We start from the raw sequence: 144179 nt of genomic DNA, 5'->3' as shown, positions 1-144179 counted from the left end.
TGCACCTATAGTATACACACATATACACACACCAAAACCCGTTTACCCAATATTTAAAGTCATTTTTGTAAGAAGCTAAAGTTAAATTCTTCTATTATATTCATGTTTTGCAATCCAGTTTTACACAGGGAAAGAGCTTAAAAGTAAACAAGAATTTGACAAATGAGGAAAGTATTCCAAAAAGAAATGTCACTAACTCTAGGGGTTTTGTTTATTTTTTTTTTTTAACATTTTTAGTGGGGGGAGAGGCTCTGCATCCAAATCACAATGGAGATACACTTTAAATGAGAGTAAGTGTAGTGAAGTCCAATTTTATGTAACTTTTAAAGTAAAAAATATTTATGGTAGCAATAAACCGATAAGCTTTAGTTAAAAAATAATACTAATGCTGTACAACTTTCTAGATTCTGTGAGTCTAGCAAATACTTTTTCCTTGTCTTTTTTTTTTTTTTTTTTATTGAGATGGAGTCTTGCTCTGTCACCCATGTTGGAGTGCAGTGGCGCAATCTCCAATCTCAGCTCACTGCAACCTCCGTTTCCCGTATTCAAGCGATTCTCCTGCCTCAGCCTCCTGAGTAGCTGGGACTACAGGTGCATGCTACCATGCCCGGTGGCCTTTTGGTAGAGACGGGGTTTCACCGTGTTAGCCAGGATGGCCTCGATCTCCTAACCTCATGATGTGCCCGACTCAGCCTCCCAAAGTGCTAGGATTACAGGCGTGAGCCACTGTGCTCGGCCTAGCAAGTACTTTTTATAACGGTTAATACACAAAACAATCTCCCAGGAAATCATCAGGAACTCTTTTTATCAGTTCCCCAAATTTTGGAGGAATTCCAAGTGCAATTTAGCCACTTAGAGTGATATAAAACTAAATCTTAAAAGGGCAGGTGGGGCTGCGGTCTACAGAGTAGCCACTCTTTTATTCCTTTACTTTCTTAATAAAATACTTCTACTTTGAAAAAAAAAAAAAAATGTAGATGGGCCAGGCCCAGTGGCTCATGACTGTAATCCTAGCAATTTGGGAGGCCGAGGTGGGTGGATCACCTGAGGTCAGGAGTTCGAGACTAGCCTGGCCAATATGGCGAAACCCCATCTCTACTAAAAATACAAAAATTAGCCAGGCATGGTGGTGGGCACCTGCAATCCCAGCTACTCGGGAGGCTGAGGCAGGAGAATTGCTTGAACCCAGGGGGCGGAGGTTGCAGTGAGCCGAGATCGTGCCACTTCACTCCAGCCTGGGTGAAAGAGCAAAACTCTGTCTCTCAAAAAAAAAAAAAAAAAAGTGCAGATGATATTACCTTCTTTGAACAATTATTTTTAAGATTAGGGAGCAAATATATAAATTAGCTAAAGAACAGTACACACTCAATAATAATTTATCCAGTAATGCTTTATTTATTCATGAAATATTTATAAAGGGCCTGATGTTGCATACTGTGCTAGGCACTGAAATATATGTATTCCAAAAGAAAAAAATAATAAAACCAACTATAGCAGAAGCCACTCATACTACTGATATATATGTGTATATATCAGCTTCCACACAAATCTTTTCAACAGATGCTGATTTGAATATTGGCATAATGCTCTAATTATCATAAAATATACATTAACAGAATAAAACTTTCTTTTACCTTTTCTTTCACTAACTATATATTTCAGACTGGCGAGTCTTTTTTGTGGAGGCTGTCCTGTGCATCATTTCATATTTGGCCCCACTCTTGGCTTCCATTGCTAAATTACTCAGTGCAAATGGCACCTCCACCCCACCCTGTGTTGTGATCTCAAGAATTTACCAGACATTGCCAAATGTGCCCTGGGGGGCAAAATCACACCCAGTTGAGAGTCACTGGGCTAGAATAAATAGTAGAGCTGAAAGAGCAGTAGATGGAGAAAGAAGACCTAGGATTGAAACTGGCTTTGTCCACTATTTCTGCATGTATTTAACTAGGGATAGAATTTAGAAACCAGAGCATGTAGCAGTAAACCCAAGCTACTGGGATTTTTCAGAAATTTTAGAAGTTCCATTATGCCCATAAAACAAGATATAAGCTTTCAAGCACCAGAGTAAAAGTAACTTCAAATGAGTAACAACCCCAAATTCCCAGCTTTAACATCTATAGAACTTATGGTCCAGTAACATAAATACCAGATATTTTATGTTGGTGTAGTCTCTGTGTCATTTGCTAAAACACAGTTTCCTCATCTGTAAAAGGAGGGGTGATTTCTCAGTTCTCAAGTTGGTGTTGAATACCCAGCTAAGGATTTCTATGAGTCCACATATTTACTTCTTTGTCATCCTTCACCATATATTGCTATAATTAACGATTTGTTTGTATTTCCCTGTAGAGTATAAGCAGAGACAATGTCTTATTAATCCTTGTATCACAAGTTCCTAGACCAGTTTTGACATGTGATAAACATTCATCAAGTGAATTATTTTATGAATCTCCGTTTTCAAGTTTATTGATTCAGCTTCCCCTCTTTCTCTCTTTCTTTCTTGCTTGGACATTTCCTTTCATTTTACTATCAATATTACCAGAACCCATAATGACAGACAGGTTATATAAACAGCCACAATTTCTTATGATTTTAAGGGCTCCTGCACTTAACCTAGACATTTCTAAGATGCTCACCAGTAAATGGAATTCACAGAGCAGGAGACAGGGACTTTCATCTGAATATTAGGAAGCTTATTTAAAATACAAATATCTCTGAGAATGGAAACTCTCAGTTTGCTCATTTAAAAATTGTACTCAATTATTCCTACTTCATAGAATTGCTGTGCCAATAAAATGAGTCCTTTCTAAACTAAAATATCTATGAAAATGGAAGAGATTTATTTTGTTTTGGTTTATAATTAAGTGGAAATGACTGATATCATGTATTTTCTCAATAATCAAACTGGCCTAGGAAATCATAGAATCTGCTTCAGGCCACTTACTGAGAAAAAACACCCCCTGAAGAACATTCTTGATAGATGGTCATTTAAGTACTATTATCAACAATTCTTATGTCAGCTTCAAGAAAAATCCAAGCCCATGAGTACAGCAGCAGGAAGAAACTACGGATATCCCAAGACCAACTCTGACCTTTGTTATCTTCGTAGTAATATAAAAATGTAGAAGGATTAAAGCTTCTCAATGAAGCTTCTAAGTGAGATGATCTTAAAACAGACACAGAAAACTAGGAGAGAGCTAGAGACTAGAAATCAGAGGAATTAGTTTGGAAACCTAGCGCTACCACTTACTAGCTATGCAATTCTGAACACATGGTACAACTCTCTGAATCTCATTTTCCTCAAATGTAAAATGGGCACAATAAAAAATACCTTAAAGAGATGGGGTGAAGCTAATATAAATGAAAATTCAAAGTGACTAGAATGTTAAGAGAAATGCCATCACAGAAAATAAATGGATCAAGGAATTTCTTCGTTTATTTGGGCAACTATAACAAAATACCTTAGACTGGGTGCCTTATAAACAATAGAAGTTTATTTCTCATGATTCCGGAGGCTGGGAAGTTCAAGATCAGAGTGCCAGCATAGTTCAATTCTGGTGAGGACCCTCTTTGTAGACTACTGACTTCTTGCTGGGTCCTCACATAGGAAAAGGGGCACAGGAACTTCTCTGGGCCCTTTTTGTAAAGCTACTCAACCCATTCATGAGAGTTCTGCCCTCATGATCTAATCACATCCCTAAATGTCCCACCTCCTAATATGATTTTGGGGGTTAGGATTTTAACATATAAATTTGGGTGGTGGGGGGGGACACAAATATTCAGACTATAGCAAAGGGTAAATATTTGAAAATATTTTAACTTAAGGTGGCTTATTTGATCTGTTGGCTTCTTTTGAGAATTTTTTCTTCAGGATGAAAAGAACACTGCAAGATTGACTCAATTTCTATACTTCTGTTTAAGAGAGAGGAGGAGAGCAGAAGAAAGGAGGGGAGAAGAGAGAAAAATTACAGGCTGGTGTAGCTGTAACTGGCTTAGCAAACAGTCTGGGGAAGGAAGAGCTTCTTTTTGTGAGGAAAGAAAAAAAATGTTTCCTAAAAATAGTTTTACCTATCTTGAGATAAATATAACACTCAAGAATTAGAAGTTTTAAGAGGTACATACAGCCACACACAAGCTCCAGAGTATGAGTCAGCTCTAACTCACCCCATCTCTCTCCTAGTTTGTCCTAGTTAATTACAAACTTTCTCATCCTAGCAAAATCATTAGGAGTCAGACACAGAGGACAGAGCATTGAAAATTAATTCCATTAATTTCGTTTAGAAAAGTAGGATATTTGTGGAAGAGCGTCTCTGTCTTTCAAATCTCTAAAGCAAGCAGGTTGATGGTTTTTAGTTACTAAATCAAATGTATGAATGATCTAAGAGATAGCATGCTCCAAGGAAATAGGGATTTATAGTCTCAGCTCCGACACTAAAAAAAAAAAAAAAAACAAGTGACTAGGGATACCATTCTAGCCCTCTAGAGTGGGTTGAATATTATACCCAGATATTTATGTCTACTCAGAACCTAAAAATGTGAACTTTTTGGGAAATAAGCTCTTTGTTAATATATTAGTTAAGGATCTTGACATTAAGTCACTCTTGATTTAGAGTGGGCCCTAAATCCAATGACAAGTGTTTTTATTAGAAGAGGATAGGACACAGAGAGACACGGAGAGGAGAAGGTCATGTGAAGACAGAGGTAGACATTGAAGTGACGTACCTAGAAGTCAAGGAACACCAGGTATTGCTGGCAATCACCAGAAGCTAGGAGAGAGGCATGGGGCATTTCTCTCTCAGAGGCTCCATAAGGAACAACTCCTGCCAATAACTTGATTTCAGGCTTCTGGCCTCCTGAATGGTGAACAAATGCATTTCTGTTGTTTTAGACAACTAAGTTTGTTCTCTTTTGGTATGGCATCTGTGGAGGAAACTAATACACTTTTCCTGTCCTTTGTCTAATTTGTGATACACTGGAATCGAGTTATATATTTATCTATTCTTGGTTCAGTAATTACACTGTATTTGGGCTGGGATAACAATAATAGAAAGACATAGACCTGGCATCAAAGAGTTTACATAGAAGTTGGGAACTGAGACATTAATTAGAAAATAAAAAACAGCCCTAAAGGGGTTATCATAGTAGTCAGTAGAAGGTATTGGGGAAAATGTGGTAACATGGAGGTGGGTAGAGATGGAGTCCTGGGGAAGACAAGGACAGCCTTCAAAGAGAGGGACCATTGGGATGAGCACTGGGACAGGGGAGGGGGTGTCAGCCTGGTGGACAAGGGCCTTATGGAGTGAGGGCTTTATGCAGTTTCATGTTTCACAAGAATTAAGTGGTAGGAATGGGAAAGTAAGGAGACAAGAATAGAAAGGTAGACAAAGTCAATCATGAGTGAAGTACTGAAAAGCATACAATTTTACTGAAATAATGTTGTTATTGATTGAATGTTGGTGTTCCCCCAAAACTCATATCTTGAAACCCTAGCCCCCAAGGTGATGGTGTTTGGAGATAAGGCCTTTGAGAAGTAATTAGATCATGAGAGTGGAGCCCTCATAAATGGGAGTAGTGCCTTTTTAAGACAACACAAGGAAGCTTACATTCTCTCTTGTTTTTTGCTTTCCACCACGTGAGAATACAAGAAGAAGATGGCCAGCTGCAAGGTAGGAAGGGGGAGCCCTCATTAGACACCAGATCTGCTGGTACTTTTATCTTGGACTTCTCAGCCTCCAGAATTTTGACAAAAAAAATATATATATATATAAATAATAAATCTCTGTTGTTCACACCACCTGGAATATGGTATTTTTGTTTTGGCAACCCAAGCAGACTAAGACAGGAATGTACTTCAATTTACTCATCTGTAAAATGTGTGGAGTGGACAAAGTCATAATTTTACCTCCAATTTCAAGGTTCTGAAGATCTAGGAAGGTTAAAGTTCTTGAAAGTTGTTGTAATTTTGGCTCTGACACCAGGATAACTAAGCGTCAGATCTGTTCAATCAGAAATAACTATTACATGAGTAATATCAGAAAAGTGTACATCGTTAAGTGGCTGATTAACTAAAATGCATTTCTGTAAAGTTCTGTACCAAAATGTTACTGTAAGGAAACCAACACCTCCATTCTATCCCTACACCTGAGTTTGTGTCCTAGTGAAAGATACAGATCTTTGGCAATGCATCATCTAACTAAGAAGTGGTTTTGATTTTTGTTTAGGGATATACAATAGGTTTCAGTCCCATTCTGACATAACAGTATTAGAATACTGAACATGTAGTCAATACATGGCCCCTGAGGTGGTGGAAGTCTTCGTGGACCAGGCCACGTTCTACAATAAGCATTGTGACCTGGGGAGCCTGGGCATGGTCTTCTACATCATGCTGAGTGGCTACCTGCCCTTCGTGGGTCACTGCGGGGCCAACTGTGGCTGGGACCGGGGTGAGGTCTGCAGGGTGTGCCAGAAAAAGCTGTTTGAAAGCATCCAGGAAGGCAAGTATGAATTTCCTGACAAGGACTGGGCACACATCTCCAGTGAGGCCAAATGCCTCATCTCCAAGCTCCAAGCTCCTGGGGCGAGATGCGAAGCAGAAACTTAGCGCCGCCCAAGTTCTGCAGCACCCATGGGTGCAGGGGCAAGCTCCAGAAAAGGGACTCCCCACTCCGCAAGTCCTCTAGAGGAAGAGCAGCACAATGGACCTGACACTCTTCGCAGCTGAGGCCATCGTCCTTAACTGCCAGCTATCTCAGCACGAAGAGAACGAACTAGCAGAGGAGCCAGAGGCACTGGCTGATGGCCTCTGCTCCATGAAGCTTTCCCCTCCCTGCAAGTCACCCTGGCCCGGAGGACAGGAGCCCAACCACAGCACTCTGAAATGCTCCAGTCACACCTTACAGGCCCTAGGCCTGGCCAGGCATTGTCCCCCTGGAAACCTGTGTGGCTAAGGTCTGCAGAGCAGGCGGCAGCGTCTGCTCTATGGCTCCATTCAGGCTTTTTCATCTACGAAGGCCCTGAAGTTCCCACCAACCCCCCATTTCCCTAGGGTCCTCGAGGAAAAAGCTTTTTCCAAAGGGGTTGTCTTTGAAAAGGAAAGCAATCACTTGTCATTTTGCATAATTGCCTGCAGCAGGAACATCTCTTCGCTGGGCTCCACCTGCTCAGCCGCCTGCAGATCTGGGATCCGGTCTGCCCTCACCGCTGTAGCGCGGTGGCTGGGGCTGCAGCCTGCAGGGAGAAGCAAGAAGCATCAGTTGACAGAGGCTGCCGACCCGTACCTGTTCCCTCTCTGCTCTGTCACCCTCCTCTGGCGGTCCTTCCAGCTTCCTCTGACCTCTGAATGTCCTCTTTGCCCGTCTTATCCCTTGGCTGAGCAAAGCCATCCCCTCGATTCAGGAAAGGGCAAGGAGCCTTCCTCATTCAGGAAATCAGATCAGTCTTCCGGTCTGCAGCACGCAGAAGCACATAATCTGTCTCCCTCATTTATCATTCCCTTTGTTTGTGATTGCTGCTAAAGTCAGTATTATTTCGTTTTTTTTAAGTTTGTTGTTGTTGTTTGTTTTGTTTTGTTTTTTGAGACGGAGCCTCGCTCTGTCGCCCAGGCTGGAGTGCGGTGGCGCAATCTCTGCTCACTGCAAGCTCCGCCTCCCGTTTTCACGCCATTCTCCTGCCTCAGCCTCCGGAGTAGCTGGGACTACAGGAGCTGCCACCACGCCCAGCTAATTTTTTGTATTTTTTTTTTTTTTTTTTTTAAGTAGAGACAGGATTTCACCGTGTTAGCCAGAATGGTCCTGATCTCCTGAGCTCGTAATCTGCCCGCCTTGGCCTCCCAAAGTGCTGGGATTACAGGCGTGAGCCACTGCGCCAAGCCAAGTTTGGTTTTTTAACCATGCTGTTCCAGCAAAGATGGGACCTCAAACTACCACTGCAAGCCCATGGACTTCCCAGAGAGTGTAACGGCTTGCTCTTCTTTCTGGAATGTCCATGCATTTGGGTTTTGATCAGCAGTTCCCTATTACTCTAACTGATTTTAAGCTGTTCCTATGACAAACTTAGAGACAGCGTCGGTGTCTGCTGCTGTGTCCCCAGGTATTGTGTGGGTGGCACAGATCTGGGCAGTTAGATGGAGCTCTATGCATGAGATGAAGCCACACTGGCGTGAAGCCTCGCTGCCCTGTTTGAGTGAGGCAGTCCCTGCTGCCCGAATGCGTGAAGGTACAGCCATTCAGGTAAGCTGAGCTATTGAGTTACATAGAGGAAATAGATTTGCATTTGTCAGGCAGACATTTATACAACACCACGGTGTTTTATACATTATGCTTGTTTTAATAAAACTGAAATTCTAAAAAAAAAAGAAAAAAGAAAAGAAAATGTTTAAAGATCCTGTATATAATCCTGAACCACTCCATATACTGAAATGGCTCAATTAATGCTAGCTCTTGTAGAGACTTGTAAAAATTATTTATAATTCATTTCTACCAAGTAGCATCTGGGGGTTGTGTTGGAATTTTCCCAGGAATTAGGGGCTGTATAAAACATCCAACTTACTAATAATGTTACCCAACTGCATTATTATCTTCTGTCCCCTATCTCTACAGAGAAAAAAAAAATGTACTATTTAGGAATTACATTTGTGTCTGAAAAGGGATGACCCTTCATGTTTTAGAATAACAACATCTTCACATCAGCAGGCAGTGATGTAACAATTAGGGCTTTTTGAATGGTAGGCTAAGGTGTAGTACAGGAGACTTGTCTTTGAATCAGATAAAATTGATTTACCATCTGATATATTTTGGCTGTGTGCCCACCCAAATCTCATCTTTAATTGAACATCCCATAATCCCCATGTGTAATGGGAGGAACCTGGTGGAAGGTCATTGAATCATGGGGGCGGGTTTGGCCCTTGCTGTTCTTGTGATAGTGAATAAGTCTCACAAGATCTGATGGTTTTATAAAGGGCAGTTCCCCTGCACATGGCTGTCTTGCCTACTGCCATGTAAGATGTGCTTTTGCCCCTCCTTGACCTTCCACCATGATTGTGAGGCTTTCCCAGCCAGGTGAAACTGTAAGCCCACTAAACTAAACCTCTTTTTTTTTTTTTTGAGGCAGAGTCTCACTCTTGTCACCCAGGCTGGAGTGCAACGGCATGATCTCCACTCACTGCAACCTCTGCCTCCCAGGTTCAAATGATTCTCCTGCCTCAGCCTCCCAAGTAGCTGGGATTACAGGCACCTGCTACCACGCCTGGCTATTTTTTTTTTTTTTTTTGCATTTTTAGTAGAGATGGGATTTCACCATGTTGGCCAGGCTGGTCTCGAACTCCTGACCTCAGGTGATCTGCCCACCTCGGCCTCCCTAAGTGCTGGGATTACAGGCATGAGCCACCGTGCCTGGCTAATCCTTTTTTTTTTTTTTTTTAAATAAATTACCCAGTCTTGGGTATATCTTTATAGCAGTATGAAAATGGACTAATACAGCATACTAATTCCACCACAAGTCATAAGAAGAGTAAGTTAACTCTTTGGTAATGTGAGAATAATAATGACCACTTCATGAAGTTCATATGGTCATCTCATGGGATAATGCATATGGCAACACCTAGTTTAATGCCTTAGATACAGTGGGCAACAGAGTAATAAATGTTTTAAGTAGCACATGCATAAATACTACCACCTTTATCCTTTTTTTGTGGATGTAGGCTTGTATATTTAAATGGTAGATAAAAAATAAAGTGAAGAAAGTGTGAACACTAGGTTGTTGACCTATTTACACAGTCATAATGCCTAGCACAACTGCTTGTACTTAGCTTCACATTCTATTGTACAGATTTGGGCAGTTTGTTGTAATTTTTATGTCTTTTTACAGGGTTTAGTACTCTGTAGATGGTAAGCAACAAATACAATAGAGCACATTTTATGCTATTTATAGGTCTAAAATATCTCTTTTAAAACAATTGGTCAAACAGACTACAATTTATAGTGGCATATGTTAAGTTACCATCTATAGTCTAAGGTTCAGAATATTTTTTTCTTGGTGAAGCAGCACTTTATTTTTACCACCCATCCACTATTTTTCAGGATTTAATAAATTTTGCATAATACAAAACACAGGCATCTAATACAAAGCCAGAATGTCTGTTGGTATTACACACATACACCTGTGAATACACACACCTATTAACAAGCCCTTGAAATATTCACATAGTAACATTGCTTATCTGAGGAAAATCCATATCACTGTATATGGCTTATATGTAATGAATAGAATTATATAATATATGTGGCTTTTTAAAACTTATTCATATGCTGTAAATAAATGATATTATTGCAGTTGCCAAAGGATTTTGCCTCAGTCTCACTCAGCCTCGTCCTTAAAAATCAGGAGTGCACAGGCCAGTTGTGGTGGCTCATGCCTGTAATCCCCACATTTCGGGAGGCTGAGGCAGGTGGATCACAAGGTCAGGAGATGGAGACCATCCTGGCTAACACAGTGAAACCCCGTTTCTACTAAAAATACAAAAAATTAGCCAGGCATGGTAGCGGGCGCCTGTAGTCCCAGCTACTCGGGTGGCTGAAGCAGGAAAATGGCATGAACCTGGGAGGTGGAGCTTGCAGTGAGCAGAGATCACACCACTGCACTCCAGCCTGGGCGACAAAGCGAGACTCTGTCTCAAAAAAAAAAAAAAAAAAAATCAGAAGTGCACAGATAAAATGTATTATCTTTAGTCATAGAAGTCCTAATTCTGGACCAAAAATATTTACTTGTTAATTCAGTGTAGATCCAATGTGACTGCAATGTAAGAATGGATGGTACTCTGTCTCATCAATAGTACTATTATTTTTCCTATGGCTCCAAGTGCCAATCAGTCAAAGAAAATCTCCATCTCTGTGGCATTTATGTTTCTGAAATCTTCATTTCCTAGAAAGAGGTACAAAGGTAAATAATTACAAAAATGATATGGCCTCAGAAGGTTATTTTTAAGTAACCATCAAAAAGGACACATAATGTTCAGACCCAAATTTAATATATTATAATTTAAAAATGTAGGATTTGGCACACAATAGGCTTAGTTCTTGCCTTTTCCCTGGTAGGAAAAGTTGAGCATGTTCTATAGACTTTGATCTCAGAGTCTTATTCTGTAATCTGAATCGAATAGTACTTCCCACCTAGATCATCCTGACAGTGACCCTGGATGAGTTCACTGAAAAGTTTATCATGCAGAGCCTTTCCTTCTTTCCCTTGAGTGCCGTCAAGTGAACTGTGGCAATTACTATAGGAATGGGAAGGGCAATGGGCCTGGGATAGTATGACCTCGGTAAAACTTTGTTTCTTATCAGTTAATATTTGTTTCACCTGGACAAGTCACTTAATCCCCCCAAACTATAGTTTATTCATTATAAGAATTCTTCAAAAAAGAAAGAACAGTTTCTTTCCTAGTTTGACTACCTCACTAGTCTGTTGAAGGTAAATAAAAAACTAGATTTCCAAGTGCTTTGTAAACTGTATCAAAAAGGCTTTAAAGAATATAGCCCAGGCCAGGTGCGGTGGCTCACTTCTGTAATCCCGGCACTTTGGGAGGCCAAGGCAGGCAGATCACGAGGTCAGGAGATCAAGACCATCCTGGCCAACACAGCAAAACCCCATCTCTACTAAAAATACAAAAAGAGTTAGCTGGATGTGGTGGCAGGTGCCTGTAGTCCCAGCTACTCTGGAGACTGAGGCAGGAGAATCGCTTGAACTCAGGAGGCAGAGATTTCAGTGAGCCGAGATCACGCCACTACACTAAAAAAAAAAAAAAAAAAAAAGAATATAGCTCAGCAGTTAACTGGAAGGGACTTCCAAGTTGTTTTGTTAAATAAACGATGTTGATATGTTGGGAAATATGTAAAAAATGTTTGATTTTAAACAATGATAAAAACTATACATATGCCCATATATAAAAATATATTTTTATAGTATATTTGTATCTATATATTTACATGTAAATACATCTGTAGATATATAATGGTGGAATTCCATCAGCATAGATAAATATCAGCAATCCTTACATGGGCCAGGTAAAGTAAGGATGGTGGAAGAAGAGAAAATATTGGCATTAGAACAGCAAACAAACCGAAAACGTACAAAACAATTTCCTGAAAATAAAAACTATCTATATCCAAGATAAGTATATGTGTGTGATATAATCTATGTTAATCTGAAGTATATAAATATTGTTTGCATGTTTTTGTTTATAGACATAAACTATATAAGGATAATCACCAAACATTAGTGGTAGCCATCTCAGAGTGAAATATGGTGGAGGAATATGTTTCCATTTTATTCCTAAACATAGTTAGTATTTTTTATTTTTGTTCAATGAGCACATATTATTTATAAAATTTAAAAAATGCACATGTTTTTATTGTGAAAACCAAAACACATTTACTAACAAATCCAAGGAATTATTATCCACTATACCAGGCATTTTTATAACCTATGTTCTGTTATTTCTCCTACTTTTCCTACTGTAGACATTATTAGTTGATTATAACCTCCTTTCTTATTAAGACTAGACACAACCTCATAATTCTTCCTCACACAGTGCAACAGGAGCTACTATTAAGTGATGAGAGATGGTCAGTTAAATGAAATAATGTCTCGCTATCAAGGCATTAATTTACTTCCTTGAAGGCATAACCCTGGATTTTCATTTCTGCAACTGCATTGCATCAGCAAAATTTTAGCCAAATGTGTGCAGAACAAATGAGTATTTTATTAAGATAATAATTACAATTTAAACAATGTTTATTTTCACTAATGATATTAGACAGTAATTAATACAAAATTAATTGTTCACATATGTCAATCTTCAACGGGGAAAAGGTCAATGAAAATAAAATGATATTTAAAAAGAAAACTCCTAACATAGAAAAATTAGACACATAGATCAAAATTGTGTGGTTATGCTCCCATTACTGCTGAAGAAACAGTAAGATATTCACTTATTGGTGAAATAGATTATGATTTCAGCGAAATTATTTAAAGCAAGATTTCCAGCATGACATTGCTCTCTAAATTCATAGTAATTTTCTGTAAATAACTGTACCTCAGACTCATTTGCCTTATCTGTAGAATGGAACTAAAGCAATCCCTCTCCTTCCTCAAAAGATTGAATACATGTGAAAATGCTCTGCTAACAACTAAGCAAGATAAAAATGTAAATAATTGTGATTATAGATGGTTACTACTGCATGTCATTTATATAAGAAAAATGACATGCCAGTCATAACAAAACTTGGTAGAATTGGGTAAAGGTGATCCTCTTGGGAGAAAAGATGGTTTCTGTACTAATAACTTAGTTTTGTCTTTTGATTAGGCATCTTCAAATTGTTTAACATCATAATCAATTATGGATAATGACAATTGCATCCTGTAACTGTGCAATAAATGGTTGTGGTGTTGAATTGCATAGGGGAGGGCCAGGAGTATATATCTTCAGATTCTTACTTTATTAAAATTCAAAATTCAAACGTTTTGAAGCCTTCTATTACTATTTGTAAAATGGAAAAAAAAATCAAGACACATGGAATAAAATGGTTAAGAATACAATTTGTTTAGATAGTTTGAAGAAATGACTTGTTTGATTATAGCTCCCTAGATTCCTTTCCATTAGTAAACATTGTCTGATAAGCCACAGTATATAAACCTTGTGTTGGATTGTTTAGGAAACACCATGGGAGAAACAAAATACTTAAAATAAGTTAAATTTGAGGTGGTTCATAAGTGTCTTTATAAAGATAAAATGCATAGCAGGGGCTCAGATTTTAGTTTTATCTAACATATATTCATTCAATAGTTACCCTGTACTAGGAACTGTGGTAGTTTAAGATACAGTTCTTCCAATAAGAGAGATAGATTTTAGAGAAAAGAAATGATACGCTATTAGGACTGCACAAAATGATATTTCAGAAGGAATCCTAGGGCATATAGCTGTACAGAGAAGACCCTCCCTCTGCTATCTACACACAACAATTCTATTAGTTCAGACAGGAAAGACTTTTTGAATGAGTTTATCTTTGAGTTGCGTTTTAAAGAAGAAGAAAACAGCTGAATCAGAGAAACAGAGCCAAAGAATGAAAGGGTGAATCAAAGAAAAGGCAAGAGTAAAAGTAAAATTTCATTCAGCTCAAATTTTGAAGTCAGTGCCTTTTACATATATTAGGTATGTAAAGGTGAGATACATATTATTTTGTCCCACTATTATTTTATTTTCATTTTTTATGTATGCTCTATAGAGGCCCAGTATCATTAAATGGTATGTCAGGATTGGAATTCAATTCCATTCTGATCTCTCTTTCATTTTCTTAATATTAACACTTCTTTCTATTTCAACTCCTTACTTCTTGCAGACATGGAAGAAGACATAAGCATAAAAGCCTTAAATTTTCTTTCTAGTAGTAAGAGTGAGATTAGAATTTTCCATACTAATTTTTCTTTTTCTCCTAAGACCAAGATAGGGACTTACATAAGGGTTAGTCGTGCCCAAGGAAAACGTGAATAAAATGCTGATCACTGACCATTTCTTATCAAGTTGAGGTCCTAATCAGTCCTCAGTTTCTTTCAGAAAATATTACCTTGTGGGTAGAATATTGTCAAACATCATGCCAGAATGTCTTGTAGAAGAGGGGCAAATAAGGAAATATTCTCAGAGAATGTAATAAATGCTACAATGTAGACCAGTACAAAGTACTGAGGAAATGACCAACACTGTGAGAACGCTGGGGAGGGTGTCATGGGAAAATCATATTTAAGAGAGGTTTTAATGGATAAACAGGCATTTCTTTTTCAATGTAGAGGGGGAATAGGACATACTCTATTTTGAGTGAACCTCTTAAATGAAGACACCACAATGTGTGAGTGGTGTTTTGAGTGAAGAATAATCAACCTGCAGTCTGCCACTAAGGGGCATTTAGATTGATTCCACGTCTTTGCTATTGTGGATAGTGCTGCAATAAACATATGCATGCATGAATCTTTATGATAGAATGATTTATATTCCTTTGGGTATATATCCAGTAATGGGATTGTTGGGTCAAATGGTATTTCGTTTTTAGGTCTTTGAGGAACTTCCACACCCTTTTACACAATGGTTGAACTAATTTATGCCCCCACGAACAGTATATAAGTGTTCCTTTTTCTCCACAACTTCACCGGCACCAGTTATTTTTTGACTTTTTAATAATAGCCATTCTGACTGGTGTGAGATGGTATCCTTAGCAAACGGACAAATAGTTAACAGGAACAGAAAACCAAGTACAGCATGTTCTTACTTATAAGTGGAGCTAAATGATAACACGTGGAGGCAAACAACAGACAACGGGGCCAATAGGATGGTGGAGGGTAGGAGGACGGAGAGGATCAGGAAAAATAACTAATAAGTATCAGGCTTAATACCTGGGTGATTAAATAATCTGTACAACTAATCCCCATGACACAAATTTACCTATGTAACAAACCTGTATAGGTACCACAAACTTAAAATTTTAAAAAGATATTAATTTATGGGACTGTTTATACTGCTAGGTAGAATCTGATTGTGTCCTCCCTAGTATCCCAGAAGTCTAGCAGAGGAAGATTGCTTCGGGGCTCTTTGGAAAGACATGATGATGGCTTCATTTTTTCTTCTAGCATGATGGATCAGTATCAGTACAGGATGCACTGGTCGACTGACCATCAGTGGAACAAAATCACTTAAGGACATTCATAAAGGATAGCTGCTCTCTCTAACTCTGTTTCTCTTTCTAGACACACACCACATTCACACACACATGCGTGCATGCACGCGCACACACACACACACACTTACACACTCCTGATTGTTTCTATGGCTATGTTGATGCACAGTCTGAAAATTACATGTGACACATATCTTGATTCTGCCACTTATGAATTTAAAGGTCAAGAGTAAGTTAATCCATCTTTCTGAGCATTCATTTTTCCTCATTTGTTAACTGGAGTGATAATACCTCCCTACCAAGGTTGCTGTGAGAATTTAAATATAAACAATATATTTGATAACCCTTGACATAATCTAACAGACAGCAAGTGCTCAGTAATTTTTTCTTCCTTTCACTTTCTTGAGGGAAATTTTTTGTAGCTTACAGATTCTTGGTCACCAATACCAGGGAAATAAATTACTTCTCTGTATGACAAAAAGAGGTAAAAGTACAGATGATGGGTACAGTATTCTTACTGTGCATGAATACCACTGACACTTATTAGGTCCACCCCAGGTACCAGACACTTTGGTTAATCTTGGAGACACAGGAATAGTGAAGGAAAAGACCCCTTCCTCAAACAACTCACAACCAATTAAGAGCAAGACATACATGAATCACAGAAAGTTAGGTAACAAAATGGAATTAAAACTCAGAATAGACTTGCTTACAAAATCTCTAATGGGTCCAACACTCATTAATATGTCTAGAACACTTGTTGCTAGCTGATATTTAATTAGTGAATGAATTTAGACTAAATACTAGATACAGTTCTGTGTCACTCAGGAAATCAGTTTGTGTGGGAATATTTTCAGACCAAAGAGCACGAATCAATTTCACTAACCCCAAATAAAAGATGCATTTGAGAAAACAGGAAAGTACTGTCATCTGAGAGACAGTTATTTTTTCAGCTTAATTTTGTTTCTTATTTTGTCTGTCTTTTCTGAAGATTAAGACTAACTCCTTTTTTTCCCACCTAGCTTTGACGTTTGTGTGTAGGGGCTGTAGATGGTATAAAAATAACTTTTTCAATAATATACGCTGTTTCATATAGACAGAACTCTCTCAGTAAAATATATATGAGAACATTTCTTCCAGCCACCAGCTATGATTCATTTATTACCCAGTTGGCCAGAGTTCTTGGGAAAAGAGAATGGTCATTTCTCTCAACATCCACCCCACAATTCTCCAACTTTTACCCTTTTTCTAGTAATAATGCCAATCATACCTTATTAGATATTTTCTTACCCCCACCCCCCAACCAAAGTGTTTTCCTGCTCCACCTGCCATTCTGACTCAGTGATTATTTTCTGGTATTATAAAACCAGACCAAATTTTGCTTAGAAAATGTAAAGTAAAATCTTTAAAAGGGGTGCTTTTAAATGGTGCTTATTGATAGCTACTATCATTTTTCTCAAGCAACATTCCTTTGATGTGGCAGACGTAATTTCAAAGGATTTTAGAAACATTCAGATGTTCAACTGACTTTATATATTGACACAGTACAATCAAGAATTTCACTGTGAGCCTTCCATTTGCCATAAATAATATAGTATGCAGTCAACAGAGGATAGACAACAAATAGGGAACTATTAGAAGGGGTCTGCAGTAATTTTTAATGTCATAGTATATTTCTGATGCTATCAAAGACTAAACCAAGAAAATGTTCAGATAAGAATAAAAATTCATATATTAAGTCAGTTTGTTTTGATGTAATTAGAATTAGAATTAATGATACAGGTGAAATAAACAGAGGTAGCAACTTGGCAATAATGTCTATACTCCAGCTTTAGAAAAGTACAATTCAATGATCATAATAATCAGAAATATGCTAATGGACGTTTAAGAATAAATGCAAATGGCTCTCCTGGGATGGATATTTTGAACGTCTGTACTACTTTGATTAATACTATTATGACAAAAGGCGCAGTCCATAGTTGCAAGTACAGTAACGTCTTGTGTTCTGAATGAGAAATGTTAGGAATTAGAAAGGTTTCTTCTTTTTAATATTAAGTATGTTCTTTTTGATCACATTCCTTTCTAAACCAGCTTTTGGGCATACTTATAGAAGCGTTAAAGAAAATATGATATGTTTAAATTATATAAGCATAAAGCTGAAAGGGACCTTTTTAGTCTAATATTTTACAGATAATGGGAGTGAGATTTAGAGAAATGAGGGAATTCTACTACAGCCACACAGATAGTTGATAGCAACACCAGAATAGAAATAAACATCGTTCCACTACTGCAAAAATATATTGGCAGCTTGGAGTTCTCCTGTTTCTACACATCCAACCTGCCCCTGTGCTAGCTCACCTCTTCCTTCATCACCACTATAAATTGCAGTTGGAGGCAGTCACTGAAAAATAAAAGGAAGGAAGCTAAATTAAAAGTCAAATATTCGTGTTACTTTCTGATGCCCAGTTTTACTTAACTTATTCCCCAGGTGAAACTTTAAGGAAAAAATTTTTATTTTTTAGTTAACATAAAACACTTGTTTGAAATCTAAATTCAGGCTGGACACAGTGGCTCACGCCTGTAATTCCAGCACTTTGGGAGGCCGAGGTGGGTGGATCACTAGGTCAGGAGATTGAGACCATCCTGGCTAACACGGTGAAACCCTGTCTCTACTAAAAATACAAAAAATTAGCTGGGCGCGGTGGCGGGCGCCTGTAGTCCCAGCTACCCAGTAGGCTGAGGCAGGAGAATGGCGTGAACCTGGGAGGCGGAGCTTGCAGTGAGCCGAGATCCTGCCACTGCACTCCAACCTGGGCGACGAGCAAGACTCTGTCTCAAAAAAAAAAAAAAAAAAAAAAGACATCTGAATTCATAGCAAAATATGATGTTTATATAACAAGTTTCATATGTCACTGAAAAGAAGTCTCCAAGGATCCTTTGCCTGTAGAAATATTTTTCTTGTTCTTCATTCTTCCCTAGACTTTATAGTACAGTTGTTTCTCTGTATTAGTGTGCAGCTGAGCTCAGGATCTCCCATGAACACTCAAATCTAAGATGTTCTACGTTCTTCATATAAAATGGCAGAGTATTTGCATATTACCTGGGTACCTCTTCCCCTATACTGTAAATCATCTCTAGGTTACCTATAACACTTAACATGATATAATCATACATGTTCAGTACAGAAGAAACCTTTTTCTAAATATTTTTGATCCATGGTTCATTAAATCCACACATACGGAATCCATGGATACAGAGGGCCTACTCTATGTAGAAATTGTTTTCCAGATCATCTTGTAAGAAAAATTCTAGTAGAACATGAACATATGGAGATAGTATGCTTTAAACCTTGTAAGATGATTTTTACGTTGCACTTAGCCTTTTATTCTGCTTTTTGGAGTTAATGGTTAAGTGATGTATTAGCTTTTTTTTTTCGTCTTGCACATGTGGAATGGGAGGTGAGTTTGATAAAACAACTGTACGAGGGAACAGCTGGAGACACTATGTCATAAATGCCCAATGTATAACAGGTAGACTCCTTAATCGGAGTCCTAAATACTCTGCAAAAATCACAAAGTAGTTTAGTCTCTTGCCTTTATAACTCCAGAAAATATCATCTACTACCATAGTTTTCACTACTACCTATACCTCTTCACAATGCCAGAATGTCCTACCGAACATTCATACCCAAGGCTCTTCAAATTTAAGGTGTCCAAGTGCACACATTACCTTTTCCCTTATTTTCCTTCTGGTCCTCTTAGTTTCTATACAGTTCAGCCTTACCAGAAATTCTGAAAATCAACAAGCTCTCTATGTATTCTCTTTTCTTTCAACTATCACTACCTTAGTGCAGACTTTTCTTGTTCTTTATTTGGACTAATATTTAGATACTTCAACTACTCTCCTCCCTATCCTCTCTTTTTTATAACAATTATTCTGCCATTGATGTAAGAGTATTTTGTGAAAATTTAAATCTGTGCATGATCTATCCTGGTTTCTAATCACCCAATGGCTTCCTATCATCTGCAATTTAATTTCCAAATAATTCCTAGTCATAGCTCCATGATAAACAACAGCAAACTTAAACTAAATTCCCATTGTTCGGTAAGCTTGGAAATGCTGTGTATTTAACTTCCTTTAAACAATTAGTGTGTCAAAATATTTGCAAACGGAGCCATATGAAAACCTGCTTGACTCAGTTGGGCACAAGTGTCTTATAATTAATTCTATATACACATGTTCAGCCACTTCTCTTGTTACCCTACTCTTAATTTTTTACAATGTACTATGCCTTACCACGTATTTGTTGTTTGGTCTCTGTAAGAGCCTATGAAAAAAATATGTTACCCTTGAAATATCTCAAAGTATACCGTTGAAAACAGGTACTATCTTTTCTGTATCTCTATATCCCCATTACCTACAATGCCTGGCACACAGTAGACTCTCAGTGAACATGTGATGACAGAATAGGTGGAGGGATGGGTGATGGTAAACTGATAGGCTGCAGTCATACATTATTCTAGACAATGAGGGAGAAAAGCTCTACAGCAAGTTTGTCCAACCTGTGGCATATGGCCATATGTGGCCCAGGATAGCTTTGAATGCAGCCCAACAAAAATTCATAAACTTTCTTAAAACATTACAAGTTTTTTTTGAGATTTTTTAAAGTTCATCAGCTATCGTTAGTGTTTGTGTATTTTATGTGTGGCCCAAGGCAATTCTTACTCTTCTGGTGTGGTCCAGAGAAGCCAAATGATTGGACACCCCTACTCTATAGAGTAAAGTATGTTCAACAAAACAGTTTGTGTAGAGAGACAATGGCAAGTGTCCATGGCTTTTTGTTCGGTTACCATTTCTTGCCTGAGGGGATATTTACCCTTCACATCTGAGGCTTCTCTGAAGGGACACACCAGCCATGAGGAGGTCATCAGTGAGATACCTTTCTTTTGGAGAAAAAGGAAGATTTCAACTCAGCCTTGGTTTTAGCCATTTTCTCCAGAGAGCTTGCCTGTTTCTTCTTTGTTTTGTTTTTATTTTTTTAATGCAGGGAAGTGAATTCTCAGTTGAGAAGACTTCATATTTCACAATATTCTAAATGAATATTAACCTCGAGGGACTGTTTTTGTGTTGTTGTAGTTTTTAATTTTTCTTTTTTTTCTTTTCTTTTTTTTTTTTTTTTTTGAGACGAAGTCTCGCTCTTTTTCCCCAGGCTAGAGTGCAATGGCGCGATCTCGGCTCACTGCAACCTCCGCCTCTCAGGTTAAGGCGATTCTCCTGCCTCACCCTCCCGAGTAGCTGAGATTACAGGTGCCTGCCACCACGCTCAGCTAATTTTTGTATTTTTAGTAGAGACGGGGTTTCACCATGTTGGCCAGACCTCAGGTGATCTGCCCACCTCGGCCTCTCAAAGTGCTAGGATTACAGGCATGAGCCACCACATCCGGCCCATAGTTTTTAATTTTTCATATAGTTTTTTGGCTTTTTAAAATTTGCTTATAGCTTGTGGGCTCAAAAATGTCAAAGATGACTACGGGTCAGTGAAAATCTGCAGAACAGTTAATTGAATTAGGACTCCACAGTCTGGGCAAGGGTATTTAAAATTTCTCTTTGTAACCCTCATTTGAGAAGTCAGTCTCATATTAATTAAAAAATTAGGGCTCATGTATTGAGACTGAGTCTTACACAAATCAATTGCCTTATTTCTCTGCTTTGTAATATTCACTCTTTAAAATGTTGGGAAATAGAGTATATATTTGATGCTATAGGAAATAAAACTGTTTTACTGCTAATATATTCATGATAGCATCCCGTAAGGCTTCAATGAGACTGCATGAAGAATATTGAATATCATCTCTAAATAAGGAAACAAAGATTCTGTTAAGCAGGAAATAAGACATTAGGGAAGTTACAAACACATGTTAATTGAAAGAAACATAAACTGCCAAAGACTAAAATACCAGAATAGCTAACTTGGGTAAGGGCTATTATATGTATTTGCTAAGCATTGATGTTAAAGGACGAGAGGAAAGATATTTAGACTGATTCAGTAAGTATAAAAAGTGAAACGTGATGGGGTTATTAAGTGGAGACTTTTCACTAGGTGATCAGTAGTGACCTAACCTGCCCATGAAGATGAGGGTATAGATTACTCCTTGAGAACTATAGTGAGAGATGTCGCTAAGATTTTTGGCTTTTTTGTTTTAAGTCATTTAATATTTGGCTCAATAGTTTTTGCTTTCTTTTTTTAATATAAAAGGGGACTCTAATCTTGGAGGAAATAATCATTTCCCGTGTGATTCAGTGATTCTTTTGTTTCTCTTGTATCCAAAATCACAAATTTAGAATTGAAGGGGACAGTAATAATGATAATAATGACATGTATAATGCAAAACTTATTTAGGTTTACAGAATGTTTACAGTTTGCAAAGCAATTGCATTTGTGTTCTCTTTTTGATGCACACCAAAACATCACAGAGCAGGTGACATTACCACCATTTCAATCAAGAGGATCCCAGAGGTAGTGATTTTATGAAGACACAACTCAGTGTAGGAATTTTTTTTAAATAGCAACTACTGCCACCATATTTTACTGCCTGCTATATTACACAAATTGCCTAGGTACCTTATAGATATTTCTATTCCTCATAACAATCTTCTGTAGTAAGGATTACGAGAGTGACTTACTGATAATAAAACTAAAAGTCAAAGTGGTTAAGTGACTTTCACAAGGTCACGCAATTAGTTTTAGAACAGTCTCGCCACCAGGTGATGTCCTAGCTTTTAACGGTGATGTCTCTATTTTTTACCCTAAGAAACTGTCACCCAGGTCCTACTTACATACTTCCAGGATTAGACAACTTTTTGTGTACTTAGTATGATTTATTATCAACTATTTTGTAAAACATGTTCTTCAATGAGAATTTAAATTACAGCTCATTGTAAGATTGAATTAACATAGTCCCAAAGACTTCCTCTTCCACAGACAGCCTTTAATTCTGTTAGGAGATTTCAAGTATCCCAATATTAAATACAGAAAATAAGAAAATAATTGTTTTTGTTTGCACTGTGGACTTGAACCAGGCCATGATGCATCATGGTCCTCACCCATTGGCTCTTTAGTTATAGACATGTGATTTCAACGTCACTCACAACCCGAAAACTCTGGCAAGATCAACACTGCAGGTTGCTCTCATACTTGGCCTACTTCTATGAGATTTTCAAAAGCCCATCAGGCCGTCAAGTTTGTAAGGAATTTTAATAGGTCATTTCACCAGACATTTTATCAGATACTTAAGAACCCTATAGAAATGCCTTACAAGTGAATGTAAGCATAGCAAAAACTGCAATTACTTTTGCACCAACCTAATACCTATAGTACAGAATGTAATGTACTCACAGGGATGGGAAACTCAATGCTGCCTATCCTCTGTTGAACTGAGAAAAGAGGAAATTAGCACATTTAATAATTACCCAAAACATATGGTTTTAATTTTCTTATTTGATAGGTGAGAGAGTCCAAACAAATTGATGCAAGTAGCACATCCCCAGTAGGTTTGTGCAAGTCTTTGAACCTAGATCTGACTCTTTCTTTTATATTACATTATCTAAGAAAAGGAAAACAAGCAAATCATTTGCTGATCACTTCTATAACACAGACTGAATGAGATGAGGCTTTTTTTTTTAAGTTCTTGTCGTGTGTGTGTATTTTTTAATCTATGTACTGGAGAGCTGGCATGAATCATTGGCCAAATAATGCCTGAATATCTCCAGAAAACTCAGAATGTTTGACTGATAAAATCAACATATAATGGATGGGTTTAGAAATATGAAGAGTCTCCTCAAAGAGAATGAATAGTTCCCAAGCCAGAACAAGACTTGACTCATTGGTATCAGCTGAGCTAAAGAAGAAAACTATGTTAAGAGAAAATAGGTTGTCAGCAATGGCAGCTGAGGAAAATGCAGAGCGAGGAAAACCGATATTGGCAATGCATATCTGGACAGTGCCTAAGGAAAGAAAAATTGAATCTGGGTGATGTGAGCATTGTCTCAGAGGAGCTGAGTGTCCCTCTACAGTCCAATCCTCTCATATTACACATGCCCCTTCTGAGGAAGAGTCCTGCTACTAGAAGCAGTCACATCTGAGAATGTTGAATTGACCAAATTTTCTAGGAGATAGAGCCTTAACAGACTTAGTTTAAGAATAAGTCCTTATCAGGGTTCTTCTACTCTTTCTTGAAATAATTTATTTGCATAAACTTAGTAAGACAATCCTGGGTCAAGGACTGCTAATTCTACACGGAGGTGCCCCAAAGTCCAGATATTTCTAGGCTTTAGGGAAAACTATCTCCTTCACTATGAACGGAATGTTCAGAGTGGGCCATAATTTGAAACTGAAATAATACAATCCAAGATTTGGCAAAGGTTTAACTAAAAGACTTAGCCTGCTATGATGCTAGTGTTATATCAGACTAAATTTGGCCTGAGGATGTCTCCATACTCGAGTCCTGACATAACAAACTGCTACCTAACTTAGTGCATAAACTGAAAGCCTAAATTAGGAGTATACTTATGTAACAAACAGCTGAGGGTCAGCCAACCACAGCAGTTGAGCTTCAGTCAATTGCAGAGGGCCAACAGTTCAAACTATATTCCAATAAGGCAAACGCTGAAATATAATCAATCGAGCTGTCTCTGTACCTCACTTTCATTTTTTGTACTTCATTTCCATTTTCTATCCATAAATATTGTCTGACGACATTGCATACCAGAGTTCTTTGAACGTGTTTAGGTTCTGAGGGCTGCCTAGTTTGTGAATTGTTCCTTGTTCAATTAAATTTTATCAAATTTAACTCGCTTAAGGTTTTCTTCTGTTAATACTAGGATGCAGACTGCCTCCAACGTATTTGTATTAGTCAGGGTAGGCTAGATTATGGTGACAAATAGATCTAATTAAATGTGGCTAGCTCAACACAATAGAAGCTTATTTATGTACACCTTAATGACTGGTCCTAGTTTGACAGGAATAAGTTGGTGGTGGTATTTGTGTTTCGTTTTGCAGGAAGAAGCTCTTCTCCACACAGCCAGTCTTGAACCAAGACTATGACAGCTCTGGCATCCTCAATTCATAGTTCCCAAGGTTACCCATGAGATCATCTCCTTTCCCAAGTTGAAAGGAGCAAAACTCATAAAGGAACATGTGGAAGGGTTTTATGTTCATCCCTATAAGTTGTATCACTTCTGATCATATTTCATTAGCTACTATTCAATTCTATTACCAATCTAACCACAAGGGACATTGGAAAATGTAGCCTGGCTGGGTTTCTGGGAAAAACAGGAGAAAGGATTTGCCAACACCATTTATTACCAACTTAGGCAAAATAAATTCTACCTGTAGATCAGCTGATGTTACAGAAGGAATATATTAGGGGTCAAATAGGGTTTTGTAAGTTATCCCTAAAGCATTTCATGTGCGTGTGTGTGTGTGTGTGTGTGTGTGTGTGTGTGTGTGTTTGCATTTATTGTTACAGCATTTTTCATCTTTTTCCTCCTGTCCTTTCTTCTCTGGTAAGGCTTATTGGAAGAGATAGGTTTTGGAGTGAGATGCTCTGGGGTTGCAGTCCAGCCAGCTCTTCTACATTTCAGCTACCTAGACTCATCAAGTTTTAGTTTCCGCATCAGTCAAATTCAGGCAATAATATGTAGGCACTAGAATGCCAGTCTGGCATGAGATAGGATGTCAGAGAGATTCTGTGTTTTGGCCCCATCTGCTCATATTAGAAAAATCTGGTCACTAGAAAAATAGGAAATGAAATAACTTTGATCTTGACTTTAAAACGTCACTTAATATTTTTATTCTTTATTTTTATATTACCTTTATTAAGATATGCTTTATAGACAACAACATTCAACAATTTTAAGTGTGCAATTTGATAAATTTTGACAAGTGTATATAGTGGTGTAATGATAGTCATAATAGATAATATTAACATGTATTTCCAATATCCCAAAGCTTCCCTCATGTTTCCCTTCAGTCAATATATTCCCATTCCACCCCTGGCCCTGATAACCATGGGTATCATTTCTGTCAATGCAGCTTTTCCTTTTGTAGAATTTCATATAAATGAAATCATAAAGTTTTTTATGTGTGGATCTTTCATTTAGCGTGATGTTTTGACTTTTATCCGTTCTTTGTGTATATCAATTATTTTCAATGATGAATATTATTCTGTTGTATAGATATACTAAATTTATTTATAAATTCTATGCCTCAGGTCATAGACATTTGTGTTGTTTTTGGTTTGGCTAATGTGAATACATCTGCCATGAAAATTTGAGTACAAGTCTTTGTGTGGACATATATTTTCATTTCTCTTGAGTAAATACCTAGGAACTGGACTTCAATGTCCATCTTGCTTTGTTTAAATGCTTAATAATGTATATGTGTTTACAAACCTGGCTTATATCTCTACAATGGGGAGGAAAATATTTTGCGTAAAATAAAATAAATTTTGTTTACATGAATGGGATATGCCCCTATTAAATATTTAATACCTTGACTGCTTTATATAGTAATCTCTCAAGCTTGGCCAATGTGAATTTGCCAGACAAATAGCAATATAAGAGCTATAGTTAAGTTTCTTCCGTGTATTAAGTTTCTTAAGTTTCTTCCATGTATTAAGCACTGAACTTGGTAAGGTCTTAACAGTAGCAACAACAAGTATTTAACCTTAACAACTCTGTCACTGAAAAATTTTTATGTCATTTTTAAAATGTAGAAACTTAGACATAGAGATTATTATACTTGCCCAAAGTAACTAATTAGAAAGGCGCACAGAATAAAGTCCAAACCCTGATCTACCTGACTTTCAATCCCAAACGTTTTCCATTGATCTATGTTTTTGAACCTTCAAAGCTTCAGAAAACTTTCTGGCAATGGAGATCTCATTCGTGGTTTTGTCTGTGGAAAGAACCATCTGAGTGTCTTGCAGCTCCTCTCCCTTTACTAGGCATCCTTCTGCCTATGGCAGATTATGCAGAGCAGATATTGCCCATTACTTTCTGCATTACATGGAGTCAATTTGGACCTTGACAAGTTATTTCCATCATACTCTCAATACAAAATTTATGAAAATAGATATATTTAATATTTTAAATAATGAACATTATAGCAATCCTAGATAATAGAGAGGTTTTCAAAAAATTAATCATCACCTCAAAAAGGCAATATAATCTCTTACAGTTGACAAACTCCTTAGCAACACAAACAAAGCCCTATAAATCCTCCTAACATTTTTCCCCTTCCCTTTAAGTGTACCATGTTAGGCTGACTCTAGATCATCTAAGTTTAACATCATTCATGATCTAGACAATGACAAAAAGAGGATAATAGGAGTTTTATGTACTTTTAAACTGCCTTATCTTTATAAATACTACTGAAATTTCTCAGCTATTCTATCTATGCCTTGCGTGTAAGACAAGAATGATGTTTTGCTCATAGAAAGTTCTCAAATAAGTACTTATTCTAGAGTACAAGGTCAATTTGTCACTTCCCCTTCCATTAGTTTTGATTATACCATCCTAAAATTATGAAGCTATTTTCTATTAATAAGGACTTTGTTTCAGCAATGGGTGAAGGAGAGAGTATTTGCAGATGTAATCTCAAATAGTGTATCATGTGATTTAATAAAATAAAATAACTTCAACTATTTTCAATTTCATTATATCATTAAATTTATGATATTTATTTAGCAGGATGGGTGATCCAAGGAAGCAAGACATAGGTTCATTTGAGTGATACTAGAGGCCATAGTTAGGGAATCTTATAATTTCTCCACTGACAAACCAATGTTTTTCCTACTTCCTCTCTGTTCTTCCCTTTCTAGTAAAGCTTACTGGAAGAGACACAGTCTTTGAAGTAGGATGATCTGGGATTGAAGGCAGGCTCTTTTGATTTATATCTACCTGAAGTCTTCAAGTTTTAGGTCTCTACTCACCCAAACAAAGATAATAATATCTACTTGTATGGCTGTTGTGAGAATTAAGTGGCTGCTTATGCCACTCCCTAAGGTAGGAAATACAGGAGACCAAGTTTAGGTGGGGAATATAAACTTTATTCCTGTGATGTGCTCAGGTGCCTGTGGGACATTTGTAAACTATTTAAAAGGTGATGGGTGGGTAGGGTCAATCTGGGCAGCCAGATCAGAAGGGTAGAGATTTCTGAGGCATCAGATGGAATGACTGTTGTTTTCCCAAGGAGAGAATGTAGAGTCAGCAAGACTCTGGACACATAGGGTGGAGACCTGGGCACATCAGCATGTCAGGAATGGGTAGAAGTGCCACAAAAGCAATGTAGAAGCTTCCAGAGAGGATATGCATAACCATGTTCCCCTGCATCTTTGTGGGCTGGAGTCGCACACTGTGCTATTTTTATGAGGCTTTTGTTCAGTTGATTAAAAAAAATAGTATCCTTGAAAAGGGCATTAGAGAATACCATGGGAAACTTATACTTGCCTAAACATTCAAGTTTTCTAAGTTGTTGACGACAGCTGGTTGAGCAGTCTTTTCTTCTACTCTCCAATTTACAGGGAAATGCTGCAAAGAATTTCTCACCAGCAGATGCTTTCCTTGTAGCAGAGGCTGCTTTGGGGGTGAAAGTGAAATGAGACCACCCAGGCTGTCTGATAGTGAAGTCTGCATCCTTGGCTTGATCAGGCCTCACTTTTGGCTCCATTTAATAAATATCCTACTTATTGAGCATCTATCACATATTGGGTTGGGCAATTGGGACAAAATAGGAGTGAGAACCAGTTTCTGCCAATGGAAATTTTACAATCTGGTGCAAAATTGAGCCATACCAATTTACGGAGACAAACATAAAAAAGGATGCCTAACACCACACCTGGCCCTGATTTTAAAATATTTTCTTTAACAGGAAGAGAGTTTTCAATTGTGTACCTTCTCTCTGTCTCAGGCAATATTAGATTTGTAACTGTATTACAGAAAAGCTATTATTACCTCCATTTTTAAAAAGGGCAAATTAAGTCTAAGAGACTTCAATTTGCCTAGGATTACAAAGTCAACAAAAGGTAAAGATAAAGTATTAGCTGGTTATATTAGACTGCAAAGCCGAGTTCATTGCACAACACTATTTAGAAATGCAGAAAACCAATTGTAAAATTTTAAATGAGAATACACGGTTTACCTGTTCAATTCAAGAGAGGAAGAGAGGACAGGGAGAAAGAAGGGAAGATGGTGAGGAGGAAAGAAAAAAAAGACAGGAAAAGGTAAGAAGAAAGAGAACGCAAAGAAGTAAAAAGAGTGAGGAAAGAAAGGTAAAAGAACTAAGAGATACAGGTGATAATGCTTTCCTGAGCTAAACATAAGCATCCCTTCCAGCCAATAATGTTTATAAAAATTTCTTCCCCAGCGTTCAGAAGGTGAAAGAAGATCATTACTCAGTAGGACCTCTTCAAAGGGTGACTAAAAGCTATAGAGTTAATAATGTTAAAAAAAATAATTCCCAAAAATCAAGAAAAGCAGGAGAAATAAAATAAAGCTCAAAGGGAAAATAGAACCAAAGATAAAAATCAGACCATGCTATTACTAACTCAAAGACTTGAAACAAGAGCACAATAATATTTATAGACCTGTGGGCTGTGAAATGAAGGGATCTATTTCTCTGGCATGCATATGTCAAATGTAAATGTATGCGTGTATGGACTTCATAATTTGCCTATCCTACTTTTATTTGAGGATCTACAAAATGTGATAGAGAAATGTAAAACTTGAAGTTAGAAACCTTTGAGTATGGCTCTCATCTTTTACCCAATTATTTGGGAAAATAATTCATATCAACCTCAGGGTCTTCAACTGTAAAATTGAAACAACATACAAGCCATATCTATGAAACTTGTTATGATCAATTATCTTGAATCAAATGAATTGAGGTAGTAGTGGCATAATGATTAAGATCATGGGCTGTTTGGTAAGTACCAGGTTTGAATTAAGGACCTGCTGTTTAACACTAATCAAGCTGTTTTACTTCTGTAAGCATCATTCCCTTGTCTATAGAATGGGGATAATAACAGTACCTAAGTCATGAGGAGGTTATGGGAATTGTTTGAGATCATGTATATCATTGCCTCGTACAGTACCTGGTAAGCAGTAAGTTCTCAAAAAGTGCTATTTGATTATTGTAAGGATGATAGCAATGCATGACAATGACAAAGATAATCATCATAGTTATGATGGGGAGGATCTAATAGCATCTGGGAAGACTTCCCTTACCTCATTCTTACCTTTGCAGGAGACACAAATGTCCACCTCGATGTTAACTGTACAATTTTGAACATACTGAACATACTTTCAGTATAGATCTTTGTTAAATAATGATACTGACAGGACAGAGGGAGTGATGATGCTATAAGATGTATTAGGCACAGTATAGTTAGATAGCACATTATCTATCAGCTTTTGATAAAGTGCCTCAATCCTGAGCTGAGTCATATCAATACAATCTTTAAAAAGCTACTCTGAATGAAAACTCGCTAGCCATATGTAGAAAGCTGAAACTGGATCCCTTCCTTACACCTTATACAAAAATTAATTCAAGATGGATTGAAGACTTAAATGTTGGACCAAAAACCATAAAAACCCTAGAAGAAAACCTAAGCAATACCATTCAGGACATGGACACAGGCAAGGACTTCATGACTAAAACACCAAAAGCAATGGCAACAAAAGCCATAATACACAAGTGGGATCTAATTAAACTAAAGAGCTTCTGCACAGCAAAAGAAACTACCATCAGAGTGAACAGGCAACCTACAGAATGGGAGAAAATTTTTGCAATCTACCCATCCGACAAAGGGCTAATATCCAGAATATACAAAGCACTTAAACAAATTTACAAGAAAAAAACAAACAACCCCATGAAAAAGTGGGCAAAGGATAGGAACAGACACTTCTCAAAAGAAGACATTTATGCTGCCAACAGACACATGAAAAAACGCTCATCATCACTGGTCATCAGAGAAATGCAAATCAAAACCACAATGAGATACCATCTCACGCCAGTTAGAATGGCGATCATTAAAAAGTCAGGAAAAAACAGATGCTGGAGAGGATGTGGAGAAATAGGAATGCTTTTACACTGTTGGTGGGAGTGTAAACTAGTTCAACCTTTGTGGAAGACAGTGTGGCAATTCCTCAAGGATCTAGAACTAGAAATACCATTTGATCCAGTGATCCCAAGGGATTATAAATTATGCTACTATAAAGAACATACACACATATGTTTATTGTGGCACTATTCACAATAGCAAAGACTTTCAACCAACCCAAATGTCCATCAATGATAGACTGGATTAAGAAAATGTGGCACATATACACCATGGAATACTATGCAGCCATAAAAAAGTATGAGTTTCTGTCCTTTGCAGGGACATGGATGATGCTGGAAACAATCATTCTGAGCAAACTATCACAAGGACAGAAAACCAAACACTGCATGTTCTCACTTATAAGTGAGAATTGAACAATGAGAACACTTGGACACAGGGCGGAGAACATCACACCCCAGAGCCTTTCCTGGGATGGGGGTCACGGGGAGGGATAGCATTAGGAGAAATACCTAATATACATGACGAATTAAGGGTGCAGCAAACAAACATGGCGCATGTATACCTATGTAACAAACCTGCACATTGTGCACATGTACCCTAGAACTTAAAGTATAATAAAAAAAAAGAAAGAAAGAAAAACATACTCTGAACGGCTGCTTTCTCACATGGCCCTCTCCACCTTCAAACCAGCAATAGAAGTCGAGTATTTTTCATTCTTTGAATCTCTCTGATTTTCTCTTCTGCTACCAGTTAACGACAATTCTGTGCTTTTAAAGAGTAATGTGATTAGATTTGGCTGATTTACTAAAGTAATCTCCCTTTCTGTGAACTAAAGGTCAATCGATTAGCAGCCTAATCATTGATTAATAGGCCTACTAATTGATTAGTAGTACGATTTTGACTGTATGTCTACTATAGATCTTATAACATAATCCCGTTGTCACTAAATTTCCTGCCCTTCTTTCCTGCCAATATATGAGCATCATGATGTTCTGTTCACTCACTGCCTTAGTTAGACACAGTAGACTCTCAAAGAATATCTGCCAGCGGGGCGCAGTGGCTCAAGCCTGTAATCCCAGCACTTTGGGAGGCCAAGGCGGGCGGATCACACGGTCAGGCGATCGAGACCTTCCTGGCTAACATGGTGAAACCCCGTCTCTACTAAAAATACAAAAAAAAAAAAATTAGCCGGGCATGGTGACGGGTGCCAGTAGTCCCAGCTACTCGGGAGGCTGAGGCAGGAGAATGGCATGAACCCGGGAGGCGGAGCTTGCAGTGAGCCGAGATCGCGCCATGGCACCCAAGCCTGGGCGACAGAGGGAGACTTCGTCTCAAAAAAAAAAAAAAAAAAAAAAAAATCTGCCATAATATTCTGGGATTGCACACTTTAAACTCTAAAGCAGTAGAGGCATGCTCACTAGTGTAACTGTAGTTGTTTATATAGTTTTTTTCTCGTATTCTTTTTTTTGTTTGTTTTTTGTTTTTTGAGACGGAGTTTTACTCTTGTTGCCCACGCTGAGGTGCAATGGCCCGATCTCGGCTCACTGCAACCTCTGCCTCCCAGGTTCAAGTGATTCCCCTGCCTCGGCCTCTCAAGTATCTGGGACTACAGCCATGTGCCACCACTCCTAGCTAATTTTGTATTTTTAGTAGAGACAGGGTTTCATCATATTGGTCAGGCTGGTCTTGAACTCCTGACCTCAGGTGATCCGCCCACCTCGGCCTCCCAAAGTGCCGGGATTACAGGCATGAGCCACCACACCTGGCTCAATTTTTTTAAAATAATAAGCACTCAGTGTGTTGTGAAGTTCTCCAATATCACCGCCACCTGTGACTGCGAAAACAGCTGTTTTTTGTTTGGTATGAAAGCAAGCAGGAAGAAATTGACTTGGAACTGGAGGTATTTAATAACAGCACAAAAGATAAACAATATAAAACTTGTTGATGAAAATGTGGTCATAGAAGACTAGCACAACTATCTCCTGGGATCTCATTAGACAAGCAAAATCTCAGGCCCCACCTAGAACCTATTGAATTGGAATTTGCATTTAACCAAATCCTCAAGTGATTCCTCAGTTTGAGATGCCCTGCTCTAAAACCCTTGGCATAGTAACTGAAGTAGGCATGAGCTCTTTTTCTGAATTATCTTCAGGAAAGGGCACTTGGAAGGAAGCAAACCTCTATAGATCAGTTTCTATGTACCAAGCTCAGAATAGATGCTTTGATATGCATTTTACTTTAAACTACCCAGTGTTCTTATAAAGTGTATACTGTTATCATTCTTTTTTTTTTTTTTTTTTTTGACACAGGGTCTCACTCCTGTCACCCAGGCTGGAGTGCAGTGGTGCGATCTTGGCTCACTGCAACTTCTACCTCCCAGAATCAAGCGATTCTCCTGCCTCAGACTCCCAAGTATCTGGGATTACAGGTGCACACCACCACACCCAGCTAATTTATGTATTTTTAGTAGAGATGGGGTTTCACCACGTTGGCCAGGCTGTGGAACTCCTGACTTAAATGATCCACCCACCTCGGCCTCCCAAAGTGCTGGGATTACAGACATGAGCCACCGCACCCAGCCATTATAATTCTTTTATAGACAAAACCCTGATGCTCAGTGACAATTAATAATGTAGTCAAGTCAAACAGTGAGCAAGTTGCAAAGTTTGAATATGACCTGATGATGCTACTTCAAATCCAGTATTTGCAGGAATCCTAAGCAGTCACATCAGGCTCGAATTTAGTGAACCTGCTCTTAGTCTCCAAACCTCCCATCCAGAGCCATTACAGAGAAAACTACCTCTAACTGAAGTTGCGCATTGGAACACCTTGTTTAAAGGCCGGGCTTCAAATTCAGGCAGGTATGTGTTGAAATCTCAGCTTCTCTATTTATTTGCTATGAAACATTAATATTCCTGTACCCACACAGAAAAAATACTCCCTCCATAGGGCTGCTACAATGACTTAATATCGTGTGCATAAAGCACTTGGCACAGTCCTTAATGGACATTAAATATTCAACAAACACTAGATGCTATTCCAATTAAACTATTTCTTTCTAAAACTTTCTCAATTTGATATAAATAACACTCCCAAAAAAGTCTTAATCAAAGTATTGCTTATTATTGTGTTTTATAGTCAATAGCTACTTGTTAAATATACTTGGTTATTTCAAAAGAACTCAAAGCAAAATATCGAATTCCAAACCCATTATTTCCCCTATTTATTGCACTATAGCTTAAGCTATCTTTGTCATATCAATTACTATATTATACTGTAATTATTTTTTATAAATACTGCAGTATGACTTATTTAATATCAGGCAGCATATTTTACTCATACTTTGAATATGCAGTCCCTAGCACAGTGTCTTGCACATGAAAAATATTAAGTGATTTTATATGTTATTGGTCTAGATATGCTCATACCTTGGTATGACCATAGAAACAGCATTTTTAATTGTCTCAGAGGGAAATGCCATATTTTCTTTAGATCACACATTTGGTAACTATAAACTATTCTATTATATAAACTATAAACTATTCTATTGGGGAAAGTAGACTATTCACTTAAGAGTCGAGTTATTATTAAATGCTGCTATATTCTCTTTTATTTTAAGACCTGAAAAGAAAATTCCTACTTGTAAAATATTACCAGTTTGTTAGGAAACAAACAAATAAATAAATCCACTGCAATTCTGGCTCTTTGGTATAAAGAATAGTTGATATAAGGCACAGGATAAGCTGCCATTATGTTAACTGAAACATCAATTCTTTTACAAGGAAGTCATATTCAATGATTATTTGACAAGAATTATATTTCCTCTTTCTTTGTTGCCACTAGTTGATTAATAATATATGAAAATTCTCAAGGGTATTAGTTTGGCCAGTCTCTCAGTAGAGCTTACATTATAAGGGTTGTATAGCTGGACCTCAGATCTAAATCCATAATACAGACCAATAGTATTCTATTTCACAGAGGTGACATGGCAACATATGCAAGGTTTCAACATGAAGCCTCTTTGGACTTTATTGTTAAAAATGAGGACCCTTTATTAACTATGCACCTCGAAGCTTAATGGTTGTGTTTCTAAGAGGTAGAGTATCATGAACGGAATAAGCATTACAATGCAACTTTTCTAGGGTTTGAATCCCAGTTTAAATATACTCTAATTGTGTGAAGTTACAAATTTACTTAACATTTCTTATTCTCATTTTTACATTTATGAGACTGAATCTTCTAGGGCTATTGAGATGAAAATGAGGAACATGTATAGCAGGTAGGAGTGAGCACAAACAAACAGTAGTGATTCTACTCTTTTTCCAAAGTGAATGGTGAATGTCTAGATTCTGGTCAAATTTTATCCACTATAAAGGAATATCAACATACACAGCAGAAGTTCCCATTACAAGACTCTGTTTCTATCTCTCTCTGTCTCTCTCTCTGTCTTTCCTTGCATGGACCGATATATGTGTGTCTAATTACATCAAGGTTTCCTATAACTAGGTGATGCATTTCCCTCTGAGAATTAGGTTTGTAAAGTCTATATATAATGCTTTAGATTAGCAGAAGTTGCCTTAAGGGATAGAATGTCTCCCAAATTAGAATGGGAAAGTAGAATCTAAAAATCTAATGAAGATATGTCTAAAATTAGAGTAAAGCTTTTAAGATGATGATCATGACAGGGGTGATAAGGATAGCCATCATTTATTAAATACCAATTATGTGCTAGGCTCTGTAGCAGATGTTTTATATACATTATCTGCAAAGCTTTGAAAATACCTACAAAGATATTGTTTCCATTTCAGTTCTCCAGAAACTAAAGTACAAGTAGTTTGAACTACTTTCTTGGAGTGAAACAACTAATAACTGGCAGAATAGGGATTAGAATTTAGATATTTTCTGACTCCACAGCCAGATGTAATAGACTACCATCGTACTCCATTGGAAGAAACATCACGAAAGTATTCTTCCAAGAAACTACTAAAAGGAAACTTAAAAATCAAATAAAAAATGGTGTTGCATCTTAAGCATTATTTGAAGGAGCTGTCATTGCTCTGACTGGCTGGTATGGCATTCTGGCCACTTTACAGTTTTAGCCCTGTGTAGATATAGATATAGCTGGTTAACCACATTATTCATTTTATAAGAAATAAACTTGGTTTTTGTGACTCAAATATTCATGAACTTAGTTATCACTGGATACACTGACCATGTTTCTGCATCTACAGTGTTGAATCTAGTCTCTGAAAAGTGTTGTCCCATAAGGCCTGGACTACACCCACTTATCAATAAGTACAGCTTAGATCACTTAGCCAATCTTCTGCTGTGACATTGCTGGTTTTTGTTATGGTTAATAACATCTACCATCTTAAAACCAAATGACAGTCAAATGAACATTTTAAACAGATTTCACGGCATTTGGTATGTAGGTAATATATGCAAAATAACAATCTAACCACAGAGAGTATTCACATCCTCTTTTAATTTTTCTATTTTTTTCTTTTACTTTCTTTTCCTCCCTACTTCAATAAAGGTAAAAGAATTGTTTCCTAGCTCACAAATATCATATGCATAAAGATTAAATAGTTTCTCGGTGGCTCACGCCTGTAATCCCAGCACTTTGGGAGGCTGAGGCGGGCAGATCATGAGGTCAGGAGATTGAGACCATCCTGGCTAACGTGGTGAAACCCCATCTCTATTCAAAATACAAAATATTAGCCGTGCATGGTGGCAGGCGCCTATAGTCCCAGCTACTCCAGAAGCTGAGGCAGGAGAATAGGTGAACTGAGGAGGCGGAGCTTGCAATGAGCCAAGATCTGGCCACTGCACTCCAGCCTGGGAGCAAGACTCTGTCTTAAAAAAAAAAAAAAGACAGTTCCAAGATGGCCAAATAGGAACAGCTCCAGTCTATAGCTCCCAGTGTGAGTGATGCAGAACATGGGTGATTTCTGCATTTCCAACTGAGGTACCAGGTTCATCTCACTGGGGCTTGTCAGACAGTGGGTGCAGGACAGTGGGAGCAGCGCATCCAGCATGAGCTGAAGCAGGGCGAGGCATCACCTCACCTGGGAAATGCAAGGGGTCAGAGAATTCCCTTTTATAGCCAAGCAAAGCTGTGACAGACGGCAGCTGGAAAATCGTGTCACTCCCACCCTAATACTGCACTTTTCCAATGGTCTTTAGCAAGGGGCACACCAGGAAATTATATCCCGCACCTGGCTCGGAGGGTCCCATGCCCATGGAGCCTCACTCATTGCTAGCGCAGCAGTCTGAGATCGAACTGCAAGGTGGCAGTGAGGCTGGGGGAGGGGCGCCTGCCATTGCTGAGGCTTGAGTAGGTAAACAAAGTGGCAGGGAAGCTCAAACTGGGTGTAGCCCACCACAGCTCAAGGAGGCCTGCCTGCCTCTGTAGATGCCACCTCTGTGGGCAGGGAATAGCTGAACAAAAGGTAGCAAAAACCTCTGCAGACTTAAACGTCCCTGTCTGACAGCTTTGAAGAGAGCAGTGGTTCTCCCAGCACGGAGTTTGAGATCTGAGAATGGACAGACTGCCTCCTCAAGTGGGTCCCTGACCCCCAAGTAGCCTAAGTGGGAGGCACCCCCCAGTAGGGGCAGACTGACACCTCACACGGCCGGGTACTCCTCTGAGAGGACACCTCCAGAGGAATGATCAGACAGCAACATTTGCTGTTCAGCAATATTCGTTGTTCTGCAGCCTCTGCTGCTGATACCCAGGCAAACAGGGTCTGGAGTGGACCTCCAGTAAACTCCAACAGACCTGCAGCTGAGGGTCCTGACTGTTAGAAGGAAAATTAACAAACAGAAAGGACATCCACACCAAAAACCCATCTGTACGTCACCATCATCAAAGATGAAAGGTAGATAAAACCAAAAAGATGGGGAAACAACAGAGCAGATAAACTGGAAACTCTAAAAATCAGAGTGCCTCTCCTCCTCCAAAGGAATGCAGTTCTTCACCAGTAATGGAACAAAGCTGGACAGAGAATGACTTTGATGAGTTGAGAGAAGAAGGCTTCAGACGACAAACTTCTCCAAGCTAAAGGAGGAAGTTCGAACCCATGGCAAAGAAGTTAAAAACCTTGAAAAAAGATTAGACGAATGGCTAACTAGAATAACCAATTCAGAGAAGTCCTTAAAGGATCTAATGGAGCTGAAAACCATGGCACGAGAACTATATAACGAATGCACAAGCTTCAGTAGCCGATTCGATCAACTGGAAGACAGGGTATCAGTGATTGAAGATTGAATGAAATGAAGCAAGAAGAGAAGTTTAGAGAAAAAAGAATAAAAAGAAATGAACAAAGCCTCCAAGAAATATGGGACTATGTGAAAAGACCAAATCTACGTCTCATTGGTGTACCTGAAAGTGACGGGGAGAATGGAACCAAGTTGGAAAACACTCTGCAGGATATTATCCAGGAGAACTTCCCCAATCTAGCAAGGCAGGCCAACATTCAAATTCAGGAAATACAGAGAACGCCATAAAGATACTCCTTGAGAAGAGCAACTCCAAGACAAATAATCGTCAGATTCACCAAAGTTGAAATGAAGGAAAAAATGTTAAGGGCAGCGAGAGAAAGGTCAGGTTACCCACAAAGGGAAGCCCATCAGACTAACAGCTGATGTCTCGGCAGAAAATCTACAAGCCAGAAGAGAGTGGGGGCCAATATTCAACATTCTTAAAGAAAAGAATTTTCAATCCAGAATTTCATATCCAGCCAAACTAAGCTTCATAAGTGAAGGAGAAATAAAATACTTTACAGACAAGCAAATGCTGAGAGATTCTGTCACCACCAGGCCTGTCCTAAAAGAGCTCCTGAAGAAAGCACTAAACATGGAAAGGAAAAACAGGCAACAGCCACTGCATAAATATGCCAAATTGTAAAGATCATCAATGCTAGGAAGAAACTGCATCAACTAACAAGCAAAATAACTAGCTAACATCATAATGATAGGATCAAATTCACACATAACAATATTAACCTTAAATGTAAATGGGCTAAATTCTACAATTAAAAGGCACAGACTGGCAAATTGGATAAAGAGTCAAGACCCATCAGTGTGCTCTATTCAGGAAACCTATCTCACGTGCAGAGACCCAGATATGCTCAAAATAAAGGGATGGAGGGAGATCTACCAAGCAAATGGAAAACAAATAAAGGCAGGGGTTGCAATCCTAGTCTCTGATAAAACAGACATTAAACCAACAAAGATCAAAAGAGACAAAGAAGGCCATTACATAATGGTAAAGGGATCAATTCAACAAGAAGAGCTAACTATCCTAAGTATATATGCACCCAATACAGGAGCACCCAGATTCATAAAGCAAGTCCTTAGAGACCTATAAAGAGACTTAGACTCCCACACAATAATAATGGGAGACTTTAACACCACACTGTCAACATTAGACAGATCAACGAGACAGAAAGTTAACAAGGATATCCAGGAATTGAATTCAGCTCTGCACCAAGCAGACTTAATAGACATTGACAGAACTCTCCACCCCAAATCAACAGAATATACATTCTTTTCAGCACCACACCACACTCATTCCAAAATTGACCACATAGTTGGAAGTAAAGCACTCCTCAGCAAATGTAAAGGAACAGAAATTATAACAAACTGTCTCTCAGACCACAGTGCAATCAAACTAGAACTCAGGATTAAGAAACTCACTCAAAACCGCTCAACTACATGGAAACTGTACAACCTGCTCCTGAATGACTACTGTGTAAATAACGAAAAGAAGGCAGAAATAAAAATGTTCTTTGAAACCAACGAGAACAAAGACACAACATACCAGGATCTCTGGGACACATTTAAAGCAGTGTGTAGAGGGAAATTTATAGCACTAAATGCCCACAAGAGAAAGCAGGAAAGATCAAAAATTGACACCCTAACATCACAATTAAAAGAACTAGAGAAGCAAGAGCAAACACATTCAAGAGCTAGCAGAAGGCAAGAAATAACTAAGATCAGAGCAGAACTGAAGGAAATAGTGACACAAAAAACCTTTCAAAAAAATCGACGAATACAGAAGCTGGTTTCTTGAAAAGATCAACATATCGATAGACCACTAGCAAGACTAATAAAGAAGGAAAGAGAGAAGAATCAAATAGATGCAATAAAAAATGATAAAGGGGATATCACCACTGATCCCACAGAAACACAAACTACCATCAGAGGATATTATAAACACCTCTATGCAAATAAACTAGAAAATCTAGAAGAAATGGATAAATTCCTGGACACATATACCCTCCCAAGACTAAACCACGGAGAAGTTGACTCTCTGAATAGACCAATAACAGGCTTTGAAATTGAGGCAATAATTAATAGCTTACCAACCAAAAAAAGTCCAGGACCAGACGGATTCACAGCTAAATTCTACCAGAGGTACAAGGAGGAGTTGGTACCATTCCTTCTGAAACTATTCCAATCAATAGAAAAAGAGGGAATCCTCCCTAAATCATTTTATGAAGCCACCATCATCTTGATACCAAAGCCTGGCAGAGACACAACAAAAAAAGAGCATTTTAGACCAATATCCCTGATGAACAGCTATGCAAAAATCCTTAATAAAGTATTGGCAAACCAAATCCAGCAGCACAGCAAAAAGCTTATCCACCATGATCAAGTGGGCTTCATCCCTGGGATGTAAGGCTGGTTCAACATTTGCAAATCAATAAACATAATCCAGCATATAAACAGAACCAAAAACAAAAACTACATGATTATCTCAATAGATGCAGAAAAGACCTTTGACAAAATTCAACAGCCATTCATGCTAAAAACTCTCAATAAATTAGGTATTGATGGGACGTATCTAAAAATAATAAGAGCTACTTATGACAAACCCACAGCCAATATCATACTGAATGGTCAAAAACTGGAAGCATTCCCTTTGAAAACTGGCACAACACAGGGATGCCCTTTCTCATCACTCCTATTCAACATAGTGTTGGAAGTTCTGGCCACAGCAATCAGGCAGGAGAAAGAAATAAAGCATATTCAATTACGAAAAGAGGAAGTCAAATTGTCCCTGTTTGCAGATGACATGATTGTATATCTAGAAAACCCCATTGTCTCAGTCCAAAATCTCCTTAAGCTGATAAGCAACTTCAGCAAAGTCTTAGGATAAAAAAACAATGTGCAAAAATCACAAGCATTCTTATACACCAATAACAGACAGAGAACCAAATCATGAGTGAACTCCCATTCACAATCACTTCAAAGAGAATAAAATACCTAGGAATCCAACTTACAAGGGATGTGAAGGACCTCTTCAAGGAGAACTATGAACCACTGCTCAACAAAATAAAAGAGGACACTAACAAATGGAAAAACATTCCATGCTCATGGATAGGAAGAATCAATATCATGAAAACGGCCATACTGCCCAAGGTAATTTATAGATTCAATGCCATCCACATCAAGCTACTGATGACTTTCTTCACAGAATTGGAAAAAACTACTTTAAAGTTCATATGGAACCAAAAAAGAGCCCGCATTGCCAAGTCAATCCTAAGCCAAAAGAACAAAGCTGGAGGCATCATGCTACCTGACTTCAAACTATACTACAAGGCTACAGTAACCAAAACAGCATGGTACTGGTACCAAAACAGAGATATAGACCAGGGGAACAGAAGAGAGCCCTCACAAATAATACCACACATCTACGATTATCTGATCTTTGACAAACCTGACAAAAACAAGAAATGGGGAAAGGATTCCCTATTTAACAAATTGTGCTGGGAAAACTGGTTAGCCATATGTAGAAAGCTGAAACTGGATCCCTTCCTTACACCTTATAGAAAAATTAATTCAAGATGGATTAAAGACTTAAATGTTAGACCTAAAACCATAAAATCCCTAGAAGAAAACCTAGGCAATACCATTCAGGACATAGGAATGGACAAGGACTTCATGTCTAAAACACCAAAAGCAATGACAACAAAAGCCAAAATTAACAAATGGGATCTAATTAAACTAAAGAGCTTCTGCACAGCAAAAGAAACTACCATCAGAGTGAACAGGCAACCTAGAGAATGGGAGAAAATTTTTGCAATCTACTCATTTGACAAAGGGCTAATATCCAGAATCTACAAAGAACTCAAATTTACAAGAAAAAAAACAACCCCATCAAAAAGTGGGCAAAGGATATGAACAGAAACTTCTCAAAAGAAGACATTTATGTGGCCAAAAGACACGTGAAGAAATGCTCATCATCAATGGCCATCAGAAAAATGCAAATCAAAACCACAATGAGATATCATCTCACACCGGTTAGAATGGCAATTATTAAAAAGTCAGGAAACCACAGGTGCTGAAGAGTATGTGGAGAAATAGGAACACTTTTACACTGTTGGTGGGACTGTAAACTAGTTCAACCATTGTGGAAGTCAGTGTGGCAATTCCTCAGGAATCTAAAACTAGAAATACCATTTGACCCAGCCATCCCATTACTGGGTATATACCCAAAGGAATATAAATCATGCTGCAATAAAGACACATGTACACGTATGTTTGTTGCAGCACTACTCACAATAGCAGACTTGGAACCAACACAAATGTCCAATAATGATAGACTGGATTAAGAAAATGTGGCACATATACACCATGGAATACTATACAGCCATAAAAAAGGATGAGTTCATGTCCTTTGTAGGGACATGGATGAAGCTGGAAACCATCATTCTCAGCAAACTATCGCAAGGACAAAAAACCAAACACCGCATGTTCTTACTCATAGGTGGGAATTGAACAATGAGAACACTTGGACCCAGGAAGGGGAACATCACACACCGGGGCCTCTTGTGGGGTGAGGGTAGGGGGGAGGGATAGCATTAGGAGACATACATAATGTTAAATGAGGAGTTAATGGGCTCAGCACACCAACATGGCACATGTATCATATGTAACAAACCTGCACGTTGTGTACATGTACCCTAGAACTTAAAGTATAATTTAAAAATATATTTAAAAAGATTAAGTAGTTTCTGTAAACCATTTCTACATGCCAGTATTTCATGGAGTCATATGGAAAAAACACAGCCACTTCTCCAGACTGTGAGTCCACTCCCAAATGCCAATGCCATCTACCTCCTGACAGGCTCTTCCAAGCAGCTGCTACAAGAGAGAGACCAGCCCTTCCATGTCTAAACTGGTTGCTAGTTTGTTTTTTCATTGAAATTAAGTGCCAGTATATTATGAGGATGGATCTGTCCAGACCCATATGCAAACACTGGACCAATTATCAAGTGGCAGGCAGCACCTGGTTGGCTATAGAGGCCAAGAGACTCAAGGCATCACACACAGCACAGCTTAATATGATTGCTTTGACGGAGGCTCAAAAAGAAGTAGATCAAAAGCAATAGAATGGGTCAACCAGCCAGGACCTTAGCCTGGTAGAGTTGTATATTATCCTCTGTGCTCTCATCTTGTCTATTAGTTTAATGAAAGCAAATAAAGTTAACTATTTAATAAAACAATTTTCTTCTTAATAAAATTCATTGCTGATCAAATTAAATGATGAATGTGAAAGCAGTTTGAAAGCATAATGCACAATGCACACTGATTTGTAAGCCTTAGATTATGCTTCTCTCTGGAATTGGGACAGGTGCCCCTTGACAATCTTCATCTGTAGGCTCTTCTTTGATGATACTTCCGGAGTTTTGGCAAGACAGTTGCAAAAGAGTTAATATCTAGTTACCATGGATTTATATCCAAAATCTCATACACCTCTGTAGTGAAGAAAAGTCAGAGTTCTGGCAGGAACTGAGTCTGTCCTGGGCAAAGTCAATTACTAGCTCTACAATCTTTGCCATGGCACTTCTTCCTCTGAACCATGGATTCCTCATCTATTTAATAGGTACAAATGTCTGTCTCACATAGTTGCAGAAGAAATCACAGCTAAGCCTATGATTTCAGAATTGCTCAGTCTGTGTTAGTTCTGATCCCATCTTCCCAAACTCTACACTATTACACCAATGTTCTAGGCCATTTGGTAAACAGGAAGATGGGAAAGGCAGCACTAGTCAACGTCACAGCTGTAATAATGCAGAGACCCCCAGTTTCAACTTTTTAGAAATAGTGTCTATAAAATGTATGTGTCCAATTCTTAGCTCATTTATCCCTTTCATAAAGAGAATTTCTATCATGTAAATGATCAAGATAAATATAATTTATCACTGTAAATCCTACTAAAACACCGCCGCTTAATCATTCATGTATCTTATTTTAGGAGCTTTCTTTTTTCTGAATACAGTCATGTGTTGCACAATGATGGGCTATAGTCTAAGCAAGGTGTCATTAGGCAATTTCATCATTGTTGCAAATCTCTTAGGGTGTACGTACACAAACTTAGATAGTGTAGCCTACTACACACATAGGTTATATGGTCAGGCCTATTGCTCCTAGGCTACAAACATGTACAGCATGCTACTGTATTGAATACTGTAGGCAACTGTAACACAATGGTAAGTATTTGTGAATCTAAACATAGAAAAAGTACGGTAAAAATACAGTGTTATAATCTTCTGGTACTACCATTATATATGTGGCTTACAGTTGACCAAAACATTGTTATACAGTACATGACTGTACAGCTTAAGAAAGATACAGAAAGACATCAGTGAGCTTTTTTCCCTCATCTTTTTGGAGAAGGATGAGTTGGATTGCAATGTTTCTATTTATCTATGAAAATTTATGGATAAGATCTTCCATCCATATAGAAATATCAACATTTTCCGATTAAGTCAGAAACAACAGTCTAAACATCACATATTTTCACTGATCTTTCATAAAAATGCAAGGTGATGGTAAATTATTTTCTAGAATACTTATATATTTCCCTAGAATGTGAGCTCCTTGAAAGCACCATCTATAGCATGAAGTCACTTCATAGCATAAACTGCACGTTAATTACCACAACAAGGAGCTAATTAACAAGTTAAGGTTTAAATTAGATTACAAATTTACTAGCTCTTTTTTTAAAAAATAAGCTTTTTCCTTTTTCAAAAATAAGTTAGCATTTTGGTATAAGAATAATACAACAGGCCAGGAGCGGTGGCTCACACCTGTAATCCCAGCACTTTGGGAGGCCAATGCCGGGGGGATCACGATGTCAGGAGATCGAGACCATCCTGGCTAACACGGTGAAACCCCGTCCCTACTAAAAATACAAAATATTAGCCGGGCGTGGTGGCGAGCACCTGTAGTCCCGCTACTCGGGAAGCTGAGGCAGGAGAATGGCGTGAACCTGGCAGGCAGAGCTTGCAGTGAGCCGAGATGGTGCCACTGCACTCCAGCCTGGGCGACAGAGTGAGACTCCGTCTCAAAAAAAAAAAAAAAAGAATAATACAATATGAACTAGAGGGAGATGACACTTAAGTTCAAATACATTTAAACAGATAGATATAGAGATAACATAGATGGTAGATATATAAAACAAAAAGGAAGACTTTTGCTTACAGTAGAAATCTGAGCGCCAACTAATGTATATGGATAAAGTGCTAGTGTTTCAAAATCTCCATTTTACACTCATCATTGGGAGAAAGAAAAAACTGTATCAGGCAAGAATCATCAAAGGATCGAAGGTTGCTAAATCTAGGTGAAAATTCTCATGATAAACAGGGTATTTTTATGATCCTAACTAATGTCCTCACCAGCTGTTTATTAGTTGCAAAGGAAGAAAATAGCAATCACACAATGGGAGAAACTGGAAAACACCTTGAATAAGTAATCAAAGTTAATATGACTAATGAGAAGTTAGACATTATATGCCTCTAGATGTGATACCCTGAGAAGGACAAAACATCACATAACTTGAATCTAATCATGAGAAAACATTAGATAAATAACAAATAGGGAGTCCCTTATTAAAGAAAAGGGGAGGGACTATGTTCTTAAAAATGTAAATGTCAAAAAAAAAAAACACAGAAATCAGTGGAATGCTGCAGGTGAAAGAAAGGTAAGGAAGCATGGTAGCTAAATGTAATGCCCAACTCAAGACTGAAAATGGTATTGACAGGGAAAAAACACTATCAAAGATGTACTTGGACCATTTGAAAGAAGTTGAATACAGAAAGTAAATTAAATAAAAATGTTATTACATTTATAGAAGTTAATAACTGTATTGTCATTATTTAAGAAAATCTTCTTTTTCTTAGAAAACTATATTGATATCATTAGGTTTAAAGGTCCATAATTTGTATGATTTATCAATAAATGTCCAGAAAGTATGCAGAAGTTATAAATCAAATGCAGTAACATGTTGACAATAGCTTACCCTGGGTAAAGGGTATTGACTGCTTTTTGTGCTACCTTTTTTTTACACCTTTTCTGTAAGTTTAAAATTATTTACAAACCAAAAGCCAAACCATTTATTAAAAAATCACTGGGCTATATATAAAATACAAGTGACTTATGGATCACAGAATTTTATGGATGAAACTACTCTATGGGGGATAAGTTGGGGGAAGGATAAAAAATGCCAGTGTCCTGCTTATTTTAAGACTTCATAAGCTGGTCATATTTTTATCTCCCACAAAGATTGTCTCATATTTTCAGAATATGATTATTGTCAGTTCTCTGTCTGTTCTTAAGAGTTATAGGCTTGTCACATCAGCCTCATAACTCATGATTTTTCTGTGACATCTCACCCCTGGAACACCTTTTGGAGCCAGGGTAATACAAGGCAGATGTTCTGCCAGCTCAGACCAGAACCTTCTAGTACCTCAGACCACCTGGGCCTGGTGATATGAAGGCCAACCTCAGAAGCTGATAGGAAAGATCTTGGAGTCTAGATCAGATTGCTCTACCCTAAAAATTATAGACATCTTATGCAAAACTGCATAATAAAATTTATATCTGCAACTTAAATAACAATACAGTCTTTCATTCTTTCTGGTGTATAATAGGAGCAGATTCTCCAATAGGACAAGCAGAGGAGGATTTCTTTTTATTTTTCTTTTTGCTCCTATTTTGGGAATACCAAAAAAGAGTTATTCTAAATCACTCAGGTGTGAAACAAATGACTGTACTAAAATTGTGAAATGCCTTCAATTAAGAGTAACAAAACCTGTGGGCTCCTTCTGGGGTACTAGTCTATTGTCCCTCTATAGTTTAGTGTTTAGCATTCAGACCCTCAGTCAGGTGATACAGATGAAATTGCTCAAGAAATTCATCTCAAAATAATGTCAACATTTTCTATATAATATAGACTGTCCAAGCTGGAAGCCACATAAAAGATGGCCAGCTCCTAAATCTGCAGAGGTGGAGACTAGAATTTAGAGATTCATGGTCCAGCTAGAACAGATAGTTAATCTTCTTGTTCTAATTTGATAGTTCTGTCCATTGTACCACTCAAACTGAATTTTCATACCTATGACAATTCTAATGCCATGAGGAAACACAGATACAAAAGGAGACAGTACCTATTAACTTGTCTTGGGGTTGTTGGACTGAGTATTATGAGAGAGAAGGGCAGGTAAACCATGAGTTACTTTTTCTCCTACATTATTATGCTGCCCAGGAAGGAGTTGGTGTTCAATATGTGCTTATTGAATGAAGCATTACATGAACGCAGAGCTGTGATCCCACTAAACACCTACTATGCACCGATTGTGTGCTGCACACTGCATTAAAAGCTCCACAATCCATAAAACACAGTCCCTGATATAGTTTGGGTATTTGTCCCCGCCCAAATCTCATGTTGAAATGTAATTTCCAGTATTGGAGGTGGGGCCTGGTGGGAGGTGACTGGATCATGATGGTAGATTTCTCATGAGTAGTTTAACACCATGCCCTTGGTGCTGTCCTTGTGATAGTGAGGAAGTTCTTCTGAGATCTGGCTGTGTAAGTGTGTGGCACCTTCCCTCGTTACCTCTCCTCTCTCTCTGTCTTGCTCTTGCTTTCACCATATGATGTGCCTGCTCCCTCGTTGCGTTCTGCCATGATTGTAAGCTTCTTGAGGCTTCCCTTGAAGCTGGGCAGATGACAGCACCATGTTTCCTATAAAGCCTGCAGAACTGTGAGCCAATTAAACCCCTTTTCTTTATAAATTATTGAGTCTCTGGTAGTTCTTTACAGAAATGCAAGAATGGCCTAATACAGTCCTACTAAAGGAGTTCACTGTTTACTTGAGAAAACACACAAGTAAACAGATACAATATTATATGATAAGTGCAATGGTGAAGAGGTGACCTGGAGATGCTACAAACCTTTGAAACTGAGAAACTAAAAAGAAACAGGCCTATATGTGTTGTAGTATAGCCAAAATAAGCAATTCGTAGCAAAATGTGTTATCAGTTAAGACTGGAAGCTTTGGATAACATACTTATTTCTGACTATCATGTGGCTGTTTTTTTTCAGTTGAAACTACAGGGCTATAGCATACTCCTATACATGGGGATAAGGTCACCTGTGAAGGGAATGGCTATTCCTATTAATACTATCAGTCATTCCAGCAAAAACTATCCTGCAGCAGAAAATGAACACTCAGAAGAAAGGTGTTACGGGCTGAATTATGTCCCCTCATATATGTGACTGTATATGAAGACAGGGCCTTTAAGAGGTAATTAAGGTAAAATTACATCATTGGGATGGGCCCTAATGCAATATAACTGGTGTCCCTTAAGATGAGGCCATTAGGACACAGAAGACAGAATGGGGAATGATGACCAGGTGAGGACACAGTGAGGAAGCCATCTGGAAACCAAGATAAGGGACCTCAAAAGAAACCAATCCATTGATATCAGACTTCTAGTCTGCAGAACTGAGAGAAAATAGATTTCTGTTGTTTTGGCCATCTAGTCTGTGGTATTATATTATGATGGCCCTAACAAGCTGATAGAGAAGGCTCCAGGTTAGAAGGAAGAAAAGTCACCTTCTCCTTCTGGAGCCAGGAGTTAGTTTGACTTTCACTCTGAGCTCTTGAGATTTCTAAGGCATTTCCAGAAGAAGCTGGTAAACTAGGCCCAGCCAGTGGAAGCAGGTCAGGGATGAGGCAGAAAGTCCGAATGGGGAAGGCAGGCCAAGTTTTTTCCTGGCTTGGGCCTGAGTTATAACTTATTTCTTGCACTGTACTTCTTTTCTGTTATGGTCAGACTTTCAATAAAATAATTATTGATATTATAACCTGACCTTTGGTTCTTTGGGACGGTTTGCCTCCTTTCATTGGAATAAGTAAAGAAGAAAACTTCTGGGTATACTGGAGTTTCATTTTTATGAAGGAGGGTCATCAGGGAGCAGAGAGCAAGGGGAGCAAAACTGAGCAACTGGCATTGAGCACACGTGAGGCCCAAGGTGCACCTCTCAAGCAGGAATACCTTAGAGGGAAAGGGGCCTAATTTCAGGCAGGCTAGAAGATCTCCTTGAAATTAAATTAAATGTAATATTATTTTCTATGGCAGTTTAATAAATTCTGAAGTATGCAGTTGGCATGAGGAAATGAGAGACATATTTTGAGAGTCTATACAGAATTCGATTTAGGAAGATGATTATGGTTTGGATATTCAAACTGCTGGTAAAAGTGTGAGACATTTAGATGTTAAAATCTAAAATCGCTGATCTGGAGAAACAGTGTGGCTCACTCTGTCAGTCAGAGTGTTTTTTACACATACAGGGCACCAGCCAAAATAGAACTAGAAAGAAACCGATACACACACACACTAATGTGTATATTTTTAAATATATAAAGAAATATATACCATATGTAAATATATGGTAAACATATAAGTAAATAAGAATTAAAATAGAGATGTTTACACATAAACTATGTGATGCTGTCTTATAGTCTGAGATGGTGTTTCTTCATGTAGGTGAGAGGCAACTTAGCTATATCTAACTACAGATACTACACGTAATTACATGTATTTCTCCATATGTATATAAAGATAAATATTTATTTTAAAAAATCCCCAAATCGCACATAATCACACATAACCCCACAAAGCAGATGCGATTCCACTTTCCCTGGAGGATCTCACATAAACACACACACACACACACACACACAGATGCACTTTCACTGGAGGATCACACACACACACACACACACACACACACACACTCCTCAGATGTACTTCCAAGTTCTCTGGAAGACACTGTGCTTTTCTGCCACCTTGTGGCAGCACAGGGAGCAAACAAGCCCAAGGAGTTTTTTCTGCCAGTTTTATAAGACATTTTATAGTTGGCAAATACCTGGCCATTGACCTTTAACCAGAGCAAGCCCAGCAGCCATTGCCCTCTAGTAGAAAAGCTGCCCACACCCCCAGAACCTCTCAATGAGGCTAGGCGCCCATGTTTTGAGCATGTAAGGTGGATGCATCCAATGGTGTCCCACATCAGGTGGGTGAAGAAGAGGCTTTCCTCTTCAGAATTTTTCAGAATGTGCTGGGGGCAGTGCAGTTGTGGGGGGTTACGGTGGTACAGGGCCAGAGGGGCAGCAGGGCCAGAGGAGGACCGCTCAGGGTGCCCTAGACTTTCTGGACGCAGACTGAGAAAGCCTGTTAGGGCAGTCTAGTGGGTCTACAGCACCCCTTATGGCAGCCTGAGGAACACCTGGATGAAAGGCAGCAGGAGAGCCACGTGCCTGAGACCTCACACCAGTGTGAGGAGCAGGGAAACAGGGGTCTGGCTTAACAAAACCCCTGGACTGCAATGTGGGTGGTTGACAAGGAAGAACAGTTCAGTGGCAGAGTGCTGGGCACTGCCTTCCCAGCTGGATGAATAATGCCTGTCCCAAAACTAGGGCCCAGCTTGTGGTTGAGGCAGTTCATTGTGCTGGATTCAAGTGAACTTGTTCAAGTGGGGATGCTACCGACAATCCTCAGGCCTTGGGCTGGGAACACTGTTAGCTTTTTGTCTGGCTTGTGCTTGTCAAAACAAGGCTGGATAATGAATGCATGGCTACACAAGCCAAAAAAATGGATGATCTCTTCTGTTATTTGATGCTCAGGAAGACAGTGACCAGGTGGAATTTGAATGGAAGAACACCTAATTTGATCAGGTATCATAGGCTTTTGATGCTCCCGTTCATGCCAGCACAGTTGGTCAGCACTCTTTGTTGATCTCCACAAGTGTGTGTGCAAGCTGGCCCAAACACCAAGGGAAATAGTGTCCCTGATCTGGACATCCAACGTGAAGCTGCATCTTCTCACGAGACCAGAGGATCAACACTCAGTGGGGTCTCAGTGTTTTAAAGTCACTGATCTGCGGAAACAGTGCAGCCCAGTCTGCTAGTCTGAAGTGTTTCACTCATACAGGGCATCACCTAAGATAAAACTAGAAATAGGAGGGGTGGAGCCAAATGGCTGAATAGGAACAGCTCCAGTCTACAGCTTCCAGCGTGAGCGACGCAGAAGACAGGTGATTTCTGCATTTCCAACTGAGGTACCAGGTTCATCTCACTGGGGAATGCCAGACAGTGGGTGCAGGACAGTGGGTGCAGTGCACCATGCCTGAGCCAAAGCAGGGTGAGGCATCGCCTCACCCAGGATGTGTGAGGGGTCGGGGAATTCCCTTTCCTAGTCAAAGAAAGGGGTGACAGACTGCACCTGGAAAATCAGGTCACTCCCACCCTAATACTGCACTTTTCCAACGGGCTTCACAAATGGCACACCAGGATTTTATATCCCGCAACTGACTTGGAGGGTCCTACGCCCACTGAGCCTCACTCATTGCTAGCACAGCAGTCTGAGATCAAACTATAAGGTGGCAGTGAGGCTGGGGGAGGGGCGCCCACAATTGCTCAGGCTTGAGTAGGTAAAAAAAGTGACCCAGAAGCTCGAACTGGGTGGAACCCCCCACAGCTCAAGGAGGCCTGCCTGCCTCTGCAGGCTCCACCTCTGGGGGCAGGGCACAGACAAACAAAAGACAGCAATAACCTCTGCAGACTTAAACGTCCCTGTCTGACAGATTTGAAGAGAGTAGTGGCTCTCCCAGCATGCAGCTTGAGATCTGAGAATGGGCAGACTGCCTCCTCAAGTGGGTCCCTGAACCCCGAGTAGCCTAACTGATAGGCATCCCCCAGTTTGGGCAGAATGACCCCTCACACGGCAGGGTACCCCTCTGAGACAAAACTTCCAGAGGAACGATCAGGCAGCAGCATTTGCGGTTCACCAATATCCGCTGTTCTGCAGCCACCGCTGCTGATACCCAGGCAAACAGGGTCTGGAATGGACCTCCAGTAAACTCCAACAGACCTGCAGTTGAGGGTCCTGACTGTTAGAAGAAAAACTAACAAACAGAAAGGATATCCACACCAAAAACCCATCTGTACGTCACCATCATCAAAGACCAAATGTAGATAAAACCACAAAGATGGGGAAAAACAGACCAGAAAAAGCGGAAACTCTGAAAATCAGAGTGCCTCTCTTCCTCCAAAGGAACGCAGCTCCTCACCAGCAAAGGAACAAAGCTGGAGGGAGAATGACTTTGACGAGTTGAGAGAGGAAGGCTTCAGAAGATCAAACTACTCCGAGCTAAAGGAGGAAGTTCGAACCAATGGCAAAGAAGTTAAAAACTTTGAAAAAAAATTAGATGAATGGAAAACTAGAATAATCAATGCAGAGAAGTCCTTAAAGCATCTGATGGAGCTGAAAACCATGGCACAAGAACTACGTGACGAACACACAAGCCTCAGTAACCGATGCGATCAACTGGAAGAAACGGTATCACTGATGGAAGATGAAATGAATGAAATGAAGCATGAAGAGAAGTTTAGAGAAAAAAGAATAAAAAGAACAAAGCCTCCAAGAAATATGGGACTATGTGAAAAGACCAAATCTACATCTGATTGGTGTACCCAAAAGTGACGAGGAGAATGGAACCAAGTTGGAAAACACTCTGCAGGATATTATCCAGGAGAACTTCCCCAATCTAGCAAGGCAGGCCAACATTCAAATTCAGGAAATACAGAGAACGCCATAAAGATACTCCTCGAGAAGAGCAAATCCAAGACACATAATTGTCAGATTCAACAAAGTTGAAATGAAGGAAAAAATGTTAAGGGCAGCCAGAGAGAAAGTCGGGTTACCCACAAAGGGAAGCCCATCAGACTAACAGCTGATGTCTCGGCAGAAACTCTACAAGCCAGAAGAGAGTGGGGGCCAATATTCAACATTTGTAAAGAAAAGAATTTTCAATCCAGAATTTCACATCCAGCAAAGCTAAGCTTCATAAGTGAAAGAGAAATAAAATACTTTACAGACAAGCAAATGATGAGAGATTCTGTCACTACCAGGCCAACCCTACAAGAGCTCCTGAAGGAATCACTACACATGGAAAGGAACGACCACTTCCAGCCACTGCAAAAACATGCCAAATTGTAAAGTCCATCAAGACTAGGAAGAAACTGCATCAACTAACGAGCAAAATAACCAGCTAACATCATAATGACAGGATCAAATTCACACATAACAATACTAACCTTAAATGTAAATGGGCTAAATGCTCCAATTAAAAGACACAGACTGGCAAATTGGATAAAGAGTCAAGAACCATCAGTGTGCTCTATTCAGGAAACCTATCTCACATGCAGAGACACATATAGGCTCAAAATAAAGGGATGGAGAAAGATCTACCAAGAAAATGGACAACAAAAAAAACGCAGGGGTTGCAATCCTAGTCTCAGATAAAACAGACTTTAAACCAACAAAGATCAAAAGAGACAAGGAAGATCATTACATAATGGTAAGGGATCAATTCAACAAGAAGAGCTAACTATCCTAAATATATATCCACCCAATACAGGAGCACCCAGATTCATAAAGCAAGCCCTTAGAGACCTACAAATAGACTTAGACTCCCACACAATAATAATGGGAGACTTTAACACCCCACTGTCAACATTAGACAGATCAACGAGAAAGAAAGTTAACAAGGATATCCAGGGATTGAACTCAGCTCTGCACGAAGCGGACCTAAAAGACATCTACAGAACTCTCCACCCCAAATCAGCAGAATAAACATTCTTTTCAGCACCACACCACACCTATTCCAAAATTGACCACATAGTTGGAAGTAAAGCACTCCTCAGCAAATGTAAAAGAACAGAAATTATAACAAACTGTCTCTCAGACCACAGTGCAATCAAACTAGAACTCAGGATTAAGAAACTCACTCAAAACTGCTCAAATACATGGAAACTGAACAACCTGCTCCTGAATGACTACTGGGTACATAACGAAATGAAGGCAGAAATAAAGATGTTCTTTGAAACCAACGAGAACAAAGACACAACATCCCAGAATCTCTGGGACACATTCAAAGCAGTGTGTAGAGGGAAATTTATAGCACTAAATGCCCACAAGAGAAAGCAGGAAAGATCAAAAATTGACACCCTAACATCACAATTAAAAGAACTAGAGAAGCAAGAGCAAACACATTCAAAAGCTAGCAGAAGGCAAGAAATAACTAAGATCAGAGCAGAACTGAAGGAGATAGAGACACAAAAAACCCTTCAAAAAATCAATGAATCCAGGAGCTGATGTTTTGAAAGGATCAACAAAATCGATAGACTGCTACCAAGACTAATAAAGAAGAAAAGAGAGAAGAATCAAAGAGACGCAATAAAAAATGACAAAGGGGATATCACCACCAATCCCACAGAAGTACAAACTACCACCAGAGAATACTATAAACACCTCTTTGCAAAAAAACTAGAAAATCTAGAAGAAATGGATAAATTCCTTGACACTTACACTCTACCAAGACTAAACCAGGAAGAAGTTGAATCTCTGAATAGACCAATAACAGGCTCTGAAATTGAGGCAAAAATTAATAGCTTACCAACCAAAAAAATCCAGGACCAGATGGATTCACAGCCAAATTCTACCCGAGGTACAAGGAGGAGCTGGTACCATTCCTTCTGAAACTATTCCAATCAATAGAAAAAGAGGGAATCCTCCCTAAATCATTTTATGAGGCCAGCATCATCCTGATACCAAAGCCTGGCAGAGACAAAACTAAAAAAAGATCATTTTAGACCAATATCCTTGATGAACATTGATGCAAAAATCCTCAATAAAATACTGGCAAACCGAATCCAGCAACACATCAAAAAGCTTATCCACCATGATCAATTTGGTTTCATCCCTGGGATGCTACGCTGGTTCAACATTTGCAAATCAATAAACATAATCCAGCATATAAACAGAACCAAAGACAAAAAACATATGATTATCTCAATAGATGCAGAAAAGGCCTTTGACAAAATTCAAAAACGCTTCATGCTAAAAACTCTCAATAAATTAGGTATTGATGGGACCTATCTCAAAATAATAAGAGCTACCTATGACAAACCCACAGCCAATATCATACTGACTGGTCAAAAACTGGAAGCATTCCCTTTGAAAACTGGCACAAGACAGGGATGCCCTTTCTCACCACTCCTGTTCAACATAGTGTTGGAAGTTCTGGCCAGGGCAATCAGGCAGGAGAAGGGAATAAACGGCATTCAATTAGGAAAAGAGGAAGTCAAATTTCCCCTGTTTGCAGATGACATGAATGCATATCTAGAAAACCCCATCGTCTCAGCCCAAAATCTCCTTAAGCTGATAAGCAACTTCAGCAAAGTCTCAGGATACAAAATCAATGTGCAAAAATCACAAGCATTCTTATACACCAATAACAGACAAACAGAGAGCCTAATCATGAGTGAACTCCCATTCACAATTGCTTCAAAGATAATAAAATACCTAGGAATCCAACTTACAAGGGATGTGAAGGACCTCTTCAAGGAGAACTACAAACTACTGCTCAATGAAATAAAAGAGGATACAAACAAATGGAGGAACATTCCATGCTCATGGGTAGGAAGAATCAATATCGTGAAAATGGCCATACTGCCCAAGGTAATTTATACATTCAATGCCATCCCCATCAAGCTACCAATGACTTTCTTCACAGAATTGGAAAAAACTACTTTAAAGTTCATATGGAATCAAAAAAGACCCCTCATTGCCAAGTCAATCCTAAGCCAAAAGAACAAAGCTGGAGGCATCACGCTACCTGACTTCAAACTATACTACAAGGCTACAGTAACCAAAACAGCATGGTACTGGCAGCAAAACAGAGATGTACACCAATGGAACAGAACATAACCCTCAGAAATAATGCCACATATCTACAACTATCTGATCTTTGACAAACCCGAGAAAAACAAGCAATGGGGAAACGACTCCCTATTTAATAAATGGTGCTGGGAAAACTGGCTAGCCATATGTAGAAAGCAGAAACTGGATCCCTTCCTGACACCTTATACAAAAATTAATTCAAGATGGATTAAAGGCTTAAATGTTAGACCTAAAACCATAAAAACCCTAGAAGAAAACCTAGGCAATACCATTCAGGACATGGGCACAGGCATGGACTTCGTGTCTAAAACACCAAAAGCAACGACAACAAAAGCCAAAATTGACAAATGGGATCTAATTAAATTAAAGAGCTTCTGTACAGCAAAAGAAACTACCATCAGAGTGAACAGGCAACCTACAGAATGGGAGAAAACTTTTGCAACCTACTCATCTGACAAAGGGCTAATATCCAGAATCTACAATGAATTCAAACAAATTTACAAGAAAAAAACAAACAATCCCATCAAAAATTGGGCAAAGGATATGAACAGACACTTCTCAAAAGAAGACATTTATGCAGCCAAAAAAACACATGAAAAAATGCTCATCATCACTGGCCATCATAGAAATGCAAATTAAAACCACAATGAGATACCATCTCACAGCAGTTAGAATGGTGATCATTAAAAAGTCAGGAAACATCAGGTGCTGGAGAGGATGTGGAGAAATAGGAACACTTTTACACTGTTGGTGGGACTGTAAACTAGTTCAACCATTGTGGAAGTCAGTGTGGCGATTCCTCAGGGATCTAGAACTAGAAATACCATTTGACCCAGCCATCCCATTACTGGGTACATACCCAAAGGATTATAAATCATGCTGCTATGAAGACACATGCACATGTATGTTTATTGTGGCACTATTCACAATAGCAAAGACTTGGAACCAACCCAAATGTCCATCAATGATAGACTGGATTAAGAAAATGTGGCACATATACACGATGGAATAGTAGGCAGCCATAAAAAAGGATGAGTTCATGTCCTTTGTAGAGACATGGATGAAGCTGGAAACCATCATTCTCAGCAAATTATTGCAAGGAGAAAAAACCAAACACCGCATGTTCTCACTCATAGGTGGGAATTGAACAATGAGAACACATGGACATAGGAAGGGGAACATCACACACAGGGGACTTTTGTGGGGTGGGGGGAGGGAGGAGGGATAGCATTAGGGATATACTTAATGCTAAATGACCAGTTAACGGGTTCAGCACACCAACATGGCACATGTATACATATGTAACAAACCTGCACGTTGTGCACATGTACCCTAAAACTTAAAGTTTAATAATAATAAAAAAAATTCTGCTTAGTAACTAATTTAATCAAATATTTTACTCTTAAGTTTTATTTTTTGTTCCATTTCATACTTTTCTATATTTGGGTATTCTAGAAGTTTGCAATCTGTGAAAACTAAAGATTCCTCATGTGAAATGGTAAGAATTCATTTGCTTATTCATCATTTTATATTGTTCATGTTTTTTCACCTATTTTTATATTTCAAAGTCTCTTTTTATACTTTGGAAAGGCCTTGTGTCTTATCATTATAGACAAAGGAAATAGTCACAATATATGAAAAAAACAATATAAATTTAGTATTCTAATTTTCTAAAAGTATGTTTTTATGGTTGATATATTGGCATTGTATGTTTTTGTACAATAAGCGTAATTCAGAGTGAGGAAATACATCTGGAAGGAGTCATGAGTGCCAACTATGATTATCTCTGCATAGTGAACCTGAGGGATTTTTAACTTTTTAATAATAGTCTGTTTTCCATATTTTCTGCAATAATCATGTATTATCAAAAATAATATTTAAGTTTTAAAACTAAAAATAATAACTAGAAATAAATATATTCACACATATAAATGTGTTTACATTTAAAGGTATAAGGAAGTATGTAGCATGTAAACATGTGTATGAACATATAAATAGAAATACAGATGTGTAGACATAGATCTTTGCTGCACTCTCTGCCAGCCTACTTTGGTGTTTTTCCATGCAGGTGATTAGAAAACATAAAATATACATATTCTTATGAAGGAATAAATTTGGATATTTGGTAAAATTATATATATATATATAAATACATATATTTAAAATAAATTTATAAATATACATATATATGTATAAAATAAACATTACCCAAAACTCAATGAAAATACCACATGTACTACAAACAGATGCACTTGCATGTGTATTAGGGGCCATTGGTCTCTTGTGGCCTTCATGCCACCTACTAGCAGCCTAGGGAACCCTAAAGCCAGCAGGAGTCCTTTCCTGCCAGGTCCATGTCACTGGTCATAGATGGGAAACACCTGGCCATTGCCCTTTAACAAGAGCCAGTCCAAGGGCCATCACCCTCCATTGGGAAAAATGGCCAGTTTCCCAGAACTTGTGTATCAGGTTAGCTGGGCTTCTTTGGAGCACTTCAGGTGGGGGCAATACAATCAGTCTGGTGAGAAGAGAAGTGGCTTTCCATGGAAAGAAAGAAGTGTCTGAGCCCTCAGGATGCACTGGGAACAGAGAAAGCAGGTGAGGTAAAATGGCACAGGATGGAGGGGCAGGCAGGCCAGAGTGAGACTGCACTGAGTGCCCTTGAGAGCATTTGGGGACCAAGAGCAGCAGCATGACTTCCCTCAAACACTGAGGGAAGCGATGGCCCTGATGCCCAAAGTCAAATTCACAGCTGCATCTTCCCACTGGGCCAATCAACACTGGATGGGGCCTCAGCTTTGGGAATCACTGATCTGGAGGAACAGGGAGCCCTAGGCTGTTGGTCTGGAGTGTTTCACACATTCAGGGTCCCAGCTAAGACATAGCGAGAAATAGATATATCCACATTCAGAAACGTGTGTTTGTTAAAGATATAAGGGCATATTTAACCTATGTGAATATATGTATCAGCATATAAATAAATTAAGATGTATATATATATACATGTATATATTTATACAGGAAACTGGGTAGGGCTTTCTGCCTGTCCATGGTGGTGTTTCTCCACTCAGGCAAGAAGAAAATCTATCTCCCTATCTATCTATCTATCTATCTATCCACACATACATAAATATATACATATTCATATAAATCAGTGAATGTAAATATTCTGTATAATCTGTATTTATATATAGAAAAACATGTATGAACAAATATATAAATATAGGAATATATGTATAAGTCTCTATGTATAAAATAAACATAACCCAAACATGTTACCCCAAATCCACACAGATGCACTTGCACTTATACGAGAAGCCACTGGGCCCCCTTACCACAGACTGGCAGTGGAGTGAAACAAAGAGGCCCAAAGTCTCCTTTCCTGCCAGTTCTGTCTGAGCCTCCACAAATGACAAACACCTGAACATGGTGTTCGATCAGATCCCGCCCAAGGGCCATCGTCCTCTAGTGGGAAAGCTGCCCACTTATCCAGAAGCTGTCACTCAGGACAGGGACTCCTCTTTTGGTAGTTGAGGTGGGGACATAGAGAGGCATCCCGGTTTGGGGGGGTGGAGAAGAGGCTTTCCAGGAGGATGAAAACAGGCTAGGTCTGAACACACAGGAGGCACTGGGCGCAGCATGAGTCTGGGTGCGGTAAGGGGGCTGCGGGCCTGAGGGTCAGCAAGGCCAGAACAGGATGGCTCTGAGTGCTCCTCAGAGCATTCGGGGACCAGGAAAGTGGCCCCCAATTTATTCTGAAGACTGCACAGACCTGCATGAGCCTGTTACGGCAGGCTCCAGCTGCATCTCGAGAAACCAGGGCAGACTCAGAGAACACTTGGATTAAAGACACCTGGGAGGGAGGCTGAGATGGGTAGATCACTTGAGGTCGGGAGTTCAAGACCAGCCTGGCCAACATGGGGAAACCCCGTCTCTACTAAAAATACAAAAAAATTAGCCGGGTGTGGCGGCAGGCACCTGTGATCCCAGCTACTAGGGAGGCTGAGGCAGGAAAATCGCTTGAACCTGGAAGGCGGAGGTTGCAGTGAGCCAAGATCGTGCCACTGCACTCTGGCCTGGGCAACAGAACGAGACTCCATCTGAAAAAAAAAAAAAGACACCTGAGAACCCACAGGCTTGAGGCTTCTTCTAAAACTTTGAGAATCATGGAAACGGGTCTGGCTTGACAAAGCTTTCTTGTCCACAGTGTAGGTGGTAGATGAGGAAAACCAGGTCAGAGGCAGATGCTGGACACGGCCATCCCCAGGGGACGGATGATGCCTTTCAAAGAACTGGGCCACAGCTTGTGGGTGAGGCAGGTGTGTCCCAGGAGGCTGAACTATGCGTGCAAAAGTGGAGAGTCCACCGGGATCCCTGAGGTTCCGAGCCTGGCATCTGGCCTTGGGTGCCAGCAGCAGTGCTAGCTTTCTGCACAGACTTTGGGTTGCCAAATCTAGGCTGAAAAATGTAGTCTTACACCCAAAAGAAAGGCCCATCTCTTCTGTCCTTTGAAGCTCAGGGAGGTAGCAACCAGATGGAACAGAGGTGCCTTTCCACTCTTCCAGGGGATAGACAATCAGTGGGGCTCAGTGTGCGGAAACTGCTTCTCTGGAGAAATGAAGCAGTGGGGTCTGCCGGTCTGGAGTGCTTCACACATACAGGGCACCAGTTAAGGCATAACTCGAAAAAACACATACACAAATCCATGTCTATATTTTTAATATATGAAGAAATTGATAATCTATATAAATATATGCATCAACATATAAATAAATAAAAATTAAAACATAGATATTTATACATGGAACTTTTAAGAGCTGTTTCCCTTTGTGGTGGTATGCCTCCAGGCAGGAACAAGAAAGCCTACATATGTAAATTAATACATAAAAATATGTATTACTTAATAAACTTATATAATCACATAGATTTATATATAAATATGCATGTATGTACATATATTCAGATATGTATGTATGTATATTCATATATAAATCATAAACCCTCAAGCATGTGGGTATACACACACACGTATAAACTAAACATAACCCAAAAATCTCACACAAAGACACGCACACCCCCACACACAAATGCACGTACTTTTACACTCCTGGCCATTGGGCAATGCTGCCACCTACTGGCATGGAGCCAAAAAGCCACATTACGTGACCCCTTTGCAGATGGTAAACACCCAGCCTTCCTTTTGAACCAGGGCTAGTCCAAAGGCCATCATCCTCTAACTTAAAAGCTGTCCACATCGCCAGAAGCTGTCAATCAGCATAGGTGCTCTTGTTTTGGATACCTTAGGTGGTTGCATTCAAGGGTGTCTTTCACGGCTGACTGAACTGCGCAGGAGCAGGTGAGGTTTTCACAGCACAGCTGCATCTTCCGAGTCCACCAGAGGAACCACACTCAGTGGGGGCTCAGGGATTTGGAATCTCTGCTATTAGGGAACAGTGTGGGGCACACTGTGAGCCTGGAGTGTTTCACACATAGAATACACAAGCAAAGATATAACCAGAAATAAATATGCACACAAATACGAATATTTAAAATGTATCATGAAATATGTGACATGTGAATATATGCATCAACATAGAAATAATTAAAAACTGATATACAGGTTTTTATACATACAGTATCGTAGTGCTTTTTACCAGACTGTGGTGCTGTTTCTCTATGCAAAAGAGTAAAAACCATCTACACACAAACACACACACACACATACATATGGAAACTATAACATTATACCCAAAATATACTTCTTTGACATATTTTGAGATAGCCTTTCAGAGGGCCTGCAATCAGAAGGAGCCCTACAAAGTTGTCTTTTGCAGGTGAGATTCGCAACTTTATAGAAAAGCCGCATTGATAGAGTCATAATTGAAGCTCTGAGGCCCTCCCTTTTCTGGATGTAAGAAAGATGAACTGAGAATCTGACACATTTAGAGGTCTGAGAAAAAAAAAATTACCAACTCTTTCTCTGAGGGCTACCACCTGTGAGGATTCTTGTAAATAATAAGACCACCTTTCCTAGCCGGGCCTTTCTGTCTCCTCTGATAACTGGTTTTGCCACCATCCCCTGTTTTGCCACTATCTGTGCCCCTATTCTTTGTGTTACCTGAAGATGTCATAAAACATCAACCCTTTGCTTCTCTTTGAGTTCCTATATTCTGTATATTTCATGTGCACATATTTCAAATGTATATACATTTGAATGCTTTTTCTCTGATTAATCTGCCTTTGGTCAAATGTTACTTTAGAGAAACTCAAGAGGGCAAAGGAGAAGTTTGCCCTTGGCCTGTACAATGTATCTATACCTCAGTAAATATAGATATCATATATACAGACATATGTGTATAATATATAGGGATAAATATATAGACATATATAAATTTAAATATATAAAATAAACACAACCAGAAAATAAACACACACAAACATAAAAACAGATGCAAATACATTTACACTAGGGGCCACTAGGCCATCTTGCCACCTGCCAACTGTGAAGGGAGACACAAAGATCACAGGAGATTTTTTGTTTTGTTTTGTTGGGTTTGTTTTTTTTTTTTGAGACACGGTGTCACTCTGCCACCCAGGCTGGGGTACAGTGGCATGATCTTGGCTCACTGCAACCTCTGCCTCACAGGTTCAAGCAATTCTCCTGCCTCAGCCTCCCCAGTAGCTGGGATTACAGGCATGGACCACCATGTCCAGATCATTTTTGTATTTTTAGTAGAGATGGGGTTTCTCCATGTTGGCCAGGCTGGTCTCGAACTCCTGACCTCAGGTGATCTGCTTTCCTCGACCTCCCAAAATGCTGGGATTACAGGTGTGAGCCACCGCGCCCGGCCCGACCACAGGAGTTTTACCCCGTCACTTCCATGTGACCCTACACTGATGGCAAACACCAGCCCACCACTGTAACCAGACCCAGCCCAGGTGCCATCACCCTCCAGTGCAAAAGTTGTCCACATCCCCACAACCTGGCAGTCAGGATCGGTGCTCTCCTTTTGAACACCTTAAGTGCTTATGTGGTGCCCCATTTAAGTGGGTGGAGAAGAGCCTTTGTGCAGAGAGAAAGAAAGGCCAGGTCTGAGCCTTCAACACCTGCTGGGGGCAGTGTGAGTGCAGGAGGAGCATGATGGTAAAATGCTGGAGGGACAGTGAGGCCAGGGAAGGTCTCTGCTGAGGACCATTGACAGCTTTCAGGAACCAGGAAAATGGGTCAGATTCTGAAGGCTCCTCAATTCTGAGGAAGTTTCTTCCAGCCAGTTTCATCTGGTTTGAGAAAACTCTGCAGTTGTTCTTGAGGTGCTTGAGGAGTCAGGGGCATGAAGTTTCTTTCATAAAAATAAAACACATGGAAAACAGGGTTCTGGCTTTCTAGACTCCGAAATTGTTGGCAGGCAATGAAAACCACATCAGAAAAAGTCTCTTGGACACTGCTGACTCAGTGAATGGACAGTGTCTGTCACCATACTAAAGCTTAGCTTGCGCAGTGATGTGATGCTATCATGTCAGATATGAACTGTGCATGCACAAGCTGGGAAGCTACAGAGAGCCCTGAGGCCCTGCGCTAGGGATCTAGTCTTGGCCAGAAGCACTGCTAGCTTCCCAGCTGGCCTCTGCATCCAAAGGCCAGGCTGAAGTGCATGGACCTACAGGAAGCCCCATCTTTTCTATTTTTAAAATCTCATGGAGGTACCAACCAGATAGGACTTGAATGGAAGATCACCTGATATTACCTGGTTCCATAGGCTTTTGGCATCTCTATTCATCCCAGAATACCCAGTCAGCTCTCTCTGCTGTGTCCTAGAGCACCAGGAAACGAATACATAGTCCTAGAGTGAGACACAAAGGATAAAGCCAAGTATCAGAGGTGAGTGGCAAGGCAGGCAGTGGCTCTTCTGCCTCATCCTCTGTGCGTGAGCATGTGGGGAGGAGGTCTGGGTGACAGCAACCATTTGGAGTCTCCTCCCTCCTCAACGGAGAGTAGTAAGACCTGAGGTCTGCAATGACCCTACCGTCCTTGCCTTTGTTGGGGGTCACTCAGCAGCCAACCGCCTATGCTCCGGGTTTTTAGTTCAGATTTTGATGATTCCTGGGGGTGCTATAGAGTCGTCATGTGCCTTGACAGTAAGTGTATGGGAGCTAGGTTTACTCTGGCAGAAAGAGAAGTACAGGGACTCCTCAGGAGCAAAGCCTCTTCAGGAAAGAAGAGTTGAGCTCAATCATCTCCTTCAGAAGTGCTGGCTCGCTGCTGCTTCTACACCTCACCGTACTGGGGGAATCTTTTTGTGAGGCCACCCGGGGTCCTGTCTGCCTGGACACTCACCCTGCAGATAGCTCTCTGCATTCAGCAGGGTCTGGCCCAGGCCCTCTCATGGAGGCCGGAGACCACTCTGTTCTTCTCCACGCACTGCAGAATTCTGGGGAGGAGAGGAAGGTGGAACACACATTTTCTTCCTGCTTCTCTAGGTTGCTGGGTCATCTCTCTTCTTCTTTTAGCTACAGACTCACAGTCTAACCCCTTCTTCTTCTTTACAAGCCCCTTGGGTCCTCCAAGGACCAAAGTAAAAAAATGTTTTAAAAATGTGCAGGTTCATTCTACTTCCACCCTGCTACGTAGCTTCCCCAAAGTGATACTGCACAGGTTCTTCCATCTGCTTGTGGGAGACGAAGTTCCATCTGCTTGTGGAAAATAAAAGACAAACAAGGGATACAATTCAATGTTTAAAAAAACAATATTTAGGAAAATCAATCATAAAGATATTGATTATAAAAGCCCACTATTTTGGTATAAATTTGTCAAATAATCAAAGGAAGAGAATCTCATTTCCAAAAGTTTATTCAAGTGAAAGCTGGGAAAACCCCTTCATCTTGGTAAGTGTAGGAGTGGCAGAAATAGCATGCATAAGTCATTTATTTATAGACAGCCATCCACTTCTTAGAATATGGTCACTGTATTCCCACAGCTCTGTTTTTGAGGCCTACTAATAGTGCTTTGTTTGTATGTATGTATGCACATATGTGCACAAATATCTATTTCCTATAAAATATATAGTTAATATAGCTATCTTACATAATGATGAAATTGTGTGTAATCACTATAATATATAGAGAAAAATATACACATCTATAAATGTAAATGTATAAAATAAACACAGCCAGAAAATAAGCACACACAAACAAAAAACAGGTGCAAATACACTTATACTAGGGACCATTGGGCCCTCTTGCCACCTGCAAATACATTTATATGAAATTGTATGTAAAAGCTATGATATAGAGAAATATATATGTATATAAATATAAATGTATACAATAAACACAACCATGTCTCAGGCATAAAATCTCCAAGTAAAGGTCATCTAAATTTAGTATATGTTGCAGAACAGTAAATGTTGCAAATAAGATCTTTGAAAATGTCTTCTATGGCTTCTTGTCGGGGGAATAGGCCCAGGATGTGATGATCGGGACATAAAGTATATGCATAATTATTTTCACTAAATATGAAGAAAATTACCAACTGTGTTTGCATCCTTGAGATAAAACATGAACATGTCCACATACATTTCCACGAAATTTGGCATAATCCAAATTTCTAAAATTAATAAATTGATGTAAAGCAACCTTTTTTTTTGAGATGGAGTTTCACTTTTGCTGCCCAGGATGGAGTACAATGGTGCAATCTCTGCTCACTGCAACCTCTGCCTCCTGGGTTCAAGTGATTCTCCTGCCTCAGCCTCCCGAGTAGCTGGGATTACAGTTGCCCACCATCAGGCCAAGGTAACTTTTTGTATTTTTAGTAGAGATGGAGTTTCACCATGTTGGCCAGGCTGGTCTTGAACTCCTGACCTCAGGAGGTCCACCCGCCTCGGCCTCCCAAAGTGCTGGGATTACAGGCGTGAGACATTGTGCCTGGCCTAAAGTGCTCTTTTGTGTCATTTATCTGATCACTAATTTTTCTGAGTTTCCCTTCACATATTTTGAATCTATTAAAGTTTTTCCTACTTTGAATTACATTCATATGCTTCTCAGTGTTCTGTTGGATTTCACAAGTCTTTTCTTGTTAATGTAAAATAGTTTCTTAAAAAGGAATCATTACTATTATAGAATGAGTGTTCTGTGTGTCTAAAAATCCTAGTTTCTTCCCGATATTTATTCTCTCATTTTTTGTTAGTTTCTAGAGCCCCACATATTCAGTTGATAACATCATCATCCATGTAAATAGTACACTTCTTAGACTCCCTTGCGGGACAGTGTGGCCATGGAACTGAAGTTGGGAAAGTGAGATAGAGGCAGAATTGTTTGTCTGTGACTTCCAGGGATTTTCCTTACTGGAGGAGTTATTTTGTTTTTTTGTTTTTTGTTTTGTTTTGTTTTTTCCTCCTTTTTCATGATTGCAGCTTGGGATGGAGTTGTGTTTCCTGGAGCTCCAACAGCCATATGTGACTATGAGTAAGCCATATGTGACTATGTGCCCTGAGCAAAGCTGGGGAGTGCGGAGTTCTTATGGCTCATGAAGCAGAGCTGCCACGCCAAACCTGGATGGCCGAGCCTCTGTCTGATTTTACATGAGCAAAAAGTATGCTCACTTGTCTAAGGAACTGTTATTTGGGGGATTTTCTGTCACATTCAATTGGGCCTTATTCTATGTAATAGAGGCTGTACATAGATCTACTCCATAAACACAGATTATAGAGAAGAATCATGAATGACATAGGCAATGTGGCTTTGCCGTCATGAATCGGTCAAGATTATTTATTCCATTTTCACTTCTGGGTACCTTGAATGTAGTGTATGACACGTGTTTCTTTTTCTCTTATCACAATTTTAGCTCTTTTAATGACTGCTGGGCTAACCATGACAGTTTCTTCTTCTGCATGTACCGTACATCTAGGTTCATGTCACTGTGTGATATCAGTGTCATTGTGACAGCCGTAAGAGGATACAGGAGCACCAGTGCAACAAAGTCACCTCTTGCGGCTGATGTGAGTATTCCTTTAGGTTTAAATGAACAGGAAAATGGACACATTGGCAACAGGGAGCTCAAAAACAGTCTGTCAAATGAGGTCACAGAAACTATGTGCAAATTTAATTTAAAATGCTGAGCTCTGTCCTCAGTTGCATGTGCCTCTGCACAACAGGTTTCTATTTGGGAAGGGCAGTGTAGTTCTTCTCACATTTTTTTGCTTTGTTTTCTCCCAGGCATCATGTGAAAGCAGAAGACCCATGAGAGGGCATCTGGAGACTGGCCCTAAAGTGCTTTTCTCCACAGGAATGTCACGTGGGCACTGCAGCCAGGTGTCCCAGTTGCCTCTGAGGAGGGCTGCGTTCCCATCTTCAGTGAGGCAGAGCTGAGAGAAAGCAGGCAGGATTCACAGTTCCCTCACCCACTTGCTTAAGCCATACATTAAAGGTTCAAACTCAAATAAATCTGAGATCTTACAGAAGCATTTAGAACCACGTATAAAGTATGGATCACTTTTAAGTATCTGAGAATGCACACAAACCACATGAAGCTACTTTTGTTAAAAGTATATGTTCTTTGCAGTAGTGGTTAGTAGTATTCTTTTGTGAGGTGGCTTTTTTTTATTTTTTCGAGACAGGGTCTTACTGTGTTACCCAGGCAGAAGTGCAGTGGTACGATCATAGCTCATTGCAGCCTCAAACTCCTGGGCTCAAGCAATCCTCCCAAGTAGCTGAGACTGCAAGGACACGCCACCACATCTGACTATTTACGTATTTATTTTTTGTAGCAACAGGGTCTTACATGTCGCCCAGGCTGGTCTGGAACTCCTGGCCTAAAACAACCCTCCTGCCTCAGGCTCCCAAACTGCTGGGATTACAGGGCTGAGCCATGGTGCTCTGCTAGCATTTTGTTGTTGTTGTTTTAAGCAATCACCATTTGGATTCTTAGTTCTCTTAACTTTTAGGTTTTTAACAGTTCAATACACCTTCAAGTGTTCCTTGGAATATTTTTTTCTGGTTTAACTATTGGTTCAGGCAATGTCTATGGCCCGTTATAACGCTAAGACTCTCTGATCTGTATCCATTTGGTTAGAGAACGTATGAGTAAAGCCAAGGTCATTCAATGACTTCACTCCAATACCTTTTCCGTAATCTCTAGTTCTAAAGTTTGCCTAATGTTTTTGGGTATTTTACTCCAAAACCTTTTCCATAATCTCTAGTTCTAAAGTTGCCCAATGCTTTTGGGAAAAAGGTGCTTTTGAGACAAATATTTCAAGAGTCCCTGCTCTGCTAATGCAGAACCAGTCTTAATTAATAGTGAAAATGACATTGTTTTGCCTTATTCAATAAGATTAACTGAGCAAACATTTATTGAGCTGCAATTCTGGACAAGACGTTAAGAAACATACAAAATGGGTTGGGCGCAGTGGCTCACACCTGTAATCCCAGCACTTTGGGAGTCCGAGGTAGGCAGATCACGAGATCAGGTGATCGATACCATCCTGACCAACATGATGAAACCCCATCTCTACTAAAATACAAAAGATTAGCCGGGTGTGGTAGTGGGTGCCTGTAGTCCCAGCTACTCTGAAGGCTGAGGCAGGGGAATCGCTTGAACCCAGGAGGCGGAGATTGCAGTGCGCCGAGTTCGCTCCACTGCACTCCAGCCTGGTGACAGAAGGAGATTCGTTCTCAAAAAAATAAAAATAAAAAAGAAACATACAAAATGATAATAAATTGTATTGACATTAGGAAGTTTAAGGGAAATATGACATGCTAATAAATCACCATAATTAAGGCATAATATAATAATAAAATAAAAGAAGAGAATAAAGTATTTTAATAAACATGTTCTACCACCCACAGTTCCCAACGTGCAGCTTCACTCAAGGGAAGTAAGTTTCTAGGCCAGCTGCTAAGGATGCATTTAGTTTATATTCAGCCTCTCAAAATGCAGTTCTGTAATCAGAATACAAAAACAACCAACAACAACATTAGCCCAAACTTCATTACATTTCAGGTAATACTAAAAGTCATACAATGCTTACAACATAAAACTTTGTCGTGGAGAGTATATTCAATAAACCTTACATGTAAAGCAGTAAGAGCTCTTTGCCTACAAAATATAAAAAGTAATTACAAGTAATACTCTTCAATACATCTCAGATGCATTGCTATTGTTCGCTGACTTGCTCAGTTGATCCCCAGTCAACTTATAGCTCTTCCTTACCACTAAGCGGCAGTAAAAGCTAAATAATGACGCAAATCTTCTAATCTACTAATATATAATTAATAATAAAATAATATATAATCTACTAATCTATGTGTTCCCTATCCAAGTGAAGTTTTCCCATTATTTATACTTAATAAATAAATAAATAAATGTGAGATGGGATTTTAAACTTCCACATTAAAAAAAGAAGAGTGGAGGGAAAAGTGGGGAGGGGAGAAATAAAGACATGTGAATAAAACATTTGCTTTACCATTTATCTTTTAAAATGACATGGAATGCCAATTTCAAGATCACTTAATCTTTAAAAAAACAAAACAAAACAAAACTGCAGTCTGAACACCGGCCTTACAAACCTGCCAATCGCTGGTTCGCTGTGGTAGGTCTCCCATGTTGCCTGTATTGTCACTGAATTACACTTGACCCTTGCATGGGATTACCCTCCACCCTGTGGGTCTTCACTAACTAGGATTCCATCTGCCTGCATGCCATGCTGACCACTTTCCTTGCCATCTGTTAGCTGCTTCTTTAGTATTTGATCTTCAGGCCCCCACTTCCCCTTCTAGCTCTTTCTGGGACTCTGGTTTTCTCTGTTCCTTTAGCCCACCCTATCCCAGATCAGCTCTCAGAGACGAAAATGGAGACTTCAGGAGGGAGAAAAGGAAAGCTGTGATTATAACCCTTCCTATCTCATTTTCCTATAAATTTCTCCCTTTCTGTCTTAGTCTGTCTCTCTCTCTCTCTCTAATACACACTCATACACACAGAGAGAGAAATTTACATAGTAAGAGAGATTAGGAAGGTAAATTTCTTGGCAGAGTCAGGAAAAGGTTGAAGAGTTGCTGATATTAAAACAAATTTGAATTAAACGTTTTTAGACTTCGTAGGTAGCTCCTCTCAAAAAGGTTAAGTTAAGGAATTTTGTTTAGGGCAGTTTACAGAATATATGTAAAATATTTGATACTGTTTTTGTTATTATTAAAACACTAATCATATAATTGTATATAATATTTTTAAAGTAAAGAATTATATAGTTTATATTTCTAATCTAGATATGGATTCTTACTTTAGCTTGGATATTTGTTAATCTTTTCACAATCATTGAGATAAAATCAACTTATATTTTATGTAAATTATAGTCTCTTACTGAATACCATAGAATTGTTATCATAAATCTTAAATAAGAGGTTATATGTTTCATATAACTTTCCAAAAATAAAACCAACAGTGTGCTTTATTTTCCATTATTATGACTCTGGAAGTTATAAAGCTTTTAGTATTGCACATATTGTTACAAATAAACAGTTTGACTGAAAATGTGTGCAGTTTCACCTAAAAATAGAAAACAAAAGCTTTGTTTTAAAAAGCTGTCAAGGAAAATTTTAATAAAAGTGATATTTTCCACAATTCAGATTTAATTAATTTTATATATTGCAATTGATTTAAATAGAATTTTAATTTTAGAACCATTTTAGATTTACAGAAAACTTCCGAAAATAGTATGGTGTTCCTGTAAAGCCCCAAACCCAGTTTTCTCTATTATTAATATCTTACTACGGTATATTTGATATAATTAATGAATCAGTATTGATGAACTGTTGATATCTAAAGATCATACTTGTTCAGAATTCCTCAGTTTATTTATTGTCTATTTTCTGTTCCAGGATACAATTTAGAGCATAACATTACATTTAGGCATTAGGAGAGAGACTTGAAGTCACATTGTGCTGCTGGTCCATTTAAAACTTCCTGTTTGAAGATACGTAACAAATTATATTTTCAAGTTTTAAAAGTCACATTTTTAACTTACAAAATGTTTAGAGTGCACATGAGTATGTGAAACACACTTTCATGATTAAAATACTAAATTTTGGAATATATAAGTTATAATTACTAGAAAATGTTTTCAACTGTGGGTGTATTTAGTTTATTTAAGTGTTTTTATGAAAGCATTTTGGAAGTCTCCACCCATGAATTGGTGTCTCTTAACTTCTACCTGTATTTCTAAGTGTCAATTATATACATTTTACTGTTTTTCTATTTAATGCATAAAGTTATTTTTGAGTGCGGTATATATCTTTTGAGAATATAAAAGGCATAACTCTGTTCTTTTTACCTATTAAATAGATAAACTTTTATTTACATGTGTCCCAATATCACTGATTCAACTTTTGCAATGTGAACTCTGCTTTCTACCCCAATAAACAAGTCATTTAATTAGAGTCTTGTTTGTTTCATTTCCTTAGCGTTTTCATTTTTGTGTGTACTTCTGCACCATCCGTTCTCTTTCCTAACAGTTTTAAGTAGATTGACAGCCTACTCTGTGCCAGTCTTTCCTCCATAGGACTAGCTTCTAAGTAGCTTTTAAGTAGATTGACAGCCTACTCTGTGCCAGTCTTTCCTCCATAGGACTAGCTTCTAAGTCAACACTTCCAGAGGCTCTGGTTCAAGTGCCCACGTGCAAACTGACAAGCAATCCACCTAGTGTTACCGGGTTTAACCTTTTCTTTTCACACTGAATTCTATTTCACTTTTTCACATTTACTCTTTTGATTATTTTCCAGAAAGGCAAAAAATTGGTCTTAAAAAAGAAAAATGAAAAGCTAATTGAAAAACAATCTGTTTTTAAAATAATTGATTTTAATGCTTCCCCATCAGCAACAACTGATTCCAATTTAATGCACAATATCTTCTTTAATTTTAATAAAATGCTTATTAGAGGCTCTCGATTTGCAGAAGGATTTATCCAACTTCAGCTGAAGCTGCCCGTTCCTTTTTAGATGCTCTCCAAGGCAGATTGTCTGCAGTTAGTATGCGGCTCAGTGACCCTCTGTTGTCTCGGCTCCACACTGTGGTTTGGTGCCACAGGTGCATTTAGCCAAAATATGGGGAAAAGTGCAAAGGAGGAGGAGGGAGCACACAGACAAAAAAGAGAGGGAGATGCCAGAAAGACAAAGACTGCAAAGAAACAAAAGCAATAAAAATGCACAGAAATTAGATATTTTGCACACTAGATCTTGACTTCTGCCTATCTTTCTTATTTGTCAAGGTCAGTTAAATAACCTAAGGTTATTTATTTGAGAACTTTAGTAAGATAGTGTGTGACAGGTGTGAACGACATGACCATCCCTCAATAGCACATGGCAGGCAGGTGTGCAGTGCCGGATGGCAAGTGAGGAGGAAGCTGTGCTGACTTTTACTTACTATTTTCACCCTTTTCTTCTTCCTTTTCATCAAATATTTGTTGATTGACTCCTGTGTTCTATTTGGCCAGTTCTATTTGGCCTCTAAGGTGTGCTGTTCATTGGATGATATTTATTAATATTTAGAAGGAAAAGTGGTCAGAACACCTTGCAGGGCAATGCAAATGTGCCTACTCTTATGGACGTACTAAGATGCACTAAGTGAAAGGAAAGGCCAAATGAAGAAGTGAAACACACGTTTGCTAGGGATCTGGTGGTACTTGGTTCTGGTTTCAGCTTTGTTGTTCATTAACTGTTTAATCATCGACGAAATCACTGATATCCAAACCTCTGTTCTTCACCCATGTCAGATCTTGTTGGAGCTGTGTTCAGGGTTACATAGAGCTGCAAATGAAAACGGCAGAGAATAGAACCCAAACAGATCAACGTAACAGCATCCCAGGGACACAAACAGCTAAAACAGGCAGTGATTACAACCAAAGTATTGATATGAAAGAACAGGTTCAAAGATGACATATCAGGACAGATTTCCATCACTGCAGACCGGTGATAGAAGGCTCCGGATTGGTTTAAGGTAGGACACGAACCCATGTTTTGTCATCTGTGTCTCCTGAGCCATTGGAAAAAAGCTACAAGAAATTTTTGTGTTTCTTGAGACATGAGCAATGCATTGGGAGGGCTTGTAAGAAAAACGAAGTCACTTTGGAAAAACTGATTTACTGTACTTTACTTTCCTTAAATACGAATTAAACCAGAGAGCCCATGCCAGCTACAAATTTACTAAGCCATACCAAATTCCTAAAGCAAATTGATAGTTTCATAGTCCTACAAATGGATCCTTGCCCAGAGGAAATAGTTTATTCCTTAGAAGCTTCACCATAGTCAAATGCACAGATTGAAAACTATTTGGTATGTGTACACCAAGTGCTGTTTAAAAGGAAGTCAATTTAGCAACAAGTAATATTTAAATACCAATTTTTGGAAATAGAAGAATAAACACAAATGTTTATTAATCTTAAACTTTCAGTTTAAGTGGTATATTGTACTTTTTTTTTTTTTTTTGAGACTGAATATCACTCTGTCTCCCAGGCTGGAGTGCAGTGGTGCGATCATAGGTCACTGCAGCTTCAACCTCTGGGCCTCAAGCTGTCCTCCCATCTCAGCCGCCCAAGTAGCTGGAACTACAGGCACGTGCCACCTATAGAGACAAGGTCTCACTATATTGCCCTGGTTGGTCTATTGTACTTTTTCAAGGAAAGAAATGGGAAAATAGTTTCCTAGTCTAAAACCTAACTTTAAAAAATGTAAAATATAAGACACATAAAAGAGACATGCAGTGTATATGTGCAGTTTACAAAAATAACATAAAATGTTGTTGTTGTTTTTTTGAGACAGAGTTTCACTCTTGTTGTGCATACTGGAGTACTATGATGCCATCTCAGATCACTGCCACCTCTGCCTCCCGGTTCAAGCGATTCTCCTGCCTCAGACTCCCGAGTAGCTGGGATTACAGGCGCCTGCCACCATGCCTGGCTAATTTTTTGTATTTTTAGTAGAGATGGCATTTCACCATGTTGGCCAGGCTGGTCTCGAACTCCTGACCTCAGGTGATCCACCCGCCTCAGCCTCCCAAAGTGCTGGGATTACAGGCATGAGCCACCATGTCAGGCCAATAAAGTGTTACTGAGGCTGTATCAACCATGTGATGCAGTTGATTTGAGAAAATGTTTGGGGCCCCAGTACTCCCCTTTCAAATTGCATTGCTCTGCCTCCTCATCCCCACTAGAGGTAACTATCATCTAGAACTCAGTCTGAATAATAAACACACATGCGATGAGATTTAAAGTCACTTATCCATATATAATCGTATGACATAGGTGCATGTACCACCCTTCTTTAGATAAGGACACTGTGGCATAGAGATATTGGACAACTGACCAAGGTCAAGTAAGTCACGCAGTTAATTAGTGGTAGAGCTGGAAGCAGAGCTGTTTAATTCCCGAGTCTGCACTTAAAATCTCCATGTTTTCTTGCCGCTATAATCATTCACCATTAGTCAGTCACTTTCTCTTTTATATAGTTTTAACACATAGAAATGTATTCCAAGGCTGGGCGCAGTGGCTCACGCCTGTAATCTCAGCACTTTGGGAGGTTGAGGCGGGCGGATCACCTGAGGTCAGGAGTTTGATACTAGCCTGGCCAACCTGATGAAACCCTGTCTCTATTAAAAATACAAAAATTAGCCGGGTATGGTGGCCCACGCCTGTAATCCCAGCTACTCGGGAGGCTGAGGTAGGAGAATCGCCTGAACCCAGGAGGCAGAGGTTGCAGTGACCCGAGATCCTGCCGTTGCACATGGCTCACACCTATAATCCCAGCACTTTGGGAGGCCGTGGCGGGTGGATCACCTGAGGTCAGGAATTCAAGACCAGCCTGGCCAACATGGTGAAACCCCGTCTATACTAAAAATACAAAAATTAGCCGTGTGTAGTGGCACGCGCCAATAATCCCAGCTACTTGGGAGGCTGAGGTAGGAGAATCACTTGAACCCAGGAGGTGGAGGTTGTAGTGAGCCAAGATCGTTCCATTGCACTCCAGACTGGGCAACAAGAGCCAGACGCCATCCCAAACAAAAACGAACAAACAAAACAATAACAGAAACAAAAAAAGAAAATGTATTCCCAAACAAAATATTGTTTATTCTGGCCTATCTTTTATATTATGCAGATAGAGTCATGTTTAATGATTTTCTCTGTGACTTATATTTATTCGTCAGTTTTTTTTTCTGAGATTCATCAACTAGTTACTTGAAGCTCTAGCTCTTTAATTTTATTGCCAACTCTGATTCCATTGTATGAATAGTCTATTTTTTTCTATGTCCATTCTTTTTTTGATGTAGATTTTGAGCTGATTATAGTAATATTCTATTATGGACAATGCTGCCATACACATCCTTTTGTTTGAACATCACATAAGTTTATTTCAGGTATAAACACTGTTAAAATTGACAAGTTCAATTCTTTTTTTTTTTTTTTTTTTTTGAAACGGAGTCTCGCTCTGTCACCCAGGCTAGAGTGCAATGGCGCAATCTCGGCTCACTGCAACCTCCGCCTCCCGGGTTCACGCCATTCTCCTGCCTCAGCCTCCCGAGTACCTGGGACTACAGGTGCCTGCCACCACGCCCAGCTAATTTTTTGTATTTTTAGTAGAGGCAGGGTTTCACCATGTTATCCAGGATGGTCTCGATCTCCTGACCTCGTGATCCGCTCACCTCAGCCTCCCAAAATGCTGGGATTATAGGCGTGAGCCACCGCGCCCGGCCGACAAGTTGAATTCTTAACTGTACCAAGTAAACAAAAGTTTAAGTGTTTTTTAAAGTTATTCCCTTCAAAAAACGGAGGGAGCTTTTCTTTTCCACTACCACACACCATGGTCCAATCATTCTTCTATTGGAGGACTTTTCAATTGATGAGTAAACTACTTTGGAGACATTTCAGAACTTCATTCCCCGAATAAAAACTAATCTGAACGAACTATATATTGCATAGATATCTCTACAGATTATTTTTTTAGAACCTAAATGCAATTTCCATAGAGTGTTACTTTAACCTATTTGCCATGCAGGAAAAAAAACTATCTTTCTTGAAAAATATGATGAATATATCTTGTGATTTTCCAGTTAAAAAATTGTTTTACCTCAAAGATGTTAATCATCATATATCAAAATAACCAACTCAACATGGGACATTACTTCAGTCTTTACTGACTCACAGGCACACGAGCTTGTGTCCAGCTTATATGAACTCTTTCCCTCTTCCATACATAAATGGACCTATTTAATACAAGTTTGATGAAGGACAATTAACTATTTTTAAACACTTAAAATTTAGATTAAGTCATTAACTAATGTGCAAAGAGAAATTCTATAATGGTAAGAAGCCTACACATTCGATTCAACAATTTAATTTTTTTCCTCCTTAAATAACGTACTTAATTGCCATAAGGCAGTGAATTGGTTTTCATAGAAGCTGGGCACATGTAGGAATACACTCATAGGACTGATTAGACATTCCAGGTGAAATGGCTATAGAAAATGAGGCATATCATCTCAGAAAATGCATTTATATATCAAAATTTATTTCAATATCTGGAAAGTTTACAAAAAGGCTGCATACTTCAAACTAATTCTGCCTTCTTCTCTTGGCAAGAGCAAGCTGAAACTTATCCATGAAGGTGAAAGTGCTCAATGCTGAGCTTTTCTTCTAAGCTTAGGTTTGGACTGCTTAAGAAACTGATGCCCAGAGAGCCATCAAGGTCTTTCTACATTTTTACCATCTTTGGATTAGGACTCTTTCAATTCATTTGTCAACTATTTTCTTTTTCTGAATTATTCCTGGCACTCAAGACTGTTGAAGTCTACTGCACCTTGTACTTTTACATGGCCAAATGAAAACTTAAGGTTATAAAGTGTGCATAAACATTTTATAAAGTAATTTTGTCATTTAATATATTTGGAGGTGAGATTTTTATACATAAATTTTATATAAGAGGATAATTATTATCAACAAACATTTCCTTCTAAAGTCAAATGACAGAAAACTGAAGCCTTGTGCATTGTTTTAAAGTCTGAGAACATTTCTAAATATTAGAGAAGGGACTAAGAGAGGAAAACATAAATATTTTAGATGTCTCCCATCTTAAAAAAAAAGCTACCAATCTGTCAAAGCTATTCCCTGTGTGCCAGAAAAATGACCTGGCATAAACCAGTCCTGTCAGTGGAGTAGGTCACAGTGACATTGATATTATTAACACTTTATATTTCTAGTTTTCCAGGAATAGAAGGGATATGTTTCACAAGTCCCTTTTCCCAAAATCCTTCAACTCAACATTGAAGGCAGAGAATAAACAAACCTGGGATGCTCTCCAAAAGATAAGCAATAGCACAGCCATGTTATTCTAAAAAATACTCTAGATATTCTTTCCTATAAAATCAAATGTTCAGTGGCCACACCTTCAATGGCTTGCATTAGTTGACATTAAATGCATTTGTTGTGCCACAAGTCAATCTAAGCTACCTTTTAGGTATTTTTAATACATCCAAGAGAAAACACCTGCTTTGGTTTTATTTAAAGATAATGACCTATAAGGACATCAACTCCATTTTTAAGGTTAGACTATTGCCAGGTTTACTGAAGAAATAGAACAGGAGGAAAAAATTAAATCACAACAAACTTCTTTGGGTCAGTTAAAGGCCTTATTAATATCCCAGTTAAAGGAAACTCCTCACTTCTCCAGTAAGTAATGTATACATGTACACAATACACATGAATGTATATATTACCATATGCTGTCTAGTTTCTTATAAATGACCCATGAGTTTGTGGATAGGCTGTGTGCATTTTATGTGTTTATTACATATGCCTATGTTTTTAAAGAAAAATGAGAGCTGGAGAGAAAAGTAGTAAAAACAGATTTTAATCAAGGACTGTCAAAACAGGGAAAAAGAGGCCTCAGTATAGAACTGGGCTCATTTCCTAATACAACGCGGGTAAGTAGGGATTTATAGCCAAGAAGCCAAGTTGGTGGTCAGTGGATGATGGAAAATTACTGAAATAAGACAGCGAGGTGAAGGATTTCTGGCTAAATGGACTTGACGGGATTCTTGCTGAATGCAAGCTGGGGTGATCAGATAATCACTTGGGGGATGGTGGAAAATAAGGACTTGGATCAGATCTCAAGGGTGGGAGATTCTGGCTAAACCAACTTGGTGGGAGTCTTGCTAAAACTGGGCGCTGGAGAACACACCAAGGATGAGGCCTAGTCAAAAATGAGCTCAGAGGAGCCTGTCTAGAGTTTGGTTAGGGACAGCCTCTTTGCCGATGTACGTATACATACACAGATACACTAATAGATGCACATATATAAATAAAATTAGTTTATTCCAGTTGATATTTTTATTTAAAGTTGCATTGCTTTTTGAGTACCACAAATTTACCAGCTTAAAACAACACCAGTGTATTATCTCACAGTTCCCTGGGTCAGGAATCTGGGCACAGGTTGGCTCGGCCCTCTGCTCAGGGTGGCATCTCATTTCAGAATTGGGGTCATCTTTCAAGCCACTTAACTAGGTAAGTGGAGGCTCCTGATGAAATGTCCTACAGGGGCATGGATTAGGAGAAACCCCGTGAGCTTTAAACCCTGGGACTCATGGCTAGATTCATTCCTAAAGAGCATACTTAAAGGGTGGAAGAGGCTCTCTCAAAAAAGTCTTTGGGACAAATACCAAAAAAGGCACTCTTTTTTGTTGCCAATAACAAAGACATGTCATCTGCCCCATCAGTACCTTGAAATAACGCAAGATAAGAACCTCCTTTCATCTAAGTCCTAAAAAATGTCATAACTTGCATGTCCTGCACAGTCTTGGTTTATAGCTGTTGAACCACTTCCTGTCCATTTAGCATGAATATTGATGTTTTCTCACTTAAAATAAACTATAATATTTAACTGCTGCCTTAAAATGCGCTGGGGTGGATTTGGATACTGCCCCTTCTCACTTCTGGCTTCTGCCCCTCTTTTCCAAACCGACCTAGCATCTCAGTGTCACTGGCCTCATGCAGGGTGCCTGTGGCTGTAATGAGGTTGTGTGCTGACACCAATGCCTGGGATAGCAGAATCCTTCCACGCTTGGGTGGACGTGGGAGAGTCAGCTGCCGTCCCTGATGCTCCCATAGCTGAACATCAGCTCACCTCGGCTGTTGGTGCCATGGTCATTGCTAGGCCCTGGGAGATGCACAAGGCCAGGTGGAATGCTCAGAGGGACACCTGGGAAACTACAGGTTAAGTGCAAGAAAACAAATGCAGGCAAAGAAGACCTCGCTATAGTGACTCTGTGTAGAAAAAATCTGTAATTATTTATTTTATTGTTTGTAACATTTTTTGCAATAATCCTTGCAGAAGAAATGCAAAAAGTACATTTTGGTTTGAAAATAGACACATAACTGGATTTCCATTCTCAAGAAACCAGATGATAAATATATAACCTACATAAAATGTTTATAGCCTCATCAACTATGGGTCTATAGTGATATCACTGACCATATAAACACAGAAGACACATGTCTCCTAAAAAAGTATTATCATAAACTTGAACATTTGATAGTTATTTTAAGGAACCTATGCCTATAAACAATGTAAAACATGAAGATATGAAAAGTACATTTACCTATTACACTGCAAAAAATGTTTTACATTTATTTAGATTGACTGTTTCTCTAAATTAATTTTGTTCATTTCAGATTGCAAATTCTTTGCATATAAAAAATTAAGTGATAGCTGTAAGAGGTTGTCTGGGGTATCACAAAGAGAATTGTTCATACTGTTAAATAATGTCACTGCCATACTGGTGTCATCAGATGCTTCAAATAAAAGAGCAGTTAATTCTAATAATAGATTACTTTTAATCCTTTTTATGGAATCAAAGTATAGCTTTTCATCCTGTCAATGGTGAAACTCCTGACATTATTTTGGATGCCACTGTAAATTTAGTTTCCAAAAGTATCATGGTAAAAAACAGGCCAGGCGCAGTGGCTCACGCCTGTAATCCCAGCACTTTGGGAGGCCAAGGCGGGTGGATCACAAGGTCATGAGTTTGAGACCAGCCAGGACAACATGGTGAAACCCCATCTCTACTAAAAAAATACAAAATTTAGCCAGGCTTGGTGGCGTGGGCCTGTAATCCCAGCTACTCAGAAGGCTGAGGCAGGAGAATCATTTGAACCTGGGAAGTGGAGGTTGCAGTGAGCCAAGATCGCGCCACTGCACTGCAGCCTGGGAGACAGAACAAGACTTCGTCTCAAAAAAAAAACAAAAACAAAAAACTTTTTTTTTTTTAATCAATCAAAAGAAACCCAGGGAGCAGAAGTGTTCATGGTATAAAACGGCTCATCATGGTGTTCAAAGAACTGGTGATATTCTAATGAAGATGGAACCTTTAATTGTCAAAGTTAAAAATATTTCTTGTATAAGCACTTGATGTACATTACTTTTTACGTGAATGTCTTATATTCTGTAATGAAATGGAATGGACTTGAGAAGCCCTATGATTCTGAAGCATCTTAATTTAGTTTAGGAAAATTACAAAGTTGTATGAAACATACAACTTACTTAACAGATTTACTTGGAAGATATTTGAAGAAAAGTCGCTGAATGGAGGTAAAAATACAACACTTGTGAATGTATTTGCTCTTTTTGTGAACATATTTGTCATTATTACACATTTCAATACAATTGGGTATAATCTTCCTTTAGGATAATTTGCTCTGAACATACGGAACAATTCAGCCTTTATTTCGAGGGGAAAAAGGAATATTTTTTCAATTAAAAATTGATAATGTAGAAATAAGGGTATGTGGAAAGTATCTAGTTACAAATTTGGAGCCATAAGATGTAACTTTGAAGGAGCTTACAGAAAGTTGTATTTAAAACAAATTTTAAAATATCATGCTGAGAAAAAATATATTTTTCAGAAAAATGCTTGTGATGTAAATATATATAATATCCATACATAGATTATGTATAATTCTTCTGTTATTTATTTATTTATTCATTTATTTTGAGACAGAGTATCGCTCTGTCGCCCAGGCTGGAGTGCAGTGGCTCAATCTCTGCTCACGGCAAGCTCTGCCTTCTGGGTTCACACCATTCTCCTGCCTCAGCCTCCTGAGTAGCCGGGACTACAGGCGCCCACCATCACTTCCGGCTAATTTTTTTGTATTTTTAGTAGAGATGGGGTTTCACCATGTTAGCCAAGATGGTCTCGATCTCCTTATCTCGTGATCCACCTGCCTCGACCTCCCAAAGTGCTGGGATTACAGGCGTAAGCCACCATGCCTAGCCCTATTCTGTTTGTTATTTCTAATGCTCAAATAAAATAATGGCTGTTTGAAGTTTTTGCTTTTATATACGTATAGCTTATTTTTATGAATAATTTTATTTCTGAAAAGTTTTTGAATATATAATATTCAATATAACTAATGTCAGACAGTCATTTAATAATTATTTTATAAAATACACAATTTTAATTAATGTTTTTTTCACCCTCAAGTGACCCAGGCCAGACCCTACGTTAGGAGGTCCCCTCTCATCTTGAATATGGTCTTCCTGAATGCTTTCATATGCTTTCACATGTACCGTGTGCTTTCGTTATCTATTCCCGTGAAACAAATCATCAATAAATGCTGTTTAATACGCCTTTATATGATATATCTGAAAGTTACCATTTATGTAAAGAAAGGGAAGTCTGCTGATGGAATAGACAGAAACTACATTGGAGTTGAGAAGTCCATGTTCCGCCGGGCGCGGTGGCTCATGCCTGTAATCCCAGCACTTTGGAAGGCCAAGGCGGGCAGATCACGATGTCAGGAGATGGAGACGACCCTGGCGAACATGGTGAAACGCTATGTCTACTAAAAATACAAAAAAGAAAAAAAAAAAATTATCCGGGCGTGATGGTGGGCCCCTGTAGTCCCAGCTACTCGGGAAGCTGAGGCAGAAGAATCGCTTGAACCCTGAAGGCGGAGCTTGCAGTGAGCCGAGATAGTGTCACTGCACTCCAGCCTGGGCAACAGAGCGAGACTCCGTCTCAAAAAAAAAAAAAAATAAGTCCACCTTCTAGAAGCAATAACACTAAACTGTGTTATTTGCAGTTTAACACAATCAGCTTTCTAAGCCTCACTTTTCTCATTAATGAAACATTAGTTTATACTTAATGACACTGGAAACTTCTGTGAGTTGTATTGTTCTAATTATAAGCAAGTAACTTACATGATCTATTCATTTGGAGAAACTGTGATTCGTTCATTGCTCTAATGAGCCTGTGGTCTGTGGTCTCTTTGCTTTCTGCAACTACTCAATTTATTTTTTCTTTTTGAGACAAAGTCTCACTCTGTTGCCCAGTCTGGAGTGCAGTGGCACGATTTCAGCTCACTGCAACTCCCGCCTCCCGGGTTCAAGCAATTCTTGCACCTCAGCCTCCAGAGTAGCTAGGATTACAGGCGTGCACCACCACACCCAGCTAATTTTTTTTATTTTTAGTAGAGAGGAGGTTTCACCATGTTGGTCAGGCTGGTCTCAAACTCCTGACCTCAGGTGATCCACCCACCTCGACCTCCCAAAGTGCTGGAATTACAGGCCTGAGCCACCGCGCCCAGCCTCAATATTTTAAATTATAACTCAAATTCACATTTTTATTGGAATACAGCAGCCATTGTTAAAGGTGGGTGTTGGGCTTCGGATTGGGGGATGCCTACACAGGAAAGAGTTTTGAAAAAATGGGTATGCAAGTGGAACATGTTCTTCTTTGCCCTGGCCTTGTGGCTGTCTGAGGTATTACTTCCAACTCAAGTATTTGATTCGCGTCAGAGTTTATTAGAGACCACTGCCATGTTTCCTGTGAGGACTTCTGATGCAGATTTTTTCATGTAAATTTCTTATGCATGTTGAAACCCAGATTCTGTGTGCAATATGTCAGCAGCCAGGGTGGAAGAACTCAGATGTGTTCCTTAAAAAATAGTGAGGTCTCAGAGCAGGCACAGTGGCTCATGTGTGGAATCCTAGCACTTTAGGAGGCCAAGGTGGGTGCTCTGGATTCGAGACCACCCTGGGCAAGCTTGGTAGATCAAAACCCCATCTCTACTAAAAATACAAAAAACTTGATGGGCACAGTGCCACACACCTGTGGTCCCAGCCACTTGAGAGGCTGAGGTGGGAGGATCACTTGAGTCCGAGGTCGAGGCTGCAGTGAACTATGATCACACCACTGCACTGCAGCCTGAGAGACAGAGTGAGACCCTGTCTTTAAAAAAAAAAAAAAAAAAAAAAAAAGATACTGAGGTTTCAATGTAGAGACAATACTCAAATTATGAATACTGAAATTATAAATGCATCCTTTGTGTGATTGGGAGACAAGACTCTTTGCAACTTAACCCCCTCTCTGTGAAAAACAGTCTCAACAGTCTCTGAGATGCACATGATCTCCAGTGATGCCACTTTCCACACTTGAAGGGATTTCCTCGAAGATACATCCTTCTCCCCACTGCACTTGCCATCCACCCACTGGCTTCACTACCACGAGGATCTGACTGTGTGGGCCAGCTCTTGGGCCAGGAATCTTCTTTTGCAACTCTCTCTCTGCAAGTGATTACAACGTAAGTGGTGAATGGACCGTAATTTGAAAACTGCCACTAATCAAGTGTGGGTTAAGTACCATCCATTACTGTGGGCACCGTTCCAACACTGACACTGACAACTAGTAATGATTTAAAAGATTCTTAATTTGAAGAGAAAATGTTTTTTCTGTTTAAAATAGCTAATTCAAATACAAAGGTTTATGTTGCAGCCCATTTCTAAGCTGGTGATTGCCTCTAAGCCACCTCTTTGATTCCTCTTTGGAGGGTCATTCACTGACTATACTGTAGTTATTTTAAATTGTATTTTTTCTTTTAAAATGAGATAGGCATCTCACTATGTGGCCTGGGCTGCTCTTGAACTCCCGGGCTCAATCAGCCCTTCTGCCTTATATGCTGGAGTAGCTGGGATTATAGGTGCATGCCACCACACACAACTCTGCAATTATTTTTACTTCATTTCATTTCATTTTATTTTGAGACAGGGTTTCACTGCCATTCACCAGGTTAGAGTGCAGTGGCCCAATCCCTGGCTCAGGTAATTTTACCATTCCAGGTGATTCTCCCTCTTCAGCCTCCCAAGTAGATAAACTACAGGAATGCACCACCACACCTGGCTGATTTTTGCACTTTTTGTAGAGACAGGGTTTTGCCATGTTGCCCAGGTTGATCTCAAACTCCAGGGTTCCAGTGATCCTCCCACCTCAACCCCCAAGTTCTGGGATTACAAGCATGAGGCACTGCACACAAGCCATCATGCCTAACCTGCAATTATTTTTAAATGGTGTATTTCTGCTCCTTTGGTCACTGACACTTCAGTGAGTCTTTCATTCAAGTGTAATGACGTACGCATTCATCAATGATCATTTCCCTTTAGGCATAAGTTTAAAAGCAGCAAGTGACACAGGGAAGGTGGCAGGAGGGTATGAAAAATACATCGTTTTGCTTTAATTTTTGTTGTTCTTGGTTCAGTTTGTTTTGACTATGATGCGTCAGTATCTAGAGCAATACAATAAAAGAAAACAAGTATATTTTTAAAAAGTGATATATAACTGCATTAGTTCTGCCCTTCTAGTACAGGGAGAAGAATGCAGAACATAGCGGAAAACCTGTGTTCAAATTCTGAGCATAAAATGTAGCGTTGGCTCTGTGACCTGGAGACAACTATCACCTTCAGGAGTCTAAATGTCCCCCTCTGTTTCTAGTGCTTTAATTGTTGCCAAAATATTGAAATAAAATGGTGAAATTTGAGGTAAAAGAAGAGTGTACTTATTTTTTAAAGATGAAATGAACTTCCAGTTGCAGTTAGCATCAGAGAGGGAGAGAATAAAGTGTGTCTCCCAGTGTTGCCCTTGTATAACCAGAAGGTTTCACCGGTCTGAGGATTGCAACACATTCAATTACAAGTAGTAACTTGGACGCTCATTCTCTCCCTCTTAAATGCCATATTTTCCCACTTGGCCTCGATGGTTTGCAGTGTTTATGATCTTTTTATAGGTTGTAAGTATTTGTTCCTCCATTTCTGAGAGGTTAAAAGTGACTTCTGGCACAGGAGCTATCCAAGGACTTACTGTGCTCTTCTAGCTCTCTTCAGGTGGGTGAAGAGAGACCAGGGTGGTAGGAGACTCAAGAGGGTGGAGTGGAAACTATCACATTTTCCCAGTGCAGCTTTAAGTTTATTTGCCAGAAGCTCATAAGGAAAAAAAAGTTTTGTTTTGTTTTGTTTTTTTCTCTGACCCTTTGTAAATATGCATAGTCTTTTTTTGCTTTGCTAATGTCATGGCCTGAGCTAAAATACTGCAATAAACAAGGAACACATGTAAGGACTCCATATTGTCCAGAAGAATAATAACAACCACCTTGGCAAGGATCAACAAATGTGAACTGCAAATCAGGCAAGAGCTAAAACTATGTAGGTCCCCTTTTTAGATATGTAGTTTTACAGGCCCCATTTCATCTTTAATGTCCTGCTGGGTGTTGTGTTTGGTTATGGCTGGGTTTTTTTTTTTCATTTCTATTTTTTTGAGACAGGATCTTGCTCTATCACCCAGGCTGGAGTGCAGTGGTGCAATCATACTTCACTGCTGCCTTGAACCCCCTGAACTCGAGGGATCCTCTTATCTCAGCCTCCCAAGCAGCTATGACTATAGGTGTATGCCACCACTCCCAATTAATTTTTAATTTTTTTGTAGATACAGGGTCTTTCTATGTTTTTCAGGCTGATCTCCAACCTCAAGTGATCCTCCTCAAGTGGATCCTCCTGCCTTGGCCTCCCAAAGTGCTGTGATTACAGATGTGAGTCATCAAAACAAGCCATGGCTATTGTTCTTTAAGGAATGGCACCTGAACTGCAAAGCTACTGAGATATATATTTTTTTTTAAGTTGGAGATACAGCCAGGAGAATGATTAAATGGCTTTAGCATAGAATCTAAGAAATATAGGAAGTGATATACAGGCAGAAAGGTCAAAGGCCTAAAAATACCAATAATTTCAGTGAAAAAGGGTCAGTCATAATGAGAGCCAAAAGGAGTGAGATTATGTCAGAAAGTGGAGCGTTTACTTCCATTTCGAAGGTAAATTTACTCCAGTGGAGACGAGGCCCAGGATGTGGCAAGGCAACAGATGACCAATGTGGCATGGAGGTAAAGGTCTGTAGAGATGAATAGATTAAGACCTGAGAGGCTGGAGTGCCACATAGAGATCCCAAGTCAGCCATAATGATGGCTGGTGCTGGGGAAATGACATGGGTCATGATTCAAAGAAGAAAATCATTGCCTGAGGAGAGGACATCAGAAGATGAGAAAGAGTAAGAGCTTGCAAGCATGAATATGAGCCTTCATGTCTCTCTGTATCCATGTCTTTGACAATTAAAGCTCTTTAAATCTTCCCATCTAGGAGTCTATTTCCTGTGCCCCTGAATTTGTGTTCATCTCATAATTTGTCTCAGTGGATGTACTTATTATGTGGTGGAAAGGATGGAAGCCAGTTTGGAGCCTAGGCTTCAAAAATCTTGAATGTTTCCACTTTCTTTCTTGTATAACCCTCCCAGCCATCATATGAATCAGTCTAGGCTACTCTGCTAGGGAATGACAGATGACATCAAGAAGAAATACATGGTCCCAGCTGTTATTGTCCTAGTCTAGTCACCTCTCAGTTAATCTAAAAGCAAGAGTGATTCCAATTGAGACCAGATAACAGCCCAGCTGAGCACAGTCCAAATTGCTGTCCTGGAGAATTATGAGTTGAGCAAATGATTGTTTTTATAAGTCATTAGGTTTAAGGCAGTTTGTCATGCAGCAAAACTAAACAAATACAAAAATGACTATGACGGGAAAGTATAGAAAGTACAATAACTGAATGATATGAGCCTCCAAGAAGCAGTGTCTTTTAAATAAAGACACAGTTTACTCCATTAGGTCTAAAAAGTGGTTGTGATAATTGGAGGGGCACTAAAATATTGGATGTCATTTTTCTCCCCCTTTTATGTGGGACTCTGGGGGACAGTGTATGACAAATAATAATTTATGTGTTATATAGATTTGGGGAACTCCAAACACATGTTCAGTTACACAGTCACTTGAATTTAAAACTAGTTCTTATATTTTTATATGTGATTATTACATCTTATGTCTTTATATGGGTGGTGTTTATAAGAAAAAATAATTTGTATGTTTAAAACCCAGTTCTTATCCCCTTAATCTGAACTGGCCTCTCTTTTTGGAAAAATTATTCGAATTCTGCTTTTCCTGCTAGGTTGAACTTCATGCTCATCTGATCCTATATTAGATTGCCTAGCTATTTCATTTTTTATTGATTACCTTATTCTATTACTAATGTTCAAAGTATCTGGTATCTGATAATACCATCAGATATGTTCTTCTCATATGTCATTGAGGATAAACATTTGTAACATAGTCTCAAACTCAGCCTTTATAAATTTTGACACCCTTTTTTTATATTTACTGACCCTCTGACTTTGAGCCTCTGTGTAAAGAAATTCCAAATTTGCCATTCCTCTAATTAATTGTTCTTTTGATTCTGGCCACCCATACAGTGATCCTCTCTTCCACTGCAAAACACAGCATTGACCCTCCTTGGTATTAGAAAGTATGCCTTGTCATTATCTCCCCATAGTGCCTAGGGAAGTACTGCACAATATATAGAGCATGCTCAATGACATGTTCATGACTTATCTTTAAAATAAGCATTTGACATATATTCATGTCAAGATTAGGCTAAAAATTAGAAGATTATAAAAATATTTGGAACAATAGACATCCAATAAACACGACGCTTTCAGTAATAGTCTTAAACAATATATTCTTTCCTGTTTGGTGGAAACATTTCAGCATCAATGACAAAATCTGATGATCTTGGGTATTATTTCTACTTGTATTTTCTTCTCTGGCATCTGTCATTCTTCATACAAGTACCATATCAAACCATTCTATGTTACCTCAATCTTCTTCAGACTGTCTGGCTATTAATGAATTAATTAAAATTGGCATAAATACGAACATTTTCCCTTTCAGTAAAAAAGTTCTCTTCTTTAATCCACCTCTTAAACTCTTGCCAATTTTTTTTTATTATTATACTTTAAGTTTTAGGGTAAATGGGCACAACGTGCAGGTTTGTTACATATGTATACATGTCCCATGTTGGTGTGCTGCACCCATTAACTCGTCATTTAGCATTAGGTATATCTCCTAATGCTATCCCTCCCCCCTCCCCCCACCCCACAACAGTCCCCAGAGTGTGATGTTCCCCTTCCTGTGTCCATGTGTTCTCATTGTTCAATTCCCATCTAAGAGTGAGAACATGCGGTGTCTGGTTTTTTGTCCTTGCGATAGTTTACTGAGAATGATGATTTCCAGTTTCATCCATGTCCCTACAAAGGACATGAACTCATTAAATTTGATAGAACACATTAGCAGGAAGAAGGATAAAAGTTACATGATGACCTCAACAGATGCAGAAAAATGTTTTTAAAAATTCAATGACTTTAATATGTTTTGGCTTTGTGTCCCCACCAAAATGTCATCTTGAATTGTAATCCCCATAATCTGCATGTATCTAGGGAAATACCTGGCAGGAGGTGATTGGATCATGGGGCGGTGTCCCGCATGCTATTCTCGTGATAGTGAGTGAGTTCTCATGAGGTCTGATAGTTTGATAAGGCAGTTTTCCCTGCTTTTGCTCACACTATCTCCTGTCACCTTGTAATAAAGTTACTTGTTTCCCCTTCTGCCATAATTGTAAATTTCCTGAGGGCTCCCCAGTCATGTGAAACTGTGAGTCAATTAAACCTCTTTCCTTTATAAATTACCCAGTCTTGGGTATTTCTCTACACCAGTGTGAAAATGGACTAATACAAACTTTCACAATAAAAACCCTCAATAAATGAGACACAATGTGAAGAAATGTACCTCAACATAATAAAGGCTATATATGACAAGCCCACAGCTAACAACATACTCATAAGTGAAAAGTTAAAAGCTTCTCCTCTAAGATACAATACAAGGCAAGGATGCCCATATTTACCACCTTTATTCAACATAGTACTAAAAGTCCTAGCCAGAGCAATTAGACAAGAAAAAAATAAATGGCAAACACAAAAGAAAAATAAAATTATTTTTATTTTTTCAGATAACATAATCTTACATGTAGAAAATTAAATTATAAAGAATCCACTAGCACAAAATACTTAGAACCAATAAACTAATTTTTAAAGTTGCAATATACAAAATTAATGTACAAAAATTTGTTGCATTTCTGTACATTAGCAATGAAATATCTGAAAAGTAAATCAAGGGGAAAATCCTATTTACAATAGCACCTAAAGGAATGAGATATTTAGAAACAAACAATCAAAGAGGTGAAAAACTTGTACACTGAAAACTACAAAACACTAATGAAAGAAATTAAAGATGCAAATAAATGAAAAGACATACCACATTTGTGGACTGGAAAACCTAATATTGTTAAAATGTTTATACTACCCAAAGTGACCTACAAATTTAATCCTACCCCCATCAAAATCCCAATGGCAATCCTATAGATATAGAAAAAAAATCTTAAAATTCATATGGAGCCACAAAAGACCCTAAATTGCCAAAGCAATCTTGAGAAAGAGCAAATATTGATACTCCCTGATTGAAATCAGAAAATATCACAAATCAGGGAGTACCACACTTCCTGATTTTAAAATATATTACAAAGATCGAAACAGTATGGTAATGTCATAAAAACAGACATGAAGGCCAATGGGAAAGAATAAAGAGCTCAGAAATAAACACAGGCACTTACACTCAACTGATCTTCCACAAGGTTCTCAAGAATACACAATGGGGAAGTGATAATCTCTTCAATAGGGTGGGGGAAACTGGATATCCACATCAAAAGAAATTGGACACTTATCTTCCACCACAAACAAAAATCAACTAAAATAGATTGAAGACTTAAAAGTAAGACCTAAAACTGTAAAACTTACAAAAAAAAAATAAGGGAAAATCTTTATGACATTGGTCTTGGCAATGATTTCTTGGATATGACACCAGAAGCAGTGGCAACAAAAGCAAGAATAGACCAGTGGAAAGACATCAGACTAAGAAGCTTCTGTACAGAAAAGAAAAAGAAACCTGACAGAGTGAAAAGAGAACCTATGAAATGACAGAAAATATTTGCTAATTATATATCTGATCAGTTTATATCCAAATATCCAAAATACATAAGAAATTCCTATAGCTGAGTAGCAAAAAATCAGATAAGCTGATTTTTAAAAATTTGCAATTGGCATGAATAGACATTTTGCCAAAGAAGACATACAAATGAACAACATGTATATGAAAAGTTGTTAATTATCAGGGAAGTTAAAATCAAAACCACAATGACACTTCATATCCGTTAAAATGGCTGTTATTGAAAAATGTAACAAGTGTGGTGAAAATGTGAAAAAATTGGAACACTTGTACACGATGAGAATGTAAAATGGTACAGCCATTATGGAAGACAGTATAGATATTCATTGAAAAATTAAGAATAGAAATACCATATGATCCAGCTTCTGGATATATATCCAAAAATATTGAAATCATTATCGTTAAGAAATACGTGCACTCTCTGATTTATTGCGGTGTTATTCACAGTAGCCAAGACATGGAGACAACTTATATGTCTACTGATAGATGAAAATATGGTATATGCACACTGTGGATGTTATTCAGCCTTAAAAAAGGAAATTCTGTTATTTTTAACAACACTGATAAACCTGGAGAACACTATGCTAAGTGAAATAAGCCCATTACTGAAGGAGATATATTGCATGACTCTACTTACTTAAGGTACCCTAAATAGTCAGACTCACCGAAACAGAGAGTAGAATGGTGGTAGGCAGGGGCTGGCACAAGTAGTTGAAAGTAAATGGAAGGAAAAAAACTTACCATGCAAATAGTAAGCACATTTGTGTAGGATTGACTACATCAAAATCAGGAAAAAATACATTTTAATACCAAAAGTATTAATAGAGACAAAACAAAACAATTCACAACCATAAAGGGGTCAAATAAAAGATAAGACATAACATCGTAAGTGTTTGTGCAGCTAATAACAGAGTTGCAAAGTACAGAAAGCAAAAATGGACAGGAACAGAAAATTCTACCATTGTTAAGGGTGCTGACCCCCACACAGTCAAAAATATAGTATAACTTTTACTCCCCCAGAATGAACTAGTAGTAGCGTACTGCTGACCACAAGCCTTACTGATAGAAAACATAAGCAGTCAATTAAAACATACTTTGTATGTTATATGTGTTGTATGCTATATCCTTACTACTGTAAAGCAAGCTAGAGAAAATAAAATGTTATTAAAACAATCACAAGGAAGACAAAATATATTAACAGCACTTACTTATCAATACCAGAAGTTTACAAAGTCTATTTACAAGATGAATTGGCTGTCTGAGATGATGGGCAACTAGAGCTTAAGAACTCAGTGTGTAGTACATATCAAGTAACTCAACATTTTCCTGTAATGTCATGAGTTTTCTCTACCTCTTGGGAACGCTTACAGCAGCAATAGTTGCACTTCCTATGCTCCCATGGGGTTATTCAATATTCATGATATTGCATTAAACACAATGAAAAATACATGAGAACTACAGGAGATTACTTTTTTTTTTTTTTTTTTGAGACAGTCGGTCACCCAGGCTGGACTACAATGGTGTAATCTCGGCTCACTGCAACCTCTGCCTCCCAAGTTCAAGCGATTCTCCTGCCTCAGCCTCCTGGGTAGCTGGGATTATAGGCACCTGCCACCACACCAAGCTAATTTTTATATTTTTAGCAGAAACAAGGCTTCACCGTCTTGGCCAGGCTGGTCTCAAACTCCTGACCTCAGGTGATCCGCCCACCTCGGCCTTCCAAAGTGCTAGGATTACAGGCCACCACACCCAGCCAAGAGATCACTTTTTACTGTGCAGATATGCAATTTATTAGAAAGTTGAACCACTCACCTGAAGATGACTAGCATCACAAAGCTTTTTATGGGAATACTCACATTTGAACTCACCACAAGAACAGGAGGTTGCTACAAAATTACTACAGTACTACAGTGAGTACTAAAGTTAATTGTATGCAGCTATGATTTAATATTGCATCTTCACATTTGTTTTCATTTTTCTTGACTGCAAATAGCACTTTGTACAGTCTGTGTGTGCATAAGTTTTGATGCATTTAACTTTTTACAATAGGTCCGTGTATATTTTATGATAGTAAATAATAAAATAGTCTGGTATCTACATATGTTTTATGCATTCATGACATACCTAAGTTTTCTTATTTTTTTTATATTTCTGGGCTATAGAGTTTTTTTAAATTTTTTCAAATTGTTGCGAATCTCCAAAAGTTTTTCCAATATATTTACTGAAATAAATCTGCACGTAAGTGGACCAATGCCCTTCAAACTTGTGTTGTTCAGGGGTCAATTGCATTCGTTTGTTAGGGCTTCTGCAACAAATTAGTATAAATTTGTTAACTTAAAACCATATGATTTTATTTTTTCCCAGTTCTGGAGACTAGGGGGCTGAAACTGAGCATCACCAGAGCCATGCTTCCTCTCAAGGCTGGGGGAAGAATCGATCCCTGTCTCCTCCAGCTCCTGGTGGCTCTTGGCTTGCCTTTCTTTTCTCTTACAAGGACATCTTTCTTTGGAATCAGGGATCTCTCTAGTCCAGGTTAATGTCATCTCTAGATTCTCACCTTAATTATATATACAAAGACCCTTATTTCAAATAAGGTCACATTCTGAAGTTCTGGTTGATAGATCCTTTGCGGGGGGGTGGCGGAGGGTCACTATTCAATGCACTACGGATAGTTACCTTCTTCTCAGGAACTCACAGAACTAGGAAAAAAAAACCCCACAAAGACATAAAGGATTTGAATCATCCTCTCCACAAACTTGAATTAATTTACGTTTATATAACGCGATATCCAACATAGGTAGATTATACATTCTTTTTAAGTGTACATAAAATATTTATTAAAATGGATTATATGGGCCTGGTGCAGTAGCTCATGCCTGTAATCCCAGCACTTTGAGAGGCCGAGGCAGGAGCTTCCAGGAGTTGGAGACCACTGTGTGCAACATGGCAAAACCCCATCCCAAACACAAAGAATACAAAAAATTAGCCAGACATGGTGGTGCATGCCTGTAGTCCCAGCCACTCAGGAGGTTGAGGAAGGAGGATTGCTTGCACCTGAGAGGCTGAGCCTGCAGTGAGCAGAGGTCACGCCACTGCACTCCAGCCTGGATGACAGAGCAAGACCCTGTCTCAAAAAAAAGAAAAAATTATGTGAAGGACCATAAAATTCCATTGATTTAAAAAGATTGAAATCATTTAAAGTATATATATATACACACATATGCTCTGACAAAAATGAAGTTGCATTAAAAATCTACCACAAGATTGGGCACAGTGGCTCACGTCTGTAATCCCAGCACTTTGGGAGGCCATGGCAGGTGGATCACTTCAGGTCAGGAGTTTGAGACCAGCCTGGCCAACATGGGGAAACCCCGACTCTACTAAAAATACAAAAAATAGCTGGGTTTGGTGGTGCATGCCTGTAATCCTAGCTACTCAGGAGGTTGAGGCAGGAAAATCGCTTGAACCCAAGGGGTGAAGGTTGCAGTGAGCTGAGATTGAGCCCCTGCACTACAGCCTGGCGAGCTAGGCTCTGTCTCAAAAAATAATAATAATATAAATAAATAAATAAATAAATAAATAAATAAATAAATAAATAAAAATTTACCACAAGAAGATAACTAGAAAATCCCAAATATTTCTACTGTTGTTTTTTATTTGTTTGTTTTTGAGACAGACTCTTGCTCTGTCATCCAGCCTGGAGTGCAGTGGTGCGATCTTGGCTCACTGCAACCTCCACCTTCTGTGCTCAAGCGATCATTCTACATCTGCCTCCCGAGTAGCTGGGACCACAGGTGCACATCACCTTGCCTGGCTAACTTTTGTATTATTTGTAGAGACAGGGTTTCACCATGTTTCCCAGTCTGGTCTCAAACTCCAGGGCTCAAGTGACCCTCCAACCTTGGCCTCCCAAATTTCTGGGGATTACAGACTTGAGCCACCTCACCTAGTCAAAACCCCAAATATTTGAAAACTAAACAAAACAGTTATAAATAGCCCTTACATTAAATATATTTGAAAATTAAACAAAACAGTTATAAATAGTCCTTAGGTTAAAGAACAGAAATCACGGCTGGACTCAGTGGCTCATGCCTGTAATCCCAGAACTTTGGGAGGCCAAGGCGGGCCGATCATGAGGTCAGGAAATCGAAACCATCCTGGCAAACATGGTGAAACCCCATCTCTACTAAAAATACAAAAATTAGCTGGGCATGGTGGTGCGTGCCTGTAATCTCAGCTACTCAGGAGGCTGAGGCAAGAGAATAGCTTGAACCCGGGAGGCGGAGGTTGCAGTGAGCCGAGATCATGCCACTGCACTCCAGCCTGGCTACAGAGTGAGATGATGTCAAAAAAAAAAAGAAAGGAAAGAAAGAAAGAAAAAGAAAGAAAGAAAGAGAAAGAAGGAAGGAAGGAAGGAAATCACTAGAAAGTTAAAGAATATTTTAAACTAGACAGTAATAAAAAATTATAACAAAAATTTTTGGACACAGGCAAAGCAGTGGTTAGAATGCAATTTATTGTTAAAAATGCAATGCATACATTAAAAAAAGGAGAATAAGGTAAAATCAAAGATCTGGATTTGAAAGAAGAATTAAACTTAATTAAAGTAGATAGAAGAAAATAATACATAAAATAATAAGAACCAATGAAATTAAAGAAAAAATAATAGAGAAAAATCACTGAAATCAAAGGTCATTTGATAGGATCAATATAATTATTAAGTTTCTAGATTGACTAGTTAAAAAAATAAAGAAGATACATTTTCCAACTTTAGAAATACCAAAGTCACATCACTATAAATCCTGTACATATTGAAAAATAATGAGCAAATACTATGAAAAATTCTTGCCAATAATTTTGACAATCTAGATTAAATGGAAAAATTATTTTTAAAAGACTAACTTAGTAGAATTGACAATAGAAGAAAAAGAAAATTGAACTGAAATAACTCTCTAATGAGTTAAAACAACAAATATATAATCTACTATTTTTTCTATGAAAAACAAAGATGGAAAGAAAACCCCAAAGACCAGATTTGTCTTCACTTATTGTCTTTGACAATTTTGTGCTTCTGTAACCAAATACCAGGGACTGGGTAATTTATAAAAACCAGAAGTTTATTTCTTATAGTTCTGGAAGCTGGGATGTCCAACATCAAGGTGCCGGCAGATTTGGTGTCTGGTAAGAGCCAGGTCTCTACTTCTAAGATGATGCCTTAACAGCTGCATCCTTCAAAGGGAAGAAACAATCTACCTTACATGACAGAGGAGTAGAAGAGAAAAGAGAAGAATCCACTCCTGAAACCCCCATTTAAAAGGCATTACACTCCCCCATGAACGTGGAGCACTCATGGCCTAATCACCTCTTAAAGGTCCCAGCTCCCAATACCATTACATTAGCAAAGAAATTTTAACATGAGTTTTGGAGGAGACAAACATTTAAACTATGGCATTGGTGAAGTTTAGTAAATATTAAAATAAGTAATCCCAATCTCACATCAGCTACTTCAAAAACAGAGACTAAGGGAACATTTCTCAACTTATTTTATGAAGCTGGTGTTATCCAGTCAAATCCTAAGAGGATTTTGGAAGAAATTGACAAGTTTCAATTTCTTGTGTGAAAACATATATGGAAAAAATAATATGGAACAGCCAAAACAATTTCAAAATAGACAAACAGTTGGAGGTTTTCTGAACCTGAATTCAGGAATCTGAATTCAAAACCTACTTTAAAGTTTTAATAATGAAGATGGTGGGGATGGACATTTAGATGGAGACAAACTGCAGTAGAACAATGTAAGCAATAGAGACAGTTTATTTCTGTGAGAAATAGACTCATGATTATATGAGCTATTGATTTTCAAAAATGTGCTATCATGATTATATGAGCTATTGATTTTCAAAAATGTGCTAATTGGTGAACATTAATTTACAAGGTGGATATTTTTGTGGGAAGGTGAAATTTAAAATTGGGTGGTGAGTCTTGTTGACAAGGTGACAATTGAGCAAAGCCTTGAAGAAGGTTTAACAGTTAACAGTGCAGATGCCTGGGGGGAAGAGCATTCTATAAAGAGGGAGTAGTTGGGCAGGCATCCCATGTAAGGCATGTAGCTGGTGTTCAGAGACCCATGGGGAGGACTGTGAACTTAAGTGGTGTGAGCAGGGCAAGGTATTATGCACGAAGTCAGAGATATCGGGCTCCAGATCATGTACACCTTACACACTGGGCTAAAGTGATCCTCCAGCCGTGATACTGAGAGAAAAGGGGAGTCAGTTCCAGTCTTTAGCTTTGATACTGACAGAAAAGGGGAGTCAGTTCCAGTCTTGATCATGAACTTGAGCTTCATGAACTTGCACAAAATAGGTCATTATATCTTCAAATATAAAATCAGGAAATTGTACCAGAGAACTTCTGAGATTCCCACAGACTGTGATTCTAAGATATTTAAAATGCAAACAAAGATGATTTCTTTTGCTGTGCAGAAGCTCTTTAGTTTAATTAGATACCATTTGTCAATTTTGGCTTTTCTTGCAATTGCTTTTGGTGTTTTAGTCATGAAGTCTGTCCATGCCTATGTCCTGAATGGTATTGCCTAGGTTTTCTTCTAGGGTTTTGATGGTTTTGAGTTTTACTTTTTTTTTTTTTTTTTTTTTTTTGAGACAGAGTCTTGCTCTGTCCCCCAGGCTGGAGAGTGCAGTGGTGCGATCTTGGCTCACTGCAACCTCTGCCTCCCCAGTTCAAGTGATTCTCCTGCCTCAGCCCCTGGAGTAACTGGGATTACAGGCTCACACTACCACGCCTGGGTAATTTAGTAGAGACAAGGTTTCACCGTATTGGTCAGGTTGGTCTCGAACTCCTGACCTCGTGATCCACCCGCCTCGGCCTCCCAGAGTGCTGGGATTACAGGCATGAGCCACCGTACCCAGCCGGGTTTTACATTTAAGATGTTAATCCATCTTGAGTTAATTTTTGTACAAGGTGTAAGAAGGGGGTCCAGTTTCTGCTTTCTGCATATCATCAGAATGAACAGGCAACCTACAGAATGGGAGAAAATTTTTGCAATCTATCCATCTGACAAAGGTCTAATATCTAGAATCTACAAGGAACTTAAACAAATCTACAAGAAAAAAACAACTCCATCAAAATGTAGGCAAAGGATATGAACAGACACTTCTCAAAAGAAGACATTAATGCGGCCAAGAAACATATGAAAAAAGCTCATCATCACTGGTCGCTAGAGAAATGCAAATCAAAACCACAATGAGATACAATCTCAAGCCAGTTAGAATGGTGATTATTAAAAAGTCAAGAAACAACAGATACTGGTAAGGCTGTGGAGAAATAGGAATGCTTTTACACTGTTGGTGGGAGTGTAAATTAGTTCAACCCTTGTTGAAGACAGTGTGGCAATTCTTCAAGGATCTAGAACCAGAAACACCATTTGACCCAGCAATCCCATTACTGGATATATACCCAGAGGATTACAAATCATTCTACTATAAAGATACTAGCACATATATGCTTACTGCAGCACTATTTACAATAGCAAAGACTTGGAACCAACCCAAATGCCCATCAATGATAGACTGCATAAAGAAAATGTAGCGCATATAGGCCGGGCGCGGTGGCTCACGCCTGTAATCCCAGCACTTTGGGAGGCTAAGGCAGGCGGATCACGAGGTCAGGAGATCGAGACCATCCTGGCTAACACGGTGAAACCCCATCTTTACTAAAAATACAAAAAATTAGCCATGCGTTGTGGCAGGCGCCTGTAGTCCCAGCTACTTGGGAGGCTGAGGCAAGAGAATGGCATGAACCTGAGAGGCGGAGCTTGCAGTGAGCCGAGATCATGCCAGTGCACTCAGCCTGGGCAACAGAGCGAGACTCTGTCTCAAAAAAAAAAAAGAAAGAAAGAAAATGTGACCCATGTATACCATGGAATACTATGCAGCCATGAAAAAGAATGAGTTCGTGTCCTTTGCATGGACATAAATGAAGCTGGAAGCCATCACTCTCAGCAAACTAACACAGGAACAGAAAACCAAACACCACATGTTCTCACTCTTAAGTGGGAGTTGAACAATGAGAACACACGAACACAGGGAGGAGAAGATCACACACCAGGGCCTGTTGGGGGTTGAGGGGCAAGGGGAAGGAGAGCTTTAGGACAAATACTTAATGCACCTGGGGCTTAAAACCTAGATGATGGGTTGATAGGTATAGCAAACCGCTGCGGCACATGTATACCTACGGAACAAACCTGCACATTCTGCACATGTATCCCAGAACTTAAAGTAAAAAAAAAAAATCTTTATATATATATATACACACACACATATTTGAACACTAAAAAAAATAAAATGCAAACAAAGAAATACAGAACAAACAAAAGCTACTATTAAATTATAAAACTGGCATTTCAGTTAGGATATATTTAAAAGATGATTGATTTTCTTAAGTGTGAAAATCCCAAAGACATAAAGTTGGCAAGTGATGGCACTGGAATTTAAATAGAAAAAAAAAATAAAGCCTAGTCTCTAAGGAAATAAACAAGAAGCAAATATATAATTGAGATGAATCTCAGAACACTGGATAATTTTGGCTCAGATCAGTGTTCCTGTTTGGGACAAGACCTTGTTTGTCTAGTTAAAGTTACTGATGAGGCTATCAGAACACATATGCTATTTATTTTTACTATAGGCAGAATATTATGTCTTAATCTTGTGTCTTCGTAGAAACTAATAGCTGTGTAATATGGGGGAATTTACAAAACATATTTAAAGCCGTGTTTATCTGTCAAGACTTAACTGGCCTACAAAATAGTGGATTGTTGGCAAACTATTAAGTTTTCATCAGGGAATTTAGACAAGTCTGTTGGGTCACAGAAGAGGGTCTATAAATGACAGGATTGAAAGTGGATTTAGAGTTCATGATCAGACCAGTAACGCATCCTTGCTTTTAGATGCCTTGGCTTAAAGACCTCAGCTTCTGAGGATATATTATCACACTGGCTTCAGAAAAAGGCTTGAGGAGCTCCCCTTTCAAAGAACTGGCTTTTCTGGTGATTACTTAAGGATTAAGGGATAAAGGATGTCATTTAGTGTCCTTGCCTCTCCCGGTCCAATTTCAAAGAATTCTAAAACCAAAGTGCAAGAGTCAGTGCTACCTCAAAAGAAAGGGAAGGTTACTCGGTGTCCTGGTACCAGATGCAGTGAAAAAGGTGTACCCCATGGCCAGGAAACTCAGGTCAGCGTCCTGGAAGGGATGGTTCACACTGAGGGCTGGAGTCAAAGCAGAATCCACTGGCCTGTCAAACAAATGCCCAGCACTCGTTTCTGGGATCATTTAACTCTCACTAGCACACTTCTGTTTTCATGTGCTTCTAGAAGTGTCATTGGACAGGATGATTTTGGCCCAGATGAGTGCTCCTGTTTGAGACAAGAACTCTGCATGGTTAAAGCTACTCATAGATTCTCACTGATCTCATTGCCTTGAAATAACTAAAGATACGTTTAATTCAATACATTTTTTAATACTGAGTATCTCATGTGCCAAATGTTACTCATGGTATTATAGAAGATTCTAGGCCCGGCGCGGTGGCTCACGCCTGTAATCCCAGCACTTTGGGAGGCCAAGGCCAGTGGATCACCTGAGGTCAAGAGTTCAAGACAAGCCTGGCCAAGATGGTGAAACCCTGTCTCTACTAAAAATACAAAAATTAGCCAGGCATGGTGGCGGGTGCCTGTAATCCCAGCTACTCTGGAGGTTGAGGCAGAGAATTGCTTGAACCCAGGAGGAGGAGGCTGCAGTGAGCCGAGATCGTGCCACTGCACTCCAGCCTAGGCCACAGAGTGAGACTCGGTCTCAAAAAAAAAAAAAAAAGAAGATTCTAAAAATAATAATAGGGTACATTGTAGAGAAATAAGCTCTAGAGCTGTACTGTTCAAACCAGTAGCCACTTACCTATGTGTAGCTATCGAACACTTGATATGTGGTTAGTCCAAATTAAGATGTACCTGAACTGTTGAATGCACACTGGATTTCAAAGACTTAGTATGAAAAAATGTAATATTTCATTAATAATTTTACATTGGTTATATGTTGAAATAATTATATTTTAGATAAAATTAAAATATTACCAAACTTGATACCCCTGCATTTTTTACCTTTTCTAATATGGCTACTAGAAAATTTTAAATGACATAAGTGACTCACATTATATTTCTATTGCATACAATTGCTCTAGAGGGAAAAGACTATCATAAATTTTTAGGTGGGATTATAAACTAGATTATGCAAAATACTACAACTGAGACCTTTTTTAATGCACTAGAAGAATAGGAAGAAACTCGTAAGTCATGGACAGGAAAAGAGGGGATTTGCTCTGTGCTCTAAAGCATGGGTAAATCTGAATATTAAACAACTATAAAAACTCTAAAAACTTAAGTAATTTATCTCAATCTTCCTTACACATAGCAGCTGCTGTCCTGCACTAAACTTTTCTCCTGTCAATACATCATACAATTTTCTCTTATGATTTGGAAAATTCTATTGCTGATTAAATTCTATTGCCATTATTTCAAGGGATCATATGCCTTGTGGCTTTATTTTTAAAACTTTTTTCAATAACATTGTCGCCAATACCAATATGGTCATCACACTGTTTCATCTTCATTGGTTTTGGTTTTTTTGTTTGTTTTCTTTTTGAGACAGAGCGTAGCTCTGTCTCTGAGGCTGGAGTGCAGTGTCGGGATCTCGGCTCACTGCAACCTCCACCTCGCAGGTTCAAGCCATTCTCCTGCTTTGGCCTCTCTGGTAGCTAAGACTACAGGTGCACCCCACTACACCCAGCTAATTTTTATATTTTTAGGAGAGACGGGGTTTCACCATGTTAGCCAGGCTGGTCTCCAACTCCTGGCCTCATGTGATTGACCCACCTCGGCCTCCCAAAGTGCTGGGATTACAGGCATGAGCCGTCACCCCCAGTCATGATTGGAATTTAATACATAATCAACTTGTCTTGGATACTCAGTATCAATGGAATACAAGCATTCTCTTGCTAAATCAAAGAAAAACTCCTTTAGTTAACAATCTAAAAATAGAGTCTCTGATGCTATTTATAATAGATATTTGAGCTCCCTTCCTCTGTAAAGATCATTGGGATCTAAAATTAACCACAACCTGCAGGAAAGACCACTCACTCTTAAATCCTACTCTAGGTCATCAACTTTCTCTATTAATTCTAACCACTTCACCATTTGCACCAGCTCATGTTAGCTTGATTGGTAATCACCTTAAAAATACCCCATAAAGGCCAGGCACGGTGGCTCATGCCTGTAATCTCAGCACTTTGGCAGGCCGAGGCAGGTGGATCACGAGGTCGGGAGATCGAAACCATCCTGGCTAACACAGTGAAACCCTGCCTCTACTAAAAATACAAAAAATTAGCCGGGCTTGGTGGCGGGCGCCTGTAGTCCCAGCTACTCGGGAGGCTGAGGCAGGAGAATGGCGTGAACCCGTGAGGCGGAGCTTGCAGTGAGCCGAGATGGTACCACTGCACTCCAGTCGGGGTGACAGAGCAAGACTCCGTCTAAAAAAAAAAAAAAAAAAAACCATAAACCTTGGAATCCAAAATTGCTAGTCCTCATTTTCCATTTTCATTTTCAAAAACATATATTTTGATGCTCAGAAATTGAACACTTTGCTGAAAATTGCTACTTTTAACTGTGAAGTAGCTACAGAGAGTCAAGACCTTCCCTCTTTTGAATCTCCTCCCCATACCCCCAGCTCCCTCACCAGGCCCTAAAGCCAATCAAAGCCAATACTTGGCAAGTTTATACATGTAAATTTTTTTTAAAAAAAACTAGAAATTCATGATATATCAAATGATCTCTAATTTCATTGAAATAGGAAGGGTCTTCCTCTACACCACATGTTTAATACATATATACTGATGTGTGCTCTTGTCCAAGATATGGTTCCTCATGTATAAAACTTTTAAGGCTTTCATGGTAGTCCACTTTTGTGCTCAGGTTTTCCTTCAGTATGGACCTTCTGGTTAATCTCCAGTTGGAGGTGGTAATCCATAATTCCTTTTTGCTTCAGTCTCATTAGGAGATGCCACCAGACTGCTTAGCAATGTAGAAGAGGCAGAATAGGAAGGAGAGGGGGAGGCAGCAGTTTCTGAGAGCCTTGCTTCACGTCAGAAGCTGCCACTGCACAAAGCTCTATTTTATCAATTTGGAAATGAAATCTCAGAAAGGTCAAGTATGTGTCAGAGAGCAAGTAAGTGGGAATGGGCTTCAAGCGTGGTTCCATCTAGCTCTTAACCACCCTCTTTCCTTTTATCATCTGTTAATATATGAAAGCACATATTTGTGTGTTTTTTGAAAATGTCTTCAGAATCAGTGATAGGAGGAAATTTGTGTAAATGGTAAATAAAGAACCTAGGCATCCCCTGGGACTTTGCATCCACAAGCCTGGTGCTGAGATCAGAAGGTGATTTTCCTCATTTCACAGCAGCCCTTGGAAGTGCAGGTGATGACATCCTGGATGCCTTCCATCTCCAGGCTCTGCTTTGAATTTGTTCAAGGAGGCTAATTGGAGGCTAACATTAGGTCAAATTTCCAATCTTCAGACTTTCTATTTTTAGCAATAAAAACCAAGTTTTACAATATCTGTTTTGTTCAAACTCTTCTCTGAGGTGATTTAATACCTAAATACCTAGCACATCTGGAAAACTAAAATTTCTTTTTTTTTTTTTTGAGATGGAGTCTCACTATGTTGCCCAGGCTGGAGTGCAGTGGTGCCATCTCGGCTCACTGCAAGCTCCGCCTCCCGGGTTCACGCCATTCTCCTGCCTCAGCCTCCCGAGTAGTTGGGACTACAGGCACCCACCACCACGCCCGGCTAATTTTTTGTATTTTTAGTAGAGACGGGGTTTCACCCTGTTAGCCAGGATGGTCTCAATCTCCTGACCTCGTGATCCACCTGCCTTGGGCTCTCAAAGTGCTAGGATTACAGGTGTGAGCCACCGCGTCCAGCCAAAAACTAAAATTTGTTAAACTAACTGATTAATTGAAACAAAAAAAACTAGTAATTTTTAGGCACCACCTGTTAATTTTTTGGTTTGGATGCCTTAGCATTGTTCTAATAAACTATTTGTTAGGTCTTGGTACACGTCTAAGTTGGAATACAAGTAAAATTACCTCTATACCAAAGGTCTAAAAAAATTAAGCAGATGGGTTCTTGGCTATTTTCCAAAACAACACAGTGGTGTGAACACATCAACAAATGTAACTTTTAAAAAACTTTTGAGCATATGTGGCCACCATGTAAACAGCACTTTGGGCAGCATCTAAAGTCATCACATTGTGATAGTGTGGTACCAGCTGTGAACATGCATTTATATCAGGTGATTACTAATGTCTGATTAGAACTCTTGCTTACCAATAAGGTTTAGGGTAGAATGGAAGGTGAATTATAGAAAGAGAAGTACAAGTATACAAAATTTTGAGAAAATATCTTCACCGTTTCTAAGTTAAATTTAATTTTCTTGTTTTACAGATGAGAAAATCAAAGCCTATATCATCTGCTTCATATCCCGCATTTACTTAATGCTGTAAGAGTAGAACATTGTTCCCAATGACTAGCCCTCCATCTCAGGTTCTGTTATTTCACAGAGAGTAGTAGTATCCTTGAGGATGGGCATTATAATTATTTTTTTACAATATTTAGCTTATTCCTAGTAGAGAGCAGTCAACGGATACATTTTCCAAATTGAATTGACTTCGCCTCAGTGAAATTTTTAATAAACACATAGCAAATTTACACAGTGAATATTACCTTTTCATGTCTGTCTATTATACTAATATTGATTTCTCACCATTATACCTCTATTAAAAACTCTTTGTAAATGAAGGATTTTGGCATTAAATAATAAACTAATATAGAGCATAGCACTGAACTTTAAGAGAAATATTGTATGGAACATTCAATAAAAGCAAGCACTTACTACCCTGTCAGTTCAAAATGTAATATTATGCAATAGCCTTTAAATTGTATTGTTATAAAAATGTTGCTTAACTGGGCCCTGAGGAATTAATAATGATTCTGAAAATAAACTAAATGGTTTATTTTCCTTGGCCTCCATTTTATGTCCTAAATGGTATTTCTGCGTTCAGTCATCTTTTTTATTGAGAAAATTTGTCGTACATCCAGGAATTGCTTTGGGAAAAGACCTTCTACCCATAAAGTTGAATTTCTTTCTTTTTTTCTCAGAAGAGAGGAAACTGGGTTAGCCAAACCACCGCCATTCTCATTTCGGACCAGCCCTTCTTTTTCTTGAAGTGCTCTTTGAGCCTGCATTGTTCTAACATGAGCCTTCTTGCGGGGTGTGTTATGGGATCCTGTCAGAACAATGACTTCTTGAGAAGTCCAATGAACTGGCAGAAACCCCTAATGGAAAAGACGATCAACTCAGATACAGGTGCAGTGCAAAAGGATAGGCAAGGAGAAAGTGTGAGTTCTACACATGGTTGAGGCCAGCCAACTCAAGGTAACTTGAGTCTATCCATGCAAATACTAGCCACTTGCATTTTCACATAGTCCAAGAGTTGACTTGGGCTAGCAGAATTAAGCTTATTTACTACAAGGAGAAATCTACATTCTTAAAATCCATTTTGAACAAAAGTTTGAGTATAGCCAGGTTGGAGTGTACTCTTCAAGAGCAGGTATTAAGTCGTTTTAAGCTTATAGGCCATAAAGAGATCCACACAATATTTTCACATTAAATTCTACTGAGTTTTCCTAGAATGCTTTTTCTGACATTAAATTTGTAAATATGTTTTAAAGGTAAAAATATTGTTTGCTATTTCAAAACATAAACTATTTTTTAGAAATTTTAAAGATTGTATTTTCATGTTAGTAATTTATAGTTAAATCTCACTTCATTATCCTCATCTGTAAAATGGGATAATAAATTTTGGTTGTAAGATTATGAGTACTAAATGGTTGATGCCATTAGCACTTAGAACAGTGACTTGCAATGTAAGCCTTGATTGAATTTTAGTTTTTATTGTTGCTTCTCTTTTGCCTTTTATTGCTGTTACTGATTATTAAGGTCTCAAAGCAGTTCATGGCACACACTTAGATTAAATCACCCCAGATCTGAAAGTAAAAAGATTTAAAATACACATTAAACAATCCTATAGAGGTGGGAGGATGGCTTGAGCCCAGGAGGCTTAGGTTGCAGTGAACTGACATCACACCACTGCACTCCAGCCTAGGGGACAGAGTGAGATCCTCTCTCAAAAAAAATATGTTTTTGTTTTGTTTTGTTTTGAGATGGAGTCTCACTCTGTCACCCAGGCTGGAGTGCAGTTGCGTGATCTTGGCTCACTACAACCTCCGTCCTCCGAGTTCAAGCAATTCTCCTGCCTCAGCCTCCTGAGTAGCTGGGATTACAGGCACCTGCCACTGCACCGGCTAATTTTTTGTATTTTTTAGTAGAGATGGGGTTTCACCATCTTGGCCAGGCTGGTCTTGAAATCCTGACCTCATAATCCACCCGCCTTAGCCTCCCAAAGTGCTGGGATTACAGGCGTGAGCCACCGCACCTGGCCAAAAAAATTTTTTTAATCATATTTATATGCATTCATTTAAATGGTTTGTTGTTAATTGATCAGTAACTGGTGAATTAGTGAGATCATAGTGAATTCTTGAAAAATGCTTTTTCTGGGCATGTTTACTAATCTCCTGAATCAAGTAAGAAGCCCATTTCACCAGCATCACCTCACTAAGAGGATGGAGCAGAATGCAGTCCATTCCATAGCTGCAGTCGCAGCAGCCTAATGCACAGCTGCCTGCCTTCCTCACCAGCTCCAGGTTCAGAGCTGGGGTTGGTGCTCCTGGGAACACTGGAAGCTCTGGGGTAAACTGAACAGTTCAAAGCTGATTTCTCTGAAAAAGACTCACATACTCACACACATATCCTTCCTCTCTCTCTCTTCCTCGTTCACACTGACACACATATACACAAATTTACTCACATGAAATTTCATTTGCATGCACTTGAAGAGATGGAGAGGGAATACAGCCACGTCTGTAGACTAGGAGAGCACAGTCTTTTGTCCCCCTCACTTTTCTTCTCACTTCCTCCTCTTCTGTCATCCTTTCCACTCACCTTGTTCATTACTTTCAGAGCTCTTATTTTATCTTTGGAAGACAGTCATCTTGTAAAGTCTGATGAAAATGCATTTAATGTGTGACTATTCATCTTGCTGTGTTGCACTCATCACATGATGGAGGACCAACTAGGACCTGGAGATGGCAACTCCTAATCCAAAAATAAACAGAATACAGATTCCTCCATATGGGGAAATATATTGAGGCAAGAGTTTGTTCCTATGATCTCTCATTACCAATCCTGTGTACAGTCACCTACTTCTCTTACATGTAAGATTGCCTTGCAACAAATTGAAAAGACTCTAAAGCCAGCCCAGATGTCTATGACATGTGACTAGACATGTATGCAGGATGGAGAAAGGTTTTGGCCCTGATATGACATGATATTAGTCCAAAGACATTGATTCTGGCAAGATACATCTAACCAGAAGTGGCAGCATGCATGCACTATTTACCTGGGCATTCATGCCAGGTGCATTCAGCCCCCTTTATCCCATGAAGCCTGTCCTTGGCAATGGATGTCACAGGGAATGTCTCATGATTAGGCACATGGGCTCAGGGGGCCAGGAGAGTAAGAGAAACAACACAAGCCATGCTACTCACTACTACTTTTCAAATCTCAACCTAAGAAATATTATTGCTTGTGACCTCAGAATCTTCCTTTGTTTTCCTCTTACTAGGAACCTGCCAAGGCACAAGACTGCTGCCATTTGCCCTTTGACAAGCTATGAAACCTGTAGGAACCATCTGGAACACCTACAGTGCTTTCTGGACATCATATTTTTTTTTCAGTTACCCCTAGTTTGCCCTATGGAATCCAATAATCAGGTGTTTAATCAGGGACTTGCCAAAAGAAAACCTAGACAACTGACTCATCTACATAAAGGTCCTAGAAAACAGCCAATCCAAAGAAATAAGACAACGAATTGTCTTATGTGCTCAAACAACAGTTAAACACTTTCCTCAATTATTTTTCAACCAATAGCTTTCTTGTATTTTTTATAATACATGGTCATATCTGGTCTGTTGTAAACCATGGTTTTAGAATACAGGGTCATTGAAATGATCTTTTGGTTTTTCTATGCAATGTTAGTCATTCTTGATCTTTTCTTTTTAGTTCGAAATCTACTGGGTAATCAGTGATGATGGGGTTTTCTTGATCAACAAAATTGATCAATAAAAATGAAAAAAAACCCTTTGATTCTTTCTCTGCCATTATCTGATCATTTATTGAAAGAATGTCTTTTCTTTCTCTCTGTCTCTCTCTCTCTTTGGCTTAGTTAAAGAGTTTGCTAGCAGCTTCTCAGGAAAACATTCTAGTTTTATAGGAGCCTGGAAGCAAAATCTGTTTTGGCTCCATTCTCCATATGATCTCAGTCTCTTTTTTATTCTTTTTTTTTTTTTTTTTGCATTTTCTTTTTCTGATAGCTGCTTTTCTTTTGAATTATCTTTTTATGCTTCTAGTTTTGTGTTGGCATGATCATTTTTGTACATTAAAGAGTGTTGAGTTGTGCTGTGAACTGCTAGGGAGGGCACTGTGATTTCTTTTCCTCCACTTTGAAGGCTAGATTCAAGGCTTGTCTACATATTCCTCATAGAAGTGTTTGTGAGGCCTCTGTTTCTTTCCCAAGATGGACCTGTTTCAATGCCTGCTCTCTTGCTAGACCCAGGCTGTGAGGGCCACTTCGAGTATGGCCCAGGTGAGTGCCAGGCAGGAGCAGGACCTGTGCGACCCTGAGATACCATCCTAAGTGAGGCAGCAAATGCCTAGGAGATTGGCAGCTTCTTATGAGGGGCCAGTTCAATCACATTTTCTTTATAACTTCTGAATCTATTTTCATTACATTAGTCAGTGGTTTTATTTTCTGGAAACATATTTATCTGGTTTGAGAATCAAAATTATTCACAATTTATAGATTAATCAAATAATATTCTCTGATTTTCCAGTGTATGGGTGCATTCTATGCATGTGAAATTAGCAGAATCTTGAAAAAATTTTAAACTTACCTCTTTAAGTGTTTAGCTCTTAAACACTTTAGCTTGAGGTTTTCTTTGTGGGATGATTTTTAACTACTGATTCAACTTCTTTAATGGTTATAGAATTATTTAAACTTGCCACCGTTTTCTTGTCAGTTTCAGTCATTTATGTTTTTCTGGAAGTTTGGTATATCAAAGAAAATTGCAAAATGTGTTCCCTAATATTTGAGGCAGATTAATTTTATTAGTGACCACAGTTTTCCATGCCTCTATGTACCTTGGGCATGTGATTTGGTTTGGCCCACAAGACAGAAAGGTTTGGCCAACAGGACAGTAGGTTTGGCCAACAGATGCAAGCAGAAGTTTGAAAAAACACTTGGACATTTCTGCAACCTTTTTGGGACTCTACCACTGCCACAGAAACATGTCAAGTCTGGTCTGTTTGAGAAATTTGACAAAAATGTTAAGGACATTTGAGTCCTCCTAGGTTAGGCTGGCATCTTAGGTCAGCCAGACTCTAGCCAAGCCCCCCACAGATACATCAGCCAGTACAGGCAAGACCAGCCAAGTACAGATCACATTAGCAGAACTGCCCAGACCACCCATAGACACATGGGTAGCTTTATACACAGAAAATAAAAAGTAAAAATATTCTCATTTAAAAAATCTCTGTGCATCGATACTTCATAAATCATTCATTCTGAATATTATATACGTATTTCGTCATTCGCTTGCTCTATCTTGAAATTTATTTATTTATTTTTTTTTTTGAGACAGAGTCTCACTCAGTCCCGCCATTCTCCTGCCTCAGCCTCCAGAGTAGCTGGGACTACAGGTGCCCGCCACTACACCCGGCTAATTTTTTAGTATTTTTAGTAGAGATGGGGTTTCACAGTGTTAGCCAGGATGGTCTTGATCTCCTGACCCCATGATCCGCCCGCCTCGGCCTCCCAAAGTGCTGGGATTACAGGCCTGAGCCACCGCGTCCAGCCAAAAAGTTTACTTCTTTTATTGGTCTTTCCACAAAACTTCTGTTATAATCATATTCTCTACTACATCCTGTTTTTCTATTTATTTTTTCTCTTTATTAGCTGTGTTTGTCTACTTTCCCTGATTTTATTTTGCTGTACTTCTTCCAATGTAAGTCTATTATCCTTCAAGCATTCTTGTAATATGAGCACTAATTATTATAAATATATATTTTAGTTGTATCCTACAGTATTTAATATACAGCATTTTCATTATATTATCTTCTAATTATTATTTTAAAACATATTTTATTCTTTTCTTGAACCAAAATAATTTTGAGGCACAATTAGTTTTCCCAATATCTTTTTGAGTGTCATTTATTTTTATCTTAAATGCATTGCTATTAAAGAATATACTGTGTCATACCACTTTTTTGGAAATTGAGGCTTGCATAATGACACAGACTGTGATAAATTTCAATAAATATTCTGTTCTATTTGAGAAAAGTATGTATCCTCTAATTGAAGGGTGAAGGGTTCTGTAAGTGCCAATTAAATCTGGTTTTTCTTTTTGTTTTTGTTTTTTGAGACAAAGTCTCACTCTGTTGCCCAGGCTGGAGTGCAGTGGCATGATCTCGGCTCACTGCAACCTCTGTCTTCCGGGTTCAAGCTATTCTCCTGCCTGAGCCTCCCCAGTACCTGTAACTACAGGCGCTGCCGCCAACACACCAAGCTAATTTTTGTATTTTTAGTAGAGACAAAATTTCACCATGTTTGCCAGGCTGGTCTGGAACTCCTGACCTCAAGTGATCTGCCCACCTCGGCCTCCCAAAGTGCTGGGATTACAGGCATGAGCCACAGCGCTTGGCCTAAATCTGTTTTAAATTGGATTTTTAAAATATCCTCTACCTTCACAATCAGTAAGAGGTACAGTATGACATCTTCCCAGATGATAGTGGATTTGTACATTGTTTCTTTCTGCTGTTTCAATTAGTATTTTAAATATTTTTGGCCAGGCGCACTGGCTCAAGGCCTGTAATCCCAGCACTTTGGGAAGCCAAGGCAGGGGGATCACGAGGTCCAGAGATCCAGACCATCCTGGCCAAAATGGTTAAACCCCGTCTCTACTAAAAATACAAAAATTAGCTGGGCGTGGTGGTACATACCTGTAGTCCCAGCTACTTGGGAAGCTGAGACAGGAGAATTGCTTGAATCCAGGAGGTGGAGGTTGTAGTGAGCCAACATCATACTACTGCACTCCAGCCTGGCAACAGAGAGACTCTGTCTCAAAAAAAAAAAAAAAAAATTTATTTTTAAAAGTTATTTTTTCCCTTAACGAAAAATTAATCATTGTGCAGGGCATTACACATCCTACAACCAGCTTCTGACTTACGGTATATTTTGCCAGATATTAATATAGGTATGTCAGGCTTGTTTCTGTTATTTTCTGAATTTAAATTTCTTTCATTTTTAAATCTTTTGCTCTTTGTTTCAGAATGTCTCCTTTTCCATGATTTATCTTGTGTCCATACATATTATATGTATTTATGTAAATGTCTGTATGTGTTGTTTATTTGTTTGTTTGTTTGCTTGTTTTGAGACAGAGTCTCGCTCTGTCGCCCAGGCTGGAGTGCAGTGATACAATCTCGGCTCACTGCAACCTCCGCCTCCCAGGTTCAAGTAATTCTCCTGCCTCAGCCTCCTGAGTAGCTGGGATTACAGGCGTGTGCCACCACGTCTGGCTAATTTTTGTATTTTTAGTACAGACGAGGTTTCACCATGTTGGTGAGGTTGGTCTTGAACTCCTGACTTTGTGATCTGCCCGCCTCGGCCTCCCAAACTGCTGGGATTACAGGCGTGAGCCACCGCGCCCGGCCTGTCTGTATGTGTTTTAAACTGAGTTTAATCCAGTGATTATTTATATATTTGGATTTTTAAATCATTTTACTTTTTTATTTCTCTATGTTCCACTTTCTCTTAATTTCCTCTCTTTTTTTTGGATGATTAATTTTTATTATGATGATTGTTATTATTATTTAGTTCTTTAATTTTCCAGCTATAGATTTATTTTTATTTATTTATTTATTCTTATTTTTTTATTTTTTTATTTTGAGACAGAGTCTGTCTCTGTCTCCCAGGCTGGACCACTGCAACCTCCGCCTTCCAGGCTCCAGCAATTCTCCTGCCTCAGCCTTCAGAGTAGCTGGGATTATAGAGGTGTGCCACCATCCCCAGCTAATTTTTATATTTTAGCCAGGGTTAAAGTAGAGACGGGGTTTCGTCATGTTGGCCAGACTACTCTCAAATTCCCGACCTCAAGTGATCCGCCCACCTTGGCCTCCCAAAGTGCTAGGATTACAGGCCTGAGCCACCGTGCCCGGCCTAGACTTAAAATTATACTGTATAAAGTTTGTAATAATGTTATAAATCTAGATTCTGGAAATTATATAACATATAGTCATTATCTTCAGTATTTTAGTGATTTGCCTTTACATTTTCCAATGCATGCTTAATGAAGCCCAATGTCAATCAATAGCAGCTTTATTCTTCCCTTTAATGAAAGTACCTTGGAGCACTTGATCTTTAATTAACCCCAATAATTCATGCTTCTGTTTACCTGAATTTTAGATCTCTTATTATCTTTTGCTTTAATCCTATTAGTCATAGTTTAGTACTATTGTTTCAAACTAAAAATATTTGTTGCTTTTACACTTTTAAAAAAAATTAAACTGCTTTTGTGCTTCCTATTTCTTCTTGCATCATAAAAGCTGTCTGTCTTAGTCCTTTTACTCCTTCCTGATACATATTTTTTTAAGTTGGTAGTGATTAACTTCATTTTTGCTACAAGCTATTTCTTGGAAAATATTTTTATTGGGTGCATAAGGCTAAGTTAACCTTTTTTTTTTTGTCTCAGCGCTTTGAAGCAATTCTTCCATTATAGGTTTGCTTCCACTACTACTGCTAAGAAATATGTAGACATTTTATTTTAATTCATTTTTTGAACTGAAACTTTTTTTTTTTTTTTTTGAGACGGAATCTCACTCTGTTGCCCAGGCTGGAGTGCAGTGGCACGATCTCGGCTCACTGCAAGCTCTGCCTTCCAGGCTCACACCATTCTCCTGCCTCAGCCTCCCAAGTAGCTGGGACTACAGGTGCCCGCCACCATGCCCGGCGAATTTTTTTGTATTTTTAGTAGAGACAAGGTTTCACCGTGTTAGCCAGGATGGTTTCGATCTCCTGACCTTGTGATCCACCCTCCTCGGCCTCCCACAGTGCTGGGATTACAGGTGTGAGCCACCGCACCTGGCCTGAAACTTCTTTCTGGCAACTTTTGAGCTTTTTTTGTCATTACGTTTTTCAATTTTTTTTTTAATGTCCACATTTTGATTTGTTTTTATTTGTCCTGCCTGGTGGATGCTTCCTACATTTATCGATTTTTTATCTTTCATAATATTTCTGCCTGGTTTTCTCTATTTTCTTCTTTAGAAATTCCAGTTTGATTTATACTAGGAATTCTGAAAGTAACCAGTACATCCCTAAAGGTCCATCCTATTTTCTATTTCTTTATTGTACTGTGCTTTGTCTTTGGTAACTTCTTCAGATTTGTCTTGATTCTCTAATTTTCTAATCCCCCCCCCCTTTTTTGTTAATCTGGAGTGCAGAGGTGCGGTATTGGCTCACAGCAACCTCTGATTGTCCTCCCTCAGCCTGCCAAGTAGCTGGGACTACAGAAGCATGACACCGCGCCCATCTAATTTTTGTACTTTTAGTAGAGACGGGGTTTCACCATGTTGGCCTGGCTGGTCTCAAACTCCTGATCTCAAGCGATCCTCCTGCCTCGGCCTCCCCAAATGCTCGGATTACAGTGTGAATCTCTGCACCCAGCCTGCTGACTTTTATTTATACTGTCTTGGGTCCTCGTGTTCTTTGTACTTTTGCTAATAAACTCATTAAGATGATGGTGGTGATATTGTCCTCATGGTAATTGTTACTGTAATACTAGATTTGTAGTAGTGTACATGGAAATATTAGAGCAGTAGTTAGTAGTCAGACTCACTGCTGTAGCTGCAGTCATAGTAGTAACAGCATTGATGGCAGTATTTATTTGCTTTATGTTAGGCCATAGAGAACTTGATTTCCACTACTCTTTGTACAGATACTTTTCTCTCACCCCAATTCCACTGAGGATGTAGACATTTCAAGAATTTCAGCTTTATCCAGCATCCTCCAGGCCTGAGTTTCCAGGTTGCACATCTTGAGGTCTAGATTTCCATTTTCTTAAGTCTTTGTTAAGCCCTCACAGTACTCATTTATGATACAAAATTTTGCACTTGAGGCAGCAATAGTTTTATTGTTTGTGCTTGTGTTTATGTCCTTTTGTGGTTTCAGTTTATTTTTATCTATTTTTGACCCTTAGACTCTTCCCCTACTTGTGAGCCCTAAAACTATATTTTAAAGTATTTATATTTACAGTTATAAATATATTTAAAATATTTAAAGTATGCTTGGTGTAATTTATCAAACATCTAGCTAGTTGGTGGTAGCACATTTTGCTTTGGGAATCTACCATTTTGCTGGATTCTTTATAAATCTAACATACTTTATATTAGAGAAGAACATTAGACTAAAAGGAAATTTACAAATATTTATGTAGGTTCTTTGATGGAATCAAAATTCATAAAATGTTACTATTATATCATAAAAAATATTATTACAGCAGAAGGCAGAAAACCTAAGAAACTTTTAAGGTCTTCATAAAAATAATACACTGATTCTTATGTGTGGGAATGTGTATAAAGCACACAGAGAGAATATGATATGTAAACAACAACAACAGCATTTCTAATGTTTGGGAATGAGTACTTGTGAATCAGCGTCCAACTTTTAGGAATAAGGCTATGCAGTGTTAGAAAAGTGTTATAGTTTAAACAGTGAATATAAAACTGCTGGTGTTGGAGCAGGTAAAACTATTAAATGACAAAAACCGACTGCATGTCAATAAGAACAGTGATACTAAAATGCATGTGAAAGGTTTGAAAACATTTGTTTCACACAATATAAGTGGAGAAGGCACTATTTTAATTAATTTACATAATATACTGTAAAATGTTTACATGTAGTTAAATGTATTAAATACATATTATAATTGAATAGTTGACTTTTTTCAACATACGAAATGGCTTGTATTTCCAGGTAGGCAAAACTCTCTTTCATTGATCATATCATTGGGATTGTTATATATTTGAAGATACATGGGAAAATTTACACTGTTATTTTCTATGAAATATAAGTAGAAAATGTAATTTTCCCAAATTAATATATTTGTGTAATATGTGATTTTAACTATGCATGGTGAAAATTAATTAATTGATTGACTATGAATAGACGATTTTTCAACATCCTTTAATGTTTGTCTATTCAGATTGGCCAAAACACTCCTTGATTTTTCTTTCTGTTGGGGGTCTCCTTATGTCTGTGTATATATAGTGTTTGTTTTAAAGTAATGTTCAGGTTGTTTAATTAATTGCATATAATGAGAAGTGATTCTTCTCCTAATTGCTAATTTTCCTTTCTGTTAGTTTCTACCATGCACTTTAGGATTTTAGATTGAAATTCTTCTTTCAAATGAAAAAGAAGTGCTTCTTTTGCTACGCATTCACCATTTCCTAATGAGGTTTTTGTTTCTTTACCTGGCCATCTATAGCACAGAAGGAGGCCAAAACAACAGACTTGGAGTTTCTGTGCAGTAGATATTTGGTGAATGTCACAGATATGGTCGCTGGGCTTGGAAGGTGCATGGCTCAAGTGTCGAGGGCTGAGCGACACTTCTGATTATCACAGCTTTATAAACCCTACAGTGTACAGGAGAAAGCACATAAATTTTTGTGTTTTGGGAGCCCAAGGCAGGCAATCACTTGAGGTCATGAGTATGTGAACTGCCTGGCCAACATGGCAAAACCCCATCTCTACTAAAAATACAAAACTTAGTCGGGCGTGGTGGTGCATTCCTGTAATCCCAGCTACTCAGGAGGCTGAGGCAGGAGAATCGCTTGAACCTGGGAAGCACATGTTGCAGTGAGCCAAGATTGCGCCACTGCACTCCAGCCTGGTCAGGAGAGCGAGACCCTGTCTCAAAAAAAAAAAAAAAAAGTGTTTTTTCAAGGCCTGAAAAGTTCACTTGAAACTCCTTATTGTATGCGGTTGGTTTTCTTTGCCCCCTTCCCACCACAACTAGGGCACCTTTGGCTATGTTAGCCCTCCCGGAGGCACATTATTGGCCTGCCTTTCTTGTTTCTAATTAACTGCTCATCCTTAATGCCCCTTGTCTCTGTGTAATCTCCCACTTTTGGTCCAAAGAGATATTAATCTTTATTTATTTATTTATTTTTTGAGACAGAGTCTCACTCTGTCACCCAGGCTGCAGTGCGGTGGCGCGATCTCGGCTCACTGCACCTCTGCCTCCCAGGTTCAAGCGATTCTCTTGCCTCAGCCTCCCAAGTAGCTGGGACTACAGGTGCATGCCACCACACCTGGCTAATTTTTGTATTTTTAGTAGAGACAGGGTTTCACCATGTTGGCCAAGATGGTCTCAATCTCCTGACCCCGTGATCTGCCCACCTCGCCTCCCAAAGTGCTGAGATTACAGGCGTGAGCCACCATGCTTGGCCATATTTATCTATTGTATGTCATTTAATTAAAAAATATTCTCCTTATCATTACTATGAATTCAGAGCACAGAGAAAGATTTAAAAAATAAATTTACACTCTTTTGACATGCTGATTTTTTTCTTTGAATAGAAAGGGAATTCTAAAATACATAGTATAATTTCCTATTATATAATTTCCTATTAACTGGAAACTTTTTTCTTTAAAAACATTTTATATGCACATTTTTATTGTTCAGTTTGTCAATAACATGTAGTAATATGAAGGAGTTTTTTTTCTTACACACTAAAATATATCATCTGTATATGGATTAGTTTCTGTTTTGTCATATACTCTGACGAAGAGAGAAAAAATTGCTTATGATGAAAACATTTATTGCATAAAACATACTGGGATTATGTTTTTAAGCAGTTCAATTCAACAGAAATGTAATGAAAATGTCTCATGTGCAAGGCATGACACCAGGTTTAGATCACAAAGGAGAGATCAAAAAAGGTTTTTGTGAGAAAGCGACATTTTTACTAATATCCACTTTGAAAATAGGGATCTGATGTACTCCCAGACCAAATCTAAAAGGAAAACAGTTCATTTCACACCTATCATTGACTTCAAGAGAAGTGATCCAAGTTTTGGTGTCAGGCAAAATAGTTTATTCTAATTATATGATAAAGACTCTTTAAAGTTATGCGAACTATAACTACCTTAAGGAAATGTTAAAGTATAAATTTGTTCTAATTAATTGCTGTTTCAAATGATAAAAATGTATTCTCTTAATGACTACTTTAGGTTGCCTATGGACAATATTATTCATGCCAAAATGCATTTTAATCCTCTGCTTCTAAATAATTATTCTCTAGAATGCCAACAGAGTTTTTCTTTTTCTTCAAAGTTTATATTTTGGCAAGTCACTGCTCTGCTTAAAATTCTTCCAATATTTTTCTATTGTTTTCAAGACAATCTGAATTTCAAAGCCTTGCTAAATCCTGCATATTCCCACCTGTTACATGCATCCTTCACTCTCAGGAGCTGCTCTTTTCCCGAGAGGCTTCCTCCCAGCACTGCATCTTTGCAAATCTAGACCCTTCACCTGATTTATACTTCATTTTTTCTCCCTCACATACTTCCCTTAACATTACAATGGTGCTTTTATTTTTGCACTCCCAGCCGTCAATAATTCTTGGCGCACCTTGGGTCCTCAACAAATATTTCAGTAATTACTGGTTGACTGAATGAAGTTCAGATATTGAGCTCACGTCGACCAACGACTAAGTTTTAAAATACACTGGAGCCTAAGAATGAAACTGAAGCTCTTTCACTTACCAGCAGGTGGGTTTTCAAATAAGTATATGAGTCACATTTTTATAATTCCAAGCACACCATTCAGAGCAGCGAATATATCACCTCTTTGTAAATGTAGATATTACGTGAGAATTTTATATATTGTTAGTATCACCTTTGACTCGTTGTATCTTATTTATTTATTTATTTATTTTTGAGAAGGAGTCTCCCTCTGTCACCCAGGCTGGAGCACAATGGCGTTATCTCGGCTCACTGCAACCTCTGCCTCCCAGATTCAAGCAGTTCTCCTACCTCAGCCTCCTGAGTAGCTGGGATTACAGGTAGCCGCCATCATGCCCAGCTAATTTTTAAAAAAATCAAAGCTAGTGTGAAATTATGTGGATTATATGCTCTTCAAATATGTGTGATAACCCATTTTGGTTATTTATTTATTTATTTTAAAGACAGTGTCTCGCTCTGTCACCCAGGCTGGAGTGTAGTGTCTTAATCACAGCTCACTGCAGCCTTGACCTCCTGGGCTCAAGCAATCCTCCCACTTCAGCCTCCCAAGTAGCTGGAACTAAAGCCACGTGTCACCACACCTCCCTAATTTTTGTATTTTTTGTAGAGAAGAGATTTGGCTATGTTGCCCAGGCTGGTCTCAAACTCCTGGGCTCCAGACATCCTCCTGCCTCAGCCTCCCAGAGAGGTGCAATTCCAGGCATGAGCCACCACACCCAGCCCCATTAGGTTACTGCTGTTGCTGTGGATATGGTTCTTTTTATTGACGCAGTTTAAGTACTAAAATAGTATTCATTTTTTTCATTAAAATTTTATGTTAAAATTATTACCCATAGGAAAGTAAATTTCATACCTGACTGTAGCTAGTTCATTTGCTACTTATATGAAAAGTCCTTACTTTGTTTTTTCTCTAATGTTATTTTTGTACTATTGGGTACCAATTAGTATTTCTAGTTTAAAGTGAGTGAAAAAAAAACAACAACAAATTTACAATCTCTTGTGCCTTGTGACAACTTTGTGTGTGTGTGTGTGTGTGTGTGTGTGTGTGTGTGTGTGTGTGTGTGTGTGGTTTGTTTTGTTTTGTTTTTGAGACAGTTTCACTCTGTAGCCCAGGCTGGAGTGCAGTGAGACAATCTTGGCTCACTGCAACCTCGGTCTCCCAGGCTCACACAATTCTCCCGCCTCAGCCTCCCGAGTAGCTGAGATTACAGGTGCCCACCACCATGTCTGGATAACTTTTGTATTTTTAGTAGAGATGGGGTTTCTCCATGTTGGCCAGGCTAGTCTCGAACTCCTGACCTCAAGTGATTTGCCCACCTTGGCCTCCCAAAGCGCTGAGATTACAGGCATAAGCCACTGTGCCCAGCCCGTTTTTTGTTTTTGTTTGTTTGAGACAGGTGTTGCAATGTCACTCAGGCCGAAGTGCAGAGGTGCGTTCACAGTTCACCGCAGCCTCAACCTCCCAGGCTCAAGGGATCCTCCACCTCAGCCCAGTAACTGAGACCAGGCGTGTGCCACCATGCCCAGCTAATTTTTTACGTTTTAAATTTTTTTGTAGAGACTGGGTCTCACTATGTTGCTTAGGCTTTTCTTAAACTCCTAGACTCAAGCAATCTTCCTGGCTCAGCCTCCCAAAGTGCTGAGATTACAGGCATGAGCCACTGCGCCTGGCCTTTTTACAGCGGTGTGAGATATTTGAACCTTTGGACAAAAATAATGAGATTTTGAAAATTTAGTGAATATAATTAACTTGTGTAGCCCTAATCTCGAGATCATTTGGATTTGCAAAGCTTGTAATGGAAGGAGAATATTTGCCTCCCATCCTCAGAGAATGGCCTGCATTAAACTAAAATGGAGCGTTATTATTTCTTTCTTGAACAAATGTCTTCTGTGTATTAAACTTTTCTTTAGTAATTTCAAAATACTGCAAATCAAGAAGAAAGAAAAGAAATTCAGTATGTTCTTTATTGCATTTTATCTAACAATGAAGAAATGATGGCACTTCAGGTAGGAAGATGCCATATATTGGAAATAAGTATACTGAATTTTAAAATTCTCTACTTCAAGAGTTAATCGGCAAAATGGGTCATCAATCATGTTTTAAAATAGAATCTGGGCACTGAAAATGTCCTGGAAAAAAACTATTTTTCCACATTATTGTTTTCTGTTTTACTGGTGGCACAGTGCCTTTTCTTCACTTTCATTTATAACCACAAAATTTATCCTGCTAAAAGCAGGGCCACTCTATTTTAAACAAGCATACCTTGGATATCAGCTAGCAAACTACCAAGAACTCTGTTCAATATCTGGATAGATAAAGAGGATAATGTTTGTTCCCTATAGATTGCATTTTATGTATTTGTTTATTCATCCACTCATTTGCTTATTTAGTTTTCAGTGTAACTCTGTGCCAGACTCTTGGTTAGGTACTGAGTATTGAAAGATGAATAAAATGCTATACTTTCTCCAAGGAGATTAAATATTCCAATCCCAGTCACTCCTCACACAAAGGGCTATGCCAAATGCCAGATGAAAAAGTTACCACTGTTCCAATTATCCATAAAGAACAACACATTGCTATTCCCACAATGTGTCTAGCTTAATCAGCACTGAAGTCTTAAACCTGACAGGCAATATTAAATTCAATGAGATCTAAAAGGAGAGCGGACCCAAAATCCTGCTTGAATATTAAAAACCTCTGTGTTTTGCCACTCTACTGTTGGAAACTTCTTTGTTATTGTTGGAAAATGTATCAGCCTCATAAGAAACCAAGTATCTATTGCCATCATGAAGCCATAATGGACTTTCCATTAATCCTCACTATGGGCTAGTAATAAAATTAGGGGAAAAAGGACAGAGGTAAGTGGATGAGAATTGGGTTTTTGTTTTCTGATCAACTGTAGTCAAGGAGAAATGCTGTATTTTTATTGGGGAACTATTTATAAATCATAGGGCTATTTTGAAAGTATAACTGAGGTTGCAGCATGAGGGTGATGCCAAGATTCTATGTTGGGCACACAGAGAAGAGTGACTTAGGTGGTTCTGTAGATTTTTATTTCCTGGCTATCGTGCACATGTTTGGGACATTTCAGCAGATTTATTCTGAAGTATTGGGATACCCAGAAAAAAAGGCCTTAGCACTACACAAGACGGCCTACTTAATTGTAGGTATACTTTGAAATTGTGTCAAATATTTCTCTTTAACAAGCTGTGTTTTCTCTTGTGGGAATGCCATCAAGTCCTAATTACTGTCTACAAATAAAAGAGTAATGGCATTTAAAACCTGCTATCCCTAGGCTGATAAACAGCTTTGGTCAAATGTGTTCAAGTCTAACTTTTGAACAGGTTGAAGTGTACAACATTTTTTTTAATGAAGGATGGTAGGAAGATGGTGCATATTAACAGACAGGGAAAGAGCAACGACAGAATCGAAAACCTGCAAATAACATTTCCAACAAAATAAAACCCAGGTCACAAGAGTTCTTCTTAACCCCAAATTACAAACCACCAACAGCCACAAGACTCATTTAGTGTCACCATTTCTATGTGTGGGGAAAAAAGTAGAAAAATTTTATAAAGATATGTGTGTTTCCAATGGCTCTGGGAGTACTAGGACAATAAAATTGTGAATAAATGTCACTGGAAAGTACAAAAGGCCAATCTGAAAACACAGCCAGAAGCAGAAGGGGCTTCAGTGGTATCCAAATTTCAAGTTAGGGTAAGAGGGCAACGACAGGATACCTGATGTTGCTGGAGCAGTATGGATTTAGAAACCCTCAAACTCAATCTCCTTTCCAAGACAAAGCTGTGCATTGAGTAGAAACTGCTGAGAGCTGAATACAAATTGGGCAGGATGGGAATAATATCGTCACAGGTAACAAAAGTTTCAGATAAAAGTGCGACAATGGGAGTCAAATTTCACAAAGCCTGGTGACATATTTTCACGTTTTTATAGAGGGAGCATTTGAAACATAAAGGTAGAAAATATCTCTTGGTTCATTCCTGCTTTCCAAAAGTAGAGAAGAACTCATTTCATTGAAACAATGGTTCACAGTAAATTATCTCAGTTAAGTTCCAAATAAATTTATTACATAAGAAAAGAAAATAAGGAGCAAAATTATATCTCTGTAGATGAACTAGAAAAGCATACTTTTTAAATGGTGAAAATTGTAACCAAATATTTTACAGTGATCTCAAAGAAATCAATAAAATGTTGGGCTATTAAAAACATAAATTATAATGAGAAATACTTATAAGTAATCTGCTTGAAAAAAAAAGGAAACCTGTAAAAACTGGTAACAAAACTAAGAAGTCCCAAGAATGGAAGATAAAAATAATTTTGGAAACACTGACTAAACAAGAAAGGACATATCAACAAACAATATAACAGATAATTCATTAAGAGATATAAAAAAGAAGGAAAAGTTTAAAAATTAAAATAAAGAGGTGGCTATAAGATTAGATGTATAAGTTAGATGAAGAGGATTTTTCACATTAAGCAAGCAAGGCCTTCAAAGATGACCTGTGATGGAACAGCTTATGTAAACTAGCAAAGTAACATAGGAAAAGAACGTAAGTTACTCAGTGAGTGTGAATGTGGCAGCAGAAAGAGACCATCATTGCTGCTGCAGTAGATGAGTCAAGATGATAAAAGGAGTTGAGGGTATTAAACACCAGGTGCAGTGGCTCATGCCTGTAATTCCAGTGACTCAGGAGGCTGAGACAGGAGAATCTCTTGAGGCCAGGAGTTCAAGATCAGCCTGGGGAAATAGTGAGACCCAGTCTCTAAAATAGTAATAATGATTTTTAAAATGTTTAGCTGGGCGAGGCTCCAGTGAGCCATGATGGTGCCACTGCACTCCAGCCTGGGTGACAGAGGGAGATTCTGACTCTTACAAAAGATAATAACCAAAATGCTTTGGAATGTTTCCAAGCAGGGCTGCTCAATCTATGGTGATCTTTTCAGGAAGATCTTGACAACAGCATAAATGTCTATCTTCAGGGATGCTAGTGATTTTCAAATCTATAATTCAATATTAGACCTCTCCTAAATTCTAGATCCACATGTCCCAAATCTCTACAAGCATCTCCACTGGAATGTCCTGCAGGTGTCTTTGTGCTTGTTTTCTCCTATTCTGTCAAAAAACCACACAAGTTTCCTTATGTTTTAAGACAGAAAACTGTTAACAAATTCTCAAATATACTTGCCTAACATCTTCAAAATCTGTGCCTTCCTCTATGCATAGTTTTCTGCGCTAAAACAAAAAATTAGAACTCTTGCTTAAGATATTGTGAGTTGTCTTCCTGGCTTGTCTATGTCTAGTTTAATCATTGTCAAGAAGTCACCAGAGTGATCCATCTGAAATCAAATGTGATGATGTACTCTTCTGTTTAAAAGTGTTTCAGAGTTCCCCACTATAGGATAAAGTCCAAATTTTATTTAAGTAATCATAAGATAGGAAATGGCCCCTTCCAACATGTTCAAATCCGTCTGTCATCACAGACCCTCAAGTACTTGATGGTTTAATCATCTTGAACTACATGCTGCTCTATTTGGTTTATGCATCCTGCTTCCCAAATCCAAGCTTGCACTGATATTCTCTCTGAAATGCCTGAAATATCCATCCTCTTTATTCCACCCCGTGATTTTTTATACATCCTTTAACACCTAGATCAATTATGTACTGTTCTGTGCCAATGGAGGAGAGTTGATTGTTTTCTACTTGGGATCACCTCTATAATTAATGCATCTTTAAAATATTACATTGTACTTCTATAACACTGAATTATACTTCCTTTTGCATACTTCTCCCCATCTATAGCAGAAGGATCTCAGTGCAGAAATCACATTTTTTATATTTGTAGTATGATCCTTTTGTGTCCAGAATTGGTGGGTTCTTGGTCTCACTGACTTCAAGAATGAAGCCACGGACCCTCCCAGTGAGTGTTACAGTTCTTAAAGGAGGTGTGTCTGGAGTTCTTTCCTTCTGATGTTGGGCTGTGTTCAGAGTTTCTTCCTTCTGGTGGGTTCGTGGTCTCACTAGCTCATGAGTGAAGCTGCAGACCTTCATGGTGAGTGTTACAGCTCATAAACGCAGTGTGGACCCAAAGAGTGAGCAGCAGCAAGATTTATTACAAAAAGCCAAAGTGTGGAAAGGGACCCCAGCAGGTCACCACTGCTGGCCAGGCAGCCAGCTTTTATTCCCTTATCTGGCCCCACCCACATCCTGCTGACTGGTCCATTTTACAGAGAACTGATTGGTCTGTTTTACAGAGAGCTGATTGGTCCATTTTGACAGGGTGCTGATTGGTGTGTTTACAATCCCTGAGCTAGACACAAAAGTTCTCCAAGTCCCCACAGAGCGCTGATTGGTGCATTTGCAATCCCTGAGCTAGACACAAAAGTTCTCCAAGTCCCCACAGAGCGCTGATTGGTGCATTTACAAACCTTGAGCTAGACACAGGGTGCTGATTGGTGTGTTTACAAACCTTGAGCTAGACACAGAGTGCTGATTGGTGTATTTACAATCCGTTAGCTAGACATAAAGATTCTCCAAGTCTACACCAGATTAGCTAGACACAGAGTGCTGATTGGTGTATTTACAAACCTTGAGCTAGACACAGGGTGCTGATTGGTGTATTTACAATCCCTTAGCTAGACATAAAGGGTCTCCAAGTCCCCACTAGACTCAGGAGCCCAGCTGCCTTCACCTAGCAGATCCTGCACCAGGACCGCAAGTGGAGCTGCTCGCCACTCCTGCACCATGCACCCGCATTCCTCAGCCCTTGGGCATTCAGTCAATGGGACTGGGTGCCGCGGAGCAGGGGTTGGCACTCGTTGGGGAGGCTTGGACACGCAGAAGCCCAAGGTGGCAAGAGGGAGGCTCAGGCATGGCGGGCTGCAGGTCCTGAGCCCTGCCCCACGGGGAAGCAGCTGAGGCCCGGCAAGAATTTGAGTGCAGCGCTGGTGGGCCAGCACTGCTGGGGAACCTGGCGCACCCTCCACAGCTGCTAGCTAGGATGCTAAGCTCCTCACTGCCTGGGGCCAGCGGCGCCAGCCGGCCGGTCCAAGTGCTAGGCCCCCGGACCCCATGCCCAACCTGAACTCGCGCTGGCCCTGAAGCGCTTCGTGCAGCCCCCATTCCCGCCTGCGCCTCTCCTTCCACACCTCCCTGCAAGCTGAGGGAGCTGGCTCCGGCCTCAGCCAGCCCAGAGAGGGGCCCTCATAGTGCAGCGGTGAGCTGAAGGGCCCCTCAAGAGCAGCCACAGTGGGCGCCAAATGCCGAGGAGGCGCCCAGAGCATGCGAGGGCTGCCAGCATGCTGTCACCTCTCACTCTTATATACCAGTGTATAAGATCACTTATGTAAAATGTAAAACCATAAAAATAACATTAAAATTTGAGTCATTTTTATATTGGTGCTTATTAATATTTATATTTTTAATTATGCTTAAAATATGTTTGAATACATTATTTAAAGGAATGTGAATGAAAACATATTAAAGTGATAATGTAATGTAAATATCATTGTAATAATAACTTCAACTTCACAGTATTTTTCTGTCTATGCTATATATGAAACCATATAAAACATCATATAATTTAACCACTGAAGTTTACATACAATAAAACCTCACTTAATGTCAATAGGTTTTTGGAAACTGTGACTTTAAGAGAAATGACTTACTCTATAATGAAACTAATTTTATCATAGGCTAGTTGATATAAATAGGAGTTCAGTTCCTACTGCATAGAATACTTCGTTTTGCTTCAAGTGACAGTTTTCAAGAACATATTGATGACATTAAGTGAGATCTTACTGTATAACTGGTAAAAGAAGATCCTTGGCTTAAGAAAATATAGTATCCTTTTTATACAGTCTCCAAAGTGGAGGACTTCTAATAACATTATAATAATGGTAATGTTAACTATTACTATTACAAATGCATACATTATACCACTGTCACACTTCTAATTCACACATGTATGTTGGTGAATTATTTACAGGAAATTGAACATATTGGGAGCTATAAGAAAGTTTGTTACTATAAAAATTGTGTGTGTGTGTGTGTTGGCTATAATACGGAGTTCTATAAATGTGCAGACCACACATGGACACCATCACCTCCTAGAGTTGACTGTCATTAAGTTTATGTAAAGTTGAAAATGATATAGTTGCTTCAATCCTGGCCTCCTGTACAATGGCTAGATCATTTGTTCTTTTGAACTTAAGCAGAGAAGTCGGTGGCTCACCCTTGTAATCCCAGAACTTTGGGAGGTCAAGACGGGCAGATTGCTTGAGCCCTTAAGTACCAGACCAGCCTGGACATCATGGCCAAACCCCAACATGGCCAAACCCCATCGCTACAAAAAAAAATTGCAAAGAAAAAAAAAAAAAAACATTAGCTGTGGTGGCGTACCTGTGGTCCTAGCTACTTGGAAGGCCGACATGGGAAGATCAAATGAACCTGGGAGGTCGAGGCTGCAGTGAGCCCAGATCGCGCCACTGCATTCCAGCCTGGGCTGTTTACGGAGTGAGACTTTGTCTCCTCCCTCAAAAAAGGAAGAAAAAGAAAGTGCAGATGTTGCTGTACCTTATGTCTCCAGGTTCACGTGTTTATTTGAGCAGCCTCAGCCACAGATTCAAGTTCCTAATTTGTGGATGGAGTTCATTTCAAGAGAGTCAGGCGCAAAGTGCAGACCTTCATTCTCTCAGCCCCTCTGGGCACCAGGAGCCAGTGTAACACGGTAGATTGATAGCTCTTTGGATGACCTAGAAATCTCTGTGGGAAAATGTCAGTGTTGAGACTGCCCCGTACTGCACTGTTTTCCCTCTTAAAACCCAAAACAGAGGTGATTCTATAGCCAAAAGTCGGGAAAACACTGTGGTGGGGAAAAGATGAGCGCTGCGTGCACAATCTCCCTGCATCCCTGTCAGGAGGCTGCGGCCACCATTGCCTGGCGGGTGAGGCGCCCCCCGCCTCGGGTCACTGCTCTGCAGCTGCAGCTTCTCCAGCACCCTCTGGAGGCTTTGCTTCGGGTTCCTCTAATACAACACAGGGGGAAGCATTCGATCACGAACATTTCACATTTCTTTTTCTTCAAAAATGAAGAGGACATTTTGTAAAATTATTACACAAAGATGAGAAATAGAAGATTCGAGAACCAACTTTGGGTTGTAAATACTACATAATTCCAAATGGTAATGTATGAGTGGCTAAAAAGCAGTGACATTTATCTAACGTGTATTATTTTATTCCATAAAAGGAACAAACCTAAATTGAAGGAATATTCATTTCCCCCTTGTTGGATTTAATAGAATCCTTTTCATTTTTATTTATTTATTTATTGAGATGGAGTCTCGCTCTGTCGCCCAGGCTGGAGTGCAGTGGTGTGATCTCGGCTCGCTGCAAGCTCCGCCTCCCGGGTTCCCGCCATTCTCCTGCCTCAGCCTCCAGAGTAGCTGGGACTACAGGCGCCCGCCACCACGCCGGGCTAATTTTGTTTTTGTATTTTTAGTAGACACGGGATTTCACTGTGTTAGCCAGGATGGTCTGGATCTCCTGACCTCGTGATCTGCCCGCCTCGGCCTCCCAAAGTGCTGGGATTACAGGTGTGAGCCACCGCGTCTGGCCAATCCTTTTCATTTTTAATGGGAAGTAATAAATGTGACCTATAGATATTTCAGTTTTTTAAAAATAAGTCGCCCTCCTCTCCAGGGCGATTTCTGGTGGGTTTGAGGAAAATGAGTGGGTGTGGGGTTATCTTGGCCCAAAGTCCAGTTTAGCTTTGCCGCTGGTTCACTGTGTGACTCCGTTAAGAAACAAGCTCTGAAAAATTTGGTTTTCTCCAATAAAGTATGTGAAATTACCCAGCACGTAGTAGCCTTCAAGATTTTTGTATTTCCTCTTTTGTGATACTTAGCTGGGCAATAAATATTGGACAGCAGCTCCAGGGAAGAATCTGAATCAGGGAGGGAGGACCGGCACTGCCCAGGAGGAGAGAGAATGAAGTTTCTTGCTGTCTCTTAAGTGATGTATGAGTGGATGGACAGATTGTCCTCAGCTTTAAGGGCAATTCAGGATGATTTGACTTAAAATCGAGGCTCTGTGGAATGAGAAAAATGCGTTCTGCAGGGCCTGGCCATTGCGTGTGCTGGGAGGCTCTGCTACATCAAATAGCAGAGTCGCATTCTCCACAGGGGCCCCAAACCTCGGTGTGAGCCAGGGCTGCTTCACACATGTCCTCTATCTAAGGTGAGTCTTAGTAGGTGTTATTTATTTAAGGACTGTTGTGCTTTCCATGGCTGATTTGCTGGTAAATGACAGGTGTGAGTATAGAGAACATGTCTTGCCTCCACCCACTGCACCCACCATCCTGTGCATCATGGGAAGCTGTCTCCATGATCAGCAGCCATGTGTAGAAAGGACAGTCTCTAGAGTCAGAATCCTGGGACCATCCCTGAATTTGCAACTTACTAGCTTTCTTGCCACATTTTTTAGTTTTTTCAAGCCGTAATTTCCTTAAAATGGGGAATATTATCAATCCCTATTCCACAGGAAATTTGAAGCACATGAGTTCATTCAAGTAAAGTATACCATTGGCAGGCCATAACGCAGGCAAGAAGGAAATACAATAATTTGCTTGTGTGTGTGTGGTGGGGTGTCACATATTCATAAAATTCAACCCTACCCCCATTCCAAGAGTTTAGTGTGACATCAGTGTCTAGGTCATATAACTATGGCCATCTTTCTGCCATACCTGATCTAAGTCCTGTAACGATTAACACAGTAGAGCTATATTCGCATAAGGAACTTTATAGTCTCTGTGTATATGCTGAGCAGAGCTGATTTCATTTCACACATCATTTGCAACTTGTTATGGAGCTCCTTCAATACTAATACCCAAACATGTTGGACAAAGAAAAGAAGACAGACACTTTTGTTTGGTTGCTTGTTTTCTACTGATTTCTTATTACTATATTTTCAACTTCTTAGCGATATTGGCCCCATATTAAAGGCCTATGTCACACGCCCTGTTGTGAATAAAAAAGTTATTTTACAGTAGCCCTTGAAATGATAAACTTCTATTTGCATTGAAAGTAATGGTATTGCCCTTTCCATATAAAATTGTACTCATAGATCATTTTAAAGTAACACATTTTTTTGTAAAGAGATGAAATTGGAAAATAAAGTGGTAATAGTGTGTTTAATTTATAAGTAAACCCTAGGAACACAATTTATTTTGTTTTGTTATCACAAACAGTAAAAATTTATCTGGTTTTGAACAGATTCCAATTATTAACAAATCCTATTTGTATCCTATTTATTTGTCACATATGTGAAAGTACTCCTTTTCTTCATGCTAGAGACCTAAATTGTGATGATCAAATTGAACAGTATAAACAAGCAATTAGATGATTAATTTGCTACAACCTACTCCGAAATATGAGTCATATTTTATCCACTTATATATATTCAACGCCAAGGTTATCAATAAAATATAGGCAGAAATTCTGCAAAATGATAAATAAGACATACACCTGTGTAATCCTCAAGTCTGTTTTTTTCTTCTTGTTTTCTCACATCATTCAAGTCACCAAAATTTTATTGCTTATTACATGACAAGAAATATAATGTTAGACATAAAATGAATAAAGGAAATTATCCTTAAGAAATTTACAATGTGGAGAGAAAGATGCAGTAATATAACACTATAATGCAATCCAATCCAATGAATACCATATAATGCAATGAATTCTATGAAAGATTTGTTAACAAAATGCTTGGGAAAACAGAGGAGGTGTACTGACTTCTGATCCTGGCTTCTGGAGATGACCAGAAAAGGCTAGAGAGGAGGAAGCATATTTACTGACCTTGAGGAACAAGGAGGATACATTATGTGGGAAACAGGTGGCCTGGGCGCAGTGACTCACACCTGTAATCTCAGCACTTTGGGAGGCCAAGGCAGGAGGATTGCTTGCACCCAGGACTTTGAGGCTATAGTGAGTTATGATCACATCACTGAACTCCAGCCTGGCCAGTAGAGCAAGACTCCACCACTTAAAAAAAAAAAAAAAAGTTGGGCATTCCACATAGACAACATGCAAAGGCAAAGGCAGAACTGAGTTTTGGTAGATAAAGAGGATTTGGAAGGAGCATAAAATATGACAAAAATTAGTGAGATAAGAATTTGGAATAAGAATTGGAGCCACCTTGTCAGAAATTCAGACATTATCATGGAGGCTTTAGGGAGCCATTGCATAAATTTAAACAGGGCTGTGGTGATAATTTTTTTCTAAAAAAAGCAACGCAACAAGATTGAGAGCACTTAGGAGGAAGAATTCGGAAATGGCAGAATAACCGTAAAGGTGGAAAATATTTACTTTTGACTAAATTGCTAAATTGAACCATGTTAAATAGAGAATTCATGAGTGTGTGTTTTTTATATTTTTTATTTTTATTTATTTGTTTATTTTTGAGACGGAGTCTCGCTCTGTCATCCAGGCTGGAGTGCAGTGGCGTGATCTTGGCTCACTACAAGCTCCACCTCCCGGATTCACGCCATTCTCCTGCCTCAGCCTCCAGAATAGCTGGGACTACAGGTGCCCACCACCACGCCCAGCTAATTTTTTGTATTTTTTAGTAGAGACGGGGTTTCACCGTGTTGGCCAGGATGGTCTGGATTTCCTGACCTCGTGATCCGCCCGTCTCAGCCTCCCAAAGTGCTGGGATTACAGGCGTGAGCCACCACGCCCAGGTGAGTGTGTGTGTGTTTTTAATAGAGCCTAAGCTTCTTGAATTATTATTCACTGTAGTTAGAATCACTGAAGATCTATGCATACAATTAATACATAAAAACAAAACAGATATGTTGAAAGTTAAGAGTATTGAACAGTAGATTAGCCTATTCTTCTAGTGTCTTGTAGACTTCTCAGGATGATCAAGAAGTCTACTATGTCACTGTCAGTGCACAATATATAATATACCAATGATTCTTAAATCCATGTAGATTTCAAGAAAAAAATATATAGTCTTAATTTATTTACAATTAACTCATAAACTCTGGTCTCGTAAGAAGTAACTAATATTTAATATTCAGGATAGTTTTTTATATAGTCTTAATTCATTTACAATTAACTCATAAACTCTGGTCTTGTAAGAAGTAACTAATATTCAGGATAGCTTCTGAACATTAATTCAGGAAATAGCCTTTTTTTTTTTTTTTTTTTTGAGGTGGAGTCTCACTCTGTCACCCAGGCTGGAGTGCAGTGGCACCATCTCGGCTCACTGCAACCTCTGTCTCCTGGGTTCAAGCAATTCTCCTGCCTCAGCCTCCTGAGTAGCTGGGACTACAGGTGCATGCCACCATGCCGGGGTAACTTTTTTTTTTTTTTGGCAGAGACAGGGTTTCACCATGTTGGCCAGGATGGTCTGGATCTCCTGACCTTGTGATCCACCCGCCTCGGCCTCCCAAAGTGCTGGGATTACAGGCGTGAGCCCCTGCGCCTGGCCAGGAAATATCCTTTATTAATTTTTTATAGTTAGATTTTAATATAAAGCAAATGTTTCAAAGAGCAAAAGAGGCATATGTTGCTGCGGAAAGATTTGAACTTAATTCAGATCCTTAAATCCATTGTCATCAAACTTGGCAATAAGTGTCTTTGAATCCTTCCTCGTAGGATCTAGAAAAGGTGCTTAAGAGTACATTAAAGGCTGGGCGCAGTGGCTCACGCCTGTAATCCTAGCACTTTGGGAGGCTGAGGCAGGCGGATCACGAGGTCAGGAGATTGAGACCATCCTAGCTAACATGGTGAAACCCCGTCTCTACCAAAAAAATACAAAAAATTAGCCAGGCGTGGTGGCGGGCGCCTGTAGTCCCAGCTACTGGGGAGGCTGAGGCAGGAGAATGGCGTGAACCCTGGAGGCAGAGCTTTCAGTGAGCCGAGATCGCAACACTGCACTCTAGCCTGGGCGACAGAGCGAGACTCTGTCTCAAAAAAAAAAAAAAAAAAAGATCGAGACCATCCTGGCCAACATGGTGAAACCCCATCTCTACTAAAAATACAAAAATTAGCTGGGCGTGGTGCCCGCCTATAGTCCCAGCTACTCGCCAGGCTGAGGCAGGAGAATTGCTTGAACCCAGGAGGCGGAGGTTCTAATAAGCTGAGATTGTGCCACTACACTCCAGCCTAGCGGCAGAGTGAGACTCCGTCTAAAAAAAAAAAAAAAAAAAAACCACACACACACTAAATACACTAAAATACACTAAATGGAGAAATTGTTTGGAATAGGTTATTCTTTCTTTAATGTGGTGAGATCATAATGTCTAGAATACCATGTGCTTCCAATGTTCAAATTATGTTGCCTAAGTTATGTTGCATTGAAAATTATTAACAAGTGAAGTTTAATGCAACGTTTTGTTTGTTTGTTTTTTGAGACGAAGTCTCTCTCTGTCACCCAGACTGGAGTGCAGTGGCGAGATCTCGGCTCACTGCAACCTCCGCCTCCCAGGTTCAAGTGTTTCTCTTGCCTCAGCCTCCAGAGGAGCTGGGATTACAGGCGCCCGCCATCATGTCCGGCTAATTTTTGTATTTTTAGGAGAGATGGGGTTTCGCCATATTGGTCAGGCTGGTCTCGACACCCTGACCTCAAGTGATCTGCCCACCTCGGCCTCCCAGAGTGCCGGGATTACAGGCATGAGCCGCCGGTGACACCAGGCCAATCCAATGGTTTTGACAGAAAGAAAAAGAATAAAAAGGTGCTGCTGCAGGGTAGAGGTAAAATGGAAATAATAAAATATTTTAATGAACAAAAGCTCTTACAGAAGACACAGATTTCATTGTATTTAGAAAGTAAAAAAAAAAAAAAATTGAGACTTTGGAATAAAAGTTATAAAGTCATATGAGCAAGTACTTTGTGCATGCATGAGATTTTCCACCTATTTAACAAATCTATTTGACTTTTGAAATAAGCATGAGTTTTAAATTTCAAGTGTAGCTGTAACAAAACACACAAATGATTTTGAAGCTGTTTTAATCCAAAGAAAGTTAACTGATTTTTAAACCACTCGTTATTTGTGTTGTCCATTAAACTGTTCTGTTAAATGTATCGATTTTCTAACACCAGTGTGTTCATATAGTTATTTACTCATCTGTGTACTCAAAAGCTGTGTATGAAGCATTTATTAGGTGCCAGGCATTGTGCAACTTACCAGATACAATGGCAGCAAGGAAGGCAAACTCTAATCTTTCCTTCATGGATTTCAGTCAACTAAGAGAGGGAACCTGGCAATGAAAATGAAGAAAACAGCCTGGATGAGCACGTTATGACACCAATATTTACAGAATGGAGCGAAGTTGGATATGATTAAGTTATAGTTTGCGGAGGAGACTGGTAGGACATGAAACCAAAAAGCTAGAGTAATTCATATATATTAAATGAGTGGTTCTTATGTCCTGGGTGCTGTGCTGAGATTATAGTGTATACCAATTAGGTTATATTATTGATCCTTGAGAGAACTAAAGGTAACTTGAGTGGTGGATAATGGTGTGGAAAACAGAAGAGAAAGCAAACGATTTTGATCATGGTCTAGATTAAGAAATAATTTTTACATTTCAACCCAGTGCAAACTTTGTATGGGCACACAACACACACACACACATTTATAATGAAAATAAATATTTCATGACTCAAAATATACCATGTGTAATGCACTTTTATCTCTTTCAGTTTCACTTTTATTAAATTTATTTTATTTTATTTTATTTTTTTTTGAGAAGAAGTCTGGCTCTGTCTCCCAGGCTGGAGCACAGTGGCTTGATCTCGGCTCACTGCAAGCTCCACCCCCCAGGTTCACACCATTCTCCTGCCTCAGCCTCCCGAGTAGCTGGGACTACAGGCGCCCTCCACCACGCCCAGCTAATTTTTTGTATTTTTAGTAGAGACGGTATTTCACTGTGTTAGCCAGGATGGTCTCGATATCCTGACCTCGTGATCTGCCCACCTCAGCCTCACAAATTGCTAGGATTACAGGTGTGAGCCACCGCGCCCGGCCTATTACATTTATTTTCATTAAAAATAATGATGGTCTCGCCTTTATGACCTCACACAACAACTGGACCTTTCAGCTCCCAGAAAGCTTTGTCTCCTGTCCAGCCAGCTTGCTCCTGTGGTATCTGCTAAGGAGTCCGACTCTTGATCCAATGCTCTGGACGAGCTTCCACTGAAGCATGCTGAGGACAGGTCTGGGTTCTTAAGATTCTGAAACTGGGTTACATCCCAGACTTCTTTTGAAAGGTACCTTCTCGGCTGGAAATGTTGCTTTTTGTTTGTTTGTTTGTTTGTTTTGAGACACAGTTTAGCTCTTGTCACCCAGGCTGGAGTGGAGTGGCGTGATCTCGACTCACTGAAACTTCTGCCGCCTCCCGGGTTCTGCCTCATCCTCCGGAGTAGCTGGGACTACAGGCGCGCACCACCATGCCCGGCTAATTTTTTTGTATTTTTAGTAGAGTCGTGGTTTCACTACGTTGGCCAGGCTTGTCTCAAATTCCTGACCTCCAGTGATCCACCCACCTGGGCCTCCCAAAGTGCTGGGATTACAGGCGTGAGCCACCGCGCCCGGCCCCTTTTTGTTCTCTCTGTTTGATCCTGCTCCTCTCATGGGAAAATCTCAGCAGCAGCAAGCACCCTTCTCCAACTCTCACTGACTGTGTGCTGCTGAGGCGCTACTGTCAGCTTCTGTTCTTGGTGGCCTGGCATGACTTAGGATAACGTGGAAAACTTCAATAGCTTCTGTGGAAAACCTAAGATCTCCCCAACTGGCTCCTTTAAGACCTTTCCCTCCCAACCCCTCTGCTTCTTTCCCCTCTCACTGCCTTGATCTTCCCTCCCAGCTCGGGGGCATCCTTTCACGTGTCCCCCTTCAAGCCCCTGCCTCTTCTCCCTTGTGCTGATTCCTGCCAGACAGTTTTCTTCTTACTCCAGCTCCTCACACTCCGCAGTCACTGGAACTTTAATTTCCCTGGCCTATCAGGGGCTCTCAAGGGACTCAGGAACCCCACCCCCCTCCCAAAAAAAAACTACCTGAGGCTTCAATGGAAGAAGGCTGATTTGAAACAAACTGGATATTTTATCCACTCAGATGAGCTCTGGAGACATTCCGACAGCTTCTTGATGTCCCCTCAGTCTCTTGTCTCCGTAAGATTACATATCAGGACAAAAGAAAATCTTCAAAGTCTCCTTCAAATATGTTGGTAAAATGCACTAACCTTACATTCAGTAGGCAACCTTAACTACGCTATAATTTTTTAAGTGAAAACCATAAAATCTTTATTGGCATCTGTCTTCCTGTTCAAGAATACACATATATACACACAATACACATATATAAATGTATAATAATAATTCCCTGTGATACAGTACTTCCCATATGTTATCATATGTTATATGATAATGGCTGGATAGAATTACCAAATCAATTTATAGTAATAAAATTACTTTTTAAAGTTTTCTGTCCTAATTGGCCTAGAAAGAAATAAGCACACGCATAAATTAAATCTTCCTAAATTTCCACTCAGCTGTCTTTCACGTTCACGTGGGTTGGATAAATCTTTGATAAAATGCCTGCCTGAGAAAACTCAGGGCTGCAAAAATAATTCATTGTTTGTTCTAGCCAACACTTGAAGATAGAGCCCCTGTCTTCCAGTCTCTGTGGGAGGGTAGGAGCCCTAGTTAACTTTAATAAGTGCTAGTTAACCAAGATGGGTTTAACATGAACTCCACCTTCCTGCTTTTAGTCACTTTTCACTTCCCAGATTCCACTGAGCCTGGAATTCTCCCTTCAAAACACCCACTCACCTCTGTACAAATTGTAATTGGGGTCAGTTCATGCTGGACTCTTCAAAATAGTATATTACTGCCCTTACCATTCTAACTAGCGTTCAGCTTTATCTTTCACAATCCTATCCTATTTAAGTGATATTAAAACTTATTAATGTCTTGGGACTTGCTGATTATAAAGCCATGGATAATTAATTAAGCACAATTTTAAAATTCCTAATTTACTGGGGAAGGAAGTAGGAAATAATGAGGAAGTGTTTCAAGATTGACTGTGAAACATTTTGCTTCTTCAAATGCAAATGTAACATTTATTGGGCAGACCAGGTTTTTGGGAGAAGTTTATGAGTTTGATTGTATGCAAGTTGAGTTTGAGGTTCTTTTGAGATATTCAAGGATATATGTCGAGGGGACAGTTGGATTCATAGGGCTCAGTGCTGGCTGCAATGGCCTAATGTGTAGATAGTCATTATAAGTCATCCGGGTAAACCTGGTCACTACATTGTAGATGTGGACACAATCACCTAGGAAGACACTAGAGAATAACACTGGGAGAGGCTTAGCACTAAGCCCCTGAGAAGCTCTTGACAGTTAAAGGTTTGGAACTGGATCAACCTTCAGGAGTCATAGAAAAAACATTCAAAGGGGGTAGGAGAAAAATCAGACTAAGCTGAGTCAATAAAGTCAGCAGCAGAAGAAAGTGCTCTAGGAAGGAAAAGTGTTCATTCTATTAAATGACAAGGAGGTCACTGGTGACACTGGGGGTAGGGTGATGAAGGTGAAAGCCAGATTGGAAAAGGGCAATGAGGCAGGAGGCTGTTAGGAATACGTTGTCCAGGGCCTTACTTGTTTCACTAGGAAAACTGGAATTGGTCCCGTCAGCATTGGGAGCTAACAAATTTCCACCTACCGGCATGATATAATTGTTTTTGTAATACAGAAACTTAACTTGGCAGCAGTGTGGGAGGTAGATGGGCTGTGCAGAACATGTCTGGCAGTAGGAATGCAATTTAGAAGTCTGTGGCCATAATCCAGGTAATAGAGGGCCATCACTGAATACCATTTAAGCAAGATATATAAAGGAAACTGACCCAGCCTCTTCCTGTCATGCTTCCACCCCCACATGTACATTAAATCATCATCTTTCTTCATTTCCACTTTATATAAGTTACCACATTTAAAAAAAATCCCTATAGAGGAGAAGGTTCATTCCACCCTCAACAGCTTCTAAAATAAAATATAATGTTCCCAGGAAAATAACTGTGGAAAGAAGTCTAGCCATTTTAAAAAGAACTACTAGGAAATAAAAATATTCAACTTTTCAAAACTCGAGGCAGGTAAACAACTGACAGGTTCACAATCTACTCAGTATTGAAGTTCATTTCCTATTACTAAGACATTTACTGAAGAAACACAATTATGATGCATTTTAATATATTCTAAAATTAATTTTATCATGCAATTAATTAGGATAATAAAATGCTTTCTTTTAATTGATATAGGAAGAAAATGAGAACCTTTAGGATGGATGCTTCAAGTATTACTCATTTTTAAAAAAAGTGGAGCAACAGAAACCATAGACTAGATAAAATCATGCTTTCCTGTTGGATGAACGTGTTAAAACTTTGAAATGATTAACCGTAATAAGTAATAAAAATATCCACTCCAGTATGTGTTTTCTGTTTTTTTTTTAGCTTTCCCCTAGACAATTTTCTATAACAGGAGGACGTGTCAAAAACACTTCTGAAAATTGACAGTGCTTTAGAATTAATGAACAACATTCCAGAAATATAAATTTGACCAAAGGGCATAAAAATAAAACTTTCAAGACAAGCCTAAATGATCTACAATGTTGTTAAAACAAAAGCAGATAATAAATGTATACATTATCAATTAAAATATGCAGGTTATTATAAATTTAATAGTTTTACCTTTTAATATAAATACATGATGCCAGCCCCTGTCAACAAGGTAATTAATTTTATGCCAGTAGCAGAAATGGACTTTTGCTGACACTAATTAAAAAGGTAGAGGGAAAAAATAAACATTATTATATTACTCAAGAGACAAAGTTGGCTTAAGAGTAAGTGGAGGTGTGATGGGAAATGAATAGACTTTATGTGTTTTTTATGCTTAATAAGATCGTAGGCCATAACACTGAAATGAATTTTGATTTAAAAAAAAAATCTACTGCTTCCCTTGGGAGTCATTAAAAATGAAATAAATCCATCATATGAAAGTAGATGCTGGCATATTTGGATGGTTCCTTCAGCTGATTGACAGCTGTGAAATAGGCAAGAGCAAAAAATAAGTACTAGAACAAATTTTCATGTGTTAATATGGTTAAATGTTCTATTTTATATTTTTGTTTGTTTGAATGTTCTATACATGCATGATGTTAAGAAGAGTAGAAGATGGGGAATAAGGCCTGTAAATCTGGACATGTTGAAATTAAAATTGTAATCATATCTATAAACACCGCTGCTCTGCTTATGTTTATTTTATTTTTTTATTTTTATTTTTATTTTTATTATTTTTGTGTGTGTCACGGAGTTTCGGTCTCGTTGCCCAGGCTGGAGTGCAATGGTGCGATCTCGGCTCACTGCAATCTCCGCCTCCTGGGTTCAAGTGATTCTCCTGCCTCAGCCTCCCAAGTAGCTGGGATTACAGGCATGTGCCATCATGCCCGGCTAATTTTTTGTATTTTTAGTAGAGACAGAGTTTCTCCATGTTGGTCAGGCTGGTCTCAAACTCCTGACCTCAGGTGATCTGCCCGCCTCGGCCTCCCAAAGTGCTGGGATTACAGGCAAGAGCCACCGCGCCCGGCATGTTTATTTGTTTTTTAAAAAAGAGTTCGGCCAGGCACGGTGGCTCATGGCTATAATCCCAGCACTTTGGGAGGCCGAGGCAGATGGATCCCTGAGGTCAGGAGTTCGAGACCAGCCTGACCAACAAGGTGAAACCCTGTCTATACTAAACATACAAAAATTAGCCAGGCATGGTGGCAGGTGCCTGTAGTCCCAGCTACTCAGGAGGCTGCAACAGGAAAATTGCTTGAACCCGGGAGGTGGAGGTTGCAGTGAGCCGAGATCACGCCACTGCACTACAGCCTGGGCGACTGAGTGAGTCTCCATCTCAAGAATAAATAAATAAATAAAATAAAAAAGAGTTCATACCATGCAGTATAAAAATGAAGTAGGGGCCAAACGCGGTGGCTCATGCTTGTAATCCCAGCACTTTGGAGGCTGAGGCGGGCAGATCACCTGATATCAGGAGTTCAAGACCAGCCTGGCCAACATGGTGAAACCCTGTCTCTACTAAAAATACAAAAAATTAGCTGAGCACGGTGGCAGGTGCCTGTAATCCCAGCTACTCAGGAGGCTGAGGCAGGAGAATCACTTGAACCTCGGAGGCAGAGATTGCAGTGAGCCGAGATAGAGCCATTGCACTCCAGCCTGGGCAACAAGAGTGAAACTCCGTCTCAAAAAAAAAAAAAGAAAAGAAAAGGAAAGGAAAGAAAAGAAATAGTGCAAAATGGCTGAGGAAAGCAACAATTTATTCCACCCCACTCAATATAGAATGAGTTCTTGGGGCCAATTACTTTTAAATATTTCTGTAATTGGTAATTTGTGATTACCTTCCAAGTACAAAAATATGACTACTTATTGATGGTGGTCATATATTCCTCTTCTAATAGAAAATAATTTTTGTTTACTTAAACCCCTGGATTCCTTCTTCTTATACTCATGCATTTCGATTGTTATTTTAATTGATTTTAGTTCCTTTAATAGATATCTTTGTAACTATCGATTGTACATTTAAAGTTAATTCATCTGCTGGGCACGGTGGCTCATGGCTATTATCCCAGCACTTTGGGAGGCTGAGGCAGGCAGATCACTTGAGCTCGAGAGTTTGAGACCAGCCTGAGAAACATGAGGAAACCCCATCTTTACTAAAAATTCAAAACTTAGCCCCACGTTATGGTGGGCACCTCTAGTCCCAGCTGCTCATGAGGCTGAGGCATGAGAATTGCTCGAGCCACGGAAGCGGAGGTTGCAGTGAGCCGAGATCCTGCCACTGCACTCCAGCCTTAGTAATAAAGCCAGAGCTTGTCTCAAAATAATAATAATAATTATTATTATTATTATAATTAAAGTTAATTCATCAATATTCTACAGTGTCTTTTGCCTTGCTGTTTCTTAGGGTGAGAGCATTAACTTTCTGAGTATAACCTGCGCACTTCTATTTTAAAAATTTAAACTTCTAATTTAAACTCCTATTTAAAAACTTCTGTCACATTCTATTTCTGTTCTATAACTAAAATTAAGTACTTCATCCTTGAGCTTTAAATTTGACAGCTGATAAACAGTGTTCACGTAATTATGTGCAGGTGGATATTGTTCACCAAGGAGTCAAGCAGTTTACTCTTGTTATCTTCTCTTCATTTCCACTGATATTATTCCATCTTTCGCACACAAAAACTGGTATTTTTAATTTCAAAGTAAATTACATTTCCCATTCTTTCTTGCCTACTAATTGCTTATGATAAGCCACATTCTACTTTGTTTTATAATTAAATCATATCTTACTTCAGCATGTTTTTGTTTTTCCTGGAATTTGGGATTGCTATTTTTCTAATTGAGATATAAAATCAATACCATATTTATTTCTAAAATCTTCTAAGTTCTTACAAAATGTAACCTTTCTTTGTACTATTATACTCTACTCTTATGTTGAAAACCTTCTTCTTGGAAGCAATTGGCTTTGAGCTCAAATTTGGAAAGATTAAGATGTAGGCCTCCTGCATAGCTTTTTTTTTTTTTTTTAATGAGACTTTTGGGCAGTTCTAGAATTTCTTGTATCCAACATCTCTTCCTTTCTTGGTTTTCACCCTTGTTTTGCTGAAGTACAACTTAAAACCTTTCTCATACAGTATGCTTGCTTGGAAGATAAAATTTATGAATCTTTAATCTGAAATAACTTTATTTGTACTAATCCATAACACTTTCAGTTTCTAAAATATATCCCTTGGTCTTTTAAAAATTTATATCCCCCATCTTCTAGGATGCATTGTTGTTGTGAAAAAAATTAGATGCAAGACTGATTCTTGTTTCTTTATAGGAAACTTTTTGTCTTGTTTTTTTTTATATGAAACTTTTTAGAATCATGTTTTGATATATTTATTGCATTAATAACTGACAGTATTTTTCTATGTGTGGGAGTTTCCCCAAATTCTTACTACTTGGCAATTAGGGGGGTCTTTTTAAATACGGTAACATATGTCTTCTCTCAATTTTGGAAAAATTGATTTCATTATTTATTTGATAATTTCTTCTTCAATTTTTGTTCCTTTTCTTGAGAATTAGCTATTCAGATATTGCATTTCCTTTATTCACACATTATGTCTTTTAACTCAAGTTCTTGAAGATGTTCTTAATCTTCTTTTCTCAGTGTCTTTTTTTTGTAATTTAATCAATCGTATTTTAAAAACTTCCTAAGACTCTAAGATCCTTTTTTAAATTATAGATTTCTTTTGGTCAGTTCTTATTGCTGATTTTTCTTTGCTCACCTAACACTTATTGAAACTTTCTGATACTAAGTAGGGGTGCAGTTTTATTGAGTTTTTTAAAGTCCTTTTCATTTTCGTGAATATTTGGTTTTTGGGGGGCCAATTTTACCTGGATTTTTATCTTTCATGTGGAGGCTTTCTTCAAATATCTAGTGTCTTTAATTGTTCCTTTTCTATTTCATACGGAGAGATTCAAATGACTGATGAAGGGCTTAGAGGCAGGCAAGAGATGTCGAGTGAGCCTGGAGTTGGGCATGGTCCTAGAGGCTTATATGTAATAAACCTGCACGTTGTGCACATGTACCCTAAAACTTAAAGTATAATAATAATAAAATTAAAAACAATTCCACAAGCATTAGTGCTTTGCTCTAGGATGACACTATCCATCTTATCTCCCCTAGTTTTCCCAAAATAGTTAGCAGTTTTTATAGAGAAAGACTCTCCAAGGTATTACCTGGTCTGCACAGGAGTTGGGATGAGAGATGAGGTGATCTGTGATTCCCTGATTCACTTTATATATTAAGGGAACTAAATCTGCCCGCCTCGGCCTTCCAGAGTGCTGGGATTACAGACATGAGCCACAGCGCCCAGCCTGATGCTGCCTTTTCCATCTCCATCATTTTATCCACTTTCCACCTTCACAGATCTCTTCTTTCTTGGGTTTTATCGTTGTTCTTGTTATGCGTGTATAACTTTTAATTCACTGACTGTCACTTTAATAGGCTCTCAAAACAGTTGAGAAAAAGGAATGTGCTGATTCAAACATCTTGAGCCAGAACTCTACAACTCTATAGCTACTTGGGGCATTTTGTTTAAACAATTTTTAATCTCATAATGTCTTTCTATTTCTCGTGGTCCTGATATCTTAATTTCATCTGAGAGCATAAATTCAATCTGCTCTTATTAGACTCTATTCACTCAACCATTTCTTACTTGGCTAGTTAGCCTGCTTCAAGTTTAGCTTTTATTTGCAGAAATTTGGAGGAGAGAAAGGCATTCCAAACCCAGTGACGCTAGAATAGGTAAGATTCTTAGTTAATCCCTATGAACATAATCTAGTTCCGCAGGCCTGGAGGGAAGTCATTCCTCAGCTGCGGGGCCCACTACAGCTCCTAAGCCAAGCAAGATCCAGGAGTATTGGGTTTCCAGACAGCAGCAGCTATGCCCAGAGCGGATGGTCTGGAATTGAAATGTAATTGCTCATGGCTGCATGGTTGACGGTGGAAGAGACGCTATCTGTGGTGTTTCCACTGTGTCCACACAAGCCTACCCCAGCGGCTGTCAGCCCTGGAGGACATAGCCCCCTTTTAGACTGGCCCTCATCCAATTGTAATCATCCACACCAGAAGGAGAGGAGGAAGGCTTGGTGGAAAGAGGTAATCAGATTGGCTTTCTCTGCCTGGCTGCTTCTTAAAGTAACATATGTTCAGCACATTTACTAAAGCAGTAAATAAGTAAGCAAGTGCACAGAGGACTTTGCCTCCACCCCTCCCTCCCAGCCCCTTTCTCGTGAAGGGAGAGTTGCATGCATAGAAGTGTGTGGCTGGACAGAGGCCCAGAAATCTGGAAAGTGTATTCTGTGGGATCCCCGCAGAGGAGCGCTTGGCTGCCGGCAGCTCTGGCGCTGGCTTTCCACATGCCATCAATCTGGGGTCTGGCACTCACTGCCCCTCTCTTCACCTCGCCTCATGCAGCGAGCAGAGGCAGTGCAACTATGTTTCTCACGTTGCAGCAGCCAGGCCATTTGAGGAAGGGGGAAAAGGGGTAGAGGAAGGATGGTGGGGGCAGGGAAAAATAACAACCTTCCCATCAAACTTACAACTCCATTTTACTGTCAGATTTCTCATCACCAGCTTTAACAGGAACCTTTGGATGGAAACCCTGGGAGGGAGAAATCAGAGCTGACCCAAGTAGAATTAAGTGAAACTTCTGCCATCTCACGAAGGAGGGTGGGTTTGGAAAACAGTGACTGAGGGTCCTTTGCAAGTGAGAACAGGAGCTAAGTCTCCCACTAAACCCCTGTGGGCTTGATTTACACCCTTCATCCAGAACAGGAAACTGAGGCATACAGAGGTCGATTCAGCCATGCTCACACTATCAGGCCTGGTGAAATATATGTCAGATATCCCGCAGTTAGAATAAAATGTATGTGTTTTCTTAGCCTTCTGAAGCCAGCTCGACATTCTCCAAAAAAGCAGTAGGGAGAATGGTATTTCTGTAAGAGACAGAACTTTCTCAGACTTTGTGTTGTCTATGATCTGAAAAGTTCTTACGTCTGGTTTTTCCAGAATAGTACTCTTAGCCCTGAGTCTTTTTGACCACTCCATCAGCAGTGGCAGGAAAAATGCCAGGCTGTGACTCAGAGGTCGTGGGGATGGCAAAACCTTCACTCTCTCTAGCTTCAACTTTGACCTCAGCCACAGGACTTATATTTTACTGTAATAAGAAGGGACTCAAACTTGCTTGCTCAATTTTTCTACATCTGGTTTAAGGTCTGAGACATGAATAATATTTGATTAGTGAGTAGAATTTTTTGTCTACCATAATACATGAGTGAAAATTAGCATAAGAAAAATTTGTAATAAATGCCAGATCTTTTAATAATGAAGTATAAACATTTCTACATTTTTAAATTTTCTTTATCCAAATTGGAGGGTTGTATAGAGAGGATAAAATACTTTCAATGATTGTAAGAAATACACAGAAACACAGATTTATCATTTAAAAAATACTGTCTCATGTCAGTGGATACCGTAATATATTTTGTTTGTTTGTTTGTTTTTCTAAAACTCTATAGAGTTGGAGGTTTCTGGGCACAGCCTGAGTGTTCATTCCCTCCTCAAAACACTCATGACACCCACTCAGGTATTCTTACTCTTCCATGAATCCAAACGCCACCTTCCACCCTGGAGACTCTCACTTTATATTGATAAGACTTGGGTAAAATTTCACTTTTAGCAGAAAACAGCTTTATTCAGCCCATGGTTATTTAACATCTCATGAGATTAAGAGAATTGCAATACCTGACTTAAACATATAAATGCTCAACTCCCTGAGTTCACAGTGTCTTTGGTTTCCAAGAATATTACAGAAGGTTTATTATACTTTCAAGCTTGGCAATGCTTTATGCACAGGAGCTTTCAAACTGGCAGTGGATCTGGAGCAAATGAAATGGTAAGAATAACACATAGCAGGAAATGGTTCACTGGTTTTGAGGCTTCATTTATTCCAAAGAAAAGAGCAATGTTATTGTAAAAGTTTAGCAGTATTTGTGTTAGAGCAATTGTAAAAAATATATCTTTCACATATGCATAAAATGAGGATGAAAATGAGTTTAACTCTTAAAGGGAAAAAAAAGTCATTTAACCAGTAAGTTTGTTGTACTTCTTTAATAAAGATATTTTAATGCGACCATTTTATAGTTCTTCACCCTGAATAATCATAGTCT

The 144179-nt window shown here is 39.0% G+C and overlaps 1 pseudogene; it reads left to right on the top strand.

The window, feature by feature from the left end:
* The first annotated feature begins 6286 nt into the window (after positions 1 to 6286).
* Positions 6287 to 9414, top strand: LOC100972248 (MAP kinase-interacting serine/threonine-protein kinase 1-like; annotated as a pseudogene).
* Positions 9415 to 144179: the final 134765 nt, after the last annotated feature.

This window comes from Pan paniscus, chromosome 8 (assembly GCF_029289425.2).
Source record: "Pan paniscus chromosome 8, NHGRI_mPanPan1-v2.0_pri, whole genome shotgun sequence".
In the NCBI taxonomy this organism is placed as follows: domain Eukaryota; kingdom Metazoa; phylum Chordata; class Mammalia; order Primates; family Hominidae; genus Pan; species Pan paniscus.
The sequence above is the reverse complement of the archived record's forward strand: the minus strand, read 5'-3'. Positions and strand labels throughout refer to the sequence as shown.